This window comes from Hetaerina americana, unplaced genomic scaffold, assembly GCF_022747635.1.
Source record: "Hetaerina americana unplaced genomic scaffold, ioHetAmer1.1.p SCAF_16, whole genome shotgun sequence".
Taxonomy (NCBI): domain Eukaryota; kingdom Metazoa; phylum Arthropoda; class Insecta; order Odonata; family Calopterygidae; genus Hetaerina; species Hetaerina americana.
Window position 1 is genome coordinate 11984938 of NW_027286719.1, and position 144179 is coordinate 12129116.

Here is a 144179-nt window from a genome sequence, read left to right on the forward strand (position 1 = left end):
ACGCATACGCCGGACCCGCCACCGATCCCATCCGGGCTTATCCCAACCGCCTCCACCCCATGCACATCCCGCGCATACGCACTCCGCATCGCTCCAACTCCACTGCCGTTTCGTCGAAAATAATAACGCTATCCGGCAAATTTTTTCTTCTCAATGCCATTCCATTTTCAACGTGGCGCTTTGCCACTTTCAACGGTTCACCAGAAAATTGAAAAAGATAAAACCTTTTCGCACTTTTGTCTGTAAACAATTGAAATACACTATCCGCCCCCTTTCACAGATTATAAAGCTACACGTTACCCCACATTACCTTGTTTAGAAAGGTCAACATGGCCGCAACACCTTTTTCGACTTTCAAGCCTAAGTTCCGCTATAAACTCCAGGTAGATACACTTTTTTGTTTTTCAATTGTCAAAATCCAAAATTGTCACCTTTTCCAAAATGGCGGCTGACTCATGACCTGCATTCTCTACCTAAAGACGAGTAGGGGGAAATGTATGTCCTGGCACTATACGCGTGGTGGCGTGTCTTAGAGGGGCAAGCCGGTTGCAATATGACTTCTATCTTCGTCTCCGCATTGGAAATGACAAAAATTACGTAAATGTTGTCAATCATATTGAAATTTTCGGAAATTACCGGTTAATTCGATTGAGCAGCTAATTTTAGGTAAAGAAGGCTCTAATTAGTATTTTGATTGGACCCATCGTTTCGAAGAAAGAACAATTATTTTAAAAAATTTTAAAAAAATCTAAGCAATTATTTTGTTAATTTATGACAGTAATTTACCATTCAAATTCGTATTATCATGAATTTAAATCCACATCAATTTGGTGTGGTCAAATATCCACAACTATAGCTGTAGATGGCCCGTTTAAGAACCTACCTACACAAGTGTGCATTTTTAGTGTTATGAGGTGGGACACAAGTGAAAGGTCTCGTTTAGCGTTACCTATTTTGATGGGTAGTACACGCCCATTTCTCACCCCAGCTTTTATTGGTTTAAACTTCGCAAAGACTAGTCCATCCTGTTTCTTGGTCGAGAGCTGACCAGCCACTTGCGCCGAGGACTACATCAAGTTCTCCGATGTGTTCATACCGACGGTTGGGGCGAAATTTATTTCCAAAGTAAGAGCAAATCATTAGAAATATTTCTACTTGATTGATGAAGTGCGCATACGCGTAATAGTGATGGCCTTTGTTGGTTGATCCACTGAAAACAAAGATAACCGGCCAATCGTAGGAAAAACGTGGCAGTCCGCCATGGGAACAGAAAAATCTAGAAAATCCAAGATGGCTGGTTTCAAGAACGGCTTTTATATCTACTACCCTAGCGATGCAATATCCCATTGGCAGTTACCAGGATCTAAACACGTGAGGTTACAACGTTACTCCTCCCACTTCCGTGTATAAATGACCTTGCCCGAAAAGGAAGCTCATTCTCCGTCAACATGAGCGTGAAAATAGGCTTTTTATGTGCTCGCTGAGGTGAAGCATATCTGCGCGTGGAGCAATTAGATGAAAATGCGTACTCAATATACACCCCGAGAGATAGAATCGTAAATACCGATTTTATACTATCAGTTTCTTTTCTAACTAGGTACTACTGTGTGTTCCGACACCAGAACCGTGAGTTTGTATTCGTCAAAAAGTGAAATTTTCCGGTTTTAAGATGGAAGTGGGAGAGTCGTGAGATTCAATATCACCCAGGCTTCTGACATCTCCGATCCTAAGAAGCGTCAAAAGGCTTCCGCTTCCCTTAATTTAGCTGGAAGTGTACGAAGCACATTGCCCGCAATCGAGAGTCAATGGAGGATATATTCCAGAGCATCGAGGAAGAACTGAGTTTGACGGTGGATCACACAATGTTAGCAAAGGAGAGTGCGTGGAAGTTGACGGAGTGAAGCCAGTTTGCTACACGGACCATAAAGAATCGAAAATGCGTTACTTTAATACAGACTATATCAGATGCAGCCGCCTGAGTGTGATCAAATTTGTACTCAAATTTGAAGATGAAATGTTTGTATATTAAAGTAAATAAAAGTTTATTATAGAACATTGCGTTGTTTATTTCTCATTTTATGGGATATAAGGTTGGAAATAAAACGCTGATCTGGCTTTTACAATTTCTTAAAGCATAAATACATTTTTACTGGTTTTGATTACAATAATAATTTTATGCATTTTTTAAAAATTTTATTTTGAATTCACCATTTAGCAAACTTAAAACAGGTTTTTCTTGCATATTGTGTGGTATTCTGGTGTGAAGTTAACAAATATCCCTCATCCGCAGTTAATTTATTGAGCGAGGGACAGCCGTACAATTCGAGATTAGCAACACAAATTCCCTCGGGAAAAAGACCGGTTAATAACGATGCCTTTTTTGCACCATTAGTTAATAATTTTTTTTTTGCCTCGTTTAATTGGATAATACATTCTCCAATTCAGAATAATTCACGTCTCGAGAATATTCTGTCATAAAGTGATAATTGTTTCGTAGCCAAGTCGACTCTTTAGAATGAAGAATTCTCGCCGGCGATTTAAATAACCACGAATCGCAACATTTGTTCTGGAAAGCGAGAATTGCCAACTCCTTGACATTAAAATTCCATAGGTGGCTATAAATCCTTTAAATTTGATAATGGCACACATCGTGATGTATTTCCAACTGACAAGGTTTTCCACCCAATGCCAGGGGTTAAACTTACGTCAAGACCTTTTGACCTAGAGAACTTTCATTCGTGCCAGAGGTTAAAAAGTCTTAAATTCAATCACATGCTGACAATTTTTTTAGTCATCAGCCGAATCATACGCTGAGTACCATATCCAATTCAAGCCTATGTACAATTTGCGATTTATTTGCTAAGTTTGTTGCGAGAAAATGTTATATTTTTTCACGACTATCCAAAAGCCTCTCGAAAAATAATTGATCAGTTTGGAGAGTTGTGTTAGAGCCCCCCACTCATCACCATTCAAGTTAAAGGTGTTTTTCGTTAAATTCCTTTTCACAACCAAATGTCTCTTCCCAAAGTAATTCGTATATGCTAAGCCAGGTTAAAATACCTTTTTCTCCCTTATAAAAGTACAAATTTACAGTCTCTACCAAGTTAAAGATGCTTTCCTATTTAATTTGTGAAAATGTTAAATTTTTTTCCGTTAAATATAACCACTGATTCAAAGTCATTTCCGTAACCAATTCAGACGCTTTTCGTCTTTTCCTCTTTCTAATAATACACCGTTTGAAGAAGTAAATTGTTTAAAAGTCGGAACGGGGAGCTAGTCGAGTCTCGAGCAGGTCGCTTTCTCTTTACCGGTGGAGACTGGAGAACCGTATCCTTCGACGGGTTCATCACGACTGAAGTCTGGCGTGTAATTAAATAGCGTCAGAGTTCGGTCATTGAAGAGGAGATGGGGAACAGTCATCTGGGTAGGGCTCAACCCCAGCCTTGAGGCGGTTTTATTGGAACCACTGCGCCAACGAGTGTGCTTTTCTGAGGGAACAAGCGCGACTTCGCAATTAATGACAGGAATTCAGGAAGGAAAATGAGGGAAAGGTGCATTTCTCGGGAGGGGGCAGACCAGTTTCTTTTCCATGCAAATGAACGTGCGCCCCGAGAGATCAGAGAGAAATTCGCAATCTGCCTCGCTAAATGGGTAAAGCCCCGTAGCTCCTTCTAATATGGCTTCCAAACAGGGGCCAACTCGATGTATGAGATGAAGCCGTGCTCGAATGAGGTCTCCTCGATGCCATGCATTGGATATTGAAATGGAAGCTTCTTTCCTGCTGCTGTGAGCTTTCCGTGACGACGAAAGCTCCCCCAGAATAAGCGGTTGGAGTCCAATTCGATGGCCGCCATCTCCGTCACTTTCCTCTTTGAAAAGCACATGGCAATGACGATCTACATTGTTTGGCTTTCTCATCCGCAATGGGTGTTTTCCACACCAATTCGTCCTATTTATTCTGGAACAACACCGTTGAGCTCTGGGGGGTATCTGGCACGCCGTGGTCGGTTAAGGGCAGACGGAATAGCTTCAAGGCTCGGCAATCGTTGAGATGGGGAATGGTTTGGTGGAATTAATGGTGGGTTTTGTGTAGTGTGTCCTAAAGATTTACCCTCGGTATAGAGGTAGCAGTATTCACCGCAAATATCCGAATGAAAGCTTTGAATTTGTATGCAATTGCGAGTGACTGAATGTTTTTAGAAATTGGCGTACGTTATCCACGTAGGGAGGCAGACCATAAGAATCAAAAGTTTCGGCTGAATGACTGTCCAAGTATATCCCCACGCAGTGAGAACCCGGTAAATTAGAAGGATCTATATTAACTATGTAAACACCGTTAGGCAGTGATTTAGGTAACCTATCAGATGCATAGACTCCGCGGAAAATTTAAATGGTCTTAATACCAGATCGATGTGCACGCTATCCATGACTAAAAGTTTGTGATAATGTTCCTGTCATTAATTATTCCCAAAGTATCGTCATACCTTGCAGAAAGAACACGTGACTGTTTTTTTAACCTTTCGCTCGAATTTAGCCTGTATTCTCACAACACCTCAATCTCCTTGAATTATATAATCCTTATTCCCAGAATTGTCGGGGGTTAGATCAAAGACTGGCATGAAATAACCGTGTCCGACCATGTCGTAGGTGATTTGATTACCTGTCAGCTTGCTTTATTTCAGTACCCGATAATAATATATCGTACGCACATACCCAATATTTTTTCTGTAGAAATTACACTCCCAACCTTCCGAAGGAATCGGAACACCGTCAACAAACATTGATCAATTCTCTAATGAAAAATGAGATAGGGCAAACGGATTCCTCGTCACACTGCCAGCATATGATTCATTATCTACCATTGCAAAAACGATTGCGTTAGGTATCCATTCAACGATAGCATTATTGATATTTAGGGTTCGACCTCCGGCAGGCATAGTAAGTCTTTAGTTCAGTTTTTTTGTAATGATATTTCGCATTTTTTCCACTTTTTAATATTTTACGTGCCACCAATATGGACGGATTGATTTCAAAATGTTGCACGTAAAGAGTAGTGTCGAGAATTTTCTAAACTCCTTCTTCCTCCATTAGATAGAAGGAGGAAGGTGCAAGCATCAACCTAATTCCCACATCGACTCGATCCAGCAATAGTTGCGACTGATTGAATACGTCCACGTGCAATTGACCGAATAGTTCCACCACGGTGCTATTCTTGAACCATGATTTTCGTTCCGCGTACCCTGCATTGGAAGAATTCGTCTTATGGATATCATTTCCCGTATCCAATTGGCAGCCTACATTACGCAGGTGCGTTCTGCTTGCATCGACCCCATAGTTAGACACAATTTTGAAATAGCTCCTAGAGTTGTAATTATCTTCGGGGGATGTGAAAAAGAGTTCCATATAAATAAACATTACACTGTTAAAATAGAGAATGGAGGAGATTGTTGACAACCCCTGGCTGATTAGTATCACTTTCGGTAAATTCAGTTAAATTCTTTTTACAGTTTCACTTTAAGTTTCAGACAAACGCCTTCTTGTACGCATCTCCAGCATCTTCGACTAGAAAATCGATAACGGATCAATTATCCAACGAAGAAGTGGGTTTATATGATTTAAGTCAATTCGAGAGAATGGTCGTCTGTATCGGGGATCGGGGGAATGGGTTGGAATATGTCCAGCTCAGCATGTGCTCACTCATTATGAAAAAAAGATATCACTCGGCGCGACCTTTCCACGTTTCCGTCTTCTAGTCGAATGCTGTTTTTTCTTACTACCATCGGGTTTTTTTTTATTTTAGCCTTGGACATTCGACGAACCTCAATCGTCCACCAGTCATACCTATCAACTCTTTCTCGGCCTTGCTTTTCAAGTTTCTCCCCGCCTTGTTTACTCTACTGCGCAGTATATCCTTTACCGCTTTAGTCCCAAGGTCTGCGAGAGCTGCTGACCCCCCACTCACGGCCTCCTTGTCCACGGTTTTTATTCCCCTAAATAGTAACGCCTTGGCAAAACGTCACAATCCCGCCAGAAAACTACCTACTACCTTGATCAAAAATTTCCCAGAATTTATTCAGAAAATTAAAAATACAAGTTTATTCATCTAAATCTATATTGTCCCCTTCAAAGTAATCCCCATCGACTGCAACACACTTATGCCAGCGCTTGATCCAATCCTCGAAACATTTTTTATATTCGGTTTTCGGTATGTCCATCAGTGCTTCCTGCGATTTTTCCATTACTTCCTCTCGGCTGCTAAAACGCGTTCCCCGTAATGGTTTTTTAACTCGATTGAACAGAAAGAAGTCACAGGGAGCCAAATCAGGTGAATTCGGTGGCTGTTGGATGGTATTTGTTGCATTTTTCGTCAAAAAATTACGAATAATGATAGCACTGTGCGACGGTGCGTTATCATGGTGCAAAATCCACGAGTTTTCTGCCCACATTTCTGGTCTCTTTCGGCGAATTGCTTCACGCAAACGTCTCATAACGCCCAAATAATACTCTTTGTTTACTGTCTGGCCTTCTGGCAAAAATTCATGATGCACTACACCGTTGTAATCCATGAAAACCGTCAGCATTGCCTTCTTTTTTGACTGAAAACGACGTGGTTTTTTTGGTCTCGGCTCATTTGGTGAACGCCATTCACTTGCCTGATGTCTGGATTGCGTGTCGTACTCATAAACCCACGTCTCGTCTCCAGTAATGATCCTTTTGATGAATGTGGGATCGGATTCAGCCTCGCAAATCATGTCTTTTGCGACGTCAACACGGTCTCTTTTTTGCATGAAATTGAGGTCTTTCGGCACCAACTTTGCTGCTACACGACGGAAACCCAAATCATTAACCACAATGTCTTGGGCGGATCCATAGGCAATGTTCAAGTCCTCCGCTATTTCTCTGATGGTTAATTTGCGGTTATTGACCAACATTTCTTTTACTTTATCAATTTTTTCACCGACTTTCGATGTCGATGGTCTGCCACTGCGTTCATCATCTTCGATTGACTCACGACCACTTCTGAACCGCTCGTGCCACTGGTAAACGACCGTTTTTTTTAGAGAATCGTTGCCGAAACACTTTTCCAACATTTCCAACGTCCGTGCGCCACTAAATCCGTTTTTTACGCAAAATTTAATACAAGTTCGTTGTTGCAAATTTAAATCCATTTCTGAAATTGTAAAAAATCGCCAACACACACAGAGATAGATGTACTCTTGGCTACGTAACTTTTGCAAATGTCAAGTTATGACACTAAGATTTAAAGGGAATATCAACAACAGATGTACCAATTTAACAAAAAAAACAGAACTCAAATCGGAACGATGGGAGCGCCACACGGTGGTTATTCCGGGAAATTTTTGATCAAGGTAGTATTTCATGTCCCTTTCTTATTCGATATGAAGTTCTGTAAATTGGACCTATCTCACCTCTCACCTTTTTTTCATAATGTGCAAAGTAACAATCCGGTGTGGGAGCCATCTCGAAGCTCAATGACTCGTAAACTATAATTACCTCTTTTTTATAAAATGTAATACTACGATTGATGACTGAGGTCCTGCGTGAAATGTAATGGGCTCCCCGAGTTTATCAGTCATTAATATTTCCACACTCCACATGTTTTTCTTCAATAGTCATTAATATTTCCACATGTTGTTTTTCTCCACGAGGAAATAGTATACTGGATTAAATGTTTGATTTCTGCCGACCTCTAGATTTACCATGCGCAAGCATCTACACAGTGAATCTCCTACTAGCTGTGGTTTCATCCAATCCAGGTATACAGAAATATTTGACGAACACAGCGACGACGTTGTTTCCGTTTTACCCACGCCGCTCTTATTTATCCCATGACCGTGAGCAAAAGCCAGTTAATGATTTTTGAAGTCCTGGTACAATTTTTACTACATGGAAAAGTAAAAACCAATTCACTCCCATAAAGTCCTCCCTTTTATAGTTTTGACTTGTGTTGTTGAAAGGAGATAGTTTTAATGTATAAATCACGAAACGAGTCATACATACCAGGAAGTAGTGTACGTTAATTTTTTACCTTTGATTACCACACCAGGAGATAGCCGCTGGTTTAATCCAGATGGATTATCTATCAATTGGAGATTTTTTCTGAAGAAAAATATATTTTTTCTTCAGAATTTGGATTTTTAAATATTTCACTTGCATCATAGTGTAGTTCTCGTACAATGAAATGGCCTTCATATGAAGAGAGGTTATGAATAAAGATTGGAAGGACATTTGGTATTTTATATTGAATATTACAAAAAGAGTACGCAGGTCATCTATTCTTTCCTGTCAAATGATAATGGCGTCTAACTCTATTTTCGTTCAATTCTTTACCACAAATGTGACATGCGTTCGAAGTGTCAAACTCTGAGTCCTCCTCTGGAGAGAGAGGATTCATTGGAACAGTATTTTTTATAGTTTAGGAACTTTTTCAGCCTCCTCTTTCACTCGTTCAATGAATACCCTTTCAGCATTCGGACCTCGGTACAGGTATGGGTCCCTACATCCCACAGATGAGACCACGATCTAACTTTAGCTGAACGGGGTAAGTTTCTGCATTAAATTAGTATAGGATGAGTTAGGATAGGGCTCGCGGGTACGAATATTCTCCAGAAGACATTCAGAGTCAGCGTAAATGACAAAATGTACCCGAAGAGAATAATTTAAATGAGTGAGTTCTAAACTTTTAATGTCCTCGTCAGATAGAACGATTTTACTCGGCTCGCCTGTACCTTTACATAGCTGTTGATGCTCTTCTAGCCTGCGCTCATTCTGGTAATGTGTGACGCAGCGTTTGCAAGTGAACATTCTATTACAATGTTTTGTAATTTGGGAGTGAATCAATTTATCAAAATTCCTAATCCAACAATAGTGAGCGGATTTTCGTTGCCAATGTAAAGGAGGACCCGATGATCCTCGAGCTCATGCTCTACAATTTTTAGTGGGCGGTAACGAAGTTAAAAAAATGAACTGTTGATGATGCCCGGTTCATTGTTCATAAGTTTATTCTTGTTTAAGTGAATGTGTAAACTCTCACATGCATCGAGTTTACAGTGTTGTATCGGTTTAATAATGTTAAGTCTTTTGGAGTGATGAAGTGTTCAGTTTCAAAAATGTGTTTGGCGACAGCTGATCTTTCGAAATGTCCGTTCTTAAAGTTTGCTATGTGTTCCTTGAATCTGATTTTGGGATTAGGTTTCGTCTGTCCAATGTAGGAGAGTTTTCCGTGTGAGCAAGTTATTTCGTATATACCCGATTTGTCTAAATGTGGTGTTTTGTCTTTCGGGTTCCCTAAACACGTAAGAAGAGTGTTACGGTTAGAGTAAGTGACTTTGGTGCCAATTTGTTTAAATACCCTATCAAGGCCTCGGGTTAATGAGGGGTAGAGAGGTAATGCGATAAATTTGTTGTTGTTGGTTTCCCGTTGTGGTAGGAGTGTTGTATGTTTATTAGCAAGTTTTCTTTTTTTGTTTCAAACTAATTTGCGTATAATTCGGGTTGTGTATCCATTGGAAATGGCTACTTGTTTGATGTTTTCCAACTCTGTGAAATAGCTTTGTTTGTTGAGTGGCGTCGTCAGTAATCTGTGTATGAGAAAATTAAAAGCTGCCATTTTTGGTTGAATGGGGTAGTGTGAATCTGCTTTGATGTTGATGTCGGTGTGGGTATGTTTTCTAAAAATTTTACACTCTAAGACCTCTTGGTTTCTAATTACTAGTATGTTCAAGAAAGAGAATGAGTTGTGTTGTTCGACTTCAAAGGTGAATTTTATGGAATCGTGTTTTTTGTTCAGCCGGTCCAAAAAGTCATATATGTCCCACTACTGTTGTCAAAAATGGCAAAAATGTCGTCTACGTATCTAAGCCAAGTGTTAGGCAAATAGTCAGTTTGTCTACAGTCTTTTTCAAAGTAATGTCGTAAGATGTTAGCGACAAAGCAGGAAAGAGGATTTCCCACAGCTGTTCCTTGCGTTTGTTTGTAAAATTTTTGGTTGACCTGAAAGTATTTTATGTCCTTGGGTGTGATGTCCTTGGGTCCTTGGTTTCAATGGGTGTTATGTCTTTTGTGTGCAGCCAATCTGCGATGTTTTCAAGGGCAATATCAATGGGTACGCTTGGGAAAAGTTGTTCCATGTCAAAAGAGACAAGAACCTCATGGGGCTGGATGCGTAGGTGTTTATGGTGTCCATGAAATTTTTGCCGTTCTTGACCCCGAATTTCGGACTTTTCTTTTTAAAGTTTAGAAAATTTCTCGTTAAATACTTCCTCAATATCATCTGCTAACAATAACCTACGATTGTTGGTTTAGAAGGTAGCGTTCATTTCATCCCTCTCGACCTTTTTGAATTTGCAAATCAAAACAAAATTGAATTTAATGGCACTATTTTCTACTGTTTGATCAATAATCTTTTTAATCAACTGAGTTTTGATGTTATTGAGAAATGAAATCACGTCCTGTTCACTATCTTCCACAGCAGTAATCCAAAATGTTTTCAGTCTGGAACGAATAGCTGATTAAATTTCATTGAATCCTCTCCCTGTTTGCTCGTTGATTTTAATCCGGTGCGTGTTGGTATTCTCATGAGGCATAGCCTTGTCAATGCTCTAGAAGATTTCGCAGTATGTGCAAAATTTTCTTCCCTTTGCGTTATCCAACGCATCTTTCTTTCCATGGTAAGTTGCTAGGTCATTAATGCTTTCGTTTTCTAGAGCTACCTTTCTGTAAATGCTCGCTAGCACCTGTTCTAGTTCTTCTTCGGTTCTATATAAGTTGTTTTTGAAGTTTAGAAGTTCATGGTCTTGATGGATTTATAATCTGCAATAATAAGAATAACAATCATAGCCAACGAAAAATTTCTAGTGCGGTATTTTCATGATCAGCAAAAGTTTCTTTTGGTAGATTAAAATATGCTTTATTATATAATATCTGAAAATTTCACCTTTCAACAAATCATAATAAAGATGTCGTAAATAATGATTAGGTAAATCAAACTAAAATTAGCTTAGTTTTGCACCTCTTTCTAGAAACATAACATTATTTATGCTTAAATTTACAAAAGCTGATTTTTTATTCATTTACCCCATTGGCCTTCATTGCATCAGCTTGCCTTTTATTCCATTGCAACGATCGATTCTTATGCTGCTGACTCCAGTGAGATGTTCATGCTATTACGACTAACCGTACTAAACTGCTAGGGGTCTTTAATCTAAGCATAAACAAAATATGCTGCAGTGATCACCACATTGCATTGAAAAACGTGATGCAACATTGAAGAAGTTCGACTGCGGCAGGAACAAACTCAATTTTTCGCCTAAGGTCTTTTTACTTTACCAGTACTATGATGGATATAAACTATCTCAAGAAAAAATTACCGATACCTCATCACCACCAGTATATCAATCTGAAAATAGGTTTAGTGCAGCCCTCCATTCTTCCCTATCTAGTGTCAATTGCCTCGCCTTCTGATCGGTTCCCTGTTTAACCTCCTACTCAATTTGCCCTATTACTTATCTCTTTGTCTTCCTCGTCTCCCTTCCATTTTTCCTTCTATTATTTTTTTTGATAATCCATTGTGCCTCAAGGTATGTCCAATCCATTTAGTTCTTTTGCCTATCCATTTGCCGTAGAGCTCTCCGTTTACGTTAAAATCAACGTTGAAAGGGCCCCGATTCGACTCTGTTGTGGACATTAAAACTAATTGTACGGCGGATCTGAAGAAGATCCATTAGGTGGCTTACCAGGCAGGGTTCGAGAACTGGAAGAAACGTTGGTAAAGGTGTGTCGTCCGTCAAGGCATGTACTGTAGGGGCGACAAGTTTGATTGAGCTATATCCGTCGAAATAAACAAGTTAGAAAATCTGTGCTGTCTTTTTTGATCAAACCTTGATTTCTCCCAGTATTTGATCCATAACATTTGGAGTTGCTTGAAGTTCCACTCGCGTTTCTGCCACAACTGCGATGTCATCTGCAAACTGGAGCGTGTTGATTTCTTCTCCATTTACATTGACACCTTTAATACCCAATCCTCGTGTTTCTTTTATTGCCTCTTACAGGTATACGACGTCTGTTAAAAAAGTATCAGGAATTTTGAATTTTCGCAGGTTACCTATATTTTATTATCAATTTTTTTATGGTGTTATGTTGGTACCTATGCTTCTCATTTCTGCCGAAAAGTTCGACCATTTTGAATGTCCAGTTAATTGTTGACAGCTGTTTTGCTTGGACGTGTTTTGGCTTATCTTCGACTTTTGCCTGTTCCAAAATATGGATCAGAAATTGGTATCAAATTTTGTATGAAAAACGAATAAGTTCGCGGTCGCAGTCCGAATGTTGACTGTGGTATATGGAGAGGCTACCTTGCACCGAAGCAACGTTTATCGGTGGTACAAAATGTTCTCAGAGGGCCGAGAAGACATGAACGACGAAGAGTGTGCTGGACGCCCGAGCACATCAACAACAGACGAAAACATTGATGAAGTGAAGAAAATAGCCCTGGCTAATCGTCGAATCGCCGTTAGAGAATTTGCTGATGACCTAAACATTGATTGGCTCGTGCCATTCGATTTTTACCAATGATTTGGGCATGACACGGGTCGCCGCGACCAAAAACAGCAGCACATTAACATTGCTAATGAGGAGTTGGACTCGGCCCGGACGGTCCAAATTACTCTCCAGAGGGCAATAACTAGGGACGAGTCATTGGTAACGTGGAAGCCAAAGCTCAATTATCCCAGCGGAAGCTGCAGCACGAGCCATGACCAAAAAGGTTTGGTCGAATGTGAAAGTTTTGCTTACAGTTTTCTTCAATTCCAGGGGCGTGGTGCATCATGAGCTCTTTCCACAGGGTGGAACGGTAAATACGGAATATTACTTGCATGTTAGGCACAATTTGCGCTAGGTAATCCACCGCAAATGCCCAAATTTTCGGAAGAACAAAAATTGGCTTTTGTACAATGACAACGCTCCTGCTAACACATCGATCCTCGTGCGCGACGTTTTGGCCAAAAACAACTCACAAATGATACCGCAGCCACCGCATTGCCCAGATCCAGCCCCCAGTGACTTCTTTTATTCCCGAAACGGAAGAGGTCCATGTAGTAAGTACGATGCTACGGTACGATTGCCGAGATAAAGACTGCATCGAAGGGTGAGCTTAACAAGATCACAAAAAAATGATTTTTTGAAGTGCTTATAGGATTGTAAAAAACGTTGGGAAAAGAGTATAATATTTAATGGGGATTAATTTGACGGGGAGAGAATAGATATTCATGAATAAATAAAAAACTTTTGAAAAAAAGTCGCGATACTTTTTAAACAGACCTCTTACGGTGAATATTGCTGGCAGGAGGTTGCATCCTTGCGTTACTCCCTGGTTTATTTTGGCTTCTATTTTTCTTAAATTTTTCGTTTGCATTGTTTTAACCTGATTCTTGTAGAGGTTATGCATAATTCTTCTGTCCTTGTAGTCTAATCGATCCGCTTCTAGTATCTTGAACTTCTTGTTTCATTCGACGTTGTCAAAGGTCTTCTTCAAGTCCACGAATGCCACATATAATGGCTTATTTACGTGTCTCATTTTTTCGACCCGAACTCTCAAGCTGAGAGTTCTGGTCTCGCTCCTCGGCTTTTCCTGAATCCGAATTGGGTTTCGAGAGGCTTTCTTCTACCTTTCGTTTTCTTTATCGGCTGATTATCTGAGTAAGGAATTTCGATGCGTGAGAAGTCGGGCTAAACGTTCTGTGTTCTTCGCATTGGTGCCTTGTTTTTCTTCAGGTCTTTCAAGGCTCGGTCGAATTCACTTCTCAGTATCTCCGGGCCCCGCTCTTCTTCTATCACGCTTACTTCTTTAAAAAAGTCACCTTCAATTGGTTCGGGCACTCGATAGATATTTTCGATGTATTCCTTACGTCTCATCTCAATGTCGTAATCTTCCGTCAGTATCTTTCCATTAGCATCTCGGAAGTTTTGGGATTTTGTTTTTCTTACTCCGAATTTGACCTGTTTGTAAGCAGTTCCACTGTTTCCCTTCTTTATGTTGTCATTGATTTCCTCGCAGCTCTACCCACTCTACCTTGGCTTTCTCGCATGACTTGGTTCCGCAACTTCTTGTCAAGGGCTTCTTCATCTTCATTTATTTGATTATTGTATTTTTTTTCTTTCCTCTATTAGTTATCTAATTTGAGCTGATATCCATGGCCGTTTGGCTGGCGCCATCTTACTCATGGGTCTTGCATCTGCTACTTCGGTTATGGTGTTATTCATTTCCTTCCATCGCCCCGCTGTGCTGGGCACTTTTATTCCTTCTACTTTTCTGTCAATGTTGGTGGTGAACTTTTCTCTTCCCTGCTTTTCCTCCAGCATTTTGGCGTTCCATCTGGGTTCCTGTGTCACTTCCTTAATTTTTTTGTCGCAGTTGGCTGTCCATGACCAACAGGCTGTGATCGCTATTCATACGAGACTGGAATCTGATAGAATTGCTTTTGACCATGAAGTTGTAATTGCGCCAAATTGTGTTGGTGAATTCGACGACCGGGGTAAAAGGGAGAGATGACACCGTCACTGCTAGCTTTCAGTAATATTTCTTCGATCGCTGATTGCACAATCATAAAAAATTGAACCCAAGCGGCTAAAAATTATATTGCCTTAACTTACTAAAATATAATGAATTGGTTAAGCAGAATAATTTTTGCTAGGTGTTTATAGACTGTATGTGCACGAATTTTATTGACCAATAGCTTATATATGCTCAACTCAATGCTTAAGCTAATAATTCTACACGTGTGGTTGCTGCCCGATCATCACAAGCCCTTGCGACGGACGACGCCGGGATAAGGTGTAGATGTACTTCTCAAGATGGACTTCTCAAGTGCTGGTGGTGGATGGAGAATTGAGATGTGCAGGGTTAGGAAGAGGAGTGAGAGGGAGAGAGAGAGTACCAAAGAGGAATGCTCATTATCACCTGAGATTTTCAATGTATACCGTTAGCAAAAGTTAAAAGTAGCACCGGAAAAACTGGAAATAGGAATGAAAGCCGGGGGGAGTTCATAAAATTAATTAAGTTTGCGGATGATCCCGCTGTAGTTAGCCAGTTAACCGAGGCGATAAAAACTATGGATGAGCACATTAGAAAATTAGTGTGATGAGTAAATTGGGTTGAGAATCAATGTCAACTAAGCAAAGGTGATAACATTTCAGAGTAACAGGATAGGTACTTTAGACGTGAAAATTCGAGGGAACAAAAGGAGAGGTGGAACAGTTTACCTATCCTTGAAGTATTTATACCAAGGTGGCCAAAGTAGAAGGGACCGAGGAAGAAGAAGAATGACAAGACAAGTAAGCTTTTACAAGGATGAGGAAGTTGGTGACAGAGGCGTTGACTAAGAATGTTAGGAAAAGATTGATGAAAACTTTGATGTCGGTGTCGTTTTGTATGCCAGGGAAGCTTGATAGCCGTGCCAAGGTAAATCATAGGTTGGAGCTTCTAAAATGTTTGCATCGGGAAGCATGGTAAAATGAAGTGGTTTATATAATGTTCCACGATACTTTCTAATAAAACTTAAGTAGCAGCAAAGCAGGTACTAAATAGTTTGCTGTTGTAATTCTACATAAAATTATAATAATCATGGAAACCGTACACGTTAAATAATTGATTTTGGTTGCGAAGAAGATACTTCCTTTTAAAGCGAGAGCTGAAATTTGATTTGTTACTTGATCATTGCTGAAAATCGTTACTCATGGGTACTCAAGAATTTTTCTTATCAATTGAAACAAGATCATAAACTTAGCCTTAATAATGAGAAATCGGTTGTGTTGCTCGAGTAGCTCAAGCGAAGTATTCAGCTAATCTTTAGTTGTACCTTTATGATGACTATAGTCATGAAAGTACACACAAATTCTTTTAGATGTGTACTGTAAAATTTTCAGATAGATTACCCCCAATCTCCAGCTTGTCAATTGTGTCCGTGAACCATATAAAGCTCAGAAGAAGACGACAAGACTAGCAGGCAATTACTCCGTGAAAATACCAATCTGACCCCATTCTCTCTCTGCCACTAGAGATCGGGAATCGGGCTTTATATCTCCATTTTCTTAGGCAGAGGGAAATTTTACATGACTCATTCCGTGCTGTGGAAGAGAGCGGCCCCTTACACGAGAATTTCTGTACGACAGCGGCTCCGAGAAAATTATTTCGGACTGGTAGTGAAACCTTCGCGTTGGTGTGTCATTAAGAAATATGTGTTGAAATGATTTTGGGAGAAATTCTTCGAAGGCAGTTTAAGCTGATGCTGGTGACATTGAGAAGCTCTGAAATATGAAGAAGAATAATATAGGAGAGTCTATATAGGGCGAGTAAGGTAGGCGGAGGAGAAGAATATTTATATAATTACAGCATGGATGGAGGATCCATAAGAGCTGAATAATAATTCAGTGAAATACTCGTGGTATTGTATAAAAAATATATAGTTTATTTTTTATTTCTTCCGAAGATTAGAGAATTGAGAATTAATATTCCCGACCGATCTACAGCATAAAACTTCTTATATAAAAGCAGAAATGTTCGTCATTGTCATTTAAAGGATTTACCTGTGATTGGCTTTGTTTCGATTAATTTGTGAGGACAATTACACCCAGTAACAAATTGCTCAAAATTGAGAGACATTAGTCAAGTTTATTTTTTTCTTTCTGGGTTTTTTTCCTTTCAGCAAAAAATCGAATGATGGATTAGCCTAGCTTCTGACGCTATTGTGTTTGGTTTGCAAAAAGTGTTTATGGCACCGAGGGTTAACATGTTATTAATTTTGTCAAATATTTACATCTGTATTTACGCGTACATAACACCCCGCAAGGGAGGATGGCGGCTTACGGTGGCTTGTGTGGGGTGTTAGGTCAACACCCGTAAAAGAGAACTAAACCACCTACAAAATCAACAAATCCCATCACCCAAATCAACATACCCGCAATGGCGTATAACTTGCACAAACCCTTTTAACTTAAACGCATGCACTATGCGTTTAAGTTAAAAGTAATACCCTACGTAATACCATAAGTAATACCCTACATGTACTACAGAGCATCTAGGGTATTACTTTTAACAAACAATTGCACCTTAGGATAAAGTAAAACAATATACAATTGCGTGAAAGTTAATTTTTACGATTTAACCGTTACATGACCAAAAATAAACCGCTTCAAAGAATTTAAATGTATTTATATATTTTAAAACATTATTCACAAACAGGTGCAGCTCCAATGCATAGTGAAAAATATAACAAACATGAGAGAGGACAAAATACAATAAAAGCATAACAAAGTTTTTTAAAGAGTTTTAAATCAGCTTTAAGTCTGCGGTTTTTGGAACCAGAAATAAATAAAGAAGACAAAATAGCATTTGAGAACATATTGTGGAAATGTGGGATACGGTGTTTGATTATTTTGGCAAAGAAGTGAGAGATGCAATCGAGGGATTTAAGATTAGTTGGGGATGAGGCGGGCCAAGTTGGGGAGCAAAATGGGGAGGACAATTGTAGAGAAGTACGAATGGAGTGCTATTGGATCTTTAATTTCTGTGAAGCGGTAAAGAAATCCCAATAGATCCGCCAGAAAGAGAAAAGAGAAAATCCGCCTGATTCGTTAAAAATTGTTATGATAAGAACACAAGTATGACAGGTCTCTTAGTGGATTTAGGCTGGGCTAAAAAAAACTAGTGACTTGGTGACTTGAAAAGATCGGAATGTTTGGCACGTATTTCAAATTTGCCAAGGCATTTGGTCAGGGATGCATTGAACTAACTTCCCCGCCCCTCTCCCGAATCCCCTGAAAGCTTGACTCCAATCTTCCCCCCCTCCACCGTTTCCTTTATGACTCTCATCAACTCTCCTGAAAGAGCCGGCTTTTTCCCTCCGCTTTCTCGGGTTTTGCAGACGCTCCTCGAGTCGCAATTAATGGGTAAGTTAAGGGTGCTACTAGCCTTGATGCAACTAACGCTTCAGAATGCTAAGCAGAGGAATAATCGTTCCCAATATTTCAACCCGACTAATAGCCGTATCACAATGCTTCTTCCATCTGCAATCAATATTTATTTCTGAAAACTCTCAATATTCATGTATTTCTACGGAAATATAACAACACTGCTTTTACATTTATGATTTACATCTTAAAAAATAATCTGCGTGCAATGTTTTCATCCATTGATCCACAATTTTCACCCAACATACGATGGCGGTTCAATAATTACCCTTGTTAGAAATGAAGAAACCGTTTTTCAAAAACATTTTTTTATTTTTCAACATGGTCCCCTTTTAGAGAGATACACTTCTCCCAACTTACCGGCCATTTTTTTAACCACTCCAAAAAATAGGATTTGTCGAAATCTCCAAAATACGCCTCTGTCTCGAAATTAACTTCCTCGTTTGAGCTAGATTTTTTTCCCGCGAGGCATTTCTTCATGTTCAGGAATACAAAAAAGTCGCAGGGAGCCAGATCGGGTGAATACGGGGGTGCGGCAGCAATTCATAACTTAGTTCATGCAGTTCATGGAGTTGACTGCCGGATCAGCTTGTTGTCCACCGTGAGCAATCGCGGCACCCATCGGGCCGACAATTTTTTCATCGCCAAGTTATCATGTAACATATTAATTGCCGTTCCGGTCGACACACCAACGGCCTCTGCTACTTCGCACACTTTCGTTCGTCGATCAGCAAGAATCATGGCGTGGACTTTTGAATGATTTCCTCGGTAACCACGTCTGCCGGGCGTCATGGTCGCTCCTCATCAAAAACAGATGTTCGCCCATGTTTAAATTCGTTGAACAAATATATAACCGTGGTCATAGATGGCGAAGTGTCCCCATAAACAGCATCCAATTTTTCTTTTATCTCCTCGCATTCCTTCCCATCCAAAAACAAAAAGGGAATTATCGAACGATACTGCTCTTTTTCCATCTTAGCAAAAATCACGAAACACGTCTTACTCGAATGGCTGCCAAATCCAAACTATCCTTTAAATCAGTCTGAAATTTGTTTCGCCATCGTTTGATAGATGGCAGCACACGATGATTACATAAACATATCCTAGGAACACAGGTTGTCAAACACGGGTTCGTCCAGCCCCCAGCCTAGTTCAGGAGATCCATTATACTCTCTTGTCCCTTCAGAGAAAGGGGAACAGGGTATCTTTTATATGGACTCCTGGTCACGTTGGAATCAGGGGTAACGCAGAAGCTGACCAGGCAGCGAAGGAAGCCCTGCGCAAACCAAGGACCGACTCCACCTTGGTTTCTATGGAGGACGCAAAGGCTGCCTTGAGGAATTTGGTTCTGCATCAGTGGAAGGAGGCTTGGCGGTCTTTGGAAAATAATATACTCAGAGCAATGAAATCGGTCGTTTCACCATGGTCCTCTTCCATCCGGAACATTCGGAGGGAAGAGGTCATGATTACGCGCCTGAGAATAGGGCACCCTGCCCTCACTCACTCGTACCTCTTTGCGGAGGTAAAAGAACAGCCCCGCTGCGATGAGTGCCTCCAACCCCTGACAATAAAACATATCCTAACTGAATGTAGAACATACTAAAGGGCCAGAGACATGCTTCAAATGAGGGGAGACTTAAGTAATATTTTGGGGGATGACTCTGGGTTTATAAATCGAGTCTTAACTTTTTTAAGGGCAACTGGTTTAACGAGGCGGCTTTAGTTTTGGAGCTCATAATTATATTGCCTTTTGATTTTAACAATTTTTTATTTATTTATTTATTTATATATTTATTCGTATTTACAGGGTTCGTCCGGAAAATAAGTGTACTGATTTTTTCCCGCCGCTCCAGGCGCGCCCAGCACCGCTCTGACGGGCTGCGATTGGAGGGAGGTATGTTGGCAAGCGACGCTGAAAAAGGCAGTCGGCTCTTAGCTGTGGTGTAGTGAGGAGCTCTGTTAACGCGAACCTCCACGCTCGACCCACGTCATGGAACGCGATGCCGAAGTTTTTGGAGCAGCGTTATTCCATCAAACCTCTAAAATCCAAAATCATTGAACCTTCTCAATTCTCAATTTCCAGAATGAGGCCTTTTTCACTCGGATTCCATACGCTACATACGTTTTCTAAATGAGGCCTTACAAGAGCGTGGTAACAACGTTCCTTGACCTTCGAGTCACATTTATCAACAATGCGTCTTATAAATCCCTATTTTTTATATGCTTGCCCGCAGACTTTATGTATGTGAGTCCCCCAAGTTGTCTTTTGTGAATGTAAAACCTAGGTATTTTACCGTATCAACTACTGCTAGGTCACATCCAGCTAATTTGTAAGCAAATCCCGTTGATCTTTTAAAGAAATTTACCACTGAACATTTATTATAATTTAGAGTCAATCCCCAGTTACAACACCATTTAGTAATGCAATCTAAATCCTGCGCTAGGATAAAACGATCCTCATCCCCAGATATCTCCCGATAGATCACCGTGTCATCCGCGAACATTCTAATTTTACTTTTCACTTCGCGGTTCAAATCGTTAACAAAAATCAAGAAAAGCAACGGCCCGATTACACTTCCCTGAGCTACCCCCGAGATGACTCGTACGCTGTCGGAACTACCGCCACCAAGGGCTACCTTCTGTTCCCGCTCTGAAAGAAAATGTTCAACCAAATTTATTGCGCCCTTGTTTATACCCGCTACCTTTAATTAATGAATGAGTTTACCATGTGGAACCTTATCTAATGCCTTTTGAAAATCTAAGAAGATGGCATCCACTTGCCTACCTCTCTCACCAGATAAAAGTAAATCATGTGTAAATAATCCTAATTGGGTTTCGCAGGAGCGGGTTTTCCTGAATCTGTGTTGATTGTCACTTAAAAAGTTAATATTGTCGAGGTGTCTCATTATTGAACTGACAATTATGTGCTCTAAGATTTTGCAACAGATAGAAGTGAGAGATATAGGTCTGTAATTACTGGGATCCTCCCTGTCACCACTTTTAAAAAAAGGCGTTTTTCGGTCGTTTCTCTAATTCTTTGCCCTCTCTGAGGGATTTGTTAAATATAAATTCATGGTGCAGGACAATCTAAGGAGTTAAATGTTTTATCACTCTAGCTGGTATATGTTCGGGACCCCGGGATCTGTTCGGTTTAATCTCATTAAGCGATTTGAGAATTCCTTGTGGGTCCGCTGTTATTTTTGATTTGAGTGTTGAATATATTTGAGTACATTTACCAGGAGATGCACCATAAAATGAAGGAAATGGTGCCTAAGAGAGTGGGCGTGGCAAGAATACTTGGTTACATTTGCTCTACTTGTGTTGCCATGTCTTGAATTAATAGCTGGTGTTGGTTAGAGTGAATGATCAAATCTAAAACATTTAAAACTGATCTTCCAATTCATGGAAGTTTTTAGTATGAAAACGAATGATACTTGAAAGGGTTAAAAAATACCTAGTTATATTTTACTGCCATCTCAAAGAAATGTTGAGCTATTTCTGGATTGAATTGCGTAGTTTCAGGCGTGATGGAGTGGAATTATAAAATAATAATGAAAAAAGAGCAGAGCAGTCTTTTTCAATAGATATTTATTTATACCACGACCAATTTCGATGTACTACATTATCTTTAGATGAAAACTGCAGTCATGTGCCGACTTACGCACCTATTTTAATCGGCGAAAAAAGGGGAAAGGAAACAACGAAATGCAAAAATTGAGATATTCTTCATGCCACCACTTTGTGGGATCTTAACCCCCATTCCTTGGGAACCACTGTCTGATCAGGCTCTTCAGTTGCCGTTTTCTGCTTAAGATTTAGTGCAGAGAAATAATTTCTTAATCATCGATGTAGGATCCCGACCTTATCTTTCGTGTTTTATGTCTTCACCGCTGTTATCGCTGTATTCCAATATCCTCGAACCAACCCTTCCCCTTTCTTGCCTTCTTACGTTCAAGCCAATCTTACCATTCCACTACCTCTTCCTACAATATTTTTCCTCCCCCCTTTCCTCCCTGGTTAAAATAGCTATCTAATTCGGAAAATGACGGCAGTTTTCACCTGTAGATGTTGTTGTACAACGAAATCGATCGTTCATTGAATAAAAATTTAGCATAAAAATGCTACAATTTGTTCATTATCATCATAGACGGATCTTAAAAAATTAAATAATTTTAAGTACTTTCAATTAGGAAAAATTCATCAATTAAAATTTTGATTTGCTCCGTTAAATTTGACCGTGAAAAGAGTATTAAAAGAAAGAAAAAAGAAAATTGATTTCTAACGACTGAGCTCATTGTTTTTAGCGTATGTTTTAGCAATATCTCAAAGTATCACGTATTTCTTGGAGGTGGAGTCCAAAATTTGATTTGCGAATACACTGAATATATCCATTGTATTAATTCTCCGCATCCGCAGCTTTAGAGACTAATGCGCATTTTTAGGTGGAGTGCATTTTAAAATAATTTTTCAACTTTCTGATGAAAATATTCTTCATGGTCTAACACTCGTTAAACATAATTTTTTAGAGATTTTCTCAATTACAACGAAACGGGATATCCTGTGGGATATTTCAAGCATAAAATCGTGACTATCATGTCAACGACCATTATATCTTCACTAAATGTCGTATGTTTCGAGTATTTCATCAAAAATTGCATTTTATTTGTATTGACGCAGTCAGCACAAATATTTTAAAGGGCTGAAAGCAAAACGTCCTTAAATGACAAATGTAAAACTGTCCGATAGTAGTATTTAACTCGGTTCACCATAGGAAAGAACAGGTAAGTTTCGAGGCATCAGACTATACCAAAAGTGGCACGGCACGAGGGCGGTACAATTCAGGCTTCGTCCGGAAAATAAGTGTACTGAGCTCAGGAAAAAAAAATTATTACACTTTTACATATCTTAAGCTAATATTCCTCAAAATAGGACCCTTGTGAGTCGATACACTTGTTCCAGCGGCGTTCCCATTCCACCCTGTGAAAACTCCTTTGATGGTACTCAAATATATTCAACACTCAAATCAAAAATAACAGCGGACCCACAAGGAATTCTCAAATCGCTTAATGAGATTAAACCGAACAGATCCCGGGGTCCCGAACATATACCAGCTAGAGTGATAAAACATTTAACTCCTTAGATTGTCCTGCACCATGAATTTATATTTAACAAATCCCTCAGAGAGGGCAAAGAATTAGAGAAACGACCGAAAAACGCCTTTTTTAAAAGTGGTGACAGGGAGGATCCCAGTAATTACAGACCTATATCTCTCACTTCTATCTGTTGCAAAATCTTAGAGCACATAATTGTCAGTTCAATAATGAGACACCTCGACAATATTAACTTTTTAAGTGACAATCAACACAGATTCAGGAAAACCCGCTCCTGCGAAACCCAATTAGGATTATTTACACATGATTTACTTTTATCTGGTGAGAGAGGTAGGCAAGTGGATGCCATCTTCTTAGATTTTCAAAAGGCATTAGATAAGGTTCCACATGGTAAACTCATTCATTAATTAAAGGTAGCGGGTATAAACAAGGGCGCAATAAATTTGGTTGAACATTTTCTTTCAGAGCGGGAACAGAAGGTAGCCCTTGGTGGCGGTAGTTCCGACAGCGTACGAGTCATCTCGGGGGTAGCTCAGGGAAGTGTAATCGGGCCGTTGCTTTTCTTGATTTTTGTTAACGATTTGAACCGCGAAGTGAAAAGTAAAATTAGAATGTTCGCGGATGACACGGTGATCTATCGGGAGATATCTGGGGATGAGGATCGTTTTATCCTAGCGCAGGATTTAGATTGCATTACTAAATGGTGTTGTAACTGGGGATTGACTCTAAATTATAATAAATGTTCAGTGGTAAATTTCTTTAAAAGATCAACGGGATTTGCTTACAAATTAGCTGGATGTGACCTAGCAGTAGTTGATACGGTAAAATACCTAGGTTTTACATTCACAAAAGACAACTTGGGGGACTCACATACATAAAGTCTGCGGGCAAGCATATAAAAAATAGGGATTTATAAGACGCATTGTTGATAAATGTGACTCGAAGGTCAAGGAACGTTGTTACCACGCTCTTGTAAGGCCTCATTTAGAAAACGTATGTAGCGTATGGAATCCGAGTGAAAAAGGCCTCATTCTGGAAATTGAGAATTGAGAAGGTTCAATGATTTTGGATTTTAGAGGTTTGATGGAATAACGCTGCTCCAAAAACTTCGGCATCGCGTTCCATGACGTGGGTCGAGCGTGGAGGTTCGCGTTAACAGAGCTCCTCACTACACCACAGCTAAGAGCCGACTGCCTTTTTCAGCGTCGCTTGCCAACATACCTCCCTCCAATCGCAGCCCGTCAGAGCGGTGCTGGGCGCGCCTGGAGCGGCGGGAAAAAATCAGTACACTTATTTTCCGGACGAACCCTGTAAATACGAATAAATATATAAATAAATAAATAAATAAAAAATTGTTAAAATCAAAAGGCAATATAATTATGAGCTCCAAAACTAAAGCCGCCTCGTTAAACCAGTTGCCCTTAAAAAAGTTAAGACTCGATTTATAAACCCAGAGTCATCCCCCAAAATATTACTTAAGTCTCCCCTCATTTGAAGCATGTCTCTGGCCCTTTAGTATGTTCTACATTCAGTTAGGATATGTTTTATTGTCAGGGGTTGGAGGCACTCATCGCAGCGGGGCTGTTCTTTTACCTCCGCAAAGAGGTACGAGTGAGTGAGGGCAGGGTGCCCTATTCTCAGGCGCGTAATCATGACCTCTTCCCTCCGAATGTTCCGGATGGAAGAGGACCATGGTGAAACGACCGATTTCATTGCTCTGAGTATATTATTTTCCAAAGACCGCCAAGCCTCCTTCCACTGATGCAGAACCAAATTCCTCAAGGCAGCCTTTGCGTCCTCCATAGAAACCAAGGTGGAGTCGGTCCTTGGTTTGCGCAGGGCTTCCTTCGCTGCCTGGTCAGCTTCTGCGTTACCCCTGATTCCAACGTGACCAGGAGTCCATATAAAAGATACCCTGTTCCCCTTTCTCTGAAGGGACAAGAGGGTGTAATGGATCTACTGAACTATCGGGTGCACAGGTGCAAAGACCGATATATTTTAGGGTGCTCAACGAGTCAGTACAGATGAGGAAAGAGCCATTGCTTTCTTTTATTTCTCCTAGGGCCGTCCTTATGGCTGACAGCTCGGCTGTAAATATACTGCAAGGTGTGTGCAGTTTTTTCCCCACGACTCCATGGTTGTGGGACTCGACCGCATAGGCACATGCAGATTCTGACTTTGACCCATCGGTGTAGACGGGGACAAAGGCAGAAAGCGAGCCGAGGACGGCACTGACGAGCTGCTGGTATTTGGAATCGGTCGTCTTGGCTTTGCGGTGTGCATGGGCAATGGATTTAATATCCGGCTTTGGCATTAACCAAGGCGGATACTTAGCATAGGAGACGGGGCATATTTGTGGAAATATAAAATTTACCTCATGAAAAAAATTATTAAAACGAACGGCGAGGGGCCCAGTTGCCCTTCTCCGCCTGTTAAATAAGTCTAAAACCGTTGGTTAAAAACTATGTTAAAACAAGGGTGGTTGGCCTCTGATAAAACTTTACAGGCATAGTTGCCCATTAAAATTATCATGCGGGTTTCCAACGGAGGCTCCCCTGGGTCTCCAAGTAAGCTTGGGACTGGGCTGGTTCTAATTGCCCCGGTGGCCAACCGTATCCCAGCATTGTGGACACATGTAAGTTGTCTCAAGTAAGACTCTCGACCTGAAGAATATGCTATGGAACCATAGTCCAGTTTGGATCTCATCCAGCCTCTGTACAATAAAAGCATGGTGGTGCGGTCTGCTCCCCATGTGGAGTGAGTTAAAAACTTTAAAACGTTCAGGGTTTGGCGACACCTCTCGCGTAATACGCGAATATGATCCCGCCCGTTCAGCTTTTGGTCCAGGATCATGTCGAGAAAGCAGACGGACTCCACCAAATGGGAGAATCCTACCCAACAGGGTTAAGGTCGGGTTAATGTGATAACCGCGAAGACAGTGGAAATGCACGCATTTTGTTTTCTCCGTGGAGAAACGAAATCCATTCCTTCTCGACCACTCTCCTAGTTTGTTTAGAGTCACCTGAGCTTGCCTGGAAGCGTTTGTCAGTCGTGTCGACCGGCAGAATATGGCCAGGTCGTCCACGCACAGCGATGCCATCACCGAGGCATTGATGCATTCCACCACGTCATTCATGGCGATGGCAAATAACGTCACGCTCAGCACTGATCCCTGGGGTACCCCGTTCTCCTGTGTAAAAAATCGGGATAAATGCTTCCCAGTCCTTACTTTAAAAAGGCGGTTTGTTAAAAAATTTCTGATAAATAGGGCCATGCTGCCTCTAAATCCCCACTTGTGTAACGTGTTTAGGATTCTCCATCGCTACACACTATCATAGGCCTTCTCCAGGTCGAAGAAGACTGCTATGACGTGTTGACGTTGGAGAAAAGCTTCCTGGATGAAGTTCTCAGCACGCACCAGATGGTCTGCCGTGGACCTGCCACGTCGAAATCCGCACTGAGCGTCGGAGAGCAGGTGTCGACTCTCCAAGCACCAAATCAGACGTCGGTTTACCATCCGTTCCATCACCTTGCACAGGAAGATGGTGAGAGATATGGGACGGTAGCTATTCGGGTCATTTTTGTCCTTGCCCTGTTTTGGGATTGGTATCACGATGGACTCTCGCCAGGCATTTGGAAACCTACCCTCGTTCCAAAGTTGGTTGAGGGTATTTAGGACCTTGAAAAGCGTTGTGGATTTCGTCCGCACCAGGCGAGGTGTTGCGGGAGTCTTCGATAGCGGATTTAAGCTCCCAGGGCGTGAAAGGTTCATTGTAATATTCAGATGTAGGACCTGCACCAAAATTGAGAAGGACTCCCTCGCATCGCCTCTTCTTGTTGGCAAAGTCCGCAGCATAGCCCTCGTCACTGCTATTGGCCGCGAACTGACTGGCGAATATGTTGCTTATTTTGGCAGGTGAAGTAACCACCCGGCCAGCAACAAGCAATGGCGAGACGACAAATGAGCCCTTGTACCCGGAGATTTTCTTTACTTTGTCCCATACCTGACCAAGTGGCGTGCGATGGTTGATGGTAGAGATGAATTCTATCCAGGAAGCCCTTTTTGCCTCCTTGACGGCTCTTCGAGCTTGCGCTCTCAGGCGGCGGTACGATGCCAGATTAGTTGCCATGGGATATTTTTTAAAAATATTCAACGCTTTTTTCCTCGCCCGGATCGCCCTGTCGCATTCCGCATTCCACCAAGGGACAGGAGCTCGATTAAGGTTCCCGGACGTACGTGGGACACTTTTGGTAGCTGCCGACAAGAGCGTTGAACTTAGTTTCTCGACGTTGTGCAACGCGTCGAAACATGCGTCGTGTTTATATGTAAACATACGCTTGAAAAGCGACCAGTCCGCACGGTTAATACGCCACTTTTCCGGAGGTGTTGAAATGTTGAGCAAAAAGTCTTCTTTTGCGAGTAGAAGAGGAAAATGGTCACTCCCACGGAGATCGTTGTGGGTTTACATGCTCAGCTTTGGGGCTAGACTTCTCGAGCATAAACAAAGATCTATTGCTGAGAATTCCCCATTGAAGCTGTTAAAGCGAGTTTTTTCGCCGCTATTTAATAAAAACAGGTTAAAATCCTCAATAAAGTTGGATAAGATTCGTCCTCTCCCATAACTTTGGGTTTCTGGCCCTCCCCAGAGAGGATCATGGGCATTAAAATCTCCCATCAAAATGAACGGCTGAGGAAGGGCTTCAAGATTCAGGTGAGTCACCGGTGCACCCTCTGGCAGGTACACGTTACATAACGTCATCCTCTCAGGGGTGTGCACCGTGACAGCGACGGCTTGGAATGGAGAGTTCAGTTGGACTCGGGAGGTGTAAATGGCCTCACGAGTCGCAACCACTACTCCACCTTGAGCTCGTTGGCCACTTGTGTCATCCGTTCAACAGTGAACCCCTTTAGAATACTCTTGTCTTTGGCCTTAAAATGTATACATTGCAGAAAAATGCAAGAGGGTTTAAAATCTTGGATTAAAATGGCCAGCTCCTCCTTGTGCCGATAAAAACCATTGCAGTTCCACTGCAAATGAAACGCATTAAAAGTGTATAATTAAAATGAATAAATATATAAATAAATAAGTTAATTAAAAAGGGATATGACCAACTCTATTGAGGTTATCACTCGAAGCGATCTTTACTCTTCCACTCGCTTTGAAAACCTCAGTATCCGAGATACTGTGTTCCTCTTCAATTACCTCCGCCTTTTTTCGCTTGACTGGAGGTGGCGGGGAAGGTGTATTCTCACGCCCTTTCGGCGTGTTCCCCTTGGTGGTTTTTTGTGGGCTCTTCTTTGAAGGGCCCACCGGAGTAGGTGGCTCGTTGTCCACCTTACTCTTCATATCTTTCACCCTCTTTGATTTAGGCGCTTGCGTGTCGATAGGGGACTCTTTAAGGATCTCTGTCTGCGTAGCGATGGTATACTTTACAGATGGCGTGGTCGCAACGGAAGCAAAGGACCGGGAGAAAGTTGGGGCGATTAGCACCCTGTATTTTCTCCTCGCTTACGCATATGGGATTATTTCCTATTTTTTGATCTCCATAACCTTCCTTTCTTCTTTCATCTTTGGACAATCACGAGAGTACACTGGGTGTGTACCCTCGCAATTGACACAAAGAGGTTCCGAAGAGCACTCTTTATCCTCGTGCGCGTCTTTGCCACAGCGCGGGCAGGTGGCCTTGCCCTCGCAGCGCGACGCGACATGGCCGAACCGTTGGCATTTGAAACAACGCACGGGATTTGGGATGAATGGCCTCACTGGTACCGATTCATAGCCCACAAACACCTTGTCGGGTAGTCTATCACGCGCAAACGTCAAGATCACGGAGGTGCTGTTAACGTTTTCTCCGTTGCGCCTCGTGGTGAGTCGACGACAATCAGTCACTCCCTGAGAGAACATTTCTCTCTTGATTTCGTCGATGTCCACGTAGAGGAGGTCGTAATGACTGATGACTCGCCGACAGGTGTTAAGAGTGCGGTGCACCTCCACCTTTATCGGAATGTCATGGAGCATTCCCATTGATAGTAGCTTTTCGCTCTGTTTATCGTTCAGGGTCTCAATAAGAAGTGTACCATCCCTGAGCTTCTTCGCGGAAGAAAGGTGAACCTTTTTCACGGTCTCACCTTCCTTTACACATGACATAATCAAATAACGCTTACATGCGCCAATACACTTATCTCCCCCGCCCGAGTCCGGACGGGATTTTTGAGTGGTGGAAAAGATTTTTCCTCCATAATAATAAATGATTCCTCCCTCGGCCTCCCCACCCGCCACGGAGCCACACATTTGGGACGCCGCTCCGCCGAACCGGAGCGGTCGCCAGGGCTAACTCGAGGGATATAGCGCTTCAAGAGTGGTTGTCTGTTTCGGGGTGGATATTCGGCGCAAGGGCCCACCAAAACCCTTACATCTCCGACCTCCCTACGCAGAACCCCACAACCTTGGCACTCGCCACCGAAGCGAAAACGCGACGGAAGCCGATTGACCGGGAGTGGCTAGCTCCCGGCCTCCCGTTTACGTGAAATCCGGAACCGAAGAGGGATATCGCTCTCCGGTCCATACAGGGCATCCGAAACCCTGCTGGAAACCAGAAAGATCACCCTCCAGGATCCCCTTCTCTCCTTTACGGGTCTCCAGGCAGGGCAAACACCTAGGCGGATCGCAGGCCAGATGGTATGGCCGCTCACAGACAGCGGATCCACAGCACTGTCCGGACGCGTCCCTTGCTAGCTTGGGGTTTGTTTTCGGGGTTTTCTCCCCGCCCTTTTGGTCGCCTCTTACGACAAGCAGGGATACTGCCGGAGTATTCTCTATCCCCTTACTTGCGGGGGGGTTAGAATAGGTACGTGGAATGTTAGGCCTATGATGAGGACAGGGAAACTGGATAATATTAAGCGAGAGATGGAAAGGGGAAAAATAGATATTTTAGGCCTATGCGAGGTGAGATGGAAGGATAGTGGGGATTAATGGAGTGATAATTATAGAATAAAATACAGCGGCGGGGACGAGAGCCAACGAGGGGTTGCCATTGTATTAAATAAAGAGGTAGCAAGAAGCGTAGTCAACATAGAGCAGGTAACGGATAGATTATTACTAGTAGAGATAAAAGCAGAACCAACGAACTTGGTTATTATTCAGGTGTACATGTCACCGAGCAACCATAAGGAAGAAGAGGTAGATAGGATGTATGATCAGTTACAGGACATGATCGCCTGTGTTCCCGAACGGAAACATTTGATAGTGATGGGGTTTTGGAATGCAACTGTAGGCAAAGGAAGAGATGGTGATGAGGTGGGGGACTACGGTTTAGGCACGAGGAATGACCACGGGGAGAAAGCTGTTGAGTTCTGCAGGAGACAGGGGTTAGTCATCACCAACACTTGGTTTAGACACCACAAAACACGCAGGTATACATGGAAAATGTCAGGAGACTTAGAAAGGTATCAGCTAGATTATAGTCTGGTTGGAGGTTTAGGAACAGGGTGATAAATTCGCCCTGCTTGCCTGGAGCGGATACGGACTCTGACCACAATTTAGTTGTTATGAAAGGTAGCGTCCGTTTGAAAAAGATAGGACAGTAGCGGCGGGTCAGAAAACGGAATGCAGGAGCATTAAATGGATTGCAAAGGAATACAAGCAGTCAGTAAAAACAATCATGGAGGATGGTAGAGAGCCAAGTACTATCGAAGAAAAAGCGGAAAGTATCAAGAAAGGGTAATCAGAAGCCGCAAAAGGCACTATTGGAACCGTTAACGCCAAAAGGGCTAGGAAACCATGGATCAAGGTTGAGATGATTACAAAGATGGCTGAATGGATAAAATGGAAGAATGTAAATAATAGTTAGGCAAAATGAAGTACTAATAATTAAATAATAAATTGAGGCGGGCAACAAATAAAGCAAAAGTAGCATGGTGGAAGACGCAGTGCGAGGATATGGAAAGTCTGCAGAGGAAGGGTGAATTTGGTGCGCTGTATAGCAATGTTAAATCTTTATCGGGAAGTAAGAAAGGGAGATCTATACTAACAAGTAGAGATAAGGTGGGTAAGATAACAGTTTACGAAGGAAAGTTCCAAGATAGATGGAAAGAATATAAAGAAGAACTGTATAGTAAAGGACCTAGTCCAACAAAGTTAGACATAGAAAAGGAACATGACGTAGAGGAATAAAGCTTAAGACCAGGCATACTAGACAATGAGATAGAAAGCGTATTAAGGGCGATGAAACTAAATAAGGCCGTGGGTATGGATAACATTCTCGCGGAACTTTTAAAATGCTTAGGAAAATGTGGGAGGAAGAGGCTATATGGGCTGATTCGTAGCATTTATGAGGAAGGAATCTGGCCGGAAGAATTTTTGAGATCAGTTTTTTTTCCAATTCCGAAAAAAGGTAAAGGCTGCATCATGTGAAGACTACAGGACAATAAGTTTGATATCCCACGCAGGTAAAGTTGTTCTCAGGATTATAAACAAAAGGATAGAGAGTAGGACAAATGATTACCTAGGGGATGATCTGTTTGGGTTTAGAAAGGGGATAGGTACGCGTGATGCTATTGCAGTAATTTATTTATTTATTTAACGCCAAAAACAGCACTAAGGCCTTTATACTGGGTTATATAAAAAATAATAAATAATAAACTAAGCATACATGATAACCACAAATATTAAAATAATCTCATAAATAACAATGGTGATTAATAAAAAAAACAAAAAACAACATATTAGAGGGGGTATCAGAAAAGGCTTTGCAGTTGGCTGTTGAAGCTTGTGCGGGAATCAAAGAGGTCAGGAGAAAAAGAAGTATTAGAGAGGGAATTGAAGAGGGAAGGTAAACGGTAAAAAAGGGATCTTTGCGAAAGTGAGAGTCGGAATTTGGGCTGGTGTAAAGTTTGTGCATTGCGAGTCGTACGGGCTGGAATGTGGAGGGCAAAGAAAGATAGGAGATCAATGCATCTGAAAGAGCGATTCATGATGCAGTGAAGAAATTTGAAATCGGATGTCAATCGGTGGTGGGTGGGGTGTAATAATCCAAGTGAAAGTAATACCTCTCTACGTGAGGAGAGTCTGAGGGTAGGTATGCGATGTCGTACTATGGCTAAAAAGAAATTGAGTGGACGGTTGAGTAGTTTAAGTGTGGTAGGGGAAGCAGTTGACCAAATAGGTGAGCAATATTCTAGGATGGGTTGCCCAATTCCCAATGAAAACGGATTTTAATGCACGCGGTTCGGAGACCTCGTTTAGCCGGTATAGGGCTCCAACAACCGCCAAAGCCTTATTTACAATTGTTTTAATATAAGATGGAGATAATGAGATTATTAATCGAGAGGAATATAGAACAAAACCAAGAGGTATTTGCCTGTTTCGTAGATTTCGAAAAAGCGTTTGATAGAGTGAATTGGGAAAAACTAATGAATTATCTGCAGAAAATAGGAATAGACTGGAGGGAAAGGAGGCTAATCCGCAACCCATACATGTCTCAGACTGCTCAAGTGCGGGTGGGGAACGGGGAGTCCGGATGGGCAGTTTTATGAAGAGGTGTAAGGCAACTTTGCCCATTATCACCGTTACTGTTCAACCTGTATGCAGAGGAAATGATTAAAGAGGCATGGGAAGAGCTGGAAGTAGGAATGAAAGTGGGCGGCGAATTCGTAAAATCAGTTAGGTTCGCTGATGACCAAGCTTTAGTTTGTCAGTCAGCCAAGTAGTTGCAAGCATTGCTGAGTGAATTGGAAATTCAGTGCGACAGGTATGGGATGAGAATCAATATTGATAAAATAAAGGTTATGCGATTTTCCAGAAAGAAAAAGGCTAAGCTAAACATTAAAATAGGAGGGCAAAAACTAGAGCAGGTAGGACAGTTTACGTATCTCGGAAGTGTTATGGACCAATACGGTCAAATTAGCAGGGACGTAAGAAGAATTACGCTAGGCAAAGAGGCTTTCACAAGGAGAACGCTGAGTAAGGATGTTAAGGAAAGACTCGTAAAAACTTTGATATGTAGCGTGGCTATGTACGGCGCGGAAACGTGGTCATTGTATCTGGAGGATAGACGTAGACTGGAGGCTTTTGAAATGTGGGTGTGGAGAAGAATGGAGAAGGTGAAATGGACAGAGAAGAAAACAAATGAGGAAGTACTTGGTATGGTGGGCGAAGAGAGGAGTTTGTTGGGAGAAATCCTATGGACGCAGGAAAAAAGGATGAAGGGGATATTGACTGGCAGTTGGATGTTGAAGACTGTAATAGAGGGGAGAATGTTAGGCAAACGTGGGAAGGTAAAGAACAGGATAGGGATGTCGGATGATATGAAGGGAGGAAGAAGTTACGCAGAGATGAGGAGGGACCTGATGTAGGGTAGGATGTTGTGTTTTGCTAGGAGTCACAAAAGTTTATTTAGGAGCTGTGTCCATCAAAAACCTACCTTAACCGGTAGATTACTTAATAATAATATATATATACATATATATATATAATTATATGTATATATATAATATATATTATATATATATATATATTATATATATATATATATATATATATATATATATATATATATATATATATATATATATATATATATATATATATATATGAATGATTACAGATGGAATAAAACTAAATACAGAAAACGTCAATCATTATATAGCTGATGGAGTGCAATATGTAAAGCCAAATATATGTCGTAGCTTATCTTTATTTTAGATTGAATTAAAGTTAAAATCATCAATACGGGTTTAAATACCAAGAATTTGCTTGTATGAAAGCGGTCTTGACATCCACTCCGTTACCTAAACATCTCATTCCTTTTACTTATTGTTTCCACGGCTCCCTTATTGCTTCTAGAAATTCATTCTTAGCTCCACCATACGGTTTCCTATATTTATTTATTCCCTTATTTTTTCCTCTAAGTATGGCCTAACTGTCATACCTCGTGTCGAAATACTTCCTCGCCTCATGTACTCTCATAGGCTTCTCGATATACCCACTGCCAGGGCCTCAGCCTCCGGAGGAAATAGATCCGAGATTGTGCTAATGTCTTCCCAAGGCGTCTGGCACTTATTTTTCTCGACAAAGGAGAAAGTCATCTCTCCAGGAGAACTCAAAGCATTCTGCAAAAGTATACAACTATTCGTACCGCTTTCCGAGAGTTTCAATCACATTTATCTAGCAAAATGAACGCAACATATTCTTCTCAGGAGAATTCATACATCGCACCAGTCATTTGACAGGCTTACCTGACATGGAAAATAGCGTGAAGCAACATTGTAGATTAACTCCTTCAGTTATTATCCCAAAGACTTTATTTATTTCTATCGCATAAATGAAGATGTAATAAAGTGATTTTAATACATGTAAGATTTATTTAACCTTTTGAAGAGAATCAACAGGAGTACAGGCCGTGCAGATAATATTTTCTTAAAGCAAAGGGCTGGTACCGACGCGTACATATAGTATGGACTTAGTTTCCAGTTTTATCTACTATTCGACTGCCTACTTGTTTCTTCTATCAAGAGCAAACTGCCATTAATGGCATCTGCGTTTCATTAATTAACGAATTTAAGCGCAAGCTCTCTCAGCAGAATGCAATACCTTTTTTGGGTTAGAATAGTGTGCAATTTTTTTACTCTCTCGCAAAGCATTCAAAAACCTTTTCCATTATTAGTATTTGATGTGATTACCATAGTATTAAACAAATATGAAGAATAAATATAAGCATTCTTAAACTGATGTACACCTTTATAAGCATTAAATTTGATACAATCACTGCCTCTCGTAAATGGGGAAAAACGATTTATTTCTGTGACAATGTGATAGCTGGAGTTGATGTATTAGAGAATCATCATGTCACGGACATCTCTTTTAAAGTTGAATGTTTTTGTTGAATGCATAAAATAAAATTAATTACCCTCAAGGCTGGATGCTTTCCAGTTAATTGCATAGAATGTAATAGCAATCTGAGTTTTTCACGGGGATATATGATGCTCAGATTTGAATGTAATAATTCAATTAAATATCGCAAGTGTCCTTATGATGGAAGCCCAAATCAAGCTATCAAATTTATTCAGTGTTTTAATTTTTCTTGAAGGAAACTTAACAAGGAATATAGCATTACTTTCCCATGAACTTATAAAGCTCTGCTAGGGGATTGCTATTCCTTTGTATTTGGCCGCAATGACTAGCGATGAGCTTGACCTAGTTTTCATGAAATAATGTTTGATGCGTAAGTTTGCTTATGATTGGTGGTTTGAGTGCTTGTATGTGTGCGGGGTGTATGTGTTCTTGCATGAGTGTATGCCATGTTTTGTTACGGATGGTATAAATTTCTGGCTTTTGGATCCGGTTTTTTTTTCTTTCTTAATTACGTGTGGAGTGCTAACATTCCCCGCCACACGCCCTTGCGGCGGCTTGCGGGGTATTAAGTAGATATAGATGTAGATGATTCCTATATCATTCCACAGTCATGTTTCTAAGTTTTCGCACACTTGGTAATGCTTTTTTTAATAATCAAATGCTGCATTGCAAATAATTTGAAAGTTTAGGCAACATTGGGAAAACGTCATCCCTGCTTCCAAAAATAATAATATAAGGACAAGTTTAAGGAATAAAAATTGTTTCAAGTCTTTAGTTATTCTAAGTGGTTTCCGCACTCATTCTTACCGTACAATTTATTTATCATTGTGGTTATACAATATGAAGCACATTGACTCTTATATGCTTTAAAAAATAGTCAGCATAATGCGAATCGGGTATTAGTACGTAACAGAAGATCATAATTGATAATGACGAATAATTTTACAGACTCGCTCAAGAAGTTCCATACAAATTTCACGCCTAAATAATCTTATATAAAGTCACACTTTTTCTCCTTTCGTGCAGAAGAAATGGCCCCCTCCATATTATAGACTTGTTTCCGGAGAAAACTGAAGAAATTGTTCTTCAAATGAGTTCTTCAAGTTAATTACTGGCCCTTTGGAATTATTCTATCATTTAAAGCCTTGCATAATTATTCCGTAGCTCTGAATTCCAAAATCTTCCAATAAAATCGCTCTTGCTTCTGTAGCTCACGCTTCACAGCCGTCGGATTCTAGACTTACTTCATCTGCATGTTTTAATGCACATTTTTCATGCATGGACATGCATGTACTATTTGTCATGGCAGTCGCGTATTCTGACATTGTCTCCTTCAGTAGCGATAGCTGCTTACCGTCTCCTTCTTATGTCTTTCATCGCTGATCTGCGTGCTAGATTAATTGTCAAACACTTTCACCTATTGTATTGGAAGATAATCATTGTTATATTTAAAAAATGCACGTTTAAATTATTAAAATACAATGCTCAAGCAGTTGAAAACCTTTTTCTTCCCTTTGCATGAAGGTAGTGATAATCAGGTCCACAAAATTCTATTAATCAAGGAAAATATTATAATGCCAAAAGCTTTCGTTTATATATATTAGGTTATATTATGTTATTTTGAGTAACGTTATGTGGTATGCTATGTTGTTTTATGTTGTATTCTGCTATGCGTGTTTATCTCCCTGTTAAAATTGTTAAGGTTCAACCAGAATATTAAAATGCTGGGTACAAAGAACGAATAAAAAAATATTTCTTTCCTTAATGCAACAAATTTTGATTGGAACACCTTACCTGCAAAACTATTCGAGCCCTTTCTTAACAGGGTGAATACTTTTTAGAAAAAATGCGCATTATTCATATAATCATTTCATTGATGTGTTGTGTAAAATATTTATGTAACAGCCTAATTGTTGATTTTTTTCTTGTCGATTGGGAATCTGATGTTAATTAGATGGAGAATTTCTTTTTTTTTGTGTTAGAAATTTGTGTTTGGAATTTTCCTCTAAGAGTATTTTTTTACTGTCTGATTTTATTTATTATATTTTGTGATATGGATTCATGTCATGATTTATCATGCTATTTTTTTCCAAGGCAAGTTTGATTTTTATCCTTGGGACATGTGTGCCACCTGACATTTTTTATCTGCACATGTAAGATTTAATAATAATAATAAAACCATTTTTAAGCACCTTGAACAAACTTTCACTATTGACTATTGTTGGTATTTTAATGTTTATCATGTACTTATCATCTGTTTTAAATAATGAAGCTCAATGTTTCTGAATATGTAAATAATGGGGTAAACACCTATTTTAACAGTCTCCTTCTGTTCAACTACGTCACAATTTGACCAATTCATGTAATACTATAAGTGAATATTCTATTCAAAGTTTGGCCATACTTGAGGAATAGTTTATGTTGTGTCTTTGGAGGTTTTGAGAAATCCGTATGTTGAAAAAATATATCCATCCAAAGCAGCAAGAAAGGCACCTGTAAATTTTTTTTCGTGGGCATCGCATAATTAATGCAATTCCTTCTTTTCTTTTCTTTGATGTGACTAAGTGCACTACAGTTTAAGGTAAATGAATGAATTAATTCAGAATGCAGTGGTTGAAACGATTTTGTCTACAGAAAACAGTAATCTTTCCTTACTCTATGGATGCCCTCAGCCGCATTAAATTGAAAGAGTATGCAAAAAACATGCAATTTTTAATGAACTATAAATGAATGATAATAGTTTCAAATGCCTTCTTAATGCTGAATGAATATTATCAATTAATAATAATGTATTATATACTGCGTGTGATGGGAAATTGATTTTTATTATCATCTACATATGCCAAGGGGCCAGCTGACTGCTTCAGATGCTCCAATGCTCGGGGAAACCTGTTAGACAGTGGGGTGTAATGCGCTATCCTACTCGAATATAGTTCCTTCTCATTATATTTTCTTTGAAATTAAAGTATTCAGTTGAGGAACTATAGCATTTCCTGAAATATAGTGCGAGTATCCTAAAATGTGATCACTGATGCTGACAGGTAGAGTTATCACAATATTTAGTTCAAAAAACCTTACCCTAAGTATTAGATAATTCATGTGAAATTTTACTGAGTAGGCTCGTAATGTTAGGGTATTACTCCTTATTTGGGCTTGGTGTCTTGTGACGCTATGTATTTTGGTGAAAAAGGTGTTATCTGAGAGTACACATTGCAAATGTAAATATCTTATTAATGAAATTACTAAAACTATTTTCGTGAACATTTGAAGAAAACTGTGCGTGGAATGGCAGTGATTTGGTTTAACCAGCACAAACTGATGCAATAGCAATCCCTTTTGGACACTTTTATTTCCGACCGTAGCATAAATTGGCTGAAATATTTGCATAGCACAACAGAGTTTTCAGCCGTATGCGGCTGAAAGTATGTCCTGACGGGGTCAACCCCGTAAACTCTGGGTAAAAATATCGACCGCTCAATAACCGAGGCTTGGAAACCATAGAGAAGGTGGTTCAGACAGAAAATGAGCCTAATTGAAGCGGGTTTAAAGTTGTACGAACATTGTAAAATTTTAATAAATTTGTAATTGCATGAAATTCTATGACGATTAATAGAAATACTCGAGAAAGAAGGCTGGAGGAAATCACACGATAGCAATTGCTGATTAAGAAGGAATGGTTTACGATGGGATAAGGGAATTTTAAGATTAGGAAAATGGTCGAGTAACAAGATATTGGGTGAGGGAAACAAACATGTTTCATCGAGAAAAAGCCACAGGGAATTTTAACTGAAAAGTTACCGGCTTACGGTTCATGAGCGGATACCAGAGAGTAAAAGAGTAATGTGGTCCGGAGAAATCCCGGAAAAAGCTGTGTCTGTGCTCTTTACGTACATCTGTATGAATCAATTCAAATCCATCAGCATGTCTGCAAAAATAATTGGTGTCTAAGGGACCTGTGTGGGCATTTTAGATCACCTCGCCTTATTTAAAAAAATCATTTAAGAATGTATTATTTACGAAATACGCTTTATGTACAAATATTTGAACTGGGTTTACTTGTTGCTAGCTCCATAAGTAGAGCTAGGGAAAATATATCCGTTAAGCCGGTCAGAGGGGCAGTTCAATTCACTTATTTTAGGCTTTATGTATGTATATAATATACTATATTCCTGTACTTCCCTATTTTTCCGGAACGGAAGAGCATAGCAATATACGCTACTTAATTAATGAAAAACAGCTGTTTCACAAGAACGCAATGATACAGCAGATTAAGTGGATAAATCTGGTATCAACGGTGAAAACTCAGGGCGAGAGTGGTTTCCGCGGATTCGGCCGGAGTTCTGCGAAGTGGAACCGTATTTGCGGTGAAACTCATGGAACGATGTACAAAGCCTACCTTATCTCTAGAAGATACAACTTTTCATTCAAATATGTGGTCATGGCATTCCTATCAGCAAAATTATCCGAAGATTAATTAGATCCTGGATCTGGTGTCTGAGTGGAGACTGCTGGGAGGGGAACATAAATTTGGGCGGGAAAATGTAGGATATCTATGTGTAATATCAGTTCCCTTGCGGATATTCGCATTTTGAAAAGTGAAAAGATAGAGAATACTGAGAAGAAGGTAAATATAATTAGTGTCAATGGAATAAAATGCCCTGCAACAGGTACAGAATGATACCCTAAGGTAACGACCAAAGGATAGCCCGAAGTAGGAAGCATCGTGATGTCACAATTAGAGGATTCTGCTAATCAAGCATCAGGGGGGAGGCGCTAGGGATATAGCCACAGTTTCGCTGCAAATGCCGACATCCAGCCAAAGTTAAAAGAAAATACGAACACAGGATAGCAACACCAGGAAGAGTCCCTCAGCGAAGTGAGAGGAAAAGGGAGTGTAATCATAATGGGTGACTGGAACGCAGTCGTTGGAGAAAGAAAGAATGAAGCTGGGTAGAGCAGTTTAGGCTGGAGAGACGGATTTCGAAGGGAAGAGTCTGGCAGAGTCGACCATTAAAAGGATAAGTTACTCGAAAACTCATTCCTTGAGCAACATAAACACGCAAGACACATATTGAAGCTGCCGGGTGATAGAACCAACCGCCAAATCGACAATACTTGTACCCTGGTCGGAGTGAAATGTAGAGGAATAGAGTGAAACAGTGGATGAGACAACCTGGCGTAGGAATTAGGTAACTTAGTTGCCATGAAAAACCATTAACGAAACAAAGAGATAAATAGGGTAAAATATGGAATGAGAACAAGATGAGACAAGATAAAGCTACATGAAAGGTAAACCACAGAAATATTTACTTCGAAACCACCTCATTCGTGATTCAAAGAAGAGAGAGAAGAGTGGACTAAAAACTGCAGCGAAGAGAAACGGAGAAGGAAAGAGAAACGGAGAGCATTCGCGTCCATAAGCATTGAATTTGCGACAAATCTCATCAGATGCATCTGGAGTGTTAAATGTTTTAATGAACAATGCTGTCAGTATGAATAACGCATCCTAGTTCTCTTCACTCACTTCTCCAAGTTATGCGTAGTTCTATTTAGTTTTAGCTATAGATTTTGCTCCATGTTTTAGTGAAAGAAGAATTAATGGGTACTCACCCATTAATTCTGAGCCTTGCTCTTTTATGCCCAGTCAATCAATACCCAGTCAATTCAATGTTCATTCGGCTTTGACTTCTCGGTATGACTCCTTTAATTCTTGCATACATACTGGACCAACAGGATGTCTAGGTCTTATATCTAGCTTAATGCACATCTCATCGGCGAATAGTAAAAGTAAGGTAAATAATTGTTTTAACAGTTTTACTTTCCCTTGGACCGTTTTATAGGGCTATATCATAAGTTAAATACGACATAAATAATATAAACTGATTTGACTCGGTCAATGCACCTAGGTGCATGATGAATTTTGAAAAATCGCTCGGAAACAATAAGTTTCATTTGGGAGGCGTTTATGGAACTGCTATCAATCAATAATATGAGTAGACAAATCTATTACTTTGATACATTTGATACTCTCTTTTTTCCTTCTTCCTAAAAACATTTCCAATAGACATTTACAAGACGAATATTAGGTGAAATATGGAGCCAAGGATCGATTAAATTAGGGTCATGGCGTAAGTTGTTCATGAAAAATATGGGGAAACTCTATTTAAGGAAAGCAGGTTTTATAACAAAGAAATAATCAATTACAAAGGCTAATGAAGCAAAAATAAAATAATATCCAAAACAAAAAAAATGTTCACATCGTATCCATGAAACGTATAAAGAAATAAATTTAAGGATTTTTTAGTGCGGCAGCTTTCTATTACTGGGGTAATATGCTGCATGATTTGCTAACAGTCTCATTAAGTCCATATTGAATTTCAAAAGCAATTTAAAACCCCATAATCTGAACCCATGCTTATTCTTTGACTGCTATCAATGTAACTATTACAACTAAGACGCATGTAAAGTTAAATCACAATAAATTTACAAATTAATTATGTACATTTTGACGGGCTTATTTTTTCCCTTAATCGTTTGCTCTTAAAATTTCGTTCTCTGATATCCTTTCCTCTTTTATTTCAAATATGATTCTTTAGTGACATAAAATACTCCTCATTCTTTTATTTGTACTCGAACGGAGGGGGTATTTAGTACATTATTTACAGTCATTGGCTAAACGGACACTTAAGAGTTTAATTCAAATCAATATTTATACAAAAGGGCTCCATGTAAGGGCTCAGTAATTTAAAAATCGAGCACAATAGTTAAGAATATGTTTTGTATATTGTGTGAGGGTAGAGAGCAAATATACGTCTCGTTTACTGCGGTCTGTGGTATCTCCAACTCACGCCACAGGGATATGGGCGAGGCCTCTCTCTTCGTCACCTGTGCTTTCCTGGACACAGCGACACTCGCAGGCCGGAGCCATTAGAAGGATTTCAAAATTTTCGGGCAGGTGGGCCATCGATCTGCGGCGGGTCTACAACAACTCATTATTGTAAATGGATTTTAAATTACGCTCTCCTTATACTTTGATCGAAATTATTTAAATTTGTACCTGACTTACTGGTGTACCTCAGCGAAGATCCTGGGTAAGATTCTCGGAAACCAAAAAAGTGAGCCTTAAAATGATATCCGGAGAAACAGAACGAAAACTATGTGGTAAACTCGTCGCTACTGCTTTTCTACCCCAGATGCCGGTTGGAATGAGGATGGCCCTATATCAGAGAATTTCTTTGAAATTTGTCTTTGGAATGAGTCTTAACGATACCCCCTCGAGCATTCACGGTTCGAATCCTCCAGTCAGTGCTCTGTCCCATTTTCGAAATAGTAACGAATGACACGGAAATATTTTGCAATGTCTCGTTTATGGATCAAAGATTTAAACGCCAAGAAGGAAAAAATTAAAAATTTTGAAAACGTCAAGAAATCCTACCCGCGCCGTGCAAACCTCAGATGCAAACTAATGAGCATATTCAAGTCATAATTCAGTCAAAGTCTAGCGTCGCGTGACTAACAGAAATATTGCGAGTGCATTGCTTTATTTTCATCACCAGCAATATAACCTTCTCTGGTGGAGGCTTACTCAAACCGCATATAAATTATTATTATTAAAAGCCCCGAGAATACAAGTAAGGTGAAGTACATTTTGGAAAGAATAAATTTATAACAATAAGAAAAATTACATTACTGTTCTTTCCAAACTTTGGTTGATACCACATGGAATTGGCGTAAGATATAAAATGTACGAGTAATTAATAAACAAATTAGAAAAGTATAAATAAATGTTACGTGGCGTATGATTTTGAGTTTTGTATACTCGAAGCATTATAAGAGACCGCAATTTAGACATAAGATTACACGTGCACCAATAATAAGTAAAGTCTTTAATATGATTAAGAGCTACTTCTAAGACGTGGAGCCTGAAGCCACAGAGTTTATAACTTAATGAGTTTGTAAGTATGGTTCATGTACCAACTCCCAGTACACACATGTTCATATGTGTGAGAGGGAAGCTTTAGGTATGCAAAGACTCGGGGCTAGATTAAGCTTAAAACAATTTTATAAAGCGTTTGTTTTCGTATCCGACATTGGTTAAAAAATGTAGCACCCAAATTACAATGACAGGGTCGATAACTGTCATAATGTTAGCTGTATGTTAGTAATTGCCAAAAAGAAAAAACTCACGCGGTTTCGCACTTTCGGAGGTAAACGCCTCCTTTCTAAAGGAACAGAAGGAAGGAACTGAGGAAAAGGTTTTAACAGAAGGAGCTGGATGCTGGATGGAAGGGGACGGTAAGGAAAAGTTTGCGAGAAGAGTTAGAAGGGGGATTTTTACGAGTGTGAGAGTAATATGGAAGGTTTGGGAGCGGAGGGGGGATAAAAATATGTGAAGATCGGGGTATTTAATGTCTAATATTAATACCTGTGTAATTCCAGGAATTACAAATTCAGATAATCTCCTGCTCTATTGTTTTGAGTTTAAGTAGAGGGTCAGAGGGTGGGAGGGATGCTAAAATGGATGCACTAGAGCATTTATCAAAGGGAGTGTTGTGTTCGAGGGCGTGTTTTGGGAATGTGAGAATCCCAATCAGGGAGGAATTCTTGGATGAGGCCTGGTAGTTATTGATACTAATATTGAGGGGTGTGGTACACTGCCCAATATAAAAGGCAGGGCATAGTTGGCACTTCAGAAGGTAAACTACTTTGCTGGAAGTATATGAGGAGTAGGGGAATGGTGGAAGAGAGTTAAAAAGTGGCTGGAGGAGAGATGGGATTCGATTTTTGAAAATAGGGTTTTGAAAAAAGAATTGCTGCAGGGCATGGGAGTGGAATCTGAGACGGAGCGGGGATTTAAGGGGCGGATTGGTTAACTGAAGAAAATGGCGGGATATGAGAAGTTGGCGGGTCCTTTGAAAGTAAAGGAGGGGCATTTGGGAAAAGGATTGGCCATTGAATTATGACTTTTGAGAATAGGGTAGATGTTTGTCAGGAACTTTAGGCTTGGGAAGTATGTGGGGCAAATTGAAAAAGGGTCGATAGGAACATTTAATGGGTAAAGGACAAGGTGATCTTGGATCACGGATAAGATGATTTGGAATATAGTTGAGAGAAGAAAATAGAAGAATGTAAACACAGAGGTAGGCAAAAGGAAGTACAAAAGTTAAATAATGAATAGAGACGGGCGACAAATAAAGAAAAATATTCATGGTGGAGGACGCATTGTGAGGATATGGAAAGTTTGCCGAGGAAGGGTGAAATTGGTGCGTTATACAGCAAGGTTAAATAACTATCGGGAAGTAAGAAGAGTTAACTGTGCTAACAGTTAGAGATATGTCGGATAAGATAATAGATCACACTGAAAAGATCCAAGAGAGATGGAAGGAATACAAAAACCAACCGTATGGTAAAGAACTTCAGCCAGCAAGCTTAGACATAGAAAGGGAATAGGAGGTTGATTAAGATAGATTTGCTCCAGGCATACTCGATGATGAGATAGAAAGGCTATTACGGGAGATGAAACTAGTCATGGCCGTAGGGGTAGAAAACTTTCCTGCGGTACTAGTAAAAAGTGAAGGAAAATGTGGGAAGAAGAGTTCATATGGACCAATACGTAGAATACATGGAGAAGGATTCTGGCTGGAAAGACTTTGTGAGATCAGTGTTACTTCCCATTCCGAAAAAGGTAAAGGCTACAGCATGTGCGTGCTACAGAACAATAAGTTTGACTCTATGTAGCTACAGCTTTCCTCGGGATCTTCAACAAAAGGATAGAGATTAGGGAATATGATTATTTAGGGTATAATCGGATAGGGTTTAGGAAGGGGAGAGGCAGGTGTGATGCAATTGCAGCAATGAGATCTCTAATTGTGATGAAAATATGTAGAATATAATGAAGACGAATTTTCCTGGCTCGTAGATTTTGAAAAGGCGTTTGATAAAGTGACTTGGGAAAAACTCTTCAGTATATTGCAGAAAATAGGAAAAGATTGGTTTGGCAGGAGAATAATCCGCAACCTGTATGTCTCAGATTGCTCAGGTGCGATTGGGGAACGGGGAGTCCGGATGGTAAGTGTTAGGAAAAGTGTACGGCAGGTTTGATCATTATCACCGTTGCCGTTCAACGGAGGAAATTTTTAAAGAGACATTGGTAGCAAAGGAGGTAGGAATGAAAGCTGGCGGGGAATCCCTGAAATTAGTTGGGTTTCATCTATAACTACATCTACTTAAAACCCCGCAGGCCGCCGTAAGGGCGTGTGGCGGGGGTGTTAGGGCACAACCCTCACTTGAGAAAAACAAAAAAAGCATGAAAAAGCCACAAATTTATAAAAGTCACAAGCAAAAATTGGGATATATTCATGATAAACCCGTTAGGGCCAACAAGCAAGCAAAAGCACAAACTATGAACTAACATAAACATGCCCTTATAAATATACCTGATACCTTTGCAGGTTTAATTTTGTTCTGACTTGCAAATTAAATGTTTTTAATATTTCTAAAATAACTTCGGTTTCTTACTATTATTATTTCTGATTGTTCGGGGAAAGAATGAGAATATCTATCTATGTGTGCTGGACTCTATCTCCCTTATTTTATCTTTGTGGTCTCATCTAATTAAGTAGCGTGGGGCCAATATAATTCCTTTAGTGTCATCGTTAAACTCGTTCGTTCTGAGCCTTTCTAAGAGTCTAAGTCTCGCTTGCTCTCTCCGCAATTGGATTGGTTCCCAGCCTAAATCCCCTAAGAGACCTGTCACATTTGTTTTCTTATTATAACAGTTTTTAACGAACCTGGCAGATTTTCTCTGGAAAATATGTCCTTCTTTTTGCCAAATTTTCTCCCAAGGATCCCAAATACTTTCGGCATATTCCAAATGAGTTCTAAGTAGAGGAAAATAACCCCTCTCTTTAAGTATTTCATTTCACTTCCCCACCACCCGTTTTATGGAGCCGAGTTTCTTTAAAGCGTATTTTTTCTTCTTGTATTTTTAAACCCTCCCTAACAGCTCGGGATCAAGTTGGCGTCTTATTTATTTGTACAACACCGTGTTGTCGGCAAATAACCTGGGATTCTTACTCACGTGGGCACTTAAGTCATTATTGTACATTAAGAATAGGAGCGGCCTTATTACTCTTCCCTGAGGGACGCCTGAAGTCACATCTCTATTGGTTGAGAACAACCCATCGATGACTACTATTTATTTTCGATTTCACAAGAAGTCTCCAATCCAATTTATTATTTTTCTCATTGATTCCATAGTATTTAAGTTTATGTAACAGTTTATTGTGTGGGACTTTATCGAAGACTTTTTGAAATATAGGAATACTGCATCGGCTTCTGTATTGTTTTCTCCCGATCCAAGTATATCGTGAACGAAAAGCCCTAGTTATGTTTCGCAACATCTGCTCTTTCTAAATCCGTGCTGGTTGTAGGTTAGTATTTTCCTAATATCAATAAATCTCATTTTAATAGTGACAATGATATGATCCAATATTTTATAAGAGATCGATGCTAAGGAAATGGGTCGGCAATTGATTGGTTTATCCCTATCGCCGCCTTTATAAATGGGAGTTATAAGGGCTAGCATCCAGTCGTGAGGTACTGAGCCTTCTTCTATCGATTTCAGGAAAAAAATATGTAAAAACAGGGCAAGGTCTTGAGCTAATTCCCTTAATATTCTGCCAGGTATTTCTTCCGGACAAGGTGCCTTGTGTGCTTTGATACTTCGGTGAAGATGCACTATGCCCTGCTTGGCCAGTGTAAGATCGCTCATGTGTTCCCATGGTGTGGAGGATCGTTTGGTGGGCTTGTGTGTTTATTATAGACGCTCTGGAAAAATGAATTAAAATATTTGCCTTTTTAACGCAATGAATCTGTAATGATTTCTCCGTTTTCTGTCTTCAAAGAATGAACAGTTGGACGTTTACCCTGTATTTCCCTACATAGGAGCAAAATGACTTTTGGTTTTCCTCAAGATATTCACTTGGAATTTTAGATTTAAAGGAGTGCAGTGCTGTGCGCATAATGCTTCTCGTCTGACTTTGACTTTTTTTATTTTCTCTTTTGATGTGTTAACTTAAACTATATCGTCATTTATAAACTCTTATTGAAATTTGACTATAAACTTCTTTGTTTTCTTAATGCCGATCTGACTTCCCCGTTGTACCATCTAGGTTCCTTACTGTCGCATTTGAGTTTGGATATAATGTACGCCTTCATTCCTTCGCGTAAGTGTGTAAGGATACCGGGCGTAGAAGTCGCAAAGATATCTAGTATGCTGTAGCCCCGTATTGGCGATTTAACAATTTGTTCTATGGATTGTTTTGTGAATAAAATAAGGAGTTCTTGGAATGAATATCTGTTTCCGGCACACTTTCCTGCCCAGTGCGTATCCAAGTCAATTGACCGTAGTATTGCAATACCAGCGATTTTAATAACACTGTTGCTATGTTTGTCGATGAACGTATATATTTTGTCGTCGAATCCGTGTTATATTCTGGGGGTCTGTAAAATGAACACAGGAATAGGCTTCTGCTATTGTAGTCCTAAAAGTTGCACCAAACGCATTCTATGTCATTTACATCGCATTCGTATCGTTGGCTACTAAGATGTGACTTTATAGCAATGAACACCCCCACCCAATCTATGTAGTCTGTCCCTTCTGTGAATTGTGAAACCGCTCAGGAAAACTCCTACTATAACTACTACTTGGTGACCACCTGGTGTATACGAGTCGGAGGAGTCCCTCAGGTGACGAAGGCGATCAAGGCGGCGGTCAAAGGCACGAAGGCTGCAGGTCGTGGCCCATGTGGGGCCCATGTGCTGCACTAGGCTGCAGGTCGTGGCCCATGTGGGCACCAACGACGTCACGGACGAGGACCCGAGGAGGTCCTCTGTTCCATTAGGGTACTGAGCTCCGAGGTGAAGCGCGTCCTGGGCATCGAGGGTGTTCGGATGGAACTAACGGTCTGCGGCATCATTCCGAGGGAGGATCGCGGGTCTCTGGTTTGGAACCGAGTGGAAGGCATAATCCAGAAACTTTGGAGATTCTGCTCGGTTATAGGAGCCTCCTTCGTCGACCTGCGGCCAACCCTCCGATCAGGACTCCCCATAACCGATCTGCGGTCCATTACACGGAGGAAGCGGCAAGTAAGGTAGCGGATACGATACTCGACCACTGTGAGCCTTTTTCAGCATAGAGGGCAGGTCACTTAGTGTGTCGGTAACATCTGGGGCTAGCACGTATAATATTATTAATAAAAATAGAAAAGTCACCGACAACACTAGCATTGATTTAGAAAGACATGTGACACGCACTTCACATCAACGGCGTCCTAAAATACAGTCAGTCACAAATAAGGACGTTATTCAAAATAAAAATAATGTAACTATAATTGTTATAAATTGCAGAAGCCTCAAAAACAAATCAGCGGAGCTCGAACACATAATCCAAACTCATTCCGCTGATATAGTATTAGGCACTGAGATTTGGCTGTGAAATGATATACTATAAATGACCAAGAAATTTTCCCAATAGATTTCAAAGTTTACCGACACGATAGAGATACAAGACCCGGAGGAGAGGTTTTCGTGGCAGTTAAAAGTCATTTTGAAAGCAGGCATGTTTCATTTGAAAATAATAATATAGAAAGTGTTTGGTGCACCGTACTACGGACCAATCAACCCAACATAAATTTAGGCTCTTTCTACAGACCACTAGACTCAGATTTGAATACACTCCATACCCTAAATGATCAAATTTACAATTTTACACGTAAAAACACAAACAGCATCAACATAATTGGTGGCGACTTTAACCTTCCTGGTATCGATTGGGACAGCAATAGCGTTAAATCTGGGACCCGCGATCGCGAATCTTGCAATTCCCTAATAAAGTTGCTTCAAAGAAACTGCCTCCATCAAGCAGTACGCATGCCAACCCGTTGAAAGAAAATATTGGAGCTATTTCTTACAAACATGAATGAACGTATTATAAGTGTATCAACTGACGAGGGCTTGAGTGACCATAAAGCAGATAATGTAAACTTGGACATAGAAATAAAAAATATTCTTAAAAAAAAGAAAAAATGATAATTACCATTGAGCACTCTTTGAAGCTTTTTCCAATCAATTGAACTCTTTACTACCCGAGTTCAAAACCCGCTTAAGTCAGGCCAACGTGGAAGAAACTTGAACAAAATTGGTCAATATTATGCAAAACGTCATCACAGATTTCATCCCTATAAAATACGTTAAAGCAAATCGCGACTCCAGGTGGTACAATAAAGACGTTAGAAAAGCCCTTCGAAAGCAGAGAATGCTACACTCTATGGTAAAGAGGGCAGGCGTGAACACCTCATCCACACTACGCAGGTAGATCAGACCACAAAGATAAAATAAGGAAGGTAGATTCCAGCATAGATAGATACACTCATTCTTTCCCCGAGCAATCGGAAATCGTAATAGTAAGAAACCGAAGTCACTTTAGAAATATTAAAAACATTGAATTTACAAGTCGGAGCAAAGTTAAACACTGCAAAGCTGATAAGTATACTTTCAGGTGCATGTGTATGTTAGTTGGAAGTTTGAGTGTTTGCATGTGTGTGGGGTGTAAATGTTTTGCATGAATGTATGGCATATTTTTTGTTGATGTATGAATTTGTGGTTTTTGCATGCAGTTTTTTTTCTTTTTTAAATTACGGGTGGTGTCCTAACACCCCCGCCACACGCCCTTGAGATGGCTTCCGGGGTATTAAGTAGATGTAGATGTAGAAAAACGGATGATGGGCGTATTGATCGGTAGTGAAATGTTGTCGACTTTAATGAAGACTATTGGGCAAACGAGGTAAGGGTAGGAACGGGATATGGATGTTGGACGGCATTAAGGAAGGAAAAAGTACACAGAGATGAAGAAGTTTTCCGGATTGTATTTTGTTTTTGAGTCACATAATATTTATTTGGTAGTTTTGTACGCCCAAAAACCTACCTAAAATGTATGTATAGAACAACGCTGTTGCTCACACATCCTTACTCGTGCGCGATGTTTTCGCCAAATACGACACACCAATGATGCCGCAGCCACCGCATTACCCAGATCTGGCCCCCAGTTACCTTTTCCTGTTCCCGAAATTGAGGAGGCCCATGAAAGGACGGCGCTACGCAGCAATTTACGCGATTAAGACTGCATCGAAGGAGGAGTTGAACAAGATCGCTAAAAACGATTTTTGAATTGCTTCGAGGATTGGTAAAAACGTTGGCATAAATGTATAATATCTAATGGGAATTTCATTGAAGGGGAATAAATAGATATTCATGAATAAACAAATAATTTTAGAGAAAACACCAAAGTTCTACACCATACTTTATGAACATACCTCGTATATACTACTCAAGTGTCGGAAAAAAACAGAAAAAAGGTATAGGTTATTTCCATCTTTTGTATGGACAGTAATTTAGTTCGATTTTGGAAATGATCTCATAATTTGCCGTTCTATAGGGTGTTTATTAACAAAGTGAACAGTAAAAATTTAAACACCTTTCTAAGGCATAATCATGGAACGTCATATGATTATGTACCGTGAGAGATAGGTAGGGAGGGAGAGAGAAATTTGTATTTAAACGCGAGATACAAAGCTTTGCGTGCCGTTGACAGCTGACATCCAGCTCAACTTTCAAAACGTTTTCGCGTCGCTACACACAATAGCACAATCATTGATGAAGTGACGCTGGAAAACATAGTTTCCTTGGCAGCTACTGAGAATGGCACATACGTAAATCTTAGCCAACATGAACGGCGAGAAGTTTAAGTAAATCAAGTAAAAAATTTACCCCACATGGTATACCTGTATATCAGGTGGCAATGGCGGAAAGCTTTTATTAAGTATCCATAATATTGATAAATATTACATGTGTTAGCGAGAAAAAATCGAATAATATCATTGATAAAAATTAATTTATTCGGTTTTTTCCAGATTTTAAAATATATAGCTACTAACTCCAGAACCAAAACTATGTATTATTTATTATTTGAAAATTACGTTGTAATTAGGCTATTTTCCTGGTGGCAACGAACAAGTTTGGTCAATGATCACTCTTACAGCGAAAAATCAGATAGGAGACAAAATATTCTTACATACAATGATACTGCCACATCACATACAAACAATATTTTAATAATTACAATGAAGTTTATCACTCAGTGGCTGCTTTACATTTATACTTAAAACTGCTAAAATTGGATAGAAAGGGCTCAAACAAACCTTCAGGCAGCTGGTTCCAATCAATGATAGTTCTATTTGGAAAAGAGTATGCATCTTTTAAAATAAGCGAAGGATAAATGCTTGATATGTGGCTCGATATTCCATTGTACTATGAAAAGTAAATTGCAAAGATTTAGAGCATTAATAAATTATTGCTCTTGCTTTAGCTTTTGATGCCAGAGAACCTCAAAAGTGAATAGTACGAACATCAGAGCTGAATTTTAAATGAGAAATGGAAGCGGATCTCACCAATATAAAGAATTCGAAGGAGGTAAGTATGTTGTAAAACGCGTCTCCTAATAAGATATTACTGACAGTTTGCGGATTATCGAAACACTCAGTAATTTAACATGACTTCGTTTCCCGCAGTACAAAGAAGTGGTTTTAAATGTCCTCTTGAGGTGTAAAAAATCCACAACTCCCGTTTTCAATTGCAAGGTCTACTTTGAAAAACATCATACCCTTTTCAAATAAACCCGGAAAAATGTTAGGTACATTTTGAGCTAAAAATATTGCTGACAAGGCCAATGATACCAGTTCTGTTCAACCATGTTTCCTGAAATTTTAAGCAACTTGCATGAATTGGATGGTCTAGGTTCTCCCTCAAAGCATATTAAAGATCATCTCAATCATTACTCAGAATTTTCCAATAAATCAGAAGATTTATTTTGTCATTAAACATTAATATTTTTGGTTTTCTACTCTGATATGTGGCTACATCTTCCACACCACACTGCATGATTGTGGTCTTATGTCCAGTGGCCTAAACTTCGGTCATGCTGCTATACGTGTGTGTGCGTGGAACAATAGGCTCAAGAAAAAAATTGATTTTAACTTATATTTGAAATTTACCAGCAATGCTATGAGTTCACAGAAATTGGTTTCAAATTTAGGAGGCTGACAGTGACCAAAAAATATCCTTCTTCAGGCAATAAAATAATGATATATAAATAAATTTTATGCAAAGAATTGGAAAATTAAATGTATGTTTTTAAATTCTACAATGCCTCGAATTTCTTCAAAGTACAGCACTTGACCGTCGGCACTTTTTTGCCAGCGGCTATTCCAGGACTCCCTGGGAGGCGGATTCCGGAAGATCCTCAAGGGTACGCGTGCAAGCTTCTTTGACGGCACTTATGGCTCTATGGTGGTGTCCGTTGAAAAGGAGTTCTCTTTTAAAAATGGCAAATAGTCTACAGCTGCCAAATGGAGAGTGTGAAGGGGTTGGGGAATCGTCGCCATGCCGGTGCAGAAGGTCTTCGCAAGCAGACACTCGCCTCTGCTCTTAGTCGTCCGTCCAGACCTACGGGTCGAGTTTATCGCAGATCTTTCGCATCGCCAAATTTCAGTGATAATGGTCTGTCATCTTATAAATACCAATACGATCTGCAATTATGCATACACTTAACCGACGGCCTGAGTTCAGTTCTTTACGCACACGTCGAGGGTTATCTTCGCTCCTTGACGTCGACGGCCGTGCTGCGCGGGACTCGTCCTCCACACTCTCTCGGCCGTCTCTGACGAACATGCGCTGCTTAAAAACTGCATCTTGTGACATAATTTCAGTTTTAACCGTAGAAAATCATGCCCAACATCTCCGTATCTTATTTCCCTGGGACTACACAAAATTTGATGGCGTACCGTTTTTATTTCGTTTGGTGCATTGCGCTTGCGCCGATTCACTCTACAGGGTCACCTAAAACACGGTTTAACTTGAACAAACGCTCGCAGGCTATTAGCACTTGGCGCGAGTTGAAAGCCAGACACCCCTGCACCGGGCGTAGGCTGTGCGAGCGCGCTGCAATAGAAAACATACACCAGGAAAAATTGCTACAGATAGTCTTTATAAAAATCTTGTAACTAAGAGGTAATATATTGGTGGCAATTATTATATAGCCCTATTTATCATACACAAAATCCCGAGTAATCAGTGGCAAAAAAAACATTTTCTGTTTTTCGGACGAGAGAGAAAATGATTTTATCATATTAAAATATCATTTTGGAAAAACTTTTTCATTCGATTGAAATGACCATGGTATAGGGTTACCACTTTTCAACTTTTGAAAATATTTTCCCATGAAAACACAGTGTTAGATCTCTCTTCGTATTTTTCGAAAGAATTGTTCTCTTACCGGAAAATATTCATTTTTGTTCTATTGGAAATCATAATCCACTCTGTTCTATCATGGGTCATATAATTAAAATTTTGTCATTTTTACAATACTATATGGAATAGCAATATTCCCTAAAAATTTGAGTCCTCTGCTCAATAAAACTTCCTAGAAATTTCTCTGAGCGATTAAATTAGTTTGTATTTTACTAAGATAATGGTGTTCTTTCATTTTGCAAGTAGGGTTAAACAAAATTTAACGGAGATACACGATAGCCATACACGTAAATACCAATTTTTGTGTCTAAAAATTATTATGATTGCTAACCGAAAAGTATTCCATAGTCCAAGAAACCCAAACGTCCATATCATGTAAATTTCTTCAAATAAACTTTTAACTTAAGGGGTACATCTGCATCTACATGCACTTAATACCCCGCAATCCGCCGCAAGGGCGTGTGGCGGGGGGTGTTAGGACACCACCCGTAATTTAGAAAAGAAAAAAAAAACCGCATGCAAGAACCACAAAGTCATACATCCACAAAAACATGCACTACATTCATGCAAGAACATTTACACCCCACACACATGCAAACACTCAAACTACCAACTAACATAAACATCCACCTGAAATTATACCCATCATCTTTGCAATTTTTAATTTTGTTCCGACTTGTAAATTCAATGTTTTTAATATTTCTAAAGGGACTTCGGTTTCTTACTATTATGATTTCTGATTGTTCGGGGAAAGAATGAGTATTTGTACCGACCTGTACTGGAATCTATCGATAATGTTCGATATAAGGGGTTAGTTTTCATGATGCGTGCATTTTTGTCATATTGAAACTTGAACTGAAAACTTTTCAGGAATTCATCACGTTTTAGAAAATATCTCCATTTCTTTGGGATTTATAAATGCTTAAATTTTCTCTCATGCATCTTTTGGTGATATATTTTAATACACAAAGCACATATATGAACGTATTCGTTTTCATAAATAAAATAGGAACAGTGGTACGCGTGGCAAATATTAATATTAATTCAACTCGCCGTATTAGGTTAATAACATTCAAATTTTAAAGTATTTTGAAAATTTTATGCGTAAAATCTATGCCATAAAAACGCACTTATATGGTATACATATTTAAATACTTTTATAAATAGCATGGCCATTCAAGAGGATTGAAAATTACCCAAAATACTTGTAATGTAGAAACTATTAAGCTCAACTTTCCCATTGAATTACGGGCTAACAAATTGCCTGGGTCATGGGCATATCCGTACCAGCCAATTCGAAAAAACCGTGAAAATGTTGCACGTGAAGGGTATGTGTAACATTGTTTTGGACGTATTGACAAGCACAGAATGAAAGAGGGATCGAATATATAGCTTACTTTTCGTATGCCGTTGTGTTGTCTAAATTATTGATTAATTAACAGTCGTTTTATTGATTAATCTGAAGAAGTAGATTATCTCTCAACGGAAATATTTCGATAATCCTATTCATTTAAATAAAAATACTTAATAGTTTATGGATTCAAACGGAAATCACTTTTTGGAATTATTTTCCCACTTTCTAGATGAAGAAATTGCCTTTGAAAATTCGAGTTCAAGTTTAACTGACTCCGGGCATCCCCCAGGGAAGTGCCACCTCCATTCTTAGTATACATGAATGACTTACGCTCACACGTAACTAGAAACCTCAGATTATTTTCCGACGACGCAGTGGGATACAGGGAAATAAAGGATCCATGAGATTTTGTGGTACTCTCGAGAGACTTAGGCACAATCTCGGATAGGTAAGGAATGGGGATTAATGTTTAATATAGACATATGCGCAGTTTTGAAATTTTGGAACAAAGGAAGGTGCAAGCTAGCTAACTATGATAGATCAAGTTAAATATTTGGGGGTAGTTCTATCACCACGCCTTTCATGGGGAGCACATATCAGGACAATATGCGGATCCGCTTTAAAGAAACTCGGCTTCATTTAACGGGAGGCGGGGAAATGTAATGAGAGGGTAGAAGGCAGGTGGTGTTTTGCTCTAGTTAGGCGTCATTTTGAATATGCCGTAGGTATTTGGGAGCCTTGGGAGGAAGTTTGGCAAAGAGAATTAGATGAAGTTCAGAGAAAAACTGAAAATTTGTTAAAAATTTACAAAGTTACAGAGAAATTTATTAAAAATTTTTATGATTAGAGCGCAAGTGTGACAGGCCTTTTGGAGGAATAAGGCTGGAAGCCACTTGAAGAGATGCGAAGAGAACAAGCGAATCTGAGACTTTTAGAAAGGTCCAGAACAAACGAGTTTAACGGTGACACTAAAGGAATTATTACGGCCCCACACCACTAAGGTAGATCAGACCACAAAGATAAAATAAGGGAGATAGATTCTAGTGCGGATAGATACAAATACTCGTTCTTTCCACGGACAGTTAGGAATCATAATGGTAAGAAACTAAAGCCTCTTTTTAAATATTAAATGCGATTTGCGAGTCAGGACAAGTTTAAACATTGCATGTACATAATGTATAGTCTTAGGTGCATGTGTGTATTTGTTGATAGTATATGTATTTGCATGCTTTTAAGTTAAATAGGTATTAGCATGAATATTGCGTTTGACTCTGTGGGTGTATATTTGCATTAATTTGTTCGTTTTGCATGTGGTTTTATTCTCATTTACGGTTGGTTATAAAACCCCCCTCCGAACACCCTTTCGGAGGCTTACAGGGCTTATATATGTAGAGCTGAAGTAATAGTACCTCGGAATACTTATCCGTTCGGTAGTTTCAGTTTTCATACATTATAACGCAATGTGTGTGTGAATCTTGGTAATGGGATTAAATGATCCGAAGCAGAGAGCAGAGATGAGAAGAAAAATATTCCTCTAAATAGCTTGATGAATCTTGATTTGAATCCACCTGCTCAAGTAAATCACATTCGATTTTTTACATCTCATGAAATTTAATGTATTATTAAATATTTAAACGGCCAATAAACGCTATCGTATCCGAAAACCAACCTAACTTGGTTAAACGTGGCAAGAAAGATTGTAGTGTTATATGGGATATACTATAAATAGAGATAGCTGGCACATGAATTACTTTCGGAAAAATTTTCCCGGCGATAGGATCACGTTCTCAAGAGTGAAACTTGGTGAGAAATCAATTGAGTAATACCCTCAATGAGTTTGATGGATGGGGTATTTATATTTGCGATCGCGACGCGGGCGATGTGGGAAATGTATGCGTAAGTTAGTGGGGGAATGCCGGCCGTGGGGCGGGGAGCACATCTACGACGGGAGGGGGGTGAGGACGGGGGTGAGGCAGGGGGTGGACTCGGGCATAAGAACTGACCATCGACCCGACCATATATATCTCCGGCCCGACGAAAGGGCCGGCGGTAAAGATGGTCAGGGTGCTGAGGAGGGAGTTGAGAGTTGCGGGAGCGGAAGGAGGGGTGCCCTGCTAGGAAGCGGGAGAGGAGACGGAGTGCGGTAGAAGCCTTGCGTTGCTGCAAGGTAGCTGGATGTGTTGGGGAGGCGGCGTGTGGGTGTGCGACCTGGGCGCCGAGGATGAATGCCGTGAAGATGAGTAATGGGTTCTTGGTGAACGAAGTATTCGTATCCGTTTATGGAGAGGTTAAATGTAGTGTGATGAAAGTGTTTCAAATGCCTTCAAATTTAAAACTAAGTAGTAGTTAACCTTTGAGGGAAAATACATTTGTAATAAATTGTGCGTTCTTGATGAATGCATGTTGAAATAGTATTCAGTACCAGTAAATGCAATCAAAGTTACTCGAAAGAATTTGAGCACATCCACTAAGCCATCTAAGAGTAGGCCTTGAAGCAAATGGGGGGGAGTCAATAGTTGCACGATGATGAACGGCAAGAGGTCTGTTATGACTGTTTGTTGCTGGCATTTCTAATATAACTATTTTTAACCGTTTTTTGTCCATCATTATAATTTACTTCCAGGAATTATTAAAATATAAAATGGAAATCAACACTTAATATTGCCTATATATTTTGAAACAAATAATAACTTTTCAACGGTCTTTCATCCTTCCTGCGTCTCACCAATTTTTCCCATCCAGCATTAATTCCTCTGAGTTTTTCTTACAACCTAGTTTTTAGTCTCGATGTTAGTATCCCGTTGCATTTCTTCTGAGAATTTCTCCTATTTAATATGTTCCCAACCTATTCATATTTTTTGAAAGTGTGAACTGATTATCTTCATGGTTAATGCTTAGTAAACTTCTTTCAATTTGGAAATGGGGTATTTTTTTATCTTTTTCAACGTAAACTCTTCCCTAAAATCCGTTTCCATGACAAATCTGTGACGCGATTTTAAATAAAATTATTTTTCCGGGAAATTATTTTTCGTCCCAAAATTTCAAAGCTTAATTTTGGAGGGGTTCCTCGAATTTAACGTATTAATTCTTATTATGATTCGCCTTCAGGTATATGAATTTGCATAAATTGCATTGCCCATTTTACTAGAATCCGAGTGCAGGAACTTATTCTTTATTGTCTCAGTTCACAGCCATTGGACAATGACTCATTCAATTCCATTGAAAATATCTCCATATTTTAAGAATTTGAGGTGTTTGAGAATTGTTGCACAGAGAAGCAATAATAAATATCAAATGGAGTGGAACAAGCGTTTCCAGCTTATTAACCTTCTGGAGTGCTTGTTAGTGTGCTCTGAGGATATGTTTTGTCTCAATCAGAATGCGTCCACTTTGCTAAACTACAATGCGGTGATGGATTGCAAGGAGTCAATCAAATACGCGGCCACCATTGCAATTGCGTCGTTCAATGAGGATATCAGAAATGATAGGGCTTAGTCCACGTGACCATTGCATAATCGTATAGGAGCGAATATTGTCAGCAAAGTGGTTAGAGCCTTGGGCTACTGACCTATTTCCCGGATGATGATGTCTTCGGACTATCAAATTTGAGATCTATGAAGTACGAGATTCAGGATGAAGCGCCATCGCTAGAAACTGCATGTGCCTCAGGGAAAGGATAGGGCCCCCTTTTGTCCTTGGATGTGCGAATTTAACGTTGAACATGGCTTGACTCATTCTTAGAATACACCTTATGAAACTAACCTTTGAGTCGCTTGCCGTAACCGTAAATTATAGCGAATTTTTGCCGAAATTTTGTATGCATCAATCTCGGATATTTATTCAATTTAAATGCTAATACTGAGTCCAGTTCTATAGAGAATCCATAAAAAGTAGTCATAGAAATATTATAAAACTATAGCATGTCATTCAACGATAGCATTATTGATATTTAGGGTTCGACCTCCGGCAGGCATAGTAAGTCTTTAGTTCAGTTTTTTTGTAATGATATTTCGCATTTTTTCCACTTTTTAATATTTTACGTGCCACCAATATGGACGGATTGATTTCAAAATGTTGCACGTAAAGAGTAGTGTCGAGAATTTTCTAAACTCCTTCTTCCTCCATTAGATAGAAGGAGGAAGGTGCAAGCATCAACCTAATTCCCACATCGACTCGATCCAGCAATAGTTGCGACTGATTGAATACGTCCACGTGCAATTGACCGAATAGTTCCACCACGGTGCTATTCTTGAACCATGATTTTCGTTCCGCGTACCCTGCATTGGAAGAATTCGTCTTATGGATATCATTTCCCGTATCCAATTGGCAGCCTACATTACGCAGGTGCGTTCTGCTTGCATCGACCCCATAGTTAGACACAATTTTGAAATAGCTCCTAGAGTTGTAATTATCTTCGGGGGATGTGAAAAAGAGTTCCATATAAATAAACATTACACTGTTAAAATAGAGAATGGAGGAGATTGTTGACAACCCCTGGCTGATTAGTATCACTTTCGGTAAATTCAGTTAAATTCTTTTTACAGTTTCACTTTAAGTTTCAGACAAACGCCTTCTTGTACGCATCTCCAGCATCTTCGACTAGAAAATCGATAACGGATCAATTATCCAACGAAGAAGTGGGTTTATATGATTTAAGTCAATTCGAGAGAATGGTCGTCTGTATCGGGGATCGGGGGAATGGGTTGGAATATGTCCAGCTCAGCATGTGCTCACTCATTATGAAAAAAAGATATCACTCGGCGCGACCTTTCCACGTTTCCGTCTTCTAGTCGAATGCTGTTTTTTCTTACTACCATCGGGTTTTTTTTTATTTTAGCCTTGGACATTCGACGAACCTCAATCGTCCACCAGTCATACCTATCAACTCTTTCTCGGCCTTGCTTTTCAAGTTTCTCCCCGCCTTGTTTACTCTACTGCGCAGTATATCCTTTACCGCTTTAGTCCCAAGGTCTGCGAGAGCTGCTGACCCCCCACTCACGGCCTCCTTGTCCACGGTTTTTATTCCCCTAAATAGTAACGCCTTGGCAAAACGTCACAATCCCGCCAGAAAACTACCTACTACCTTGATCAAAAATTTCCCAGAATTTATTCAGAAAATTAAAAATACAAGTTTATTCATCTAAATCTATATTGTCCCCTTCAAAGTAATCCCCATCGACTGCAACACACTTATGCCAGCGCTTGATCCAATCCTCGAAACATTTTTTATATTCGGTTTTCGGTATGTCCATCAGTGCTTCCTGCGATTTTTCCATTACTTCCTCTCGGCTGCTAAAACGCGTTCCCCGTAATGGTTTTTTAACTCGATTGAACAGAAAGAAGTCACAGGGAGCCAAATCAGGTGAATTCGGTGGCTGTTGGATGGTATTTGTTGCATTTTTCGTCAAAAAATTACGAATAATGATAGCACTGTGCGACGGTGCGTTATCATGGTGCAAAATTCACGAGTTTTCTGCCCACATTTCTGGTCTCTTTCGGCGAATTGCTTCACGCAAACGTCTCATAACGCCCAAATAATACTCTTTGTTTACTGTCTGGCCTTCTGGCAAAAATTCATGATGCACTACACCGTTGTAATCCATGAAAACCGTCAGCATTGCCTTCTTTTTTGACTGAAAACGACGTGGTTTTTTTGGTCTCGGCTCATTTGGTGAACGCCATTCACTTGCCTGATGTCTGGATTGCGTGTCGTACTCATAAACCCACGTCTCGTCTCCAGTAATGATCCTTTTGATGAATGTGGGATCGGATTCAGCCTCGCAAATCATGTCTTTTGCGACGTCAACACGGTCTCTTTTTTGCATGAAATTGAGGTCTTTTGGCACCAACTTTGCTGCTACACGACGGAAACCCAAATCATTAACCACAATGTCTTGGGCGGATCCATAGGCAATGTTCAAGTCCTCCGCTATTTCTCTGATGGTTAATTTGCGGTTATTGACCAACATTTCTTTTACTTTATCAATTTTTTCACCGACTTTCGATGTCGATGGTCTGCCACTGCGTTCATCATCTTCGATTGACTCACGACCACTTCTGAACCGCTCGTGCCACTGGTAAACGACCGTTTTTTTTAGAGAATCGTTGCCGAAACACTTTTCCAACATTTCCAACGTCCGTGCGCCACTAAATCCGTTTTTTACGCAAAATTTAATACAAGTTCGTTGTTGCAAATTTAAATCCATTTCTGAAATTGTAAAAAATCGCCAACACACACAGAGATAGATGTACTCTTGGCTACGTAACTTTTGCAAATGTCAAGTTATGACACTAAGATTTAAAGGGAATATCAACAACAGATGTACCAATTTAACAAAAAAAACAGAACTCAAATCGGAACGATGGGAGCGCCACACGGTGGTTATTCCGGGAACTTTTTGATCAAGGTAGTATATGTTATTTTTCAAAACCTCTGTTTTTCCATGGTACCAAGATTTTTGGGCATATGTAACAAATTGGTTGATATGGATATCTTCTTTGAGATAATAATTTTTGAGGGAAACTGGGGGTAAGAAAGCAGTATTTACATGTATATGGACGAATATTTATAATGAGAACAGCTTTAAAAACATTCATAAGTTTTACGACATTAAGCTTAGTGAAAAAATAATTCATTCAGTTATATCTAATTTTTGAAGGAATTAACTGGGGGCCAGCTGTTACATAATGTTAATATCCAATGCATAATGCGTAAGAACTTGGATTCTAAGTCGCCTTTGATCACTTTAACATCCCAATTTGTCATATGCGCCTTTTTGTTTTTGAGAGGATTATTGTTCAGAGGATTTTTGTTTTTGAAAAATTTTCATTATAAAAGTGTTTTTAAAACTTGAATAAAAATATTGTGAGTTATTACGCAAATGGGAAAAAGTTTGAGTCATAAAACAATTCCAATTAGACTAGCGATGGGATAAACAAGTCGGTGTATGAAATACTGTTTTATGTAGTACAGAACAGAAACTAACTTATTAAATGGCGTTTTGTAACATGCAAAAAAATTGAAAGGTAATTTATTCAAAATAAATTATCATCTTTTATATGGTGAGTAATTCTTGTAAACTTTATATTGAAATCAGACCTAAGGATTTTGTTGAAAAAATAATCTTCTTCTAGTGCAAGAAAGCAATCCAATTAGATTCCAAAACTGGGAAAAATCATGCATAGGATTTTTAGAATATCCTAAATAATTGTTTGGCTTTGTTTTTCAAGAATATAAGTAGATAAAATATCATTGCCGCTAAAAATGGGAATATAAAAATAAATATGCATGCATAGTGATGATCAATATTTAACTCTGCCCAAATATTTTCCCCAAATATTTTTAAGATAAAGTGATTCAAATGAAATTGCGCTCCATAGTTCTTACCCTGATTCAAACAAAATCAATTGATAAATCATTCCTTGATTGTTCATTCTCAATGAATCATGTACTCGTCTTATATTATCAATACAGAAAACCTCGTTAGTTTTTATTACACTTTCCGGAAATCGTATAGCCGGTTTCAAACATTTTATAGACAGTAATTATACATATTAGTCTCCAAATAAATAGGTAAGCTCGCCTATGAGAAAGAATCCGCATTGGAGCTCACACGGTCAAAACTCAAGAATAGGAGGAAGGAAATAAAGAATCCGATGACGTATAGAGTATGAGGTGTATAGTATTTCAGGATACCAAACCGTGTCGTCATGACGCATCAGTGGATGAGGTTGACCTCCGTTTCCCTAGAGAGAAAGTTTTAGATTGTGGTCCTGAAGAACCTAGGAGACAAGATGGTACAGAAAAACAAGTCGACTAATATATTAAATTTGGGGAATTATTTTGACAACATGGCCTCATCAGCTGGAATGCATTAAAAAGTCAGGAGATTTTTGTACACTATTAAGATTATTACTTATTAATTAAGATTATTAAGACTATTACACTATTATAGGTATTACTTAATGACTTTTAAGGGTCCCTACTACCTTATAGCCTATACATGTTGTATCGAAGACGATTACAAAAACCATGGGCTGTGTGGAGGAAAACCCGCCTAGACGGGAATCGAGCCCCCAGCCTCTGGGCAGGCACCCAGCCACCACCAGGACCGGTCTCCGGAATAAGCCGGTGATGAAGCATACAATAAAGAACGGTATAAAGAATGGAATAGGAGTGCATTGGTCATTATCACCAATGCTCCTCATTGTCTGCAATAATTCCCATCAACGAAAAAATTAAATTGTGCGGTACGATTACATTGGAGAAAGATAAGATTCAATCAATTTGCGGATGACATGACTACCCATGGAAAAGTAAAAAGAAAAATTAAAGGCTGTATTTGGAAAGAGATGAACTGCTAAACACATATGATAAACAAGCATATAACCTAATCATAACCTCAAGTTGAGTTAAGAACGATAAGCCCAAAAGACAAAGAAAAGACACTGGGAAGAGTGAAAGAATTTTGGTATTCTTGCAGTAAGATTCTAACCATGGAAGAAACAAGAGTGGTGTTCCTGTTCGAAAAGGAATTTAAAGATAATAAAAGTAGAGCAGTTCCACAATTCATATTTATCATGATGACCATGATAACCCCACAGTGTGGTATCCCACTATGATGAAATCATTTTCGTCAATAAATGCTGAGAGTGACATTGCAGTGCTCCTATTATCCATACAGAGGAGAAATTCCACCAAGTAACGAGAAATACAGTGTCATCGAAGAGGGATAGTATCAGTTAATACAAACAACAACTGCTAATATACTCTTGACAAAAGGAGGTAGCTCATTGATACTTATATACAAAATTCATGTTCTAAATACTCCAAGAATTTATTGTCTCCAGCAAACTTTATGGAATTTGCATGCCATACTGAAATGAAATTATTGAAATTTTGATTCCTCACACTTAATTTAAAAATCAGACCCAAGTTTCGACATCGAACGTCATCATCAGGTGGATAATGACGTTCAACGCCGAAACCAGGGGCGTGCATTTTTAACTTAAGTGCGTGGAATTACAGAGTCAATAATTTCATTTCAATACTCGTAGGATGAAAAATGATTAAAATGGAAATGGATTGCTTCAAAGAAGTGAGGGACCAAAATTGGATGTTTAAGGCAAAACATTAATAAGTACATTAAAGGTTGAATAGAGGAACCCATCTGAGGAGAACGTATCCTGGTCAATTATAGTATTCTGTAATACATTACAGAATACTCCAGTGGCTGAGTATTTGCAATAAATTAAGCATATTGCTATCGAAAATGATATGAAATTTAGTTGTTTCCATGTTGCCTTCTTTAGTGTTGCTTGGATTTGAATTGTGGTAGATTCCTTTTCAGGTACTCAAAGACTGCGGAACCGAGACCGTGTGGACTTCCTCTATTTTCTTTAACCTAGCATTTCCTAGCACTAATGAATAATAATGGCGACATTCTGGTGCATACTGAGTCGTCACATGGCAATTCATATGAAAAAAAGTCAGTTTTATCTACCATTGCCTTTCAACGTTCACCAACTGCCACATCTACCTTATTCGCGTTATATTTTTAGCTTTTAGTTACGATTTAATATTTAACATAGATCATTCATTAGCATTTATATATTTATATAATTATATTAATCTATTTGTATATAAATATACATATATATATATACATATATATACATATATATATAACCTTGATCAAAATGTTCCCGGAATAACCACCGTGTGGCGCTCCCATCGTTCCGATTTGAGTTCTGTTTTTTTGTTAAATTGGTGCATCTGTTGTTGATATTCCCTTTAAATCTTAGTGTCATAACTTGACATTTGCAAAAGTTACGGTCGGTTTTCGGTATGTCCATCAGTGCTTCCTGCGATTTTTCCATTACTTCCTCTCGGCTGCTAAAACGCGTTCCCCGTAATGGTTTTTTAACTCGATTGAACAGAAAGAAGTCACAGGGAGCCAAATCAGGTGAATTCGGTGGCTCTTGGATGGTATTTGTTGCATTTTTCGTCAAAAAATTACGAATAATGATAGCACTGTGCGACGGTGCGTTATCATGGTGCAAAATCCACGAGTTTTCTGCCCACATTTCTGGTCTCTTTCGGCGAATTGCTTCACGCAAACGTCTCATAACGCCCAAATAATACTCTTTGTTTTCTGTCTGGCCTTCTGGCAAAAATTCATGATGCACTACACCGTTGTAATCCATGAAAACCGTCAGCATTGCCTTCTTTTTTGACTGAAAACGACGTGGTTTTTTTGGTCTCGGCTCATTTGGTGAACGCCATTCACTTGCCTGATGTCTGGATTGCGTGTCGTACTCATAAACCCACGTCTCGTCTCCAGTAATGATCCTTTTGATGAATGTGGGATCGGATTCAGCCTCGCAAATCATGTCTTTTGCGACGTCAACACGGTCTCTTTTTTGCATGAAATTGAGGTCTTTTGGCACCAACTTTGCTGCTACACGACGGAAACCCAAATCATTAACCACAATGTCTTGGGCGGATCCATAGGCAATGTTCAAGTCCTCCGCTATTTCTCTGATGGTTAATTTGCGGTTATTGACCAACATTTCTTTTACTTTATCAATTTTTTCACCGACTTTCGATGTCGATGGTCTGCCACTGCGTTCATCATCTTCGATTGACTCACGACCACTTCTGAACCGCTCGTGCCACTGGTAAACGACCGTTTTTTTTAGAGAATCGTTGCCGAAACACTTTTCCAACATTTCCAACGTCCGTGCGCCACTAAATCCGTTTTTTACGCAAAATTTAATACAAGTTCGTTGTTGCAAATTTAAATCCATTTCTGCAATTGTAAAAAATCGCCAACACACACAGAGATAGATGTACTCTTGGCTACGTAACTTTTGCAAATGTCAAGTTATGACACTAAGATTTAAAGGGAATATCAACAACAGATGTACCAATTTAACAAAAAAAACAGAACTCAAATCGGAACGATGGGAGCGCCACACGGTGGTTATTCCGGGAACTTTTTGATCAAGGTAGTATATAAATATATATAAATATATATATATATATATATATATATATATATATATATATATATATATATATATATATATATATATATATAAATATATTGTGGCATATGTTCTCTGTCAGTCATTGCCATTAGACTTAACTCAGTGTGAAAGAGATGATGCATTGAAATATTGCCTTTTGCTAAATGATTGGTATCTTCATTTCTGTATGCGTTGCCATATCTTGTCATTAATATTAGTCGATTCTACGGTATTTTAAAATATGAATTAATTATTGCACTAGAGGATATTCAGTTCATAATAATAATGTTCAATGAACTGTTTTTGATTTGGTTTTTCTTCGTAAGCATGTTTTAGAAAATTAGCCGAATTTGCTCATTACTCTTACCTCATTGTTTTTTTTAAATATCTCTATATATGTACATATGTATCTATGTATATATATATATATGTATATATGTGTATATATATATATATATATATATATATATATATATATATATATATATATATATATATATATATATATATATATATATATATATATATAAGGCGGGTGAGATAACACTTGCCACAGGAAAGATCCAAGAGAGATGGAAGGAATACGTAGAACTGTATTATAAAGAACTTAGACCAAACAAAGTTAGAGCATAGCGAAGAGGATGACAGCTTAGGTCCAGGCATACTCGACGATGCAGAAAAGGCAATAAGGAAGATGAAACTAAAGAAGGCCGTGGGGGTAGATTACAATCCCGCGGAACTACTTAAATGTGGTAGGAAGAGGCTATATGGGTTGATTCGTAATCTCTATGAGGAAAGACCAAGGCCAGAAGAATTTGTGAGAACAGTGTTAGTTCCTATTCCAAAAAAGGTAAAGGCTATATCTTGTGAGGACAACAGGACATTAAGTTTGATATCCCACGCAGCTAAAGTTGTTCTCAGGATCATAAAAAAAAGGATAGAGAGTGGGGCAAATGATTACTTAGGGGAATCAGTTTCGATTTAGTAGGGGGAGAGGTACGCGTGATGCCATTGCAGTGATGAGATGATTAATCGAGAGGAATGTAGAATACAATCAGGAGGTATTTGCCTGTTTCATAGATTTCGAAAAAGCGTTTGATAGAGTGAATTGGGAAAAACTAATGAATTATCTGCAGAAAATAGGAATAGATTGGAGGGAAAGCAGGCTAATCCACAACCTGCACATGTCTCAAACTGCTCAGGTGCGAGTGGGGAACAGGAAGTCCAGATGGGCAGTGTTGGGAAGAGGTGTAAGGCAGGGTTGCCCATTATCACCGTTGCTGCTCAACCTGTATGTAGAGGATATGTTTAAGGAGGCATGGGAAGAACTGGAGGTACGAATGAAAGTGGGCGGGGAATTTTCAAAATCAGTTAGGTTCGCTGATGACCAAGCTTTAGTTTGTCAGTCAGCCAAGGGGTTGCAAGCATTGCTGAGTGAATTGGAAATTCAGTGCGAAAGGTATGGGATGAGAATCAATATTAATTAAACAAAGATAATGCGATTTTCCAGAAAGAAAAAGGCTAAGGTAAACATTGAAAGAGGGGGCAAAAACTAGAGCAGGTAGAACAGTTTACGCATCTCGGAAGTGTTTTTGACCAATACGGTCAAAGTAGTAGGGACGTAAGGAGACCCACCCTGAGGGCGCGGGTTCAAATCCCGGCGGTGTTGAATATTTTTCAGAGGTATCTCGATCCCTACTTGAGGTGCTTTGTGGAGGGCACTTTGAGGGAGTACGCCGTCCGTCGGATGGGACGTTAAACTGCGGACCCCTTGGCGCCTTTCGTAAAGAGTAGGCTAATGCCGACGCCGGGTTTCTCTCCACCCTTCATCCTTTCCTGTCCATCCCCTATGGCGCAAATGACCTTAGCTGTCGGTCGCCTCCCCTCAAAACTACTACTACTACTACTACTACGTAAGGAGAAGAATTGCGCTAGTCAAAGAGGCTTTCAAAAGGAGGAGGGAGTTGACAACAGGGACGTTGAGCAATGATTTTAAGAAAAAAACTCGCGAAAAATTTCATATGTAGCGCAGCTATGTACCGCGTGGAAAAGAGCTTTTTGAAGCAGGAGGATAGACGTAGACTGGAGGCTTTTGAAATGTGGGTGTGGAGAAGAATGGAGAATGTGTAATGGACCGAGAAGAAAACAAGTGAGGAAGTACTTGCTATGGTGGGCGAAGAGTTTGTTGGGAGAAATCCTACGGAGGCAGAAAAAATGGATGAAGGGGGTATTACCGGCAGTGGGATGTTGAAGACTGTAATAGAGGGGAGAATGTTGGGCAAACGAGGAAAGGGAAGGAACAGGATAGGGAAGTTGGACGGGATGAAGGGAGGAAGAAAGTACTCAGAGCTGAAGAGGGACCTTTTTAAGGTAATCTACCGGTTGAGGTAGGTTTTTGGATGGACACAACTACCAAACAAATATTTTATTACTCCTAACAAAACACTAAATCCATCATCCTACTCTATATCAGGTCCCTCTTCATCTCTGAGTACTTTCTTCCTCCCTTCATCCCGTCCAACATCCCTATCCTTTTCCTTCCCTTTCCTCTTTTGCCCAACATTCTACCCTCTATCACAGTCTTCAACATCCCACTGCCGGTCAATACCCCCTTCATCCAATTTTCCTGGCTCCATATGATTGCTCCCAATAAACCCCTCTCTTCGCCCACCATACCAAGTACTTCCTCATTTGTTTTCTTCTCTGTCCATTTCACCTTTCCATTCTTCTGCACACCCACATTTCAAAAGCCTCCAATCTACCTCTATCCTCCTGCTTCAATGACCACGTTTCCGCACCGTACATAGCTACGCTCCATATAAAAGTTTTTACGAGTCGTTTCTTAACATCCTTACTCAAAGTCCCTGTCATCAACTCCCTCCTCCTTGTGAAAGCCTCTTTGCCTAGCACAATTCTTCTTACGTCCCTGCTAATTTGACCGTGTCGGTCCATGACACTACCGAGATACGTAAACTGTTCTACCTGCTCTAGTTTTTGCCCTCCTATTTTAATGTTTAGCTTAGCCTCTTTCTTCCTGGAAAATCGCATAACCTTTATTTTATCAATATTGATTCTCATCCTATACCAGTCGCACTGAATTTCCAATTCACTCAGCAATGCTTGCAACTACTTGGCTGACTGACAAACTAAAGCTTGGTCATCAGCGAACCTAACTGATTTTGAAAATTCCCCGCCCACTTTCATTCGTACCTCCAGTTCTTCCCATGCCTCCTTAAACATATCCTCTACATACAGGTTGAGCAGCAACGGTGATAATGGGCAACCCTGCCTTACACCTCTTCCCAACACTGCCCATCTGGACTTCCTGTTCCCCACTCGCACCTGAGCAGTTTGATACATGTACAGGTTGCGGATTAGCCTCCTTTCCCTCCAGTCTATTCCTATTTTCTGCAGATAATTCATTTTTTTTTCCCAATTCACTCTATCAAACGCTTTTTCGAAATCTACGAAACAGGCAAATACCTCCTGGTTGTTTTCTTTATTCCTCTCGATTAATAATCTCATTACTGCAATGGCATCACGCGTACCTCTCTCATTCCTAAACCCAAACTGATCATCCCCTAAGTAATCATTTGCCCTACCTTCTATCCTTTTGTTTATGATCCTGAGAACAACTTTTGTTAGGAGTAATAAAATGTTTCTTTGGTAGTTGGGTCAATCCAAAAAAAAACCTACCTTAACCGGTAGATTACCTTAAAAAAAATGTGTGTGTATATATATATATATATACACACACACACACACACAGTAGGGCATATATTATTTTTATGATGTTGTTTTTGTGTATTTACACGTATTTACTAAAGAACAAACCTAATTATGTAAAAATATTCACAAAATGGTTAAAGGGAATGGCAAGATTAGAAAATATAAAGACATGGTTAATGGAGAAGGTTTCATGAAAGGAATATCAATGCAGAAGAATTTCCTGACCCAAAATTAGTCACTTGCCGAATGTATTCGTTTGGATAACCTCAACCAATTGGCCGAAATGTTCGGCCGTGATTATGTTTTCTTGGTACTGTCGTATCCCCTGTCTTATACAATATCTTTCTGATTTTTTTGATTTTTAGCCAATTTTCTTTTATCTATTTGACAAAATTATACCGATATACACTTGCAGTTTTATACGGAATAAAATTATTTTGCATGTACTAAATGAGCATAAATTTTGCGAATATTATTATATAAATATTTCCAAATACATGTATTTTCAAAATAAATTTGTTTATTTTCAATGTCAAATTAAATAAGTTCTGAATTGCGTCATATTTCAACACCTAGCGGCACTTTCGCTTCCATGACTTACTCGGCAGAGGGAGGCCCGGTGGGGTCACGAATATTCAAAGATGCAATAGAACGATGGAGAAAAAATAAGAAAAATGACCGTCGTTGAGACACCCGGTAAGAGATGGCAGCACGCTCCTTCTCCCGATTCTAATCGATTGGCGCGTGTAGAGCGCGCTTTGTTTAAATTCGACAGGCGGTGGAGCACACGATGTTGCCGAGGCACGTCTTCCTACAGGAAGAGCGATTCCGAGGGGAGGGCGAGAAGGGGGGGAGGGACGTGTCACAAGGGGCGTATTAGAAGGGGTAAGTGGGAGGCAGGAGTGCACTTGGCCTCCCTAAGCGAAACCATGCGCACCCCCTCACGCCAGCGGTGAAAGACTCTTCAACCTAAAAGTGATCGATACATGGATATGCAAGAAACGAACAGACCGTGAAATGAAAAAGGATTCTACCTTCTTCACCCATATTCCCCTTATTATTATTTTGTTGCGTATTTTATTCCGACATTTTCATTCGCAGTAATAGCGATGTAACTCTTCCCTCGTGGGAGAGTCGATACGCGAATGCATGTATAAAAGTGAATTCACGAAGAAAAAATCTGCCATTTTTTCTCGTTCCTCTGCGTCGGTCGCATTTTGGAATTGAAACACGAGTAGAATGGTGCTAACAAAAAAAAGGGTGGAGAGATTTTTTGAAATATTCCCTTTGATTTCATATCGTTGGCCTAGGTGTCACCAGCACGGGGAATATATGAAATCGAAGGTCTTTCACGCATTTCTATAATCTGGGAAACATTAGAATTTGTAGACCGTGAAAATGCATGATTATCATCAGCTGTCTTGGAGAATATCGCTAGCAGTAACTTACGGATTCCGTAATGAAATATCCCCACCTATTGAAAATGTGTAAAACTTCCACGTCTCCGACAAGAGATTTCAGAGGAAAAAGTGAAACTGGTCCCTCCGAGAATGGAAAAAAATTCATTATTAAGAAATACGTCGAGCTATGTGGAAAAACTATTTAAACGGGAAATACCAGGTGGAGAACTGATTATCCCAGTCACCTTGAGCCGTTCCATCAAACAAGTAATAACAAAAAGAAAAATAGTAGTATGGCGTAAATGAACAGCTTAAGGACAGTATTTAATATTTTTCAAGCGAATGAAATTATATATGAATTAAAAAATGAAGGCGAGGAAATGGGAATCCGGTCTCCTTATTGAAATCCGTAGAACGAGTCACAGAGGAGGGCGAATCAATAGCTCTAAAGATTGTGTGACTCGCTGTCACTCACCCTGCTCCACCATCTGGCGTCATACTCCTGAACCCTCGCGCCTGTTCTGAGAAAAGGGCTGCCGCGAGGAATCGATACCCAGAATGCGCCGCTGCGACAAGTTAGGGGTAATACTAGGGCTGGGACCGATTCTTACAAAAAACTAAAAAGGGATGAAATATATACTTGAGTGACAGGATGGATTAGAGACACCGGAATGCCCCCCTTCTCCACGCTCCCCCAATGCCTCCCTCTTCCAGGTTTGACTCGACGCAGACGCCGATTCTTTCATAGGAACCACTGGGAAACACCAACACTTCCTCACCAGTTCGCTCTCCATCCACCACGTGGGCTCCAGAGCACCCAGTCAGTCCTCAGCGGCCCAGCCTCCCCCTCTCCATTCCCCTCCTCCATTCCCCTTCTCCTCGCCCCCCCCTCCGTTTCCCCTCCCTATCCCCTTCCCCGCCTCCACTCTCCCTGCCCCCCTCCGACCAAGGCCCCCTCTCCATCCCCACTCACCCTCCCCTCCACACCCTGATCACACTCTCCCCACCCCGAAACCTCCACTCCTCCGAACCTTGCCTTCTTCACTTTCAATTCCCCAAACATTCCTACGAGGCCACCTTCCCGAGTCGCCTCCTCCCCCCTCTATGAATGCGAAAGAGAAGTAACTCATCGCTTCCAGAGGGTGAAGCGTGTCATTCCGTTCCTGCCTCCTTTCACTCCCCTCCTCGTCTCACTTATTGTTCCTCCCGTCCACGCCCGCCCCTCTCCGCCCCTCCCGCCTCTTTCCACATCTCCTTTCCCACGTCCTCCCTCACACTGCCTTTCGGTCTCCCTCCCACCCCCTCCCCCCCAACGCCACCCCCCACTCTTCTCATAATCTCAGCTCTCAGCATTTCCTTGGAATCACACCTTGAATCACATCAAAATGAAAAGGAGTGATTTGAAACGAACGATCTAGGGATACCACCATGCTAATGTAACAAAATATTTTATTGAATAACTTAAACCGTCTGCACCATATTTGCGATAATATTCTTGCGCAATGATAAGCACTGGGCGGATGACAACGGAAGTGAAACTGCTCCCACCATGAGAACAGATTTTTAGGCGCATAATGCGAGGTGGATGGATAGTGGTCAGCTGCCATCGGTTCGTGTGTGTAAATCCCATTAAGCGAGGAGCACAATCATTACTGGGTCAAATCACCCCACATTTTACCTGCACGACCACGTCGAACGTCGCCGACTTCCTTTGGCGAATTAATTCGAGAAAATATAATTAAAAGAAGCTCGCGATAACTAATGTCCTGGATCTCTGAATAAGTCATTCCGTCATTGGCGTTTGAGGTGTTTAATGAAGTATATAATATCCCTGACGATAGTTTACGAAGTCAGTCGATAGCAATCATCTATCAGTGGAAATGAAACGCACATTATTAAACGTGAAAGATTTGGTTAGTTTATCAATTGCATGGTGCCCAGGGAAAAGCTTTTATGCATTAAAACAGAGTCGGGGATTTTCTACTTACCGTAACATCGCTGAAACCACCAATGGTAGACTCATTAAGGACATTTTAGCTACGGGTAATGCAAACCCATATTGAACGTTTGACAAGATGCTGATGAAATTAACGTATCTATTTGTCTTTATTTTTTAAAAAAAGCACATCAATTCTATAGCCTTCAATTTCAAGGAATTGTTTGTTGTCGTCAGATGATTTCTATCGCTGCCAATCTGCTCCTTCTTGCTCCCATGTTTCCTTTTCTTCGTTCTTCACATTGAATTTTGGCTTCTCTGTAATCTTATCGCCCATGTGACCGTCCAATACGGCCTTCTTTCCTCAAATATTGCTTCTTCAGAATGGTCGTTTTCTTTGCTGAAGTCTGCCGTAGATTCTCTTCGTCACACGAACATTCCTTTGGCTGATCTTTCTTCAGTCACTAGCTCTACCCATTTTGCTTTCCACACCACAGTTATTGGATTTGTTTCAAACATTTTCTCAGTCTCTACTATCACTCCCAGTCGTACTAATTCGAAAACCTATTTCAAATTTGTAATTTTTTTATTTCCATTCCAGAGTTATGTGCGAAATTCTCACCTTTTAAATATTTGCTTCACTTGCAATGATACTGACTTATCCACTTCGCTGGAAAATATCCACTGAAAAATATGGGCTTCCAACCGCTATGCGCCTAACCCCCCCCCCCCCCGCCACACACCCTTGCGGCGGCTTGCGGGGTATTATGGACATGTGGATATAGCATTCTGTATTAGTGAATTAATTATTCAACTTTAACCCTGAAATACGAATGAATGCATTGAGGAGAAGCAGCATAATGAACATTTAATCATTACTTTTCCCACGTGGGTAGGTGACTACCGTTCATTCTTCCTTGAAAACCCTTTTTTCTGGGTTATACAGGTACCTGGCCTATATATCTCTGGGCTGATCTTACTCATCTGTCTAACTTCAATGTTTCAAGTCTTGTGATGTAAATTAATATGTAGTCACTCAAGGGACTTAAACAATGCGCTCAAATAAATACGGTACGATAAGAGTATCTTTGTATGAGAATATTCTTGCATTAGGATATTATTCAAATTAAATCGGGTATCCTGCCCAAAATTTAAAATAAAATTAAGTACAGGCGCAAATAATTCACTGTTATATAGCAAAATGGTCACATACCTTCGGGAGATAATCAATTTTACCCAAAAATGGGCCACGTAGAAAATTAATAAGAGTTATTTCACGGAGATCTAAATAATAAAAATAATGCGTAAGTGATACGCTAATCAGTAGTGGAATAAATGGATATATCTTTTACTAAAAACATCAATATTTCAGAGTCTTATGCTTAAAAATCAATTATATGTGAAGTACAATTTAAAACATGTAGTCGGTGTAAGATCGGCGAATAAAAATAAATGTCTTAAATTAGGCGTTGGTAAAGGCAAAGCATTACAATATTATAATTTAAGAAGTTCTGAAACTCGGATGCGGCCTAATTTGTAGTTTGAAAACTTGAGTTAAAAATTGTCGTGACTGACTAACATGATTGTTGTGATGGATTAGTCGTATGAACTAACAGAAAGAAACGCCGACTCCATGCAGCAGCTCTCATAGAAATTAATAGTGATTTCCTAATATGTCTCGGAAGCTTATCAAGAGATGCCTTTTTTCTACTGACTAAAACAGAACTTCTTTTGATTCATGAAAATATTTATCTCACAGGTACGTCCAAGAAAGATGCTGCAATATCCAAATCGTCCATTTAGTCCAAATCCTGGAAAAGCGTTGTCTAGTGGAGTAAAATATTTTCACGTGTGAGTTTTGGTAACTCAATAGTTTAATGCCAGAGATTTCACTTGTTTACAGATGAAGATTTTATGCAAGTTTTTATGCATGTCGCAAAGAGCGCAATATAGCCATATATATACCTGTATAGTCATGGGGAAGAATTTCGTAAAACGGAATCTAATTTTGAACGCGTGTTATTAAATAGGTTATCTGTTAAAAGTGCACAGGGAGTCAAAGAAAACTTAGAAATGGTTCTTGGTGATAATTTTGATAATCAGACACTAAAATGGACCAATAAAATTAGACACCAAGGTCTACCATTAACTCTCAAAGTTTCTTAAGTCTTAGCAATTCTCATACTACTTAATTATTATATGGACAACTTTGCGAAGGCTACATAAAGTTAATTGTAGTTGGTAGCACTTCATAAACTAAATACGCCTTATTCAGAATGCTATCACTAGGATATGTGACAACTCTACGAACTATCGTGGCTTATAATAATAGGACACCGACCATTACTAAGAATGTCAGCCTAAATTTATGTACCCGATGGTAAGTTGAAATCCACTTAGCCGTAGCGGGCTTTGAGAAAAGCCTTCCAGAATTACTGTCGTGCTTAACCTAGGGGTCTTTCGGACCAAAAATAGTGTGAAGAAAGAACGAGTACTTAAATGTCATGGAGCTTGAATAAATTTCAAGTACTTTCATTCAATAACTTTTCCCCTTCAGACCATGTGAGGACATTAGAAGTAAATTCGACTGCGGTATAATTCGATTCAAATTCGACGTTTCAAAATAATCGGGAACTTTTCTTTATTAAAAAAATACTTTACTAACATATTATTGGTAAGGGTTTTGTCTTCAAAGCAGTCTCCTCCCCAACGTATATACTTATCCCAACGGTGTTGCTATTTTTTCAAAAAGTCCCAGGCGCTTCTTCCTGAATGCTCCTGAGCGAAGCTCCTCCGTCGAATTTTTCTCATTCTCTGGAATGATGGAAAATCTTTTTCCTTTGAGTGGGATTTTTAGTTTGGGGAGAATGAAAAAGTCACATGGGGTCCGGTCTGGTCAGTAGGGTGGGTTGGGAAGCACAGCGGTCTTGTTTTGGCTTTAAACTCACGAATTCTGAGAGAGTAATGAGCCGGCTCGTTGTCGTGGTGAAGAAACCACTCACCGCTCCTCCAAGGTTCGGACCATTTTCGCCTGATTATCTCCCTTAAGCGTTTCTTAACCCCCAGGTAGTATTCCTTGATGTAAATATGGCCCTGTGGTGAGGTATTCTGTATGCATAACCGTCTTTGCATCGAAAATAGCGGTCAACATCCTCTTGACATTCGAGCAAATTTGTCAAGATTTTTTGTAGCAGGGGATGTTTCTCTTGCCATTGTAAATATTGTTACGATTTCTTATTCATAAATCCATTTATTCTCACCTATTATGATCCTGGAAAAGTAGTTATTATCCTCTCAAGCTCGATCAAACAGTTCCTGAAGACTTGATGTCGATGTTGTTTTTGGTCTACGGTGAACAGGCGAGACAAGAATATAGCGGCGACCGGATGCAATCTCAATTTTTCTTTCAGGATTTTATAGCACGAAACAATCGAGAAGGTACACTCTTTGGCAAGTTTTTTGGAAGTCAAACGACGATTTGCACGAGCTAGATCACTCACTTTCCTGATGGGAACGTCTTCATTGGATGTTGTTGGTCTTCCGGAACGCTTGTCGTCTTCCACTTTCACTGATTGTCACCCCTTTTTAAACCGAGTAAACCACTCATAAAAAGCGGCACGTTTCATGGCATGCTTGCCATAAGTCTTAGAAATCAACTAAAGTTTCCGTAAAGGATTTGCATTTTCGCGCAGAATTTCTCATAACAACGCTGCTTCATCAAAGCGTTCATTTCCGCGGATCCGAATTTTCGCTACATTCCACGAACAGCCGAACTGATCAATTGAACACGATACTCGCGAAGTGGTTATTAAATTAAGACGCTTATTTCGGAAGTTCCCGAGGACCCAGCGCATCCAAGCGGATTACGAAATAACCACTAGAAGCGCGCTATTCCAAAAGTTCGAGAACCTTTTGAACAGACTTGCCACCAATCATAATTATCTGATGGACATTATCTCCTAATGAACTGTGGAATTCAACACCGCCCAAAATATTCATCGTCCTAGCTTCATAATCGTGCCAGTGTCAGCCGATCGTCATTAACTTGATTTCCTTCCATATACATACAGTACTTTCTCTCGCTATGCTCACAACGATTTCATGTTATACCGATTTTTATGTATGCGAGATAATTTTTATCAGAAATGTTTTATTAAATTAATCCTTCACCCATCTTGTGAACCCAAGTCTCTTTCATGCAGACCAGCATATATATTTAATATCCTTTTCCCATTAAAGACTGAATACGAGATTACTCTAAAATACTTGACCTGTTCTATTACAGTGTGCCATCATTTCTATTACTTAAACTCCTAATGTTCCCTTACATAAGTTTAATAAGGTTTAATCCAATATTCAGTTATAAAATAATCCTCCATTGACTAAAAAAGAATGGCTCGCCATCTGCTTCTCCGAACTAAGCTGAACATAAATTATTGATTCTACCAAAACCAAGCCAACCTTAGGCTCAGTTAATGATTCTATGTTGACAAATAATATACATAATGTTGCTTCTTACGAAGGAGCACATATATTTAATATAAATTAGCTTAAGGGTACATTATTATGTCGCTAGTACATTACATTATTACCAGCTGGATTATATTGTAGCTCATTTGTGGCTATAACTTCAATAAATGCAATCACGTATTTCGATGGGATGTATACCTCGCAAGTCACTTCTAGTCCAAAACTTTCTGGTTAAATAAAAACGTTTTCATTTCCATTTAATAATTTTTGAGATTATTCCCATTTTTTGATTTTTGAGACTACGAGATATATCAGCTTACTCTCTATTAATTTTCAAACAATGGTATAAATTTGGCATAAATATGGACGGATAGATAGATAGTCGTCTTAATTTTGGAGTGAGATTGAGACTGTGGAGTCTCTTCTACCATCTAACCCCTAAATCATACAAAGGCGTATCTATCCGGATTTTCATTTATGGCACTTTCTTGTCAAAGAGTGTCCACATTTTTGGCATGAACTTAGGGATTACAAGTTTTTAACACGAGATGCTGCCAACACGTTAAGAAATCATTCCAAAGGATATTCTTCAATTTAGAGAATACTTTACTTGTTTTCATTCTTTGGATCTTAAACAAAATTTTTCTGTTCGGCATTGCGGTATTGCGGTGTCCAAATATCTTGATATTGTAAATACTGTTTATGCAAACATCATTTTAAATAATAAAATAAATTAATTTTTAGTTATCATTGCAACGTAATTGGTTCTTTAATTACTGCCGGAATTAATTCTGTGGATAAAGTGTTTGGATATTGTTAGTTGCGAGACGAACAATCGTACTTCAATTGTACCGGCCCATTTGTATTTCAAAGACGGGAATAGTTGGCGCATTCAATGGACACTTCTACTCAGACGGATCGGAGAGAGAAATAAAGAGAGTGAGTCTTTCGGAATATTTCCTCTAGAGCAAGAAGTTGAGACTGGGAAGTGGGAGTACACATGGAGACGCGATCATTTATCCATCGAAACGAGACGAAAAAGGTTTTTGTCAGCGAAAGTAGAATCCAAGAGACTGACCTCCGAAAGACGTGATACGCTCGAGTGAATCTAGGTCAAGTGTCGTCCGCTTCTCCGGCCATCACAGACTGCTCCACGTGTCGCGGAAACAAAGCTGAAATCCTATCACATCGAACTACTCACTATATTCACACTGATTATAATTCGTGTAATGCTGATCAATTTAACCTCTTTCACTACATTTTTATTTTTAATTCTGCCAAGTGCAGCATGGAGGAAATTGACACCAAGCGTTTCAATCACTCGAGTGGGGGCTCATAGCTGTTTGCTCCATGACCCGTCTTTATCAATTTTTACCCAAGTACAGTTTATTTAATTTCCAAGAGTTACTTCCATTCAATAAACTTTGAAATAGAATTGTAAACAATAAATTCGGTGGTTCTCGCTATGATAATAATGTTTACTGCATAACTAAATGCCGATCAATATTAGAAATTTTTCATCTAAATTGGTCGTTGCATACTATTACTTCTTTTCAAAATAATGTTTTATGCAATATAAAATGCATCTATCCTTAAAAAATTCGCGCTCGGATTTAAATATGTTCTATAGATTGCTATCAGCCACACTGTATGCCTTTCCCAGATAAAAATAAAGGTTTATACAGTTATTTGTTTGATTTGTATGGATCTTTCTTCTCCTGGCCACTATCCATCAAATTACTACATCCTGTTAAAGAATGTTAACAGAAAAGAGAAAAAAGTCTTCCAGGAATATCATGAAATCTAGATTATTCTCCTATTCTCCTTCTCCTACTCTCAGATTTTCTTTTAAATCCCTTGTGCATTAATTAGCCTCCCGGCTTTATTTCTGCAAAATAATCCTCTCGTGGGGAGGATGCTGATGATTCATGCGAAGAGCACTTATCCCGGTCTTACACTACTTATATTTTCTTTTATATGGTTTAGCTTGACTCTTCATCTTTCTGCTGCATTAAAGTATCAATTGGAATGGAAGGGTGTCAGGTTAATGAATGCATACCGAAGATCTTTTGATAAGATATAGGTATCGCATGGTTAGGGAAATGAGTTACATAAAATTTGATAATTTTCAGTCAATTGTTGCTTTAAATTTCCCGATAACATTTTCAGTTCTTCTTGGAACTGAAGAGCCATACTCATTCAATCTCTCTGAATTTTCTTTAATTTTTTGGCACTTACTGTGAAAAGTCACTTAAATTTTCGTAAGTTGCTTGCGGTGGTGGTATTTTGGTCTCGCTATTAGCCACTATTCAACCATGGGTGCGAGTGGATACTCTCGCTCTGGTCAACCGTTGCAATGCTTCCGTTGGGAAATGTTTACAATCCATTGAATCATTGCCATTCGCTCGACGGAATGCGAAGCAAATTCCAAAAACAGCGGACGTGTTCTCTTTTTCTATTGTTTTATCCGTCATTTAATCATGATGCGTTGTAGATTTCATTCACAAGTGGAAATTTGCAAATGACTAAGAAAGATTCACAGGTAATAGTGGCACTGAAAAATAATTAATAGCATTTGCCTATTTAGGCCTATTTGCCTATTTTGCCTTAGAACATTAATAGCTATTGCCTCCTGTGGGAGCAGGCAAAAGAAAAATAATCTTTGTTTAGTAAAGACAAAAAATGAAGGAGGGGCTCTAGAATATATCAAAGGAATAGTAAAATTGCCAAATGTTTTAATACACTCAGTTAACCCCCTAATTTTTTTGATTGTCTCTCTAAAAACATTTTTCTAAATTTTTCTCGTCAAAATTATCACGTGGAAACATTGCATCTAAAAGAGTTTCTCTTAGATTCATTTTTTCAGGAAAAACTTCCAGTAAATACTCATTTTAAACTTTATGTTGCTACATGAATTTGCGTAATATAAATTGAATTCTAAGATAACATTTTTATTCATACTCTTAGCAGCAAAAACAGAAGAGCATGGACATAACTGCTGGCCTATTTTTGCCATACTTACAACGTGACATGGCTAATTAATCCAATCAATAATTCAAGCATCAATTATTGAATGATCTCCAATTATAAATATCTAACAATTATGTAATTATTATTATTTAGGTAATCTATCGGCTAAGGGAGGTTTTATTGGATGGACACAACTACCGAACAAATATTCTATTACTCCTAACAAAACACAAAATCTAGCATCCTAATGTACATCAGGTCCCTCTTCATCTCTGCGTACTTCCTCCCCCTTTCATCCCGTCCAACATCCCTATCCTGTTCCTTCCCTTTCCTCGTTTTCCTAACATTCTCCCCTCTATTACAGTCTTCAACATCCCATTTACCGATAAATACGCCCCTCATCCATTTTTCCTGCCTCCATAGCATTTCTCCCAACAAACCCCTCTCTTCACCCACCAAAACAAGAACTTCCTCATTTGTTTTCTTCCCCCTACCTTTAGTTCTTCTCATGCCTCTTTAATCCTTTGCATACAGGTTGAACAGCAACGGTGATAATGGGCAGCCCTGCCTTACACCTCTTCCTAACACTGCCCATCCGGACTCCCCTTTCCCCACTCGCACCTAAGCAGTCTGAGACATGTACAGTTTGCGGATTATCTTCCTATCGATCCGATGTATTCCTTTTTCCTGCAATACACTCATTAGTTTTTCCCAAGTCACTCTATCAAACGCTTTTTCGAAATCTACGAAACAGGCAAATACCTCCTGGTTGTGTTCTATACTCCTCTCGATTGATAATCGCATTGCTGCAATGGCATCACGCGTACCTCTCCCCTTCTTAAACCCAAATTGATCATCCCCTAAGTAATCATTTGCCCTACTCTCTATCCTTTTGTTTATGATCTTAAGAACAACTTTAGCTGCGTGGGATATGAAACTTATTGTCCTGTAGTCCTCACATAATGTAGCCTTAACCTTTTTCGGAATAGCAACTAAAGCTGATCTCACAAAATCTTCCGGCCAGATTCCTTCCTCATAGATACTACGAATCAGCCCATACAGACTCTTCCTCCCACATTTTCCTGAACATTTCAGTAGTTCCGCAGGAATGTTATCCACCCCCACGGCCTTATTTAGTTTCATCTCCCTTAATGCCCTTCCTATCTCTTCGAGTATGCCTGGACCTAAACTGTCTTCCTCTACGTCATGTTCCTTTTCCATACACAGCTTTGTTGGTCTAAGTTCCTTACTATACAGTTCTTCTATATATTCCTTCCATCTGTCTTGGATCTTTCTTGTGTCAACTTTTATCTTACCCGTCTTATCTCTAACTGTTAGCATAGATCTTTCCTTCTACCTCCCGGTAAAGATTTAACTTGTTGTACAGCGTACCATTTTCACCCTTCTTCCTCAAACATTCCATAATCTCTGACATTAATGTTACTATATCCATATTTTTTATGAGATGTGTGTACCATTTTTCGAAATAGCAAATCACACTTTCCGATAAAATGATAATCTCCTAGAATTAATTGTGACATCTCTGAATTTTCTAAGTATTTGTTTCATTTATAAAAGTATTTCTTATGCTTTGACATTTAACTCAATAATATCACCTCTTAAAAGGCTATATAATTATGCAAGCTGATGATATTGCATATTGTGTTTAGGATATATAAAATATATGGTATAGAGGAGAAGATATTAAAAATGTTAATGAGAGAAAGGAGCAGAAGGAAACATCACAAAATTTAATAAAACGGGTGAATGTGATTGGAAAGAACTCATCTTCGAGGTTATTCTATTAACTAGGAAAACAATACCTATTGCTATTCATTATTAAGAGGGAGAAGACAGAACATGGCTTTCACTGCTCTGCCAGTCGAAAATGCCACGGTGATGGTGATCACAAAGTGTATGTTTTGGAGAATAGTTTCGATAAACAATTTGTTTATTCTTTTCGATACTTGTTTGATACCTGGTTCGTCGAAATTAGTTTTACTACGTTTACCAGCTATAAGCAACATTAGTCTAAAAACTATAATCACTCATAAAAGAAATGTGAAGGAGACCGTGCAGCAAAATCACTTCTTTTCCGTTAAATGGGAGATATATAGAACTTTTTTCATGGAATATTTAATTTTATCTTGTGATTTGGCAAACTCAGAGATGTGGTAAACCACTGCAATTAAATATACAGGGTTCGTCCGGAAAATAAGTGTACTGAGCTCAGGAAAAAAAATGTATTACACTTTTACATATCTTAAGCTAATATTCCTCAAAATAGGACCCTTGTGAGTCGATACACTTGTTCCAGCGGCGTTCCCATTCCTGGAACGCTCCCGCGAAGGCATCATCGGGAACCTCTCGAAGACACGTCGTCACGGCCTCTTTGACGGCGTCCAAAGTCCCGTATCGCGTTCCTTTCAAACTCCTCTTTATCTTCGGGAACAGAAAGAAGTCCGGTGGTGCCAAGTCCGGGCTGTAGGGCGGGTGCGGCAGCGTTGCCACGCCGTGCTTGGCCAAGAAGTCCGACACGACAAGCGCGGTGTTAGACGACGCATTGTCGTGATGCAGCCGCCAAATGTTTTTGATCGCTGGCCGGACGCGGGCGACTCGTTTTCGAAGCCTGTCGAGCACTTGGACGTAAAATGCAGCATTTACAGTTTGTCGTTCAGGTACAAATTCGTAGTGGACGACTCCCCTTTTGTCAAAAAAGACAATCAAATCAGTACACTTATTTTCCGGACGAACCCTGTATACTAGATGGAATCTAAATTCTAAAATTGGTTCACTGTGACATAATTCAAGGCGGATTCTCCGTATCATTGATTTTATTGAAATCGTTGCAAATAGGTATTCAAAAAGCTTAATTAGCAATAATTAACTCAGAAGTAAAGAAATTGCAGGAAAAATGATTAATTCATTAGTAAATTGCCTTGTTGTGTTATGCTTGAACATAAATGAAGTCGGAACAAAATTAAACATTGCAAGGATATTAGGTATATTTGTAGGTGCATGTGTATACTAGTTGGTAGTTTGAGTGTTTTCATGTGTGTGGGTGTTCTTGCATGGATGTGTGCCATGTTTTGTTTGTGGATGTAAACATTTGAGGCTTTTGCATGCGATTTTTTCTTTTCTCTCCAAATTACGGGTGGTACTTTAACACCCCCCACCACACGCCCTTGCGGCGGCATGCTGGGTATTAAGTAGATGTAGATAAGTGATCATAAAGTATCTATTAAAGGTTACTGCAATCCACCCCGGTTTAAAGTCGGCTATTGATCAAAACCAAAAGGGCGGTAATGTTAATTTCATAAAAGTGAAAATTAGCCGTAGAATGGAAAAAAGTAATCATTTAAATTGTTTTTGATCCAATTAAAACTCATATAAATTTTATCAAAACTCTTCACTGTTATTTGAGAAGAAGCAAAGGCTAAAAATAGACAAATTGTTAATTCTGCAAAGCAAAACAAAGTTAAACTATTTAGCTTCACTATGAGTACTGAATGAGATAGCCTTGAAAGATAAAATTACTTTGTAAGTAATTCACTGATACCCTTTATAAAATGAATTAAGATTAGGAAGTTCAGCGTATCCTATCGAGAATATTTGTTGTTGAGTGGAACACCTTACCTGCAAAAATATTCGAGCCCTTTCCTAACAGAGTGTATACTTTTAAGAATAGATGTAAGGCATATATGTAATAATTTGATTGATGTGTGGTGTATTGTATTATATGTAATAGCTTAATCTGTTTTTTTCTTGCTGATTAATGGTTGTAAATGGGATGGGGTTTCACTTGTTTTGTTAAAGAGATTTGTGTTTTGAAGTCTGGTTTTATGTATTATCTTTTGCGATTATTTGGGACTTGTGTGCCACCTGACAATGTCTATCAGCACATGTGTATTTTTAATAATAATAATAATAAATATAATACCTTCTGAAAATATAATTCAAAGAGGGGGGAATTGGCACGTGGCGGAGATCAAAGGGAGAAGTGGGAATGGGGTAGGGAAAACAAAGGTTTATCTCGAAGAGCAAGCATTAGAGCTGTGCAGAAAAGATGGTATAATCACGACAAATAATTAAATTTACCTCCACAATACGTTCCGAATGCCCTGGAACTCAAATATGAATATATACTCGTGGATTTAGTTAAGAATATATTTGGGTTAGACACAAATTTAAACATATTATTATTGCGTATGTTTCACATAGTTTTAGGAAGGTGATGTGTATTCCGACCATAATATAGTGCTAATGAAGGGTGACGTCAATTTTGAATGGGAAAAAGGGGAAGAGAGATGATATAATGGAATTTAAAAGCATTAAATGGGACAAAAACCAGTTAGGTTAGGACCAGAAGGCAATATAAATGCATAAATAAAAACAATAAGACAGGTAAGAGAAAGTAAAATGGGAGTATGAAAAGAACGGAATCAAAATACAATCAAACTATAGGAACACTATATGGGAGATTAAATTCATCAAAACCCGTGCAGATACGCGAGATTGCTAATGCTTTTGGCATGTCTAGTGCATAATATTTTGCCACAATATTTGGAAATAAGGCAGCTATCCACATGAGTAATACCGCTACTGCTGAAGTTTCAAAAACGAAATCATGACACATGTGCCGAAGCTGGTGTCAAGGTATTTCAGCGAAATTTGCAGGATTTGAGCAATACCGTCGCTATAGACAAAGGAACATTCCCCATCTAAAACCAAGAGTCGCTGGCGTCAAAAGCGGGCATTTTGCAACAAAATAGGCGAAGACCTTTTTTCCAGCTGGAAATATTGTGGAGACGGTTTTTGAGATTCGCTGGGACAATTATTTATTATTTGTTTGAAAATTTTTAAAAAACGTTGCGTCAGAACAGAACAAGTAGGGAAATATCATCATCAGATCGTTGTAAAACGAGCCATAAGAAAAACGCTCATTAGCCAGAAAATGTTTGGCTAGGCATTTTCTCACAACAACGCATCATCTCACTCCTCTGTCTTTGGGTCCGTAAAATCAATGTGATTACGATTTAAACTTCTTCCCTATCCCCCAGCCCCGCGTTTAATTGTCACAAGATTGGTCTCCCTCCAACTACGGTTCTCCGGCATGCAGTACCGGCTTGAGGTAGGACATTTTCTTCTAACGTGGCGGAATTATTGCGGAAGTATAATATCTGACTTGCGGAATTGGAAAAATCGCATTATTTGAAAGGGATATTGAAGCGGCGTTGGGTAGGATGTTCAATCCAGAAAGGAGAGGGCGCTGAAAAATTAACATCAATACTCCGGAGAAAATAGTTATAGCACTGATTTTTCCAGCCACCCTTACACAACGTTTTCAACGTGGCCCAGATTTTAGTAGATAACAAACTTTAACTTTTGCCTCATAAAAATTATTTACAAGGGAAATCAAATCAAGGGAAAATCTAAAAGCCGTTGCCTAATAATATGCATGTTCACCATTTGAAAAATGTTTTCAAGCAAATTACGACCTAGGATAACAAATACAATTGCCTACCAACGCAATTTCATAGTGGATATTTTATAGTAGATTAAGTAACTGCTGAGGATTAAACAAATTCCGCTACCATTTTATCGATTTATCAATTGAGATCGCTTCATTGTAGTACGGCTTGACCTTTATTACAGCTGCAAGCTCGGTGGAAAGGGCAAAGTTTAATATTTCCATATTTCGCTCGGATGGAGACAGTTTTTGCAGAACAACGCAACTATTGCAGCAAACTTCTATGATTAAATCTTTGGTCTGAATTAATGTTCTGACTCTATCAAATGAGTGATTAAATTATTCAATTAAATCATACGAGCGCCAAATATTGCACCAAATCCTATATGCCTATCGAAATTAGTCGCCGGGTTGACAATAGTGCAAAATTCAGAGATTAGTAACTTTAAAAAAAGTCAATTACTAGAGGGATTACGGAAACTTTCCTTCTATTTGGACCATGCATGGCACCAACAAATTCACAACAAAATTCACTGGCATTAATCAAAAAAATTTAGATCCCTGTCATATGGAATGTCTGTCAAAAGAATAATCTCATCTTCATCCGTTAAATACACACCACACAAGTACACACACCACACATGAATAATTTTACTTCCAAGAGGGTAACATAATAGGCTCGGGTCCTCATCTAGACGATCACCTAATATGTACCGGATGATCAATGCGGTGGAAGCGAGTATTAGAAAAATCCGCGCGAGAGAGAAAAGGCAAGTGATGGGGGGTGAGCAACGAACTTGGTTCATTCCATCTTCGGGACGCGGGCAGGTTACAGACGGGAGAAGCCACTGAGAGCTCATGAAAGGAGGGAGGGGAAGGCTGACTCAAGAGGTTGTTGAATGACCTTGCTCCACCCCTCCACTTCACCTTCTTCGCGGAGTCCCCCTTGCCCATCGATACCGCCGGCGCCTCCAACTTTGCTCGCCAGGAAATTTATGAGAGCTCACCGTATGCGCCAAGGAGGCGGGAACACTCTGTCATTCCCCACGTTATGAAGTAATAATGACTAAACATAAACTTAGACTAACATTTCTCCGTCCTATTTAGAAATGCACCTCACCATTTCGGTTGGAGCCACACCTACTTGTATTTAATGGAAGAAAGGATTTCCAAAACTGAATGATTTATATCTCATATTTTTTCTCTCTATAATCCACATAAAATGCATCTAAATTAATGATAAATTTGCCGTATGTTATATAAATTTATTATCTTCGGCATTTACATCATTCGAACAATTCATAATCCGAAAAGTGCTCTGTCTTCAAATCTTTCAACTTGAAAACTGCCTCCGATTGTCTTACTATAGTATTCTAGGCATTTTGAAATGCATTGGTTTTGGTTTTGTAATCTGGATAAATTAGGCTATTCGAAGTTAAACATGTAGAAGGGGTGTCATAAAAATTGGAATTGCTGCTAAATCGTACGGTGCACATTCTATATCAAGACATCAGTGTTCAGGTACACTATTTCAAAAGTAATTTTATTTCATTTTACCCTAATTACTAATAATTTTAATCAAATTCGTGTACAAAAGTGATAGTGAATATATTACCCGCCTATCGAGTAATTTGTTTGCTGTTGGCAAACCATAGAACACAAAATCAGTGAAGTACAACTATTCAAGCGACCTTAATTGAATCACTCTCGTAAAAGTATAACTTGGCCAGAAAAGAGGAGGCAAGGAATAAAAGTAGGACATCCCCGAAGATAACTGGGGTATTAAAGAGTTTAACCGAACTCTGAAATGATAATATACAGGTAATTAATGTCTCTGCTAAACATGATTACAATTCTTTTTTCGTAGGCGTTTTAGCAGCAGGCATTTTAATGGTAAATGGCGCTAGAAGTTACCAAACTCACATTTAACTATAGATTTTGCAACAGAACAATGCTCATTTGTGGAGATAAATTTTACGAGAAATATCGTCCATTGAATTTATTTCTATGGTATTTAATTGAGGAGATAGCCTTTAAACCGCATCCTATGATAAAAATTTAATTCCATCGTCTAAGTTAATTGCAAAATTCTTTGCAATAAAAATCATAATATTTCATATTAAATCCACTTCCTGATATCATTTGTCACACGAAACCGTTAATTCAAAATGTAGAAATATCAGAGCACGATCGTACTTTCGGGACGATTCCCTCTCAGTATGTGTCTTGTCTTACATCGGATTTCCATTCGTTGAACAGATATTCAGAATAGTTACTTTATTTTTACAATAAAGATTCCAGGCAAAATTCTCCAAACAACTAAAAACCCCAAGTAAGTTACGCTTTTAAAATTTTTCTCACCCAGGGCTACGCAACAAAAATGTGCCAAAAAGTAGAATTCACAACTCTGATTGTATAATGAAAAACAAATGACACTTGATGAAATAATGAGAGCTCTGAAGAATTCTGCATGTCCGGGTTTTCACCGCGTTGTTGTTTGAAGCCGACAACAGTTTCGCCGAAGTTTCATCCGGCGTCTTCAGGTCGAAGATGAGGGACTCAGATTTTGGCCGTCCTTATATAGGTGGTCCCGTCCAAGTGCTGCTCTCTGATTGGTCCTTTTTTCGGAGGACTCTCTTCCACGCGTTGTGGAGATGGTAGCCTTCATCTCTATTGAAATTCGCCGGGTTTTGGCTATCTCAATAGCTTCTCTGATTAGGCGTGGGTAATATCTACTTTCTTTACTTATGATTGTAGCGTCATGGAATAGAATATCATGGCCGGGTCTACGCAGCCATATACTTCGCCTCTACGGGGAGGTAACTCACAGGAAGATAAGGAGATTTGAGAAGCTGCGGAAGAAGAAAGGAAGACTCCTGTCTTCCTTGGCCTTCCTCCAACGCTGCAGGGACACGGATACACTGCCCACCTGTGTTGAAGTGAAACACCACCTAAGAACCAAGGCAGCAAAAAGAATTTTTCGTCGCACTAGTGAGGCCTTACTTCGAGAGCGGGTGCACCACACACGCCTTGCTCTCCACCTCTGTTCAGAAGAATTGTTCGCGATTCATCTGGAGTTGGGCGACATTCTCTGCGCCTCTGATTGGGACAAAATCGAAAGAATAACTTACGACTCTTCCCTCACTGCCCAGGCGTCAACCCGGGATACCCAAATCAAGAAATTTAAAAAGCTGAACTCGAGGCAACACCCAGTTGATGGTCCTGAAAAGGGCCGTGCGGTTGTTAACCTAACGAATCTGACCTTAGATGACGCTTGCACTGCGGTCCTATCCAAGGGCCCAAACTTCGCCATTGCTCCTACCGTGATACCGAGGGAGAAGATTATAACTGGGATCGAGTCGGCCATCCGAAAGCTTCCCAAGGGAGACGCTGATGAGATAAGGGAAGAAGTAGCACTCATTCTACGCAACGCTAGACCACCTAAGTCTAATATCACAACTGCCGAAAGACGAGCTCTGAGGAACCTGCAAGAAAATGAGAGCATTCTCATAATACCTGCAGACAAAGGGAATGCAACTGTGGTAATCAACAAAGAGGACTACCGGAGCAAAATTACGGAACTTCTCCAAGACGGGACGTATAAGAAACTCAAGACCGACCCGACAGCAAAAATAGAGCGAAACACCAGAGCTCTAATAAAGAAATCCCTCATTCCGATGGAAGAACAACGTGGACTATTTTCTTCGGCTCCCAAACCACCCAGATTATACGGACTGCCGAAAATACATAAGGAGGGGATACCACTCCGACCTATAGTCAGCCAGATCGATGCTCCAACATACGGACTGGCGAAATACCTGGCCCAATCTCTACAGTTCTACGTCGGAAAAACATCGTCATTCGTGAAAAACTCCGGGCATTTCATCGACATCCTGAAAAAGATCACAATGGACAGCAACGAATTATTGGTGAGCTTCGATGTTGTTTCACTGTTCACTAACATCCCGATTAAGGAATCGGTGGAGATCATCAGAGGCCTAACCACCAACGGCATTCCGGAAGACTTCCCCACACTGGTGGAGCATTGCCTCACGAATGCTTATTTTTTGTGGAACGAAGAATTCTACGAGCAGACAGAGGGTGCAGCCATGGGTTCGCCGCTGTCTCCGGTAGTGGCTAACCTGTTCATGGAGCATTTTGAAGAAAAGATCCTTAATCAGTACGAGAAAAAACCTAGGATGTGGTTAAGATATGTGGATGATACTTTCGTCATCTGGCAGCACGGCGCAACAGAACTTCAGAAATTTCTTCAATTTCTCAACTCACAACATCATTCCATCAAATTTACGATGGAAGTAGAAAAGGACAACCAACTACCTTTCCTGGACGTCTTAGTCAAAAAGAAGAGTTGTGGGAAGCTGGGACATGCTGTTTACAGAAAGAAGACGCACACCGACCGTTATCTAAACGCAACCTCTCACCACCATCCGCTCCAAAAGACATCTTTGGTGGACACACTAGTTCACAGAGCGTATGAAATCTCTGACGCCGATTCTTTGCTGACTGAAAAGAAACATCTCCTGAGAGCACTAAAACAAAACGGCTATCGGAACGATATGGTCCTAAAAAGGACCGCCAGGGAAGAAAGGCGAAGACGAGATTCTGACAAGTCAATCAAGCAGACGGAACCGGACCCAAAGGCATACGCGACTATCCCCTTCGTATCCGGAACATCCGAGAAGATAGCCAGAATCCTTAAAAAGCACGACGTGGTGACAAGATTCAACTGCACCAAGAAAATAGCGGACGCGCTCCCCGGACCGAAGGACAAAATCTCGAAAGACCTATACGAAGGGGTCTATCAAGTACCGTGTTCATGTGGGAAAGCCTACATCGGGGAAACATGCCGAGCTATGAAAGTTCGGATGAAAGAACACCTCCGGGCTACTACGAACAAACAGTTTCACCTCTCGGCCATCTCCGAGCATAAATGGAGTGAACCCGGCCATGATATTCTATTCCATGACGCTACAATCATAAGTAAAGAAAGTAGATATTACCCACGCCTAATCAGAGAAGCTATTGAGATAGCCAAAAACCCGGCGAATTTCAATAGAGATGAAGGCTACCATCTCCACAACGCGTGGAAGAGAGTCCTCCGAAAAAGGACCAATCAGAGAGCAGCACTTGGACGGGACCACCTATATAAGGACGGCCAAAATCTGAGTCCCTCATCTTCGACCTGAAGACGCCGGATGAAACTTCGGCGAAACTGTTGTCGGCTTCAAACAACAACGCGGTGAAAACCCGGACATGCAGAATTCTTCAAGCCACCGCCGCGAAAATCTACGCAGCCAATGAGAGCTCTTATGTGACATGGAATATTTTATCATTTAGGCAATTCACAGGAACTAATCAACAATTATTGGCGAGTTATTTCTGACTTATTTTCAGATATGTGAGCTGGTGGTTGCGTGTATGGCTCTGCGCGGTCGTTCTTTTCAGGCTAGAGGGCTGAATGAAATGGCTGAGTCCCTGGTGAATTACTGACTTGAAATATAGTATCTGAATGATTATTATGATTGGAGTAAAAGGATATTCATGCTTTCCTTTGCCTGCAAATATTCTAAATGAAAATAAACCTTACTCGATCTTTTCAACATGAGAATTATTCACTTTTTCACGAAAATTTAAAAATATAAAAAGAAGTGACGGAAAAGCCTTATTTAAAGATTAAGTGGCAGAAAATTTGCTTTTAAATGAGTATATGAATACTTCAGAACTTATACGTTTAAAGTCCTTTAATACAGTCAGGCACATAAAGAAAAATAACATCTAATTAGCCCTAACTTCCTTCATTTATTTTATAAAAAAATATACTTTTGAATGACTGCTTAACTCCTCAACACATTTATTACTTTAACATTGATGTACTTGTCGTCAAAGTAAATGCTGGCACTGCATAAACATATTCCATTGACCGAGGCAATTTGGTGTATACTGGGCGGCGGGATACCCCAGGAGACTCAGGCGGTGAAGGTGGCCGTCAGTAACACGGGCTGCTCCAAGCTACGCATTGTGGCTCATGTCGGGAGAAACGACGCCTCGGAACGTGGATCTGAAGAGATCCTGCGCTCCTTCAAGGAGATGCACTCGCAGGTGAAACGAGTTGAGGCAGAGTTGAAGGTCCCAATTAAATTTAGTATTTCTACTCCTACTTAATACCCCGCAAGCCGCCGCAAGGGCGTGTGGCGGGGGGTGTTAGGACACCACCCGTAATTTAGAAAAGAAAAAAAAAACCACATGCAATAACCACAAAATCATACATCCACAAAAAAAAACATGACAAACATTCATGCATGAACACTTACACCCCACACGCATGCAAACACTCAATCTACATCTTACATACACATGCACCTGAAAGTATACCTAACAGCTTTGCAGTGTTTAACTTTGCTCCGACTTGTAAATTCAATGTTTTTAATATTTCTAAAGTTACTTCAGTTTCTTACTATTATGATTTCTGATTGTTCGGGGAAAGAATGAGTATTTGTACCGATCTGTCCTGGAATCTATCTCCCTTAGTTTATCTTTGTGGTCTGATCTACCTAAGTAGTGTGGGGCTAGTAGATTTGTAGTATTTTGCAGCGTATTGACCGCGAAAGGCTCGTTTGGAGACGAATAGAGGGCTTAAATCAGAGATTGCTGGGTTTTGGCCGGAACATCGGAGCAGTCTTCGTTGATCTGACTTCTCTTCGTGTCGGGTGCCCGTAAACGCTCCGTGGCCCATTATAGTGCCGAAGCATCGCAGTTGGTAGCGCGTAGGTTACACGAACACGTTTCGAGGGTATAGCATCATTGGTAAGCAAGAGCGTAGGCCATATATTGGGATAAATAAAGTCGAGCTCCAGTGATTTTCGTCACTTCAGATCTAGCTATGACCCTCAGATTCCAAAAATAATTGAAAAAACTAACACTTCTCCATAATCTACATAATATCCCGCAAGCCGCCGCAAGGGCGTGTGGCCAGGGGGGGGGGACTTGCGTTAAAACAACATATAAGCCACGTAAAGCAAATAAAATAGGTACCTCAAAATACATAAAACATAGTAATGCGAGTGAATGCAATGCTATTACCTATTTTAACCATGAATGAAAATAAACAGTTTTGTGCGCATGCATAAAACCGAAAAACAAGAAGTCATTGACCAAATAAAAATTATAACATTAAACTGCCGCAGCATTAGAAACAATATATTGGATATTGAACATATTTTTGTCAGTACAAACGCAGACATAGTATTTGGAACGGAAAGTTGGCTCACGGGAGATATAGCAAACAATTAAGTTTTTCCGAGCGGTTTAACAATTAACAGAAGGGACAGATCGAATAGATTGGATGGGGCAGTATTCATTCCTGTAAAGTCACATCTTAGTGGCAACGATACGAATGGGACGAAAATGACATAGAACTCGTTTAGTGTAACATTAAGGACTACAACGACAGAAGCCTATTCGTGTGCTCATTTTACAGAATTCCAGATTCTAACACAGATGTTCTACATAAGATTGACGAAAAAATAACAATTCTCAGTAGCAAATATAGCAGCAGTATTATTATGATCGATGGTGATACAAATCTCCCGTCAATTGACTGAGACACGTGCTGCGTAGGAAAGTTTGCCAAAAACAGAGATTCATGCCAAGAACTCCTTCATTTATTCACAAAACACTCCATAGAACAAAATGTTGAATCGCCAACACGGGGCCACAGGATGCTAGATATCTTTGAGACCTCGATACCCGTAATCATTAAAAACATTGAAATAATGGACGTAATCAGTGACCAAAATTATATTTTTGTAGAGTGAAACACTAAGATCGTGAAAATAAACAAAGAACACTGTAAAATATACCTACACAACACGGATAATTTAAACGGACTACGAGAATATTTAAAAAAATAATGACCAGAATGCAAGAAAAAAACAGACAACCAATATAGAGAACAATTGGAAATATTTCTTAAATATTCAACGCGGAGGCATGAAGACGTACATCCCATCCAAAGCCAAATGCGACAGTAAGGAACCTAGATGGTACAACGGGGAAGTCAGATCAGCTTTAAGAAGCCAAAGGCTACAGTCATATTTTAAAAAGAGTTTAAAATGTGACCATATAGTTTATGTGATTACATCCAAACAAAAAGTAAAAGAATGTCGTAGTCAGGCGAAAGGTATTATTTGCACAGCACTACAATCTCTTAAATCTAAAATGCTTAGCGAATAATGTGAAAAAATCCAATCATTCTGGTCCTATGTTATGGAAATAGAGAGTAAACGTGCATGAGTAAATATCGTCCTGTACATTCTTTGATGACAGAAAACGGAGAAATTAATGCAGATAGCGTGAAAAAGGCAAATATTTTACACTATTTTTCCAGAGCGTCTACAATAAACAACGCACAAAACAATCCTCCACACCCACCCGGGGAAAACATGAGCAATATAACACTGACCAAGCAGGGAATAGTACATCTGCTCCGTAGCATCAAAGAGCTCAAGGCACCTGGTCCGGAAGAAATACCTGCTGGAATGTTAAAGGAATTAGCCGCAAAATTGCCCCTGTTTTACATACATTTTGCTAGATAGAAGAAGGCTCAGTACCTCGAGACTGACAGCTAGCCCACATAACACCAATCTATAGAGGCGGCGATAGGGATAAACCAACCAATTACCGACCCATTTCCTTAACATCGATCTCATGTAAAATATTGGAACTCATTATTGTCACTACTATGATGAGATTTATTGATGTTAGGAAAATACTTACCCACAACCAGCACGGATTTAGGAAGAGCAGATGTTGCGAAACATAACTAGGTCTTTTCATTCACGATATACTTAGATCGGGAGAAAACAACACACAAGTCGATGCAGTATTCCTAGATTTCAAAAAAGCCTTCGATAAAGTCACCCACAATAAACTGTTTCATATACTTAAATACTATGGAATCAATGAGAAAATCATAATTTGGATTGGAGACTTCTTGTCAAATCGTACACAAATAGAAGTCATCGAGGGGCTGTGCTCAACGGATAGAGATGCAACTTCGGGCGTCCCCCAGGGAAGTGTAATAGGGCCTCTTCTGTTCTTAATATACATCAATGACCTAAGCATACACGTTAGTAGCAATATAAGGTTATTTGCTGACGACACGGTGGTATACAAGGAAATAATGTGCCAAATAGATTGCGAGCTACTCTCCGAATATTAAGACACAATCTCGGAATGGTGCAATAAATGGGTATTAATCCTTAATTTGGACAAATGTGTAGTTTTGAAATAAGGAAAGAGAGGTACTGGAGAACATAAAAAAAACTACGAAATAGAGGGTTTAGTACTGACTGCACAAATGAAGTTAAATATATTGGGTAGTTCTAACACCACGCCTTTCATTGGGAGCACATACCTGTATAAGGACAATAAGCGGATTCACTATAAAGAAACTCGGTTTTATAAAACGGGTAATAGGGAAAGGTAATAAATAATTAGCCCACACTACTCAGGTAGATCAGACCACAAAGATAAAATAAGGGAGATAGATTCCAGTTTAGAGAGATACAAATACTCATTCTTTCACCAAACAATCAGAAATCATAATATTAAGGAACCGAAGTCATTATAGAAATCTTGAAAATGTTGAATTTACAAGACAGACCAAAATAAGAAATTGCAAAAATATTAGGCGTATTTGTAGATGCATGTTAGTTGGTGGCTTGAGTGTCTGCTTGTGTATGGGGTGTAAGTGTTCTTGTAGAGTGCATGCCATGTTTTGTTTGTGGTTGGCATATATTTGTGGCTTTTGCGTGCGGTTTTTTCCTTTCATAATAACGAATTGTGTCCTAACACCTCCAGTCACATGCCCTTGCGGCGGTTTGCAGGGTATTCAGTAGATGTAGATGCTTAATATAGACAAATGCGCGGTTTTTAAATTTTCCAGCAAAGGAAGCGGCTAACAAGACAGTCTACGGAATAGAGGGTTCATTACTAACTACGGTCAATCAAGTTAAAAATTTGGGGGAATAACTAACACCACGTTTCTCATTGGGAGCACATGTCAGGGCAATATGCGGATCCGCTTTAAAGAAAATCTGTTTCAGAAAACAGGTGGCGCGGAAATGTAGTGAAATAGGTAAAGAGAGGTTTTATTTGATCTATTTAGAACTTATTTGGAATATGCCGCAAGTATTTGGGATCCTTGGGAGAAGTTTGGCATAAATAATGAAATACAGTCCAGAGAAAATCCGCGAGATTCATTTAAAATTTTTATGATAAGAACACAAGTGTTACAGGTCTCTCAGGGGATTTGGGCTGGGAGCCACTTGAAGTACGAAGAGAACAAGGGAGACTTACATTACTAGGATAGATCAGAACACAAAGTAAAAATAAGATTCCAATACAGATAGGTACAAATGCTAATACTTTCCTTGAACAATTAGAAACCACAATCATAAGAAACCGAAGTCACTCTATAAATATTAAAAACATTGAATAATGAAGGCGGGAAAAAGTAAACATTGTAAAAAAATTAGGTATATATCTTTAGGTTCATGTGTATTTATGCATGTGTATTTGTTGGTAACTTAATGAAAACTTCGTTGCAATTTTCCACAGTTAAACCTTTATTGCCGACCATGGTTTCGATACACTGTATCATCATCAGGTGATACAGTGTATCGAAACCATGGTCGGCAATAAAGTTTTAACTGTGGAAAATTGCAACGAAGTTTTCATTATGTCTCGATTCCACAACATCACGCCTGACTCTTCACTTTTCGTTTGTTGGTAACTTGATTGTTTGCATGTCTGGGGTGCAATTATATATATTATATAATATTATTTTTCTGATATCTTCTTCCTAAAATCCTCTTTCATTATTCAAATACTTTCTCTGATTGAAATTCTTAAACATCTCTTCCACAACCCTTGGCTTCCTGATACTTTCCCTGTCTACAGTTCCTATTCTCTTGTTTCTTGCTTTTTTATCTAATTTTTCATATATTACCTTCATTATATCCTTCCTCATGTCCTCTTCCCTTGTCCTAATTAAAGATATTATATCTAACATTCTGCTATTTCTTACTTTTCGTCCCGGTTGAAGTGTCGCAAATCCATTTATTAATCATTTTTCCTTTTTGCATCCTCTTCAATATAACGTTTACACTCTGTTATTAGTGAAATTCGCCACGCTTGTAAAACCGTATGAATTGGTGGCGCTCGCTGTTCCATGGCGGAATGCCTTTCTGGTATCTCCCATGATTTTGCACGTTTACCTACGTCAAACGTGATGCAAACCTGTTGCAACCTGTTATCATGATGTTTATCTGTTATTTATTCAAGGGAGCCCCTTTCGTAAAACTCCACCCCACGAGCATTTCTTGCTCTTTAGTTACTCTACCACATCACTTACATCGAACCTTCGAACATCACCTCATTTCAATCCTTCATAACTATTCGCGCACTATTGCAAGACACTAGCTAGCATCATATATTTTTCTTTGCTTGCTTTTTTTACTTCTTTCTCTCTCACTGGTATAACCAATTGCCGCTATGATAGCTCGTATATGCAGTAAGTTATCTGGATCTGATTACCTCGAGTGAACATAATATCTATGAAATTCTTTAATAATGTCTTCGTCTGCACAATCTATTCTTCCTCCAACTACTCGAAGCAACTACTACCACACTTTGCTGAATACTACACTGTTGCTACAGCACTGGTTTTCCAAGCCAACCATGAGACGTGGTTGCACTCTCCCTGCATTTCGTTTAAGGGTTGTTTAAAATTATTGATTGATTATTCATAATGATTAAAGATAAAATCAGTGTTACTAAAGTAGAGACTAACGAATTAATTTTTCTAAATTATTTGTACCTATTATTTTTTATAAAATTAGATATTCCCGTAAAACAAAATTTTTTGTGCATTTGTATCAGTCAATGTGGCAACCAAGCGGATACGAGTATTCACCTGTTAATTTTAAATAACATAATTGAAAAGATTTGCTGCAGCGTATTAATGAAGAGTCACAATCCACATGAAAACTACAGTAGTCATGTGGAAGGAACTTGTCCTGTTCACTGAATATATTAATACTGAAAAATATACGTTAAGTACTTTCCAGTTTTTGGACACTGACCCCAAAGCTTTCTGATCATATTTAGTAAAAGGGGGTAAGTAAACTAGGGGCTTGTGTAGGCATTTTGACAAAAGAATTCATACTGGCAATGAGCTTAAAGCTAACATTCTTGATTCATTCTTCCAAAGCGTTTTCACTAACGTTGTCACCATATATCTCCAAAGCATACTCGATCCACGGAAAAAATAACTGCGGACCAATAAGGAATTATCGAATTTATAAAAGAGATCAAACCCAATAAATCTTCGGGTCCAAAAAATAGACCAGATAGGGTGTTAAAAAATTGGGCTCCTAACATCGCCCCGTTCCTAGAACTTTTTTAAGAAATCCGCCGCAGAGTGTTAATTCCCTCAGAATTCGAAACCTATGCCAATAACGCCTATTCTCAAAATCATGACAGGGAGTATCCCAGACATTATAGACCCATATCTCTTATTTCTATTTGTTGCAACATTTTAGAGCACATAAATGTAAATTCCATTATGAGAATACCTTGATAATACTAACTTTTAAGTAACACTCAACACGGATTTTGGAAAACCCACTCGTGCGAACCTGATTAGGATACCAATGCAACAATTTCAGAGGGTATAAATCATTCACCTTGACTGGGATTCGAACCCAGATCCCTCAATACCCGGTCGAGTGCTTTAGCCACTTAAGCTACCGAGGCGTCCTCTTAAACTCTGAAGTTTTGGGGCTTTTTAAGGAACTAGATGTAGTGACAAAATACCGTACATACAATGTCACAAGTATTCGTATTCGTGCACGACGCGCCACAGTCCATGAGGTTAAAGCCTACTTTTAAACACTTCAGCTGTTTATACCTTGACAAATTCCTAAGAAACTGCGGGAGATGCGGCAACAGTAACTTTTAACGGAGTCATCCGCTAATGTGCATTTCTGGAATTACTTTAAGGACACTTTATTATCTTACAAGTAATTTTATCACCAGATCAAAACTATATATTTTGAAGCTTTTGCTTGAATTTTGGGGCTTTTAAAGGAACAAGATGTTGTGTTGTGTGTTGTTAAAAGTTACTGTTGCGGCATCTCCCGCAGTTTCTTTGGAACTGATTAGGATAATTTACGCATAACTTATTTTTATCGGGCGCGAGAAGTACGCAAGTGGATGCGGTCTTTTTAGATTTTCAAAAGGCATTTGATATGGTTCCCCATGATAAACTCATTCATTAATCATTCTCTCTCTGGCCCTCAACCTGAGCGGACCTGCCTACTGAGCGCTCCTGATAACCGGTTTGACCCACCAGAGGCTACCTACCTGCCAGCTTGATTCTTGGTGCTTTGGGTTTTAGTGATGTGTAGTGTAGTGACAACATATACGTTGGTTCGTTTATATAGTTTTCGTTTTGTGTGTGGTTTGTTAACCGTAGTGTGTGGTAGTAGTAATTTATTTTTGTGGATTGTGGTGGTTTTTGTCCTTCGACTCTGATTGGTGATCGGTGAGTGCTTTCCTGACTGACTGAAAACCAGACCTTACTCAAGCAACGTTTTTCTTGCTTAGGCTTCATATTCCATTCCAAAGCGTCACTTATTGCTTGAGCTAAATTTAGCTAACCCCTTTTAGAAATGTTAGCACAGTGTGTACAGGTTAGCTTTTGTTGGGATCTCAGTGGTTAAATTAGGATGGCTACATCTAGGTCCCCCGTTGCCATGCTCGAAGGCACTGGCGAAAGCGCGGGCCCGTATCGTCATGCTGGAGAGAATGGTGCGGGAGATTCGATCGGAGATCGCCGGCCGGAGAGCTCCGCTCAGGAGAGATGGTGCTCTGGGTGGAAATACGAAAATCCGCCACTCCCATAGGTATGCACGGAATAGTCCGTATTCTACAATTGGCTGGGCGATTAGAGACCTACCCCGTGTCCCATCTCTCAACGAGGGAGTGTCTCACGTCCGTAGGTCGGACGATTGGACGGTCGTCTATCGGGGCAAGTGGAAGGTAACGCTGCGGCGAGGATTGGACTCTACTGAGGCAGATACCATCACCGTATCCAACAGGTACCAGGTGCTATCGGATGACAGCACCACCGTACCTGACGCCCCTACCCCTACTCCGAGAGCACTGCCTATGGTAAGACGTCAGCGAACGGGAAGGGAGGGAATGGTAGTAATAGTATGCGCCGCGTAGGCGTAGATCAAAGGTTGACCGCCTGGTGTATACCAGGCGGAGTCCCTAAGGTGACGAAGGTAATCGAGGCGGCGGTCAAAGGCACGACGTGCTCTAGGCTGTAGGTCGCGGCCCATGTGGGCAACAATGACGTCACTGACCGTGGATGCGAGGAGGGCTTCCCTCAGGAGAGATGGTGCTCGGGGTGGTAATACGTCAACCTGCCACGCCCATTGGGATGCACGGATTCTTCCGATTGCTACACTAGGCTGGGCGATTACAGACCTACCTCTTGCCCCATCTCTCAACGAGGAAGTATCTCACGTCCATACGTCGAACGATTAGAGGGTCGTCTCTCGGGGCAAGGGGAAGGCGCCTCTCTGCGGCGAGGATTGGAATCTGCGGAGGCAGATACCGTCCACATCTCCAACAGGTACCATATGCTCTCGGATATCAGCACCACCGTACCTGCAGCCCCTACCTCTACTCCGAGGGAACGGCCTAGGGTAAGGCATCAGCGGTCGGGAAGGGAGGGAACCGTTATATTAGGCAGTTCCAATGTCCGGCGTATAATGAATCCGCTGCGCTGCAGAGTCCAACAGGAAGGAGGTGTTGGATTCTTGTCGTCCTGGTGTATACCAGGCGGCGGGACACCCCAGGCGATGCTGGCGGTGAAGGCGGCCGTCAGTAATACGGGCTGCTCCAAGCTATGCATTGTGGCTCATGTCGGGACAAACGACGCCTCGGAACGTGGATCTGAAGAGATCCTGCGCTCCTTTAAGGAGATGCGCTCGGAGGTGAAACGAGCGAGGTAGAGTTGAAGGTCCCAATTAAATTAAGTATGTGTAGTATTGTGCCGCGTATAGACCGCGGAAGGCTCGTTTGGAGCCGCATTGAGGGTTTAAATCACAGATTGCTGGGATTTTGCCGGGGAATCGGAGCGGACTTCGTTGATCTGAGGCCCGTCCTTTCATCGTGTCGGGTATACCTTAATCGCTCCGGGGTCCATTATTCAGCCGAGGCATCGCAGTTGGTAGCGCGTAGGATACACGAACGCGTTTCGAGGGTTTACCATAGCTGGTAGGCAAGGGCGTAGGTCATAGGTAGGATGCTGCCGGAACTAGCGCCAGCTAGGACTACCCTCTTTTCCCTCTCTGAATGAGTCTTCAACCCAATTTATTTCGCCCTTGTTTATACCCGCGATCTTTAATTTATGAATAAGTTTAAGATGGGGAACCTTATCAAATGCCTTTTGAAAATCTAAGAAGATCTCATCCAATTGCCTACCTCTCTCTCCTGATAAAAGTAAATCATGTTTTAATAATCTTAATTGGGTTTTTTACGTGCAGGTTTTCCAGAATCTCTGTTGATTGTCACTTAAAAAGTTAATGTTATCAAGGTATCTCATTATTGAACTAACAATTATGTGCTCCAAGATTTTGCAAGACATAGAAGTGAGAGGCATAGGTTTGTAATTACTGGGTTCCTCCTTGTCATCACTTTTAAAAATAGGTGTTACTTGCGCGGTTTTTCTATTCTTAGGAATTTTGCACTCAGTGACGGATTAGTTAAATATAAATTCAAGGTACGGGGCAATGTTAGGAGGTAAATTTTTTATCATCCTAGCTGGTAATTATTACGGGACCCGGAGATTTGTTGGGTTTAATCACATTAAGCAATTTAAGAGTTCTTTGTTTGCCCACTGTTATTTTTTCCATGGGTTGATTATGCATTATTTTTTGGAGATATACGGTGGCAACATCTTTCGTGAAAACGCTTTGGAAGAATGAATTTATGGTGTTAGCTTTACCCTTGATGATATTGTTACAATCTCTTAAGCAAGCCACGGTTTGTTAACTCCAATTTACTTCCCTAATATATGACCAGCAAGCTTTGGTGTCATTATCCAAATATTCCCAAAGTACTTTACGTTTAAAGTCTAGTAAGGCGCTATAATTGTGTTTGGTTGCAATTTTAGAGGGTCTATACTTGTCCCATAATTGTTTATTCTCCGAGGATGATGTGTTCACGCCTGCGTTATACCCTAGAGTGTAACTTTCTCTGCTTTCGAAGGAATTTTCTAACGTCTTTATTGTACCACCTGGGGTCGCGATTTGCTTTAACGTATTTTATAGGGATGAAATCTGTGATACCTTTTTGCATAATATTGACCAATTTTGTTCAAGTTTCTTCCACGGTTACATGACTTAAGCGCGTTTTGAACTCGGGTATTGAAGAGTTTAATTGACTGGCAAAAGTTTCGAAGTCTACATTATGCTAATAATGTTTGTAATAATACTTTGTAATAATTATGTTTATTTTAGTTTAACAATCTTTTTTATTTATTCGTCCAAGATATTAGCTGCTTTATGCTCACTCAAGCCTTCGTCAGTTGATACACTAATTATACGATCGGGCGTGTTTGTAAGAACTAGGTCCAATGTGTTATTTCCGCGGGTGGGCATACGAACAGCTTGATGGAGGTAGTTTCTTTGAACCAATTTTTCTAAGTCATTACAAGATTCCCGATCGCGAGACGGAGCTTTAACGCTATTTCTGTCTCAATCGATATCAGGGAGGTTAAAGTCACCACCAATCATATTGACGCTGGTGCACGTCACCTTCGTCTTTCACTTATCCCGGAAAGTTCGGATATTAGGAATGTTCAGTTTATTGTTGAAAGCTGTGCTGCTTGGACGTGTTTTGGATTGTCTTCGATTTTTGCCAAAATATATACCAAATGATCTGTGTAAAACTTTGTGGGAAAAACGAAATTAGGTAGGCGGACGCATTCTGAATGTTGACAGTGGCATTTGAGGATCTACTTTCGACCAAAGCAGGGTTTATCGGTGGCACAAAATATTCTCGGAGGGCCGAGAAGATGTGTAGGACGAAGAGTTGCGCTTAGGTTACACGAACACGTTTCGAGGGTTGAGCATAGTTGGTAGGCAAGAGCGTAGATCATATATAGGAATACATAAAGTAGAATCCAGCGCTTTTTGTCACTTCAAATCAGGTTATGCCTCTCAGATCCCATAAATAATTGAACAAACAAACACTTGCGCTAAAATACCATGTAAAGTTAATTAAATTGGTGCATCAATATACATAAAAGTTTATATTACGAGTGACTGTAATACTTTTGCCTCTGTTAACGATGAATCGTCTCGAAACAGTATTGTGTGCATACATAAAACCGAAATACAAAAAGTGATTAACCAAATAAAAATTATTATATTAAAATGCCGTAGCATAAAAAATATTGGATATTGAACATATTTTTGTCAGTACAAACGCAGACATAGTATTTGGAACGGAAAGTTGGCTCACGGGAGATATAGCAAACAATTAAGTTTTTTCGAGCGGTTTAACAATTAACAGAAGGGACAGATCGAATAGATTGGATGGGGCAGTATTCATTCCTGTAAAGTCACATCTTAGTGGCAACGATACGAATGGGACGAAAATGACATAGAACTCGTTTAGTGTAACATTAAGGACTACAACGACAGAAGCCTATTCGTGTGCTCATTTTACAGAATTCCAGATTCTAACACAGATGTTCTACATAAGATTGACGAAAAAATAACAATTCTCAGTAGCAAATATAGCAGCAGTATTATTATGATCGATGGTGATACAAATCTCCCGTCAATTGACTGAGACACGTGCTGCGTAGGAAAGTTTGCCAAAAACAGAGATTCATGCCAAGAACTCCTTCATTTATTCACAAAACACTCCATAGAACAAAATGCTGAATCGCCAACACGGGGCCACAGGATGCTAGATATCTTCGCGACTTCTACGCCCGATATCCTTACAGAGTTACGCGAAGGAATGAAGATGCACATTCCATCCAAACTCAAATGCGACAGTAAAGAACCCAGATGGTAAAACGAGGAAGTCAGATCGGCATTAAGAAGGCATTTCAAAAAGAGTTTGAAATGACGATATAGTTTCAGTCAACACATCAAAACATAAACTAAAAGAATGTCAGTCAGACGAAAAGCATTATGCGCACAGCACTACACTCTTTTAAATCTAAAATAATAAGTGAATATCTTGAGGAAAATCCAAAGTCATTCTGGTCCTATGTTAGGTAAATACAGTGTAAACGTCCAACCATTCATTCTTTGATGACGGAAAATGGAGATACCATTACAGATAGCGTGAAAATGGTAACATTTTAAAATCATTTTTGCCAGAGTGTCTACAATAAAAACAAAAACGCACCAAACGATTCTCCACACCCACTCGGGGATCATATGAGGGATCTTACACTAACCAAGCAGGGAATAGTATATCTGCGCCGTAGTATCAAACACACAAGGCACCTGGTCCGGAAAATATACCCACTGGAATATTAAAGGAATTAGGCGCAAAACTGCCCCTTTTTTACATACTGTTTTCCTAAAATCGATAGAAGAAGGCTCAGTACCTCGGGACTGGAAGCTAGCCCACGTAACTCCCATCTATAAAGGCGATTATAGGAATAAACCAACCAATTACCGACCCATTTCTTTAACATTGATCTCTTGTAAAATATTTCCTTAACATCGACATTTTATATTATTATTTTCGCTAGCATTATGAAATATCTTGATAGTTGGAAAATACTAACCCACAACCAGCATATTCATTCATTCCAAAACTAGCCGACTCAAGGACTCCTTCTTCCCACGGACAATACGGGATAGTAACTGCAGGGTCATAGATAGCAAAAGTTCCACTCGCCACCCTCAGCGTCTAAGGAATAATTACTTCTACCCGATTGTATGCTCAATCACTAAGCTTGTGGGTTTTGTTATTATAACCCAGACTTTCCGAATGACCTCATTAGTGTTCTGTTCATCTGTGGTTAAATCTCCCCTTCAATCTGTCTTCCCTCTCCGTGGGGGATCCGCCCCATACCTGCCACGTTCGGTCATATTCCCTGCCTTTCGTAGTCTCCTCGGGGGGGGGGGGGGGGACGTTTGTGTTGCATGCTCGGTGGTGGAATTTCGCATTCTTGCTTATTGTGTCCTGGATTGCGCGTTGTTGGATGGCTTTCGTGCTGCATCCTGAGGTGCAGTTTTTGTTGGTTTAAGGTAAATATGTTTGCATGAGTGTTGGATGATGGGATTTTTGCATGAGTTTGTGCGCCGCTGTGGGTGTAGTTTTCCATGTTGCTGATTTTTCATGTGGGATTGTTCCTTTTTACGGGTGGTGACCTAGCACCCCCCACCGCAGGCCCTTGCGGCGGCTTGCGGGGTATTATGTAGATGTAGATGAGATAGGTATGTGTTGTGGGACTACGGTTTAGGATCGTCAAATGAACGTGGGGAGAAAGTAAATGAGTTCTGTAGGGGGCAGGGATTAACTATCACTAACGCTTGGTTTAGATACCAAAAAAGGCGTAGGAAAATGCCTCGTGACTCAGAAATGTATCAGTTAGACAATGGGTCTCAATGAAGAATTCATAACATCAGTTAGGTTTGCTGATGATGTAGCTTTAGTTTTTCAATCAGCAAAGTGGATGAAAGCATTGCCTAGTAATTTTAAATTTCAGTGCGATAGAAATGGGATGAGAATTAATGCAAATAAAACAAAGGTCATCCCGTTTTCTAGAAAAAGAAAGGCTAAGGAAGATTTAAAACAGGAGGTCAAAAACTAAGGCAGGTGGAATATTTTACGTGCTTCGGAAGTGTTTAGGACCAGCATTTTCAGAGTAGTGGAGGGAAATGAAGAGAAGGATTGCACCGGGTAAGGAATCTTTCAAAAGAAGGAGGGAATCGATGATAGGGACGTTGGGTAAGAGTGTTAAGAAAAGACCTGTTAAAACTTTGATATGGAGCGTAACTATGTGCGCCGTGGAAATTTGGCCATTGAAGTAGGATGATAGGCGCCGATTTTAGGATTTTAAAAGTCGGCGTGGAGAAGGATGGAGGAGTGAACACAAAGGAAAACAAATGAGGTCCTAGGTATGGAGGGGAGGGGAGGAGATTGTTCGGAGAAAGTAAAAGGATACAAAATTGGATGCCAAGCATATTGATTGGTAACGTGATTTTAAAGACTGATAAAGGGAAAAAACCTGGGTAAGTGAAGAGGGGGCCGGAATAGGATAGAGATGTTGGACGTATCACGTTGGGAGGAAGGAAGTATACCGAGATAAAGAGCGGGTTAATGCAGTAGAGGATTTTGAATTTTTTTTAGCAGATGCAAGAGATACTTTGGTTTTCATTTGATTGTTTGGTCCATCCAAAACCTGCCTTAATCGGTACATTATCTATTTTACCAATAAACATATGAAATAGTAGGAACCGGTGCTTTCCCGGCGTATTTGCTTCATGAAGTTTTCTCGGGTCTTCCACCGGGTCAGGGGTTCCATGTTGGCCGACGTTTCGATGCCCGACTCGTGCATCGTCCTCGGGGTCATCAAACCTAGAAAACTTCATGAAATATATGATATAGTTTTTATTAACAATCTTTCAGCATTTAACGCAATATTTTCATTTTATTCAAAGTAGTAGAGGGGACTATAGAGAAGAATTGCGTTGGGTAAGGAATCTTTAAGCGCCATTTATGACGTTAAAATATGATTTGGGAACAATGTTAGTACCACCCATTGGGAGCCTAGTATAATCCCCATCTAAAACGTTAGCCCCACGGGAACCGCACGGCACTTGCAAGCGAAGATGAATCTTTAAATTTGAACTGGATTGTACTGGCCCCCTGCCATCCGACACCACAAGAGCGGAGGATATGATAGGAATGACTTAAAGACTACTTGTAAAATGCATTCGTGGTACCCTCACTGTGAACCTAAACCAGTCACCACTCGTTTATCTTGACGCGAGCGTTTAGTTTAGAGGGTGGGAGGTAGCCGGGGGAATGGGTGGAGAGATGGAAATGAGGGAGGGTGAGGGGAAGACAGGGGGAAGGGGGGAGTGAAGTCGACTGATGTGAAGAGGGGAAAGAGGTGACGGCGAAACGAATGGCGCCGTGGGAGGGGATGGAAGGTGTTTGGCCTGCGGTAAGAGTTCTTGATGGGCGGGGCGCGGTGGGAGAGATGGGAGGGTGAGGAACGAGGGAGGTCACGAGGTTGGAGAGACGGAGAGAGATGGAGGGAAGATATTCTGGTGGTGACGGAGAATCTGCCTGTTTTGGAAAATACGAAGCAAAATCCCGGCGGGCTGGTGCCATAAGGGTAGGAATAAAGAGACTCACTGGTCCACAAGAATTCGTCCGGATTTGGCAGTGTGGGGCGTGCCTGTGGCTTCGGGGGCCAAGAGACAAAGAGTGTTGGGGAGGAGGAGAGGTCAGAGGGCATCCCTCTTCACCCACCGTTTTCTTGAGAAACATACCGGTGAACGGTTTTCAATTGGGTGGCGCCGGTGTCGCTTCCTCCTTTACATTTTGTATGATTAGCGCTAACACTCAAATACATAGCCAAGTGATAATATTTTATTATTATAGCATTCGGATGTCAAATTCGAGAAAAAAATTGTTTATAATGGCTATATGTATTCTATTGTTTCAGGCTTCACTTCGTGGAAGTATTTAATATCCATACTAAAAAGAAAGACTCGTACTTTTCCACAGATTTTATTATACGGTGAAACGCGTTGTACCGTATAATAAAATCTGTGGAAAAGTACGAGTCTTTCTTTTTAGTATGGCTATATGTATTGTTAACTATGGACATTCTACGCATAAATTACCCTGATATCCCGTTGACGTAAACTTGGAGGCTAGATGAATATAATTCTACAAAGTACTTCCGTTGACTTCATCAATGAGGGCTTAATAATATAATTTCGTTTTAATGGTAGTTTTTCCACCAATCAATATTGACTTATAGTTTCTGTGAAATTCAAATTTTTGAAACCATAATAAATAGTGTTAGACATATTGATATATAGAAAAGCCGGGATGATCGTTTCTTAGACATAGTTTTGGTTTTGAGGTATTATAAAATGTCGGCTAGTAATTTCGCTACTGAAGCAATTTCAAATGCGCATTGTTAGCGTCGTCATGGTACATAATATTCGTCAACATCGGCCGAGACTAGCTAGCTCATTCAAGTGATAGTCGAGATTTTACGAGTTTGAATTTCGCAAATGAGTGCCTTCTTGCTGGAAGGATTTAGTTGCATGTGGTTTTGAATCAATTTCGCGGTATGAATCTGGTTTTCTGAGACCTGGTAACTTGTCGGATTCTGTTCAGGAGGTCAATTATGTAAATGATCTCCTTCAAGGCTGTTGGCCGTTAGATGCTCCTGTCAATTCTTTAAGATTTTTTTTGGTCTCCTGGGTGAGTGGAACACTTATCCCTAAAATGTAATTATTATTAAGCGTACAGTTACAAACAAATGTATTCTAGTAGGTAATAAATGAAACAAGAATATTATGGCATATCCGATAGTGTCCGAAACGTCATTCTCCATTATCAAGGTATTTTCATAGTGATTTCATTATTAAGATAATTAAGATTAGTTGTTTGCCATATCCCTAAAAACCAAGTTGTAATTCCTGATTCATTAGTTTTATTTATTAAAGTGCGCACATTTTTAGTCAATATAGTAATCCTAGGTATAGAAAGAGAACAGGACGTTAATTAAGATAGATTAGGTCCAGGCATACCCGACGATGAGATAGAAAGGGCATTAAGGGAGATAAAATCAAATAAGGTCGTATTGGTAGAACACATTCCAGTGGAACTACTAAAAGCTTTAGGAAAATGTGGGAGAAAGAGTTTATCTGGACCAATGCATAGAAAATATGAGGAAGGAATCTGGCCGGAGGACTTTGTGAGTTCAGTATTCGTTCCTATTTATTCCGAAAAAGGTAAATGTTAAATCATGTGAGGACTAGAGGACGAATTTGATATCAAGCGCAACTAAAGATTTCTTCAGGATCATTAACAAAAGGATAGAGAGTACGGCAAATGATTACTTAGGGGATGATCAGTTTGAGTTTAGGAAGGGGAGAGGTACGCGTGATGCCATTGCAGTAATGAGATCACTAATTGAGAGGAGTATATTTAGAATACAATCAGGAAGTATTTGCCTGTTCCGTAGATTTCCAAAAAGCGTTTGATAGAGTGGCTTGAGAAACACTGATGAGTATATTGCAGAAAATAGCAATAGATTGGAGGGACATGAGGCTAATCCGGCCTCCTTTTAATTAATATAATTATAAAAATATTAATAAAACAAAGGTTATGCGATTTTCTAGAACAAAAAAGGCTAAGCGAAACATTAAAATAGGAGGGCAAAAACTAGAGCAGGTAGATCAGTTTACGTTTCTCGGAAGTGTTTTCGACCAACACGGTCAAAGTAGTAGGGACGTAAGGAGAAGAATTGCGCTAGGCAAAGAGGCTTTCACAAGGAGGAGGGAGTTGATGACGGGGACGTTGAGTAAGGATATTAAGAAAACATTCGTAAAAACTTTTACACGGAGCGTGGCTATATACGGTGGGGAAACGTGGTCATTGAAGACGGAGGATAGACGTAGACTGGAGGCTTTTGTGGAGGGTGTGGAGAAGAATGGAGAAGGTGGAATGGACCAAAAGGGATACAAATGAGAAATTAGATCCCACGAGAGATCCTAAGGAGGCAGGAAAAATGGATGAAGGGCGTATTGATCGGCGGTGGGATGCTGAAGGCTGTAATAGAGGGAAGAATGTTAGGTAAACGAGGAAAGGACAAGAAAAGAATTGGGAAGCTGGACGGGATGAAGGAAGTACTTAGAGATGAAGAGGGGGACTCGATATAGAGAAAATTGTTGGATTGGGTTTTGTTATGAGTTACAAAATATTTATTACGTAACTTTAAACACGTATGGTGTTTTCCCTTTCTTTGGAATTTATTACGTAGTTGTGTGCATGCAAGTTCTCCCTTAATCGGTTGATCACTTAATAATGATAGTTTGTATCCATTTCGTTATTACCACAATTTTCTTTATAGTCACAAATTTTATAACTCTTTAGTGACCAACATTTTTCATATAAATGTCCAAATGAAATTTTTCCCTTCACCCGTGTCAATATCTTTATTGAATTTTGCGATTTCAAAGCTTGAAGAAAGACTCAAAAACTGATCGTTTCCACGGTAAAGATATTATTGCTGTTGACTAGTTTCGCTACACTGTGGAATCATATGGACTTGGACTGTCCAGATGATGCTACCGTATAGCAAAACTAGTCGACAACAGTAAATTCGTTCCTGTGGAAACGCAGTCTTTTTGATTCTTCCTTCGTGCATTGCAAATGGATTTCCACAATGTATCAACCTCCACCATCTATCAGACTACATGTTTCTCCCTGATGTATGTTAGTAACCGCTGCTCTCTCCATTTCAATCCTCTTTTTTCCTTTGCATTTCTTATAGCAGTACTCCCTCCACGTTTCAAATGATTTTACTTCTCTTCATTTACGGTCAGCTTCTGTTGAGAATAATTTCAGCGCAATACAGGGTGCGTCCGGAAAATAAGTGTACTGACTCCTGGGCTGGGCGCGCCGCTCCAGGCGCGCCCAGCACCGCTCTGACGGGCTGCGATTGGAGGGGGGTATGTTGGCAAGCGACGCTGAAAAAGACAGTCGGCTCTGAGCTGTGGTGTAGTGAGGAGCTCTGTTAACGCGAACCTCCACGCTCGACCCACGTCACGGAACGCGATGCCGAAGTTTTTGGAGCAGCGTTATTCCATCAAATGTGCGGTAAAGCTTGGGAAATCGTCTACCGAAACTGTCGGTATGATTAACCAGGCTTACGGGGAGTCAGCCATGTCCAGAAACATGATCTTTCGGTGGCACAAGATGTTCGTGGAGGGCAGAGAAGAGGTCGACGACGAGTCTTCGAGAGGTTCCCGATGATGCCTTCGCGGGAGCGTTCCAGGAATGGGAACGCCGCTGGAACAAGTGTATCGACTCACAAGGGTCCTATTTTGAAGAATATTAGCTTAAAATATGTAAAAGTGTAATAATTTTTTTTTCCTGAGCTCAGTACACTTCTTTTCCGGACGAACCCTGTTTGAATCTCTCTGCCAGAATCAATATTTTTTGTAATATTTTTCTGATAGTCCTTTTAAATGAAAGATTTGGTGAAATGTCCTGCGGGTTCTCTCTTCGTCTCAATTATTCATGGTTATCTTCATTTATTCATATCTTCATCTTTAGATAGCGAAGTATCATCAGAAAGTTATGCTTATTGTCAATATCCGTATATGAGTCTTACATAGCATTTGGTTTGGGTTTTTAACCACACCTTAAACGAAATGGTCTCGATCTTCTTTTTTTGTCTTTATTCATGCATTTATCCTCCAGCAGGTGTTTTCATTTTATATTTTCGTTTATAATTCATTTTTAATTTTACAATCAAAATGGTTTTTTTGTAATTTATTTTCCTTTCGTGACTCTGACTCTTTACTTTCCGGGTTTTCCCAAATATTATTATTTTATTTTTGGCTTCTCTGCGATGGTGTTACGATGCGCTAGAATTAATCCTTGGAATATCAATCATGAATAATCTTTCTTTATAATTTAGGAAGACATTTAACCATTATTTTGATTTTTGAACTGAGAAATTGCGTCCATCCAACATCTCAGTTCAAGGAACTCTGACTAGTTTTCTTAGAAAGACGGCGTATAACCCTCATTTCCAGAAGTCTTCTTCTAGAATGAATTCTTCCGCTGATTCCCAAAAGATATCGACCATTTCTTTGCAATTCCACTTTAAAGCTCTCCATTATTCAAAAGGGCTGAAGTTAATTTATTCTCAGCACTGAAACCCTGAATTGTATATCTCTAACCACTAGTAAACTCTCTTGAGTAGTACCTACTCGACTGAAGGGGAACCAGCTTTTCTGAGATGTATTTCAATCGAGATACTTCCATCTATCTCCGTTTGACAAAAATAAGAGAAAAGAGAAATAAATGTGCAAATTTTGAGATATTTTTGTGATGGTGTATCATTGACTTAAATTTCTCAGGACTAAAATATTCAAATTAATTGCCGCCATAATTAAGAGTTGCATGAGCGTCGCTTTTCCAATTTCTGCCGATTTTATTTCAATTCGTGTAAATAAAAGTTGCTGTAATTTCCGTGACAACTTATAGTCTCCAGGTCACGGCAGGTTTTTTTGTGAATTATTAAATTTCTCCTTTCTAAGGGGACAGCCAGTTCGCTGGGTGCAGCCGCTTATTGAGTACGTATTCGTCGATTAATTAAGGCTATTTTTGATACAAACTCTTAAGTGTTATTTTAATCTTCTGTATCTCTAAGACAGCATACAATCCACGACCGGCAGTGGACTGAGGCAGTCTTGAGTGGACGGCTGTAATCATGAAAATTCAAAAGCATAAATTATTCAGTAAATCACATCATCACATAGAATTAGCAATAAAACAATTTTTAAACCTTAAAACTAAAGATATTTTATTTAATTAAACTATATTTTAAATTCTAAGTATTATAAATGGATTATTAATACTATGTTTAGACATGTGCTATCCTTTAGACACCAATTTGTATTACGATTTGAAGAAATGCTCACAGAATAGCTAGATTCAGTTTAGGAATGATATGAAGAAGAAGTAATGGCATTTTATTTCTTTAAACCATAATGCTAGGTTTTCAATATATTTTCATTCCATTTATGATTAATTATATGATGCTAAGTTTACGGCTCCAGTAAAATATTGACTATCAATCACGGGGACATTAAATTTTGGAGCCCGTTTACTGAGGAGTTCCTAAAATTAAAGAATAAAGCGTCTTGACAACCATCTTATGTTTTTGGGCTATCATTAGGTAGAAACTCAATTGAGTGTCTTTCATCAGTTACCGGAAAGGTTTTTATCCTTGTCCCTTTAGCTTAGCTTTCTTATCGTCACGCTTGAAGTCTAGATGACCAAACAATCAATCAACTTTCAAGCTTTAACGCGCCGATATCTTTTGATAGTAATCGTTTTATTTTACAAAGTATAGAAGCTGTGAGTTGAGGCGTAAGTCTTTGTGCGATGCGATGTGACGTGCGATGATTAATTATATTTTCTTTATTCCAAAAGAATTTATGTCGGAGGGGATTATTGTTGTACTCATTCTGGAGTGAATCAATCAAGGTAACAACAATTGTCTTTCATACCATGGAACAATTCCTTGGCTGAATGGGGTTTCATGAAAAAATTTAAATAACCTCTATGTAAAATATTAATATGCTGAGTTTCACGTAAACGTAAGCTTTGGTAATTCATATTCTTAGGCAATATATCTTCTTAGATGCAGTTAAAATGCATTTTGTGGGGTTCAATAGCATTTATTACCCCTCAAAGCGCGTGTCACCCTAATGAAAAATATTTTTTGCAAAAACATATCATCACACAGGTAAATGACAATATTTTACAATTTGGACATTGTCCTTTCGGTCATGTACGAAAAAAAGCATTTATACCAATGAGCGAGGCTGCCTCGATCCATTATAAGCAGTCGAGGTGAATTCATCTTTGAACGCAGCTTAGTATATTAAGCTGCTGATCTAAGTGCACTTAATGCCATCTCATCGTTAACTTAAAAGGAGATGTGGCTTATGTGATCGGCTTCAGGAATTGCTACGGTCTTGGAACAATGAAATAAACGAAATGATAAAGAGTATAAATACATAGATTTCGGATTTGGGTAAAGGCTTTAAATGACCACTGAATATCACAAAAACTGTTGCACATAACTGTTAAAGTACATCTATGATGTGCACACACGGCAAGGGGTTCAGAAATTTTACCTTAAGAGGAAGAATTTGCAACGTGGATTAAAAATTAAAATTAATAATTAACAAACGTATATTAAAAAACCTGAATCATTCAATGCTTATGAATCATATATTTTTGAAACGGCGTTTGGGAGTTTAACAAAAAGCAAGAAGTTATAACTGTTCAAATTTTTATTTAAAAGAGTAGTAATAATATTAAGAATAAGAGAATTCACCCCTGGTAACTAAAAGTGAAATTACAGCGAGTCGATATTTTAATGAATGGAAGAAAGGTTTTCCATTTCAGCGGAATTAATAATTAATTTTATAAAATAGAAAAAATAGGAAATGTTTCTATGGAAAGCAGAAATATTCTGCAATGGTGAATAAATGCTCGGTAAAACTTCGTTGTGAATATGCTCACCCATTAAGCTTAAATATTTGCTGATGTGGTTCAAGAATGATAGTTAGATAAAACCATAGGAAACAAATGGGTGTGAGAGGATCGTTGTTTGATATATCGCACCCAAATCATCGAATAATTTCGATAAAAGAGGCAGAATTTTCGAGTTCCTTGGACTAAGTTTGGACACAAGGCTTTATCGTATAAATGATCATTCTGATAACAAAAATGGTACATACGAGGAATACATAAATTACAACAAATGAGTGGTTAATGCTAGGAGAAAATTTGAGACTAAATTTAGAGAGAAGGATATTAGGTCTCAGAATTCACATTTTAATAGTTCCAAAAAATATTCCTCTATAAAAGAGCATGCGAAAGATTGGAGGCCTTTTAAATGAAGAGATAATTCATGAATAATTTGGAGCGCATGAATATTGCTAGCTGAATGACAGCAGAGTTTTCTTGATAAAAAATTTAAAAATATTATATCGCATTTTTAATTATTTTCATGGAAATTGCTAGCTGAGTAGTAATTATAGATAAGCGCATAAAGTATAATTTTCCCTTAAGTACATTATTAGCTTGATGATAGCAGGGTTTCCTTGATGACCAAATTAAAAATATTACCTCGCATTTTAATTTATTTCCATGGAAATTGCTTTTTGAGTAGTCATTATAGATAAACGTATAGAGTAAAATTTTCATCCCAGGCCCGTTGTTCCAATTAAAAGGCCTTTCTCCATCAAAAAACCCGAGACGGAAAGTTATTATGTTTAATTATTTGCCAGACTTCGTCAGTTATTATTCCCAAAAAGTGTCACACGAGGATCCTGCAAACTCAAAAAATTATCCTGCCATGTATACTTTATATAGCAGAATTCAAATAGATGAATTAAACAAGACATCGCTCGTTAATTGCTAATGCATCATATCGTGCCATTTATGAATGTTTTTAATTCATTCTAAAATGTGTAAAATTGTATTTTTTACTACGATCAATAAGAAAACAATGATGTCTTCGTCGACTAGATTATTCGAGAGTTTCTTCGTCAAAACCACTAAGATCGAAGTTTGTCTAATTATTATGTCCCGAAAGATTCATTTCTGGGACTTTTACTGAAGAAGACTTTCAAAAATGAAATATCAGTTTCTCCATTAAAAATTCTATTCCTTTCGATTATATTTAGAATATTTTTAGCGATGAAAATATGTATCGGTAATGGGATATCATAAAATGATTCTGGTTTTTCTTAATTTTGAGGCCATCAAATATCCTTTACTCTTTGTTTATGCAGTAAAAATTATAAAATTTGCCTCTGATGGAGAAGAAAATTACATGTTTCTGTAATGACGAAAAAAAATGCTTCCAAATGTGTAAGAAACTGATTTATGCATCATTAGTTTGTCTCAGAGCTTTCGTGTCCACACGATTGAAAGTTTGCATTTAATACGCGTGAAATAAGCACTTTTTTAAATATCAAAGGCATTTAATTAATGGAAATCTCTTATTTACTGTTTCATCCTTTTTTAAAATGGTGTTAAGTAAACGTTTCCCGAATTTCAACGCGTTACAAAACACCCATTTTATTTGATCTTTCTTCTCCTTGCAGTTGTTACAGTGACGCGAGTAGAGAGTTTCTATTACCTTCTATCAAAACCATTCTGCTAGCTTCTTTGCTTCGCGATTTCTTATAAGTTTATATAGTTTATCCTTCTCGTCTTCCCTCTATCGTTTATTTAAAATGCATGGCTTGGCCAATCTATTTGCCGTTATCATCAAAGGGTGCTCGACCTAAAATCTACTTCAAGAAGGATGAATTAGAAGATGAAATCAAATGGATTTATGAAATTAATTGTTAGCCTAAATTCTAAACTTTGTAGTCGGAACATCTAATATTCAGGCATACCTTATTAAGGCCCTCTCCACCTTTAAGTAGACATTATAAACGGAAGGTCTAAATTATTGGAGGATTGAAAATAGGCCATAACAACTGAGAACCAGTATCCTTGAAGGACTGAGAAAAGATGAACTTTTGGACCCCCTTTCTCATTCAGTACCTCCTGCACCCACAACTGGCAAAGGTCTTAGCTGACCGTTTTTAGGAATTCATTTTGAAACCCGGAATCAGGTGGCCTTCACAAACTTCGCGCCCCAAGAGCATTCGAACGATGACAACTCATTAAAATACCCATATATTGCATATGTATCGCATTACCCATAATAATGAAATTTAAAATATACACAGATCAATAAAATGAAGAAAAGGATTAATATCATTTTTAAATCCACTCATTGGATAAATTATGTTTCATTTTGATGAAATTTGTATTCGCTCTTTATTGACCTATGATTTTATTTCATAGTCGAGAAATAATTATGCGACGGATATGGGGTTGCTTAAATGAATGAATTATCATCACCTTCTAGCACTCGCTCTTATCATCAGGCCGAAGGTAAATTTGATTGGTAAGGGCAGAGGTCTATTGTTTTCTCTGTGCCACCTATGGTCTCCATGAAATGACGGGTACCCGAAAAATCACGCAGCTTGGGTGCAGTTGAAGAAGTCCAGAGAAATTTGCGAGATAGATATGATATCGTATCACTCGTAATTTTAATGGAAGGAATAAAATTAGTATTAGTACCCAGGGCATACATTTATATGATCACAGCAGATTATTTTCACACACGTATTGACATTAGATTGTTCCTGATATTGAGAATACTCATAATCTTATAATTAGTCATAATATTGCAAACGAGGATTTGGAGATTCTCCGCTCACATTAATGACAGGATTATTTTGCATCAGTTCACGTTCAAATTCTCTAGTCCTTAAGGTTTACAAGAAATTAATCGGGTTATATTTGCCCGATTATATATTTTAAGAATCGCTGTCATATTTGTGATTAATAATAACCTTCAAAAATACGTAAATGGATCATAAAAAATAAAAATATAATGATCATGCGAGATACAAAATTGAGTTTCAATACTCGGAATCAGTTCATGGGCATCAACTTTGGAACATGAAAACTGCCTGAAATCTCAGAACGGGAACGAAGGTTGGCATAAAATTTATTTTAGACATTCCACGTTATGACTCTTCTCTCCAAATGCGTTTTTGCCCAGGAATAATTCAAAAGCTTTGCTTTGAAAGCTTGAATCGTGGTTGTGTGAAGAGAAAGGGAGATAAGCGATTAACTATATTGAGCTCTCATCGCCCGAGGCAGGCCACATTTAATTTCACAAATTCTCCCAGGATTTTTTGTGCGTTTCCAGTGTATCGAATTGTTCAAACGTGGAAATTTAATTTTCCTGCAGATTCCTTTGTTAGTCAACGTTAAGAAGATTTTGACCATGAGTATTGATCTGGAAAACTGAATGCATAATTAAAGGTAAAAATAACTTTCCAAACATGGATTGTTTCTGGCAATACTATGTTGATATCTTGCGTCAGGAGCCTCCCAGGAAATCTTTGTCAGTTGGTTTCAGTCTCCCTCTATGTATGAGGGCAAAAAGAAATTACACTTCCGCAATTAAGATTTAATATTTCATGACCATGGTTTCGATGCTGCGCATCATCAGGTAACATACATCAACATTTTTCCAACTTATATACGTAGTTTGGCTCCAAGAGGGGAGTAAGGGATAGGAGAGGGGGTAAGTTGAGTTTATGTGCAGCAACCTATAAGTGGTCTATGGGAGGGGGAAGGTATATATTGGAAGGCTACTGGCTCATATTCGTGAAAGTTTATATTAATTCAATTATCGTTAAATGAGGAAAACAATGTAACACTCCACCGTTGTTAGAAATAGCGGGGGGAAAACAAGCACATTCTGTTCTACTTTTAATTAGGGGTGTTGTTTGTCTACGATGGTTTGACCTTCATTAAGGGACGGTCGATTATCATCACTGCCTTGGTGGGAGTGGGTTTGGAGCAGAACAATATAGGATAGCATCATGAACTGATGCAAGCTCGCGAGTAGGTTGTCAGATATAAAATTGCCGCGAAAATGTATCATGGTGTCCTTCGACTTCACCAGTATGTTTACAAGTACCCAAGGATGGAAGCCCTGCAATTAGCTGAGACAGCCCTCGTAAAGGCAAAAACGCCACCTCCTGTGACGAGTTAATCGCGTGATTTATTAGCATTATGTTTGAATCAGAGTAGTTTTGTGTTCAGCGGTCAACATTGTAGATCCCATCCTAGCGGACATTTATACTGAAAATCGGAAAAGAGAATTCTTTGCTTTAAACCATCCCCTACAAAAAAATGTGTTATCTTGTTTCCGATATGTTGAAGATTTCTTCTGTGCTTGGACTGGATCCAAAAGAAAATTAGGCAATTTTTTGACTCTCATAAATTCATCAGAAGTATGTTTAGAATTCACAAATGAGTTTAAAAGTGACGGTGCCTTAAATTTCCTGGATTTTACTGTGAAAATAATTAATCAAAGGTTCGACCTTTCCATATACAGAAAAAAGGTGTTACTCCGACCGAATTATCCACTCCACATCCAAGCATCACCATTCACAAAAACACGCTGCCTGTCATTCCATGTAGCACAGGGTCCCCCAAGACCCAAAAATATACCAGCTACGGTGATAAAACATTTAGCTCCTATCATTGCCCCGGGCCTTGAATTTATATTTAACAAATCCCTCACAGAGTGCAAAATTCCTAAGAATTAAAATACCGCGCAAGTAACACTTATATTTAAAAGTGGTGACAATGAGGAACCCAGTAATTACAGACCTATGTCTCTCACTTCTATCTCTTGCAAAATCTTAGAGCACAAAATTTTCAGTGTAATTATGAGATACCTTGATAACATTAACTTTTTAAGTTACTATCAACACGGATTCTGGAAAACCCACTCATGCGAAACCCAATTAGGATTGTTAAAACATGATTTACTTTTATCGGGTGAGAGAGGTAGGCAATTGGATGAGATCTTCTTAGATTTTCAAAAGGCATTTAATAAGGTGGTAAACTTATTCCTAAAGTAAAGGTCGCGGGTATAAACAAGGGCGAAAAAAATTGGGTTGAAGACTTTCATTCAGAGTGGGAAAAGAGGGTAGTCCTAGATGGCGCTAGTTCCGGCAGCGTTCGAGTATACTAGGGGGTTCCCCAAGGAAGTGTAATCGGACCATTGCTTTTCTATATTTTTTTTGACGATTTGAACCGCGAAGCGAAACGTAAGAATAGGATGTTCGCGGATGACACGGTGATCTATCGGGAGATATCTGGGCATGATGATCGTTTTATTCTAGCGCAAGATTTAGATTGCATTACTAAATGGTGTTCAAACTGGGGATTGACACTAAATTATAATAAATGATCGGCGGTAAATTTCTTTAAAACATCGACAGGATTTGCTTACGAAAGAGCTGGATGTGACCTAGCAGTAGTTGATACGGTAAAATACATATGTGCTACATTTACTAAAGACTTAACTTGGGGGACTAACATACGAAACGTCTGCGGTCAAGCATATAAAAAATGGGATTTATTAGACGTATTGTCAGGAAATGTGACTCTAAGGCCAGGGAACGTTGTTACCACGCTCTTGTAAGGCCTCATTCAGAAAACGCATGTAGCGTGTGGGATCCAAGTCGAAAAGGCCTCATTCGGGAAATTGAGAAGGTCCAATGCCGGGCAACCCGTTTGGTTCAAAATTCTTACGATAAACGAAAGGCGTCTTGAAAGCTTTCCAGCGGCTTTTGAAAAGTGGGTGTGGAGAAGAATGGAGAAGGATAAATCATCCGAGATGAAAACAAATGGGGAAGTATGGTGGGCAAAGAGAAAAGTTTGTTGGGAGAAATCATAAGGAGGCAGGAAAATGGATAAGGGGCGTATTGATCGGCAGTGGGATGTTGAAGGCTGTAATTGAGGGGAGAATGTTGGGCAAAAGAGGAAAGGGAAGGAACAGGATAGGGATGTTGAAAGGGATTAAGAGAGGTAGAAAGTACTCAGAGCTGAAGAGGGACCTGATGCATAGTAGGATGTTGTGTTTCATTTTCATGAGCTGCAAATTATGCCACTGGCTGCTCTTTATGTATACAATCTAATCTTAATTGTTAAGGATAACAAGCATACAAGTCTTGTATATACTAGTATGAACAAAATCTAATATCCATCATCATGATACATGTACTAAGCTTGATATATACGTTGAGAGTGAATCACCTCTCCCCCGCACATCCTCTCCGCTCTTCCCCGAGAACGCCATTCTGAAGACGACAGCCGTGCTGTCGAAACGTCAAATAACAAATTGTGAGTGTCATTTCTTTGTGTCTCTATATTCTAAAAATCTACATCTGTGTTTTTATATATTTGTGAGTCGCCGAAGAGCGTTCCATTTCGAAGATATTTTATATATATATATATATATATATATATATATATATATATATATATATAGATATATATATATATATATATATATATAGTCCAGTAGGTAGACGGTTGGACTGCTGACCGGAGTCCCGGCTTCTATTCCCGGGCAAGGCACTCTGGGCACCTGCAGCTCCACCCAAGCTAAAGTGATGTTTCGGGTACCAGGTCTTCCTGGGAAACCATAACCGGCATAGGGAAAGGAACTGGCCCCGCTCCCCTGATGTGTGAATTTTCACACGCCGTATAGTGCTTAGTACCGGGTGATCTCTACCATCACCTACTAAACCGACCTTCGGGTTGATTACTGTGTTTATGGTTTATATATATATATATATATATATATATATATATATATATATATATATATATATATATATATATATATATATATATATATAGGGGGGCTGTTTCAATGTGGCTCATCTCTTTCTTCTGGCTATGCGTGCCACGAAACGCACTGTTCCTTTCCTGAATGATGTTTTATGAATTCTAACCACTGTCCTTTCCTCTTGTGTATTGTCTATTTCTCCTTTGGTGGGTGAAACAGCCCCCTGACGCCATCTCTTGGCTAAAGAATCGGGGCGCTTGGCGACATATTAGACCCACGGATCTAGGGTAAATTACGTTTCCTCGATAGCTGCCTTGATAGCAGGACGTGCCTGTGTTCACCGAGTGTCTAAAATCGCCGGCGTCCGAGGCTTCGGTCGCCGGGGTTTGGAGAGCGGCACTGCCGGACTCTCTCGGAAATCGAGGTTCCGATCGTGTTTTGTTTCGAGCGGCGGTTGACCGCCTAGTTCATCAAGAAGCGCGCAGTTTGACTCTCGACTTCTTCCGCCGGGAAGGCTGTACTTTTGTTTTGTTTAGTGGATCAAGACTGACCTTGACTCCTGGTGTAGAGCTTAGGCTCCTTTTGTTTGCTACCGCCGGGTGCGTGTGGCGGGGAGGGAGCGTTCGTGAGTGTTTTATTTCCCTTTAAAGTGCTCGTTTTTTTTGTTGCGCTTTCCTTCTTCATGCTAGTGTGCTGAATTTGATTTCTTCAAATGGCTGTGCGCCGTTTAAACACGCTCGCCTTGCAAGTTGACGAGAAGGCGAAGCCTCCTACCCCGTTGGAGGTCCACCTCTTCACGTTAGAGTCGCTGGGCCTCACACCCGAAGAGATAGTGGCGATCCAATTTGGATACAATCGTCATTTGATATTCCTGAAGTTGGCAATCGAAGCTACAATGACTAGGATTTTAGACAATACTCCGCGGAAACTACCGTTTCCGTCTTTAAGTGACCAGAGGACGACAATAACAATTGACGAGACTTCCGGCAGCCCGTGTAATGTCAGGGTTCTTTGTCTCCCCGTGGAGACCCCATTGGAAGACATAACAGGCGAGCTCCAACGCTTTGGTAAAATACATCGCTCGTGGGAGAACAGGTGGGAGGGAGAAAATATGGCGCGGGTGCTTACTGGCACCAGGGTTGTGCGGATGACGGTCGAGAGAAATATCCCCTCGTACCTCCACATCGGCGGCAACCGGGCCATCATCATCTATGAGGGTCAGCGCCGCACTTGCGCCCGCTGTAATCAAGAAGGCCACGAGCGCAAGACCTGCCCTCGGAACCAGGTAGGTAAGAGCTATGTGGAGGCAATGACGATGCCCTCCAACCCTAACGCCGCCGTGAAGATGGACGAGCCCGAAGTGGCTGTGGAGGAGAGAGCGCGGTCGCTTCTACTCATCGAGGGTGCGGTCCCGGCTGCTCCCGTTGGTCCCCCGCATCTCCCTTCAATTGGAGGGAAATGTCAGCGGGAGCGAAAATCGTCAACGGAGGAAAGGGAACCGAAAAAGAAGAGGACAGACAAACCCAAGCTCCTGGTCTCGAATACCGTTCTACAAATGGTTCACATACCTACCACCTCGCCTAATATCACACGACCTCCAGCCCCCGTCTCCGTGAGCTCGTCAAATGAGGAGGGATGGTCTTTCGCCCCCCCTCCCCCCGCTCATGCCATCGACGCCCTCGCTACGCAATCCTTGCATCACGGGTTTCAAACACCCCAAGAACCTCTGGTGACAGGTGAGGAGGATGCATCTGATTGCGATGTTTTCCAGTCCCCAAGAGCTCATCCCTCGACCCCTTTATCATTGACTGTAAAGGAAGCGTCACCGACCCCGGAAGTCGACCCGCATACAAGTTTCCCAAAGTCAAAAATCCCACATACCCCATCTTCTTTCCCCATTAAGGACAGTCAATGTGTCGACGATCTTCCCAGCGCTTCTCAAGATACGGACCACAAGCAACTATCTCCCCTGATTTTTCCCGACCACAACCCTTCCGCAGATGAGCCCCAGTCCGCCACTCCGACCCTCCCCGAGGGTGCGTCCTGCCCCTTGGCGGCCCCCAGCGGTGCTCCTTCGAAGAAGGCCCCCTGTGGAACGCTGCCAAGTTACCTGGTCTTCGTGGAGACCACGGCTGGCTCTTCCTCTTCGGACGAGGCCGGGGGGGAGGGATGTGGCGAAATGCCGCGTCCTCGCTCGTCGACCCGTTGGACGAGGCGTCCCGGGAAACGGCGAAGCACTCGTCGCCCGGGGTCGAGTCGCGACCGGAGCGACGCTAGCCACGATCAGAACTCTGGGAAGTGATGTCCGGTAGCCACCCGGTGCCGGACACACTTCGTCCATCGTTGAAGAGTTTTTTTTTTGCTGAATGACTGATTGAATCGATAATTTCAACCCTGCCATTGATAATTTCTTACAATGCATAATTTTCCATTGCTAGCTAAATTCTCCCTCCTAATATCTGTGGACCTTGTCTTCCTTTCTTTTTTTTCTTTCTAAATGTTAATGGTCAAATTCACGAGTATGCGTCTGTATGCATATGCTTATGTATGTGCGTGTGGATATGCATGTGTGCGTATGTATGTACAAGTGGATATGTATGTGGTATATGTATCATATATGTATCCATGTATACACTTATACTAAAGAAAAACATGATGTACCCATAATCTGTGACCTGATATTATGCATAATGCTAACAAACTCTGTAATATTCTGAACCGAATAAAATAATTTATATCATAGCTCAAGTGGTTAAGAGCATCCGCCCGGCAAGTGGAAAGATCCGGTGTTCGAGTCCCGGTTGAGGAAATATTTTTACTCTTGTGATCCGTTCGATTCCGCCTTCCCCACCTCTATTGTGTTCGTCCTTTATATGTGTTCCAATCCCCTTTTCCTTATATCTGTTTCTGTATATATGAGTATTTATTCGCCGTTTGGCGGGATTTCGTGTTTGAATGTATATATATATATATATATATATATATATATATGTATATATATATATATATATATATATATATATATATATATATATATATGTATGTATGTATGTATATTGTGTATGCATATATAGTATATTGTGTATATTTATATATTATATTGTGCATATATATACATATGTATAGATGTACATATCAAAACAATATAAGAACACATGAAAAGATCACTCAGACGTTTTTCTTGATAAATTCGACGGAATTCAGCTCCGTCTTCATCGAAAAAAAAGAAGTAATGAGCCATTACTTCTATTTCTTCCGATGAAGACCGCTGAATTGCGTCGAAATTATCAATAAATAACGTTTGAGTGATCTTGTTATGTATTCTTATATTGTTTGTTGCTGTCCATGTTTGTTATTGAACACTTCGGTGTTAATTCGACGAAATCATCGATATATGTACACCCAGATATATATATATATATATATATATATATATATATATATATATATATATATGTAGGAAGTGGTTCTTTCGGGTTTTCTTCCGCGTGTATCCATTTTTCGGACGATATTTCGCCAACGTTCCAGTTGGCTTCCTCAGGTCCACTGAAGTGCCGATGCAGGTTTTGGTCCAATATATATACCCTCCGTTTGGCGCCTATTTTTAGGAGGTGTGCTCTGATTCGTTGAAATCCTTGAGGACACGTTTCCACGCGCTGGCGAGGGGGTAGCCGTCCTCGCGGTTGAAATTTCTGGGCGTTTTTGCAATTTCAATTGCCTCTCTGATGTTCCTTGGGTAGTAGCGGCCTTCTTTATTCAATAAAGTGGCGTTGTCAAACTCAATATTATGTGTCGGTCCACTCCAATGATGTTCAGCCACCGCTGACTGCTGGAACTGTCTATTTTTTACGGCCCTTCTGTGTTCTTGGACTCGGCATTTCAGCGCTCTTGATGTTTGGCCGATGTAGGAGTTGCCGCAGCTGCATTTGATTTGGTAGATTCCTCCAGAGATGTCTTTTGGGAGGCGGTCTTTCGCGTTGACGAGGATATTGGCCACTTTGGTTACGCATTTGAACCTGGCTGAGACGTTGTGTTTCCGGAGGGCCCTCGCAATTTTTTCCGTTGTTCCGGCGACGTACGGCAGGATAGCGTGTGCCGTCGCCTTTTCCTTAGGGCTAGTCTCGTCGGTCCTCTCCAGGGCCATCCGCTTCTTTCCTTCCACCCTGTGCATTATCTTCAGAATGTTGTCACGCCGGAAGCCATTCATCTGGAACGTTTTCAGCAGATGTTGTTTTTCTTTTCCAATGGAGGCAGCGTCAGAGAGGGAGCATGCTCGGTGGAGTAAGGTTTTAATTACTCCGGCTTTTTGTTGAGGGTGGTGATGGGAGTCTGCATGGAGATATTGGTCCGTATGGGTCTTTTTCCGAAAAACGGAGTGTCCCAAAGACCCATTTTCTTTTTTCTCGACCAGGACATCCAGAAAGGGCAGCCGGTTGTCCGTTTCCATCTCCATGGTGAATTTAATAGCACCATTTTGTGCGTTGAGGTGTTGCAGGAACTTCTGGAGTTCTTCTTTTCCGTGGGGCCATATTACAAACGTGGGGCCAAACGAAGGGTATATATATTGGACCAAAACCTGCATCGGCACTTCAGTGGACCTGAGGAAGCCAACTGGAACGTTGGCGAAATATCGTCCGAAAAATGGATACACGCGGAAGAAAACCCGAAAGAACCACTTCCTACATCAATAATCTCCGCGGAAGCCTACATGGAAACTATATATATATATATATATATATATATATATATATATATATATATATATATATATATATATCCCTCCCCTGGACTACAACCTTGACGTGGTGGAAGGGCTTGCGCGTTCCGATGACCCCTAGAACTGTGCTAGTGGGAGTAATAATAAATGCTCCTGGTAGGTTCACCCATGCCATACAGATCGAAGGATAGGAGCCAGATGAAAGGTAGTCCACGCACCGTCTGTTCCTCAGTGAGGATGCTGCCATGGCGTCGACTTCAGAGGGGCGGCCAATAAGTGATGGTGTCACGTTAAATACACTATATCGGAAGGCAACGGGAAACCATCTCAATTATCATTCCCAAGATAAATCTGATGGTCACAAAAGATTTTTTGAGTTCTGGTAAGTACGGGGCTCGGCCCAATCGGCAGTGTGTCGTGCCCGGAAGCGGGGGAGGCAATGCATCCGCGGTCGTCATCCCACTAAACCCTGGCAAGGGTAAACCAGTAACAGCAGGACAGAAGTCGCAGAAGAAGAAGACCAAATTAGTTAGAATAGGAACGTGGAATGTTAGCACAATGATGAGGACAGGGAAATTGGAGAATATTAAATAAGATATGGAAAGGGGAAAAATAAATCATTCTCTTCCTGGCTTCTGCCGAGAACTGACGTACACGAGATCGCTCCCTAGAACCGATCCAACTTACCTGAGACTACCTGCGTCCCTGCTGTTGCTTCTGTGCCTCTGTGTTTGTTCTTCCCTAGTGAAGTGTAGTTTAGTGTTAGCTTAAATTTTGTGAAATACTTTAGTTTATTTGGTTTTTGTGTTGCTTGTTATTAGTTTTTAATAGTGTGGTGTTATTCTTTGTGGGTACTTTTAGTGGCTTGCGGTGGTTTTTGTTCTTCGAACCTAATTGGTTATCAGTGAGTGCTTTCTTTCTTTATTATCGTCTTTCTTTACTTTCTGTACTAAATTACAAAGCATAACTAATTGAATAAGCTAACTTTAACTATCCCCTCTTTTTTAGCATAGCGTATACAGGTTACCTTTTGTTGGGAACCCGGTAGTTCATAAAGCTCCCTAACATATGACCAGAAATCTTTGGGGTCAGTGTTCAAGTACACGTAAAACTTTCTATGTTATTATTTTCCAATGAAACTTTCCAGCTTTCAAAATGACTTTTCGCTTCCACGAAAACCCTCCTCCGCGTCTTGTATCTCTATCGTTTCGGTAAACTTTGAAATCTTTTGGGAAAATTACTTGGTGGTTTATGTCATTGCACAGCCAACTCTCTGTACCTAATACTATATCAGCGGAATGAGTTTGGATTATGTGTTCGAGATCCACGGATTTGTTTATAAGGCTTCTGCAATTTATAACGAGTATATTTAAATTACTTTTATTTTGAATAACGTCCTTATTTGGACTGGCTGTAATTAAGGACACCTTTTTGGGGAAGTGCGTATCATATGTCTTTCTAAATATATGGCAGTATTTTCGGTGACTTTTATATTTTTATTAATCATATTATACACGCTAGCCCCAGATGTTACCGATCCACTAAATGACGTGCCCTCTATCCTAAAAAGGGCCTACAGTGGTCGAGTATCCTATCCCCTACCATACTCGCCGCTTCTGCCGTGTAATGGACCCCCAGATCGGTCAAGGGCAGTCCTGCATGATCGGAGGGTTGACCTCAGGTCGACGAAGGAGGCTCCTATGTCCGAGCAGAATCTCGAAAGTCTCTGATGTATGCCTTCCACTCGGCTCCAAACCAGAGACCGGCCATCCTCCCTTGGAACGATGCTGTAGATCGTTAGTCCCAGCCGAACCCCCTCGGCGCCCTGGACGCGCTTCACCTCGGAGCTGAGTTCCCTAAGGGAACGGAGGACATCCTCGCATCCACGTTCCGTGACGTCGTTGTTTCCCACATGAGCCGCGGACCCCAGGATGCAGCACGAAAGCCATCCAACAACACGCAAGCCAGGACACAAGGAGCAAGAATGTGAAACACCAATACCACATGAACATGCACCACAAAACACTCTACCCCCCGAGGAGACTTTAAAAGGCAGGGACTGCGACCCAACGTTGCAGGTAGCAGGAAGTTCCGCTTGGGGAGAGGGACGAGGGATTGAAAGGAGACTTAAAAACAGATGAACAGAACACGAATGAGGTCATTCGGAAAGAATGGGTTATGATAACAAAACACACTAGGTAAGTGGAAGAGCATGCATTTAAGTAGAACTAATTATTTTTTAGACGCTGAGGGTGGCAAGTGGAATTTTTGCTATCTATAACCCTGCAGTTGCTATCCCGTATTGTCCGTGGGAAGAAGGAGTCCTTGAGTCGGCTAGTTCTGGCATCTATTTCCCGTATTTTATATGCATGATCCAAGCGACCAATGTATGTAGGAGTACGAATAATTTGCGAGACCTCGGTGCTGAAACATTCGGATCTGAATTTATTTAATAATTTCAATCTTGCATTGAATCGTCTCTCTTCTAATGATTCCCACCCAACCTAATGAGCATTTCGGTTACGCTTTGCGTTTTATCGTAAGAATTTTTTACAAAACGGGCTGCCCGGCGTTGAACCTTCTCAATTTCCCGAATGAGGCTTTTTTCACCGGATTCCACATGCCACATTCGTATTCTAAATGGGGCCTTACAAGAGCGTGGTAACAACGTTCCTTGACCGTCAGGTCACTTTTGCTGGCAATGCGTCTAATAAATCCCAATTTTTTATATGCTTGACCGCAGACTTTACGTATGTGGGCCCCCAAAGTTGTCTTTTGAGAATGTAACACCTAGATATTTTACCGTATGAACTACTGCTAGGTCAACTCCAGCTAATTTTTAAGCATATCCCGTTGATCTTTTAAAGAAATTTACCATTTATGATAGTTTAGTGTTACTCCTCAGTTAGAGCACCATTTAGTAATACAATCTAAATCTTGCGCTAGAATAAATCGATCCTCATCCCTAGATATCTCCCCAGATATGTATTTGTGACTGACTGTAATCTAGGACGCCTTTGTGGGGAACGTCGTGTCACATTTCTTTCTAAATGCCAGTGTTTTCGGTAACTTTTATATTTTTATTAATAATATTATACACGCTAGCCCCAGATGTTACCGACCGACCGACTAAATGACGTGCCCTCTATCCTAAAAAAGGCCTACAGTGGTCTAGTATCCTATCCGCTACCTTACTCGCCGCTTCCGCCATGTAATGGACCTCAAATTGGTTAAGGGGAGTCCTGCATGACCGGAGGGTTGGCCTCAGGTCGACGAAGGAGGCTCCTTTGTCCGAGCAGAATCTCGAAAGTCTCTGGTGTATGCCTTCCACTCGGCTCCAAACCAGAGACCCACGATCATCCCTTGGAACGATGCTACAGACCGTTAGTTCCGCTTCACCTCGGAGCGTTCCCTAAGGGAACGGAGGACCTCCTCGGATCCACGGTTCGTGACGTCGTTGGTGCCCACATGGGCCACGACCTGCAGCCTAGAGCACTTTGTGCCTTTGACAGCCACCTCTATCGCCTTCGTCACCAGAGGGACTCCGCCGCCTGGTATACCCTAGGCGGTCACCCCTTTATCGACCTCTATGCGGCGCGCCCTTTCCCTCAATGGGACCATTACACGGCGGACATTCGAGCTACCTTTTACCACCATCCCCTCCCTTCCCGTTCCCTGACGTCATACCCTAGGCAGTGCCCTCAGAGTAGGGGTAGGGGCTGCAGGTACGGTGGTGCTGTCGTCCGACAGCACTTGGTTCCTGTTGGAGACAGGGATGGTATCTGCCTCCGCAGAGTCTAATCCTCGCCGCAGTGTTACCTTCTCCTTGCCCCGAGAGACGATCCTCCAATCGTCCGACCTACGACGTGAGACACTCCCTCGTTGAGAAATGGGCCACGGGGTAGGTCTCTAATCGCCCAGCCAATTGTAGCATTTGAACGAATCCGTGCATACCTATGGGCGTGGCGGTTTTTCGTATTCCCATCCCGAGCACCATCTCTCCTGAGGGGAGCCCTCCAGCCGGCGATCTCTGATCGAAGCTCTCGCACCATTTTCTCCAGCATGACAATACGGGCCCTTAAAGCCGCGCATTGGCCAGGGCCTTCGAGCATGGCAACAGGGGACCTAGATGAAGCCATCCTTATTTAACGACCGAGTTCCCAACAAAAGCTAACCTGTATACGCTACGCTAATATTTCTAGGAGGGGTTAGCTAATTTAGCTCAATCAATAATTTTGGAAGGCAAAGCAATAACGCTTTGGAAGATTGTAAAGGAAGTAAAGAGAAAAGATAGTAAAGAAAAGAAAGCACTCACTGATATCCAATTAGATTCGAAGGACATAAATCACCGCAAGTCACTAAGAGTACCCACTAGGAATACTAGCACACAATTAAATCTAATATCAAGTAACAAAAAACTAAATAAACTAAACTATTTCACAAAATTAAAGTTAACACTAAACTGCACTTCACAAGGGAAGAACGAACACAGAGGCACAGAAGTAACAGCAGGCACGCAGGTAGTCTCAGGTAGGGACAAACCGGTTCTAGGGAGCGAGCTCGAGCAGGTCTGTTCTCGGCAGAAGCCAGGAAGAAAATGATTTAGCATTTATAGCATCAAATATTCCTGAATTAAAAACGTTTATGTCAATGAAAAGATAGCAAAGAATAGTTATCATTCGGTATCACTGCAGCCTTTATAGTAAAAAGCTGCCAATGGGTAGTATTTAATTTCAATGAAATTGAATGAAGGCCCATTGTATTTTCAGAAACTTCTGAAGAAAGGAAGGTCATTGGACTCTTATGCGACTACTTTAAAAAAAATCTTTATTAATAAGGAATTAAGACTTAATTTCCCTGCAAACAATAGTGCCTCTAAAACGGTGTTTATTTGAAAAGATTTAAAATTATATCAGCAGATTGTAGCTGAAAGATCATAATGGATGTTTTTCTATTGCTTAAATATTTTTAAAACAAAAACAACGTTAGCAATCAACGGTTTATCATCAACAGGTCTTGAATGGGGTATATACTAACACTTTCTGCCTAACTCCCACGCAAAGTTTATTAGTCTATTAGATTTTGACCATTGATTGGTCCTGCAAGTCGTTTCAAATATTTCTTTTACCTTAGTAGGCTATTCAAATCTGACATTTTATATACCCATACAAGGGAACTGAATAAGGTTTTTCGGATAGTTATACTTGAAATTTTGAATGCTTAGTAAATAGGGTAATACAAAAATATTCCATCAGTAATTATAATTGAATAAATTTGCAGTGGCGAGAAAGTTAGGTAAATCTTTTGTTTTCAAATCGGCATCTACATGTACTCAATACCTCGCAAGCCACCGCAAGGATGTGTGGCGTGGGGTGTAAGGATATCACCCGTAATTAAGAGAGAAAAAAACCCATGGAAAAGCCGCAAATGCTATTTACAAACAAATCATGGTATACATTCATGCTAGAACACTTACTCCCCACACACATGCAAACACTCAAACTACCAACTAGCATACACATACGCCTACAAATATACGTAATATCTTTGCAATGTTTAATTTTGTTCCGACTTGTAAATTCAATGCTTTTAATATTTATAGAGCGACTTCTGTTTCTTACCATTATGATTTGTAATTGTTCAGGGAATGAATTAGTGTTTGTACCTATCTGTCCTGGAATCTATCCCTCTTATTTTATCTCTGTGGTCTGATCTACCTAAGTAGTGTGGGGCCATTATAATTCCTTCAGTGTCATAGTTAAACTCGTTTGTTCTCAACCTTTCTTAAAGTCTAAGTCTCACTTGTTCTCTTCGCCCTTCAAGTGGCTTCCACCATAAAGCCCCTAAAAGATATGTCATACTTGTGTCACATCAAGAGAGAAGTCAGTTTATCTCTAAATTGCTTAAAAATAATTAGCTTGATTATCCTTTGGATTTTAATCAAATGTGAGAGCTAGAATAGCGTGCAAAACATGGACCAAAATACGATTCAAGACTTGTGTGACACCTTAAAATGGGCATTCTCTTCAAACTATGCAATTAGGAATTTTTGACCTAAAATACCTTCCACCGAATGGCAACAGATAAAGCTAACGTTTTGATCAATTCGGTATAATGTTTATCCCAATGAGATAGAAAGAAATATATTCAGAAAATTTAGAGAAGTTCAAGGGAAAATAATTTTAATTCAAATTCAATTCAAAAAGAAAACCTCCGCGAAAGGCCTAAGGACGTCGTAATTTTAATTTGTCAGGTCTAGAATTGAATATATTTCCAATAGGAAAATTTTAATTTTACCCGGTAGAAATATTTTAAAAATAATTTCATGTTAATAATAATAGGAAATGGAGCGTGAATCACTCATGCGGAATATTAACCATGATAAAAATTCGAAGCAAATAAATAAAAGAATACCTCTACTAAATATTAGAATGCAAAAATCTATCATATAAAGCAAATAACTTGAATATTTTTCATATGATAGAGCTAATTCTATATTATGAATTGGTTAACTAAATTAAGATACTTCTTACCTTCCAATCAATATTTGTTAGAGCATCAATTAAGAATATTAATATTAAATAAAAATATTTGCAAAAAACGACAATATAGAATGCCAAAATCAGGTGCGTATGGTAATATTGCTTGGCCACATTAGCATCTATTTTAATTCTAAATTAATACATTTAATTTTTTATTTTCTGAAGAAATAAGAACGTCAATTAATAGAATATCACATAAATAATGCTTAATGAATCATGATTCTTTGGTTTATGTGTTGTATTCATTTAGTAAAAATGTGACTACTTAAAATGTATTCATTATCAATGTCAAATTTAAGGTAAACTCAGCCATTGAGAGAATCCTATCACGAGGGATTTTTGTAGCTTGCACAGAAAGGTGTCCGTAAGCAAGTCTATTTAGACAAGAAAAATGGGGCTACAAATTTCTCCAAAGACGTAGGACGGTATCGCCCTTGGCACCAATTGCTCTAGATCAAAGATACAAAAGACTACTAGCTTCAATTTTTTATCCGTCGTCTTATAAATATTTCCTGAACAATAATTGATATCATTTATCGCGCAAAGACAAACCAAGTTGGTGTAAGGCGTTGAATTTAGTAGCATAAAGGGAGGGCACTATATGTCTAATACGTCTGTGAATTTTTTATCCCCTTTAATTTTAAAGATATCTCTTAAACCCTCTTATGTAAATTTGATACTTTCATGGATGCATTGATTATTTAAAGGTAATTTTTCACCTATGAGTACACTTTTTACTAGTGAGTACCCTTTGTCCTCATTCAGCCTTGCTGGCCCTTGCGAGGAATAAATATATAAGACATTGCCTGCAACTCACACATCTGAATCGTGTAGTGGTTACCTCGCTCTCAATATTGCCTGAAAAATGCGTAACTCCGAGAACAAATTGCTTGGCCATTTCCGGTCGTATTTCCCAAGGAATCATTTTACAAGAAAACTCCCGAACGTTGCACTCCTCCCTCCATTAGACTGCCGAGGCATCGCAGTATGTACATCTACATAATACATCTACATAATACCCCGCAAGTCGCCGCAAGTGTGTATGGCGGGGGTAGCGCGTAGGTTACACGAACACGTTTCGAGGGTTTAGCATAGATGGTAGGCAAGAGTGTAGGTCATATATTGGGATAAATAAAGTAGAATCCAGCACTTTTTGTCATTTCAGATCAGGTTATGCCTCACAAGTCCCCAAAATAATTTAGCAAACAAACACTTGCGTTAAAACAACATATGACCCACGTAAATTTAATAAAATTGGTGCCTCAAAATACATAAAAGATTGTACTGCGAATGAATATAATTCTTTTGCCTCTGTTAACCACAAATCGTCTAATAACAGTTTTGTTAGCGTACATAAAACCGAAATACAAAAAGTAACTGACCATATTAAAATTATAACATTAAACTGCCGTAGCATTAAAAACAAAATATCGGATATTGAACATATTTTTGTCAGTACAAACGCAGACATAATAGTTGGAACGGAAAGTTGGCTCACGAGAGCCATAGCAAACAATGAGGTTTTCCAAACGGTTTCACAATTTACAGAAGGGACAGACCAAATAGATTGAGTGAGGGAGTATTCATTGCAGTAAAGTCACATCTTAGTAGCCAACGACATGAATGCGACGTCAATGATATAGAAAGCGTTTGGTGCAACAACCTATACAGCAAGGAAATTTTAACGTACTACGAGAATATCTTAAAATATAATTACTAGAATACACGAAAAAACACCGACAACTAATACATAGAACACTTGGAAATATTTCTCAAATATTTTACGCGAAGGAATGAAGACGTACATCCCGTCCAAACTCAAATGCGACAGTGAGGAACCCAGGTAGTAAAACTAGGAAGTCAAATCGGCATTCAGAAGGCAAATTTCAAAAACAGTTTGAAAATGAAGATATAAATCCTTAGGCTTCCGCGCCGTCTATCTGATGAATCCATGCTGGTTTCCGGGAATTACCGTCGCGTATTTTAGTTGGTGGACAACTAAGAAACAGTTCCGACTTTCGGCAATTGCCGAACATGCGTGGTCGGAACCTGGACACTATAAAGTTCGACCAGACTAGAGCGCTGGCAAGAGAAAGGCGATATTTTCCGAGAAGCGGTGGAAATAATAAAAAATCCGTACAACTTCAACCGTGAGGACGGCTACACCCTGACCTCCACTTGGAAAAGGGTGATTCCCACTCGCCGTCAAGAAAGAACCAATCAGAGAGCACCCGGCCAGCCAGCGTCTCCTATGTATAGCGGCCAAAACGCAACGCACATGCGGATACGTATATTTCCATGGCATCCGCAAAGGACGACGAGGAGGTGAAGACGCCAATCACGCGCGGGGATCTCCTGAGGATGCTGACGGTGATCCATGCCAACCTTCACCCGGAGAACAGAGACCTAACAGCCCGCATCATCAGGGACGCAGCCGAATCAATCTTGGGTGTTTCGGTGACTCCACTGTACTCCGGAAACAAGGTCTACCCAAGTGTGTCCTACGCCGTCGTAACCCGCCATGGATAGGTATTCTTCGGTCTCTTTCGTAAATATACGTGGTACCGTGCGGCAAAAAATGCCGCTACTTAAAGAACACATAAGGTCAAGGGGAGTCTCCATCATGAGGCTGGTGGAGACTTACCTGAAACCTAACTCAAAATTTAACATTCCCACATTTCAGGAATTCGGCACCCTGAGACTACAACCGAGATCTGGCGGAGTTACTATCCTCATCACAAATGACATTCCGGCGAAGAGACTGTAATACCAATGGAGGACAACAACGAAGGAGTCATCCTTGAAATAGCAATAGGCAGAAGGAAAATCATAGCGGGGGTTCTGTACTCAAGAACACGCGATCGTCTCCCACTTAAGGCCCTCTCATACATAACATCCCTACAACAACCGTTCATTATACTCGGGGACCTAAACGCCAGGAGCCAGTCCTTTCGGGATTCAATCACTACCACAAAAGGCCAGGCACTGGAAACCTTCATTCAACAACATCATATGATCCGACTCGATATACGTACACCAACCTTCGTAGGCCAGGGACAATCCTTTCCAGACCATGCGCTCGTATCCACCGACATCCTCAACCTTCTGGGTGACATCTCGGTAGATGACTGCATCACCTCAGACCACTTACCATTTCCCTTCCCGTTTCTACTCACCAAATGGAGACACCAACACACATTCGCCAGAACAGACTATTCCAAGATGGATTGGAAGTCCTTCAACGAAAGCATCGGCCGGGCCGCTGAACACATCACGGAGCCAACTTCAACAGAGGACATCGACGCTGCCATTAATGCGGTTACGGATGCATTTCAAGATGCACGGAAGGACTTCCCCACAAAAACAATAAATCCCACACGCCCACCACTGCCACAACACATATTCTCCCTCATGAAAGGGAAGGGAAAAATATTCCGAGATTGGATCAGAACAAAGGATCCATCGCTAAAAACAGAATGGAACAGAACAAACGCCATAATACGGAGAGCAACCAAACTGTACAAAGAAACGGCCTAGGAGAATGCGTGCAAAACCTTGGATCACAGGGACGGCGGCAAATTCTGGCATAAGTTTAAGTTACTAACCGGCCAAAAAAGGAGGGAAGCAGCAAGCCTAATCAGACCCGACGGAACACCCATCGCCCTACCAGAGGACAAGGCAGAAGAATTCCGACGGGTGCTTGACGACTTTTATCGTCCCATGGAAGACAACTTATTCAGCGAAGACACCGTACAAGAGGTGGAAACACACCTTGCCAACTTGCCGTACTCCTTGAAACCAACCGCCGATGCCAACCCACAGGATGATTGCATTACAGGAAAAATCGATGAAGACGATCTATTATATGTCCGCCCATGGAAAAACACCGCCCCGGGGGAAGACGGAATAAAAAGCCGGCAAATCAAGACTGCGCCATCCTGCCATAAAGCCTGCTAAAAATATTCAACGGCATGATGACGTTCGGCTACTATCCACAGCAGTGGCGGAAGATGACCACAGTAATGCTGCCCAAGCCAGGAAAAGACAAAAAGAAAGCGGAAAACCATAGGCCCATAAGCCTCACTAGCAACCTTGGAAAGTGGTTTGAAAGAATACTGGTCGGTAGAATGAAAACAGTCTTCGAAAACAAGATGTACTACCGCAACACCAGTATGGTTTCCGTCCGGGAAGATGCACAGTACACCCCTTGGCACTCCTCACCGCGCAAACTGCGGAGGCAATAAACCAGAGAAAGTTCATGGCGGCCCTTTTTCTGGACATTGAAAGGGCGTTCGACCACGTGTGGCACAACGGGCTCCTATATAAATTTTCGAAGATGCCGGAAGTCTCTCCTTCACTCATGAGGATAATAAATACATTTCTCTCCAATAGGATTGCCAGGGTGAAAGTGGGTAACACATTCTCTTCTCCCTTTTTTCCCAGAGCTGGAGAACCTCAAGGCACAGTCCTGTCCCCGCTGCTCTTTGCAGCCTACTGCGGGGACATGACAACAGACACCAGGAGGACACGAGGCGTAACAACTGCACAGTATGCAGATGACACGGCAATCTGGGCGCCGGCACAGACCGCAGATAGAGCAATAGCATGCCTGCAGACACACGCAAAGAACTTGGAAGAATGGTTTAGCAAGTGGCGACTACGACCTAACCCAAAGAAATCCATCCTAATATTTTTTAGGAGTCACTTGGACCGAAGGATGACGGGGCTGCGACAACCCACACTCGGGCTCTGGCAGCAACGAATCCCGACGTCCAACTCCGTGAAATACCTGGGGGTCACTTTGGACAGCCACCTTACATTTAGCACACATGTCAGGGATGTGTGGTCAAGATGCAGCCGTTGGAGTGGACTCCTGAGAGCAGTCCGGGCGAGAGGGAAGGGGGTCTCCGCGGAGTGTGGCCTGCTCCTATACAAGGCCTTTGTTCGCCCTGTTATGGAGTACGCCGCACTAGCGATCCTTCCCTACAATAACACTCATATGAACGTATGGGCCTCCTTGGAAAGGAGAATACTCAGACAGCTGCATCTTTTGTCGCCTCGGCATCCTAGCTCTGAAATTTATACCCTTACTAACATCGAACCTATCCTCCACAGATCATTCCGCCTCCGTGCCCGAGCCGCAAACCGGATCGCCACCAACAACGAGACACTCCTCGGAGATATAATGCAGAGTGCCCGCGTGGTACTGGGGAAACGTCCAAAGCAGAAACTCATTTCCCCAGCGAGGATCATACATGACCAGCTGCGCATGTATTACGAAGATACACCACTACCACCCTACCGACTTGGTAGCCTTCTAACAGATCCCGAAACTCTACGCCCCAACGAGGAGTTTCCACTCTTCGTTAAGAAAAGAAGAAGACGAAAACCACGAGGGACTGAAGAAACAAATGAAACGCAAGCAACAGAGTAGTGAAGAAGTGCCAGTGACAGAATGTCTGAAAAACTATTTATATAATTTACAAAGATTTATATTTATACTATTTATCATATTTATTAATTTATATACACTGTTTGATATTTGTTATTGCTGTTATTGTTATGGCGGCCTGCGGAGGGTTTTTCAGGTTTCCCCTCCGACTAGGGTAAATGCCAGACCAATGCTACCCCGCGAAAAGAATGATACATGCAATTGCTGAGCATAAGACTTTTGCGCTCTAGACCTTGAAGAGGCAAAAGCCTAAAACAGGGTTTCCTTGCTTGTTGTACAATATTATATATTTGTTAAATGTTAAATATTCCCATATAATTTATAACTGTTATGTACAACTTCTTGGATAAATAAACAACTTTTGACAACGCACATCACTTCAACCTGAAGACGCCTCCAGGACTGGGGGCGAAACAGTTGTCCACCAACTAAACTAGACAGTAATTCCCGGAAATCAGCATGGATTCAATGAAGATATAGTTTATATGAGTGCATCCAAACAGCAACTAAAAGAATGTCGTTGTAAGACGAAAAGTATTATGCGCACGGCACTACGCTCTTTTAAATCTAAAATAATAATATCGAATATCTTGAGGAAAATCCAAAGTCATTCTGGACCTATGTTAGGTAAATACAGGGTAAACGTCCCACTGTTCATTATTTGAAGACGGAAAATGGAGATACCATTACAGACAGCGTGAAAATGGTAACATTTCAAAATCATTTTATCCAGAGTGTCTACAATAAAAACGCAGACGCACCAAACGATTCTCCACACCCACCCGGGGAACATATGAACGATCTTACACTGACCAAGCAGGGAATAGTACGTCTGCTCCATAGTATCAAAGCACACAAGGCACCTGGTCCGGATATGATACCCGATAGAATATTAAAGGACTTAGCTGAAGACATTGCCCTGTTTTTACATATTGTTTTTCTAAAATCGATAGAAGAAGGCTCAGTGCCTCGCGACAGGAAGCTAGCCCAATTAACTCCCATCTATAAAGGCGGTGATAGGGATAAACCAACCAATTACCGACCCATTTCTTTAACATCGATCTCTTGTAAAAATTGGAACACATTATTGTCACTAACATTATGAGATTTCTTGATAGCAGGAAAATACTAATCCACAACCAGCACGGATTTAGGAAAAGCAGATCTTGCGAAACACAACTTGGTCTCTTCATTCACGATATACTTAGATCGGGAGAAAACAACACACAGTTCGATGCTGTATTCCTGGATTTCAAAAAAGCCTTCGACAAAATCCCACACAATAAACTGTTACATAAACTTAAACACTATGGAATCAATGAGAAAATAATTAATTGGATTAGGCACTTCTTGTCAAATCGCAAACAAATAGTAGTCATACATGGGTTGTGCTCAACGGATAGAGATGTAACTTCGGGCGTCCCCCAGGAAAGTGTAATAGGGCCTCTTCTGTTCTTAATATGCATTAATGACTTAAGCACACAAGTTGGTAGTAATCTGAGGTTATTTGCTGACGACACGGTGGTATACCGGGAGATAGATAGGGAATAGGTGCCGAACAGATCGCGAGCTACTCGTTAAGACTTCTACACAATTTCTGAATATTGGAATAAATAGGAACTAACGCTAAATATAGATAATTGCGCCGTTTTGAAATTTTGGAACAAAGGAAGTGGGGAACAATACATAAACTACGAAATAGAGGGTTTAGTACTGACTACGGCCAATCAAGGTAATTATTTGGGGGTTGTTCTAACGCCACGTCTGTCATGGGGAGCACATATCAGGACAATATGCGGATCAGCTTTAAGGATACTTGGCTTCATAAAACGGGCTTCAAATAACTCGTTTCGAATATGCTGCAAGTATTTGGGATCCTGGGGAGAAAATTTGGCAAAAAGAATTAAATAAAAGCCAGAGAAAATCCGCTAGATTCGTTAAAAAATATTATGATAAGAACACAAGTGTGACAGGTCTCTTAGGGGATTTAGGCTGGGAACCACTTGAAGTGCGGAGAGAACAAGCGAGGCTTAGACTTTTAGAAAGGTTCAGAACAAACGAGTTTAACTATGACACTGAAGGAATTATAGTGGCCCCACACTACTTAGGTAGATCAGACCAGAAAGATAAAATAAGGGAGATAGATTCCAGTACAGATAGATACAAATACTCATTCTTTCCCCGAACAATCAGAAATCATAATTGCAAGCAACCGAAGTCACTTTAGAAATATTAAAAACATTTAATTTACAAGTCGGAGCAAAGTTAAACACTGCAAAGCTGATAAGTATACTTTCAGGTGCATGTGTATGTTAGTTGGTAGTTTTGTGTGTTTGCATGTGTGTGGGGTGTAATTTTCTTGCATTAATGTATGTCATGTTTTTTGTGGATGTATGAGTTTTTGGTTTTTGCGGGCGGTTTTTTTTCTTTTCTAAATTACAGGTGGTGTCCTATTACCCCCCGCCGCATGCCTTTGCGGTGACTTGCGGGATATTGAGTAGATGTAGATGTAGTGTTGCACCCTTGCCCCAACTCCTTGTCCTCATTAGAGACATTTTCACCCGCAATGATTCATAACTATCACACATTTTGTCAACAGTTTGTCGGATATTACCACTAGTACACCATTTGCTTTCCTTAGTTTTATTTTAACTCCCTCGCCTTGTTTTCTGTAATTTCTATGAAAATGTTTCCATCCGGCCGTCTTTATTTCTTTCCCTTACCAGTAATCGTTAATTATTTTCCGCCAGACTGCCTCATATGCCAAAAAACAAGGCATACCACTGTTTTGTCCATATTGCGATGAAAAGTGTAAGTAACCTATTTCCCGAGAATATTGAATCAAAATTGGCCAAAAGACCTAATTTCCAATCGGATCTATCAGGCAGGCCAAACACAGGTAATTAGTTCAAGGCGGTCAGACTAAGCCCAATAATGAAGGAGGAAAAGTGGTGTTCGTGTTACTTATTTATGCAGGAGTTTGCATGATGATGAGTGCAAAAATATTCGCTCGAATATTCGGGACATTAGTGTCACTTACGTATTAAACGTTATTAGGCGTATTTGTAGATGCATGTGTATGTTCGTTCGTAGTTTGAGTGTTTGCATGTGTCTCGGGTGTAAGTATTTTTGCATGAATGCATATCATGTTTTGTTTGTGGATAGTATAAATTTGTGGCTTTTTGCATGCGGTTTATTTTTTTTAATTACGGGTGGTGTCATAACACCTCCCGCCACGCGCCCTTGTGGCGGCTTGTGGGGTATTATGTACATGAAGATTATAACTGTCTCCGGTAGGATAGTCGAAACGGTACACATATCTGATTCAATGTACGTACCTCTGATTTATTGCATTAAAAAGTAATGGGAGGCGTGAAGTCATTGCTCCATGGAAGCAAGAAATAATTTTTAAAGAGATAGACATATCAAATGGAGTCCAACTACGTCCAACGAGTCCTAGGGTTGCTGATTATTGTATATCATAATGAAAAATACGCATAACCCAAATGTTGTGGTTGGTTAAGGATGTTAGATTTGACTACCGGGAGTTCAGAGGTAAATGCTGAATTATATCACTGCTGAAACGAGTGCCGAACACCTTTTTTAGAGTCCCCTTGAATTAATGTCATACAATTTTTAAAAATTGCATTATTTATTCGTGCCATTTTTCTTTGATTCATCCACAGATATTTTTAAAAGTTTTATTTATAAACTGCAAAATTTTACAATTAAAACGCCTGCATGTTAAATAAAAGTGATTTTTACCTCGTACTCTGTTTTCCACTATATTCGCTGCTATGATTGTAAATGTAAAAAACGCTGGTGGGAGAGAAAATCATTTTCACATCACATTCGTTAAATTTTTGGACATTTACATTACCGAGTCCAAATATTGCTGAAGTCCACATATACACCGATTCAATGTATTGTCGTTATATGAATCTCCAATGTCTGTGACGTTGTGCTTGGCGCAGCGTCACCTGCCAGTTCGAATACGCGCGCCCCTCTCGCGAGCCGGAGAACGGCGTGGCGCTATCTGTAAAAAAAAAGAGAAGAAAGACGAGCGCGCCGCGCGCTGGGAGTGCCGGCCAACGCGTGGTAAAGAGGGTTCGTGGTGAGACGTCCGAGAGAGAAGGTCGTGTGCCATCATCGACGAGTCACCGACAGCCTGCGAACACCGGTGGTGCGCGTGCAAATAACCGACCTCACTGTGTTGGCCCCCCGCAGGCCCCGACCGGAACATCGGGAGCCAGCAGCCGCCGTGCCTGCAGCGGCCCGAGATTGGACCGCGAGGCGTCGGCGCCACGCGTCCGGGTTTCTTGGGAGCGCCCACACCTTTTCGTGTGCTGAAGAGCCGCTGCCCACCCCGGGGCACATGAAAGGTGAGCGGGCCCTCCCCTGGGACAAGGAGTGTGATGGGCCAGGTGACAGCCAGCGGCGTGACTCTGCGGCTAGCCATGTGGCTAGCCTGGCGCCCTCAAAACAAGTAGAGTCGCGGCGTCCCTTGTCTCGCGGTATCGGGGAAAATTTATCTATAAATTAAATACCGTGTCACATGTCCTCACGGAAAAGTTGCATTTTCCCCCAGTCTATGGTGTTGAACGCTATTTACCAATTCACGAATGCAATAGAAGTCCCATGCTTATTTTTCAAACTCTACAGTGTAAGGAGATTATGGGCTGAAGAAGCTTCTGTCCTCAAGCTCCTTAAACTGTATACACTCTTCCCAAATCTAAATTGATTTTCAGCTGCGACTTCCTTTGCTTTACGTACCACTGAACGGAAGATTTTTATGTTGGCTTTGGAACCAAAAATAACTTGATGATGAGGTGCAGTGATCGATAGAAAAAAATGTCTACACTGCTTTCACAATGAGTTGAAAAACTACATTTTCTGGCAGGCATTTTTCGAATTAACAGCAGCCAATTAACTGTTATTAGCAGTGCCTACACTGACAGGCACCGTATATCTTCAATGAGTCTATGCGTTTAATATACACCGCTGCACTTTTAAACCTGGGATAGCAGCATACAAATTATCCGTAAAATATTATATTTTTGAATTGCCGTTTCTGCCAAACCTTCCCTTCTTTTCCCCTACTATGCTTTTGTCATTTGTTTTTCATAATTTTACCTTTTTTCATTTTCCACCCACCTATATCTGAACAGACTCCATTGTGCCCCTACAATCTTGCCTAAATTACCCTGGCAAAAAATAATCTCCATTTTCACGATTCATAACAAAATGTAATCCTTTCTTTAATGCCCCTCAAATTTTATGTTAAACCTTCGCTTCGTATTACGTAAAAACAAAATGTACTCCGTTTTCTTATAAATGATTTTCATTGCACATCTTTAAATGCTGCAATAAATAAAATGGTCAAACATCTTGGACGAGACGCCTCGGCACTCCTCCAACCGAGGAAATTAGTGAGCTGAATGAACTACCTTCCTTTCGAACTCACCAGAATCAATTGTCGTGGCTCTCTCTAGCAAAGCTTCAGGGCTCATTTAAGGACGCAGTCCCTTTCACCGCTTCACGTTTGCAGTCAATGGGTGCTAATACTTCAGCACACCAATGAAATTCTAATGCGACAAATTTTTCTGTATGGATATCTTTAAAAGTTTATTCTGTTGACAGAAAAAAATAGATTTTTTTGCGATGTTTCAACTATATTATTGAAAGCATAGATATATAGAAAACAAGGAAAAAAATGTAAGGATTCTCATTTGAAGGCTATCTATGAATCTTGTCGCATAAATGTTTTTAACAGAATAAAATTACCCTATCGATCGTTTGTGTACTGCTTCTCTCTACATTCAAATGGCAGAAAAGCCCAAAATTAGTCTCAGTTTTGGTTACATATTAGATAGATTATAAGATAGATTATAAAATATTCAATTCCTGAATAATGATTATTTAATCAAATCGAAAATTCCATATCAATATCCGTTTGAAATCGTCGGTTGAATGTTGAAGTTATTTAAGGCCTCTCAAAAAGTGTTATTTGAATGATTTTTCATTGGCTCATATCTGTGAGAGCTTTATATCTTGAAAAATGTCACATTCACTTACTTTATTATGAAAGATTTTTACCGTCTTACAATACCTAGCAATATACACTCACTCTATAGTGAAATCTTATCATAAAGTATCGTATTCTACTATGCATTATTTCGGTAGAGGAGAGAAGAATAGAGAATTTTTAAAAATTCTAATCAACTACATTTGCAATCTGCCTATATAATTTTGCTTTCCTTACGCCTCGTAGATCACATAGTTAATATTCACTTATTAATATAATTTTTGAGGCCGGAAAATAATCTGCTAACAAGCTTATTAATGCAATAATACGTTTGATAAATAATTATTGAATTGATGCATATCTATATGGATACAAATAGCATTCTGGCATAATGAAAATATGGATTCATAGCATTCTGGCAGAGTGAAAATAGAGCGCAAAAGCGCATATTTTTCCCTCGAAAACAAATTAACTACTTTTGCACTACCGGCATCGTTTTACGGAGCCTCCCTTTGGGTGTTAGAGGCCAAACCCCTCACGACGAGGCCTCGAATTTGAAATAAAAGTAGACCTGTTATAAATTTTTGGCAGTGAAACTAAATCACTATTTCTTTGGC